Source organism: Euprymna scolopes, chromosome 34 (assembly GCF_053919585.1).
Source record: "Euprymna scolopes isolate OS-2025 chromosome 34, ASM5391958v1, whole genome shotgun sequence".
Classification (NCBI taxonomy): Eukaryota; Metazoa; Mollusca; class Cephalopoda; order Sepiida; family Sepiolidae; genus Euprymna; species Euprymna scolopes.
This window is the reverse complement of record NC_136515.1, coordinates 62,953,726-63,097,904: the sequence shown is the minus strand read 5'-3', so window position 1 is coordinate 63,097,904 and position 144,179 is coordinate 62,953,726.

The window sequence follows — 144,179 nt, the reverse complement described above, 5'->3', positions numbered from 1 at the left end:
CCTAACAATCATAAGACCCGCATCTTTCTTCTGGGTCCCATGGTTGCTGATATAATTTCAGCCATTTGTTCATTGTATGATGTTTGTGGCATTGTTTCTAAAACAGTGATAGTTTTTACCTCCAATCTAGAAGCTTCGGCAAGGGGCACTATGTACATACATAAAATACATGAACTGACAATACAAAAAATAAGCTGTTTTAGGGGCGTTGGAAGATACCTCATTTAAATAAAAGTAGTATTTTTTATGAAAAGGCATTTCAATTCCAAATATTTCAAGATTTGGAAAAAGAATTCATAACTATTAAGAGTTTTTTTATCGATTTATAAGCAGAACTATTGAAATAATGAACGTTCTTGAACTATATAGATCAGTATTTACTTTACTCGGAGTGGGAGGAAATCGAAAGAACATTCTATGCATTTTTACCCATCAATATACGTGAGAATTAGTGATAAAAAGGTTGGTTTAGTTAAATGTTTTACAACGCCATGAAACACTTTTTCCAATAAATTTAAAAGTAATAATTGAGAAGGCTCCGAAACTGTGCGTATTCTCTCTTGATGACCCAATATTATCTGTAAGATGAAATACCATAAAACACATGACTATAAAAAAGTTTACGAGTGAAAAAAAAGCAAGAAAAAAATTAAGATAGGCAATAAAATACCCCACCCCTCGTAAAAACACCAACTTTAAAAGAAAAAAAAAACGAAGATGAGGAAAGCCCTAGAAAGGCGCATTTTCTCCGAAAAGGATTAATCTACACGTGAAACAACTAATAAACTTCAGTATATTCAAGCCTAAAATGTAAGCTGTTTATTTCAAACACAACATATCTTGTTCGCTTGTTTCATGGCGAATTTCTGCTGCTGTTCTGGTAGTAATTTTCATCCTCAAAATAAAAAATAAATATACAACATTTTCATTCCAGAGACTTCTCGATTTGGAAATGTAATTCTTGATTATAAAGAAATTTACGTATTTTTCAGTAGAAATCGTGAATTAATCGACGTGCTTGGACGCTAATTACGTTTACACACTTGTTCCGGTAAATCAGCAAAGTTAAGCAAAGTTGGACCTGATTATTAGCTACAGCGGTATTATGTATGGAGTTGTGCAGCAAGATATCTGTTTACATTACACGTGAAAAGCAACATATCTGTTTACATTACACCGGAGGTTAAAGAAATGTACACTAACAGACTGCGTGTCAGTACAGTTGGGAAAGCAGGGATCCAGAAGGGTGTTCTAAAGTCTATCACTTCTGGGTAAGGAAATATTGGAGTAGAAATCTCTCTTACATCTCGGGATCTCAACTATGTAATGGTGGGATTTAGCTGCTAGTCAGGTTTGTTGGGGGTATTTACGTCGAGGGAGTACAACTGTCAGAGCATTCACCATTAAAATACCTGTAGAATAGACAGATGAATCAAGCATTTCGTCGATGGGACAGTTGGGCTAATGCATCTGCTACTAATCTCTCGCTCTATGACAGGGATCAAAAAAGAGTCGCCAACCTGCTAGGTCCTGATCTGTCATCTAAGCTTTAACCTCTGTCCCATCGACGAAATGTTGCATCCCGCTGCCTGTTGGGAATAGTAAGTACTGTATTTGCTATCTGGTTATCTTAGCATTTTTCCAGTCGTCCTGGACTTCAATTTTAGACTGGAATAAAGCAGTGTTGTCCCGGGAAAGGTGTGGTTGAGGATTTCGCATCCCTTGCTTTACAATCACACGTTGATTCGGGGTGTGCATTGTCACATAAAAGTAAACGGAGACTCTGCTACTCCAAATCAAGCCAAAATGACGGACGAATCTGAATATTATTTTGATTGTTTTCAAAAACAAAAATAAGGACTTGGAAATATCGACGACATTTCGAAGGAAATTATTTATTTGACCCATACGAGATTCAAAGATAGTAGCTAGTACCTGTGACACATGGTTAAAAATGCTGAGTATAATCTGTTCTTAGTGACAGTCTTCTAAAAGCTAAAGGTTAATCCTCAATACGATCCATACTAAAAATATAATTACAAAGTATTTAAGACCCAGTAATGGCTAATGGAAAAAGAACAAGCTTACCTCATCCATTAAATTAAGGGGTTCTTTTTGTAGGATTTTTGTGTTAAAAAATTGGCGGGGGAGGTTGGTAGAGAAATGTGCACTCACAGCCACGCCCACCCAAAGACAGTTTTATAGATATATAGATTCTTCTCCAATAACACCGTTTTCTATACTAATCTCTATAGGACAATACTCTTAGCCCATAAAATGCAAAAATTCAAGTGACAGCTTCTTCTTTTATCTAGAGGCAAGAAGAGAAAACTTAATAGTTTTAACTCACCTGGACATGATATAATATAACTCTTAATCTGAGATGCATCATAATGTTGCCAGAGCTTGAATTAACAATCGATATCAAAACCTTGTGATTGGCGATAAACTCAACCTGCTCTTAACGTGGTAACGACATTGCCACTCTGAAAGCATTCTAAGATGGAGTACTGTTCTTACAATTGGGTTGGAGCTACTAAGAGCATGTTTTATTCTGCCTTGACAGAGTACAGGAAGCCAGAGATTTAAAATAGCAAATAGACAGGAAATAAAAAGAGCGAAAGAAGAGTAACAAAAAAGAGAAAAAAGAGAAAAAGAGAAAAAAAGAGAAAAAAAAGAGAAAAAGAAATCAAAGACTCACATCAGATCCGTTGACAAACTCACTGGATTTTTTTAAAATTACATTTTCACCCTCAACAAGGCACATTGCCATTTTGATGTAGGGGCCTACTATCAAGGGCATACGCTACAGGGGAATTATGTAGGGCGTTTGGTAGCAAGTCTGTTCACATTACACTTTAACTTCTGTATGTCAGTACAGTTGGGGAAGCAGAAACCCGGAAGGGTGTCCAAAGTCTAGCAGTTCTGGGGAAGAAACTATTGGAGTAGAAAGCTCCCTTAAATCTAGGGATCTCTACTGTGTAAGGGTGGGATATAGCTGCTAGTAATGTTTTCGGGCGTATTTACATCGAACGGGTACAAGTGCTTGTATTTCCACAGAGCATTCACCATTAAATTACTAGGACATCATTCGCCTATGTATGGACTATTGTTGTCACATTTGGACTGGTGCATCTGCTACTAGTCCCTCGCTCTTCTACAGGGTTCAAAACTGTCATCTAAGTTTGAACCTCATCTAAGTTTGAACCTCTGTCACATCGTCGAAATGTTGCATTTCGCTACTTGTTCTACAAATATTTTAATAGTTAATGCCCTGATGAAATACAATCCCTTGTACACTTCGATGTAAATATCCCTGACAAAACTGACAAGCAACATTGTTCCATCCCTACTCACTAGAGATCCCCATATTTAAGAAAACCTTCTACTCTAATAGTTTATTCCCCATACTTGCTAGATTTGGAATTCTCTTTCGAGTTCCTGCTTCCCCAACTGTACTGACATGAATAAGTTAAGTGTAATGTAAATCGGCATCTTTCTGCTCAACTTCCTACATAGTATCTCTGCAAAAGTAGGTTCCTGAGAGTAGCCCCGTACATCCAAGTGGCGGTGTGTGTGTGTGTTTTTTTTTTGGAAGGGAGGAGTTAAAATGTAATGAAAAAAAGTTATAATAATTCGTAATTGCATCGCACATTAATGATTTACCCTTTAGAAGTGGTTGAATAAAATGTTCCGTTTGAGATTCTGTGCGGATTCCCGAGTTTGATTAAATCAAAACTTATTGTTGACAAGATACACCTGAAGAAGGTGGGGATTGTCATGTAGGATAAACGTTGTGCAAATAACACTCAAGATGCGAACACTTCCGAATAATTCAAATTATAGTAATAATACACCTAATAAAGACAAAAGAAGGTTGGAGCATGGGACAGTGGAAGTTGTGTAACTGGCACCAACCCGACTAACGGAATGAGAGCATGTTACCATGTAGTTAAATAAAGTGTTCCGTTTGAAATTGTGTGCAGACTCCTGATCTCCATAGAAAGATGTGTCTGCTTGATAAGATATATCTGAAGAAGGTCCGAGGATAAATCTGCCGAAACGTTGTAAAACTAACACTCAAGATACGAACAGTTTTCCGGATAATTGAACTAATAGGAATAATACCCCTAATATAAAGGAAATCTCATCTTAGAAGGCTGGAGAATGCAACGATCAAAGGGTCGTGCAACTGGCAACAACCAGGACGAAGAAAACATTTTGAAACGAGTAAATAACATAAATGCGAACGCCATCATTCGATAATAATATTTTTATGCCTCAAGATGCAACAAATAAATGTATCTTGCTTTAAAGGAATTGATGAAATGAAAGAAAATGGCTTCTCATAGAGTTTTCTTGTTTTTTGAGACACGAACAAGAAAACGGACAAAAAAAATTAAGTTGCTGGAATTATTGACTGTGAAAAAATTCGTTGACCTGTAAAGTTATTTTTTGTACGGTTTCTGTTTGGCTCAGTTTAAAATAAAGATATTGGTTGATCTGAGAAGAAAAGAAATCAGATGAAAAGAGGACAAAATGAAAAAAAAACGTAGAAATAGAGAAACGGAAAAAGTATTAACGTCAAAATAAGAAAGTAAAGAAAGAATAGCGAAATTTAAATTACTGCACCTTCTTCAGTTTTAACAAACGTTTTTTTTATTTATTTATTTCTCAATTACATTCTTTCTTATTCTCCTTTCTTTTTTTCTTTTTTGTACCTTATTTATTTGTTCTTTATTTATTTATTTTCTCGCCTTATATTTATTTCTCAATTCCATTCTTTCTTATTCTCCTTTCTTTTTTTCTTTTTTGTTCCTTATTTTTTTGGCTTTCCTTTTCTGTCATTTTATTTTATTTTTATTCTTAGTAACTGCCTTTTTTTCTTTCATTTGTGTTTATTTTTTTATTTCTTTACCAACTCCTTTTCTTTCTTTCATTTGAGTTTTTTTTTAAATTTCTTTTATCAACCAACGTTCTCATTTGTTTTCTTTTCATTTTTATTCAATTTGCTTTCGTTTTTTATGTTTTTCATATTTCTTTCAACTTTCCTACTTTAGTTGGTTCCCTCTTCACTTACTATTTCTTTCTTTCTTTTTGTTATTTGATTTCATTTTTCTTTCTTTTATCAACCAATTTTTATTTTCCTTGTTTTTTCATTTTTATTTTGATTCTACTTTCATCTGTTTTTCTTTTTTTCCCTTTGTTCGTTGATTTCTTACATTCCTTTTCTTTTTCTTTGTGTTCTTCTTTTCCTGCTGTTTTTGCATTTAATTTTTCTTTCATGTATACACCAAAGTTTCTTTCTTTATTTTTCATTTCCTTTTTCATTCTACTTTCACCTGTTTTTTTTCTTCCTTCTTTTGAAGTTTCAACTTTCCTTTTCCTTTTCTTCGTTTTCTCCTTTCCCTACTGCCCTTTCATTTGATTTTTCCTTTATTTTTCATTTCTTATTTTCATTATCCTTCCGTTTTTCTTCTTTTCTTCTTACTTCTTTTTGATTTCCTACTCTCCCTCATTTCCTCTTTTTTTGCTGTTTCTACCTTTCCTCTCGTCATTTCAATTAAGTTTTCTATTCCTTTTCTCTTGATTTATTTTTTCCCCATTTGAAGAGGTATACCCAACCACTACGAACTCAAATTCTGCCAACTAAGTAGGTATTTATTTGCTTCCGAACGAAAGCAAATTAGACACAAGGTCGTTTTTTAATATGGGGAGAAAACCAGCTCCCCTCAAAAAGGGGGCACTCTGGCAGTGTCCAAATAAATAGCAATTGTCTTATTCGAACATTGGCAAAACCTAATGGACTGCAAAACGTATCGGCCCTGAAGCCCAGGCGTTTGCGTTACCTGTGACAGGTGAGTATTGTCCAATTAAGAGGATAACGGCGAACTCGGAATTTGCGACTGATCACTCATTTTTCGAACCATTTTTTGCCCGAAACAAGACATATTGCAACTTGAACGTAAAGAAGCTAATATTTGGGACCATGTCTAGCACGGAACGGTAGGGATTCTGGCAGCTAGATGTCTGTTCACATTAAATTAAAACGTGCATGTTAGTACAGTCAGGGGAGCAGGACAGAGCGAGGGGATTTCAATATTTAGCATTTCGAGGAAATAAACTATTAGATACAAGGTTTTGCGGAATCTAAGGTCGCCATGAGTTAAAGGGTGGAATTTGTCTGCTTATCGGCTTAGGCATAATTACGATGATTTCATCAGACAACATTACACTAAAGTTCTTGTAAGACAGGCACTAGGATGCAACACTGAGATGATAAGACAGAGATTGGAACTTTGTTGAACCGCGTCAAAGGGGAAGAAACTTACAAAATATTCCATACATAGGCAAATAGTTATTTTGTAGATGTATAGGATGCTCTCAGCTGTTTTATTTTACACAGGAATAACTACTTTTAAAAGCCCGGAGGCAACTCGAGGATAAGGTTTAATGGGTATACATTAGTCATTGTGACTATAGCGTAGTGAACATAAGTATAAGTAAGTGTGTGTGTGTGTGTAAGTTTTTTCCGGTTTGTAAAAAGTGGAATTTTTAATCATTGTAATTTGTTTCAGGCATACTGCTATTGCTTGAAGATATCGACATGATCTGTTTATAACTTTTTGTTTTATTGAAGCATCGCTCATATTTTTTCTGTAATATGTCTGTTAGTAAAAACCCAACAATCCAGCACGTGTATGCAACATACATTGTAAACTTGACTATGGCTAAAAAGTGTGAATACATAATTTGAATTTTCTACCTTAAGATGACGTCACTTAATCCTCTGCAATTTGAGGATTAAGGTTAATGCTATAGAGAGACCTATACAATCATAATAAAAAAACTGAACAAATTAATTTATTTTAAACTATCAGGTTTATAAAAATGATTTGCTGAATGGTAGCAGGGCATTTTAATCCATTGTAATTTATTTTATGCATATTGTTTTTAGTTAAGCGCATATTTATGATTAATTGATAAATACTTCCTTCACATTATTGAATCATCATTCACGTTTTCATGAAATATTCTTACCAATGTTGACCCGAAAACTACATTCTTTAGTCAACGGAAACAGGGGCCAGCTACCCTGTTAATTGTCACCTTCACACAGTACTGTAATTAAAAGTCGTCTAAGAGCTAGGAAATAGAGCCTTTTAAGTTAGCTGTTATGGAGGTTTACCCCCCCCCCATCCCCAACGCACTGAAGGCCAAGGCAATGTGCACTCCTCGATGCCAGTCAGAAAAAGTCTCTTATTTCTAAAAACACAATCGTTTTTACTAAATCGGCATCTTGCCTCTCTGCCATTCGAAGATTACTTTTCCGTTAATTCATATTCTTTTTCTTTTCTCTTTCGTAACCATATCTCTCTTTAATTCTCTTTTTCCCTTTTTCTTTCTTTCTCTTAAAATACAAATTACTTTTCCCTCAAAGAAATTGTATTATTTTCCAAGGTTCAATTCTCATCACCTACTTGGTGGTCTAGAACTTAAATATAACAGGTGACTTTATGACAATATTTCATACATAATAGAGCAGACCTCTCGTCGTCATGTCAACTTCACTTCTCGTTTCTGTTTATCATATCGGCAATAAAATATATTCCAGACTTTGAGAAAAAGATAAATTTCTAATACCCCATGCCGGAACTCCATCCAACTATTAGCCTGTAGCAGGGTGAATTGGTGTTACCCGGCCAAGTAACATCGTTCCAAGGTGACCTTAGATTAACCTGCCAAAAAAGAGATTGAATATGTGTAATTTCGATTTTTCACATCAAAATGAGAAGAATTTTACAAGCTCGTTTACAGATGGAATCAAATTTTAGAGAGCAAAAGTCGTTATTGTTATCAATAAAGAGTTTCAAAAAGACAGTGTTTAATTTTAAAGATGACATTTTAAATCGACAAAACCCTTTACACCGATCTGATATATTTTTGTTACTTCTGTCTGTCACGCTTTCGTTTGGAAATAGTATTTCTTTGATCTGTTGTACATATGTATGCTTAGCATTTTTCTCTGCCACGCTTAAATTTTAAATAGATTTTTTTCTTAATTGAAATTACTATTATTTATTAATTTATTTATTGCGGACTATTATCTTCATCTTTCTTAGTTTCACGACGTCTCGGCCAACTAATGCTCAGGTGGAAACCGCGACGGGATAGGAACTCAGAATCTCCTAAGTGCATTCTTAGCAATTACTGTTAGGAGATTCGGAGTTCCTATCCCATCGCAGTTTACACTTGACGAAGGCCAGAGAAATAGTTTACCGAAACACCGTGAAACAAAAACTAAAAAATATGAGGATAAGAGTCCACAATAAATAAATAAATAAATAAATAAATAAAAAAATAATGCTCATCTCAATAATGAATTCCAATTGAATAATATCTAGAATTTTTTTCTGTCCGTCATATTTAAGCTTGAAATAATATTTTCTTCTATCTGTCACATTTAAGCTTGAAATAGCATTTGCTTCTGTCAGTTACACTTAAGTCTAAAATATCAAAGTTATTTTTCGATTGTCATATTTTTTCTGCCTGTCATTCCTAACTTTAAAATAAGATTACTTTCTGTCTGTCACAACTAAGTTTGGAATATCATTTTTCTGTCTGTAACACTTAAGTCTGAGATAGAACCCCTTCTGCTTGACAAAGGTATAAAATAACACTTTCATTGATGCATTATACGTTGAAATTGTATTTCCCAATGTCTAACACGCTTAAGTTTGTAACAATAGTTCTAGAAATGTTTATGCCTTTCAATACCAACTTCCGGTTGTTCTGCCATTCTATCACACTTAAGTTTGAAATAGCAATTTCATTATTAGACGCGCAGCTTGAATAAATGTATTTTCATCATATTCCATCTCGTACGAACATTTGTGTTACTTTTTAGTTTACTTTTTTCAGAAACACTTCAAAGGCATAATTTATATTCATAGTCTTTTTCCTTGTTTCTTCTCCTTAGAAGTAGTAGCAGTAGTAGTAGTGTTGCTATGTGTATTTTTATTTATACGAATATTAGTAGCATTGACATTATTGGTAGTAATATCTTTAGTAGTATTAGCAGGAATATTAATCTTGAAAGGGTGATAAGATGAAGGATTATTCAAAGAGTTTTATCAAAAGATACTAGTTTGCATACTGTATCATTTCATACATAAAGAATGTACTTTTAGTATTTTCTGTAAAATTTTTCTATGATGTTGCCGACTACGAATTCAATACATAAAAATATAATGAAAGATCACTAAACACACAGAATCAAACTTGTCCAAAAAAGATTGCTTACAAAGGAAACTAGCTGACAAATTAGCGAGGTGTTAAATAAAATCATTATATATATATATATATATATATATATATATATATATATATATATATATATACTAGCAGTTCAGCCCGTCTTTGCTTGGGTCCTATCTACTCTTCATTTAACAAACTGATTAAAAAGCAGGCTTCATGACTGATTACATGTTATGTTCAATTTCAAATGTTTAGACCCAAAATTGTGTGAATAGTTTGCTAGAGACCGCAAAGGTAAAATCTTTTGAACTTGAACCCTTTGACAGCCAAATTTTTGACCAAAAACCGATTAAAAAGCTTGTCCTATGTCTGCATACATTTTATGTAAAATTTCAAATGTTTAGACCAAACATTGGCAGAGTAGTTTTATATATATTTATATATATATATATATATATATATATATATATATATATATATATATATATATATATATATATATATCATAACGAAGTCCTTTATAGCTCAAGATAACTAGTCCGTGTCTCGGTGCTTTATACTACAGCGTTTTAGCATTCCACGCTCACTATGCAAGTTTCCACACAAGTATGTAGTTATGTTTTTGTTCAGACTTGGCTTATATTTTACCTCTATTTCTGTATTTCCCTTGTGAAGGCTACTGCATCAGCAACTTAGGTCGGCTGCTAGCTCTTCCCAATTCTTCGTGTTTATATTCATTGCCACATCCTTCTGTCCAGCTATATTTCTGTAGCCATTTTCCAATACTCCATACAATATGATTATTTGGAGGCGATTGTTTTCCATTCTGGCTATATGTCTAGTCCATCGCAGTTGTGTTGTGGCGAGTACGGCTTCTATACTGTCCATGTTGGTTTTGTTGAGTACTTCAACATTTGGTATAAGATCATTCAATTTAATTTTCATAATTTTTATTAGGTGGAGGGTGAAGTTGGTGTGTTGCTTATAATCGGTAATAAGATATCTACTAGAGTGACAAAACTATCCTTCCATTATATATATATATATATATATATACATATATAAATATATATATATATATATATATATATATATATATATATATATATATATATATTCCTCACTTGCACTTATAATCAAATTATTCGCAGGGTTGGTGGCTCATCCTTTAAGTTCTATCCGAATTAATGAATAAAACAAAGGCGTGACCAAATGTTAGATTTTATTAAATATTTAATCATCAATATATTTCCCTGATTATCTATGACTTCCTTCCATCTATTAACAAGCCTATGAATTCCATCAGTGTAAAATCTTTACTACGCTGATTCTAAGAAATCACAAAAGTCAGTTTCAATATTTTTCTGCGTTACAAAAGCTGTTATTTCTAAATGATTTTGTAAACTGCGAAACAAATGATAGTCTGGAGAATATGGTGGATGGGGAATTTTCTCCCAACCAAGTTCTTCGCCATTTTGTGAGATATGTATGAAATATCCCCTCTTTTCGATTAACTAGAACAGGTCTTTTTTCTCTCCAATGTTCGTTAAAACGCTCTGATTGCTGACAGTAAATTTTAGCATTAACCTTTGCATTAGGTGGTAACAATTTAAACCGGATTATTCCTTGGCAATCCCACAATATTTAAAAAAGAATCTTTTCTCCATGATGTTCTTTTTTCGGCTGTGACTGGTGGCTTTCCCTTTTACCAAAGCATTGTCTACGACGCTTAACATTTCGATAAAAGATCCATTTTTCGTTACCAGTCACAATTATATCCAGAAAATGTTAAACAAGTTGGCGAGAAGAGCAGATGCGACTCGGTATTTGAGATTGTTTTCAAACAATTCATTAGGCACCCATTTTTCATATTTGTGAAATTTCCCAAGTTGTTAAAGATAACGATGAACAGTTGTATGGTTTGAACTCAGTTTTATTACCAATTCCCCAGCTGATAAAGCAGAATTTTCTTCAAGAGCCGCTTCAAGAAACTTATCATCAAACTCACATCCGGTTCGATATTCATCTTCAAGAGTGAAATCTCCACTTCTGAATTTCGTAAACCATTTTCTGCAAGTTTTTAATGCACACATTCTTTTCCATAAACTGAGTGAATATTAATAGCCGCTGCGGTTGCTAAAGTCAAACCATTATATGACTCAAATAATTCTTAGGTATTTCCGTGTTAGTATGATTGTAATCAAGCAAATTGAAATTTTATTGATCTGTGAAAAAATGTAATCATTTAAAATGCATTTAAAAATAAAAATCTAAAACAAAATTACACAGTATACAGAATATTTTTTTAAGTTTCGTTCAATTTGAAAACAAATGTAAAAATTAGGACAGAACTTATCGGATAACCTGGTTTTCTTGGCAGTACTTCGCAAACGAAAATTCTATGAAGGGGTTTTCCACGTCCACTGCAGGCACGGTTATGACTGGTGAGCCCGATGCGGGTCGAGCAGGTTTGTCCACAGCGGCTGCAGTCAAAAGTCACGTCAGGTGTGGCTGCTGGGGCTACCCGAATCTTCCTCCTGCAGCAAATTATCTGTGCAGGAGATCTAAAAGAAGGCGACAACCTGGTGGGCAGTACGTCACCAGGTAACGCGGTCAGCAACGAGAACAGATCACTGGAGGTGGTCAATGTGGCAGTCACCGAGGGACTTCTTCAGAGAATCTTTATATATTTTCTTCTGTTCCTCTCTCTCACGACGGCCAGTAAAGAGTATGCCATATAGGACTATCTTGGGAGGGCGATGATCGTCCATTCTGGAGACATGCCCAACCCAGCGTAGCTGTGACTTCAGCAGCATGGTCTTGGTGCTGGTGATTTCCGCCCGCTCGATGACCTCAACATTGTTGACATAGTCACTCCAGTGGATGTTGAGAATGGTGTGGTGACAGCGCTGATGAAAACGCTCGAGGAGTTGTAATTGGTAGCGGTAAATTGTCCAGAACTCAGAGCTTTACAGGAGGGTGGAGAGTACTACGGCTCTGTACACACTGGTTTTTGTGCATTTTTTAATGTGTCTGTTTTTTAGACTCTGTTGTAGAATCTTCCAAAAGCAGTTTGGTTTGGGTAGTCTGTTGTCTATTTCACTGTCGAGTTTAGCATCTGATGTGATGGTACACTCCAGGTAGGTAAACTGGTGAACGCTCTTCAGCTTAGTCTCGCCAATGGTGATGTGGGGCGGGTGGTACTCTATCCGAGGAGCTGGTTGGTGAACTTCCGTCTTTTTCAAGCTGGCCTCCAGTCTGAAGAGCTGGGTAGCCTCTGCGAAGTAGGATGTGAGCGATTCAAGGCTGTTTCGGTGTGGGCAACAAGGCCAGCGTCGTCGGCAAAGAGGAGGTCTCAGATCAGTTGCTCGAAGGTCTTTGTGTGGGCTTGCAGCCTTTTGAGGTTGAACAGACTGTCGCTGAGGCGATAGCGAATGTAGACAGCATCGTCATCGTAAAGATCTTTGGTTGCCTGCTAGAGCATCATGCTGAGGAAGATGCTGAATAGAGTCGGTGCCAGAACGCATCCCTGTTTTACGCCATTGAAGGGTTCTGAGAAGTTTTTATTTACTCTAACCTGACCGCTGTGGTTCTCATGAAACTGAACTATCATGTTGAGGAGCGTTGAGGGGCAGCCAAAGCCCCTTCCAGCTCACTGTATTCAATGCCTTTTTCAGGTCTACAAATGTTACGTAGAGTCCCCTGTTTTGTTAACGACACTTCTCTTGCAGTTGTCTGAGGACGAAGACCATGCCCGTAGTACCCCTGTTTACTCTAAAAAGTATATTGTGTTTCTGGGAGGTGGTCTTCCGCGACGGAAGGTATCAGTCTGTTTAGGAACAAACGGACAAGGATTTTATCTGCGTAATTAGAGCAGACTGACATTTAACCCTTGTTTTTGTACAAGGTAAAAATAACTGCATCACGGAGCTCATGGAGTCTGGTGGGATCCCGTTGATTCCGGCCGCCTTTCCACTCTACAAATTTTTTGGTCTCATTGAGTTCCTCTATGGAGGGAGGTTCATCTAATTCCACTTTGGCTGGCAGTTGAGGGAGGCGAAGAATTGCTAAGTCCTGAATGACCCGGTCAGATCTGAAGAGAGCTTGGAAATGCTCATACCAACAGTTCAGGATAGATGCCCCATCCGTGAGGAGGCTCTGGCCGTCTGCACTACGCAGTGGACTCTGAACGAGGTACGTGGGGCCATACACTGTCTAGAGGGCTTCATAAAAGCCTCTGTAGTCACCAGCATCTCCGTACTGCTGCGTTCTTACTGAGAGGTTAGACCTTTAAGATTCTAAGCTTGCGCTGGAGGTTGCTGCAGATGTGACAGAAGGCTGATCCACTCAGCTGGCAGGACGGACGAGCCAAGTACACCAGATGGGCTGATCTCTTCCTCTCCAACAATTCTCGTATTTCGTAATTTTTTTCATCAAACCAACCCCGGTTATTTTTAGTAGAAACCCCCAGGACCTCCTTAGATGCCCACAGGATGGATGTTTTCAGTTGATCCCAGAGTTGCTCAGGGAATTTCCTCTGGGCCGCTTACGTGTTTGAGCTTTGACTCCATGCATGACTGGAAGACAGTTCCCACTTCAGCTGATTGTTGTTTGCTAATCATGTACATTTTCCTGGGTCGCCCTCCCTTCCTTAGTTTGGGTTTGAAGTGCGGCCGGATTTTGCAATGCATAAGGCGGTGGTCAGTATGGCATTCTGCACTGGTCACCACTGAAGTGTGTAAGATATCTCTGCGGTCTCTTTGGCGTACTAGAATGTAATCTATGAGGTTCCAATGTCTCGACCGAAGATGCCTCCAGGTTGTCTCTAGTCTTTCTTTTTGCTGGAAGATGGTGTCTGTGATGACGAGTTGTATCTCAATGGAAAAATATAAGCAGCAAACGCCCATTTTCGTTGCTGTTGCCAATGCCATGTCTGTCAAGAACTCTTCTCCAGGCAACTGCATCCCGGCCCACTCCAGCGTTAAAGTCGCCAGGGATTATCACCTTATCAACTGCAGGGGTGCTCCGCAGTACATAGCGTAGCTCTAAGAAAAAAATATTTTACTGCAGGTTCAGAGTTGGAGTGTACATAGTGAGAAGGGTAGCAAATTCCTTATTCCTCAGTTGGAAGGATTTCCAGTGTGGAAGCGATGTAGGTTCTAACCAGAAAGCCGACGCCCGAGAAATGCCCCTCCGTCGTAGGTTTCCCAGACTAAAAGAGGGTGTATCTGGCGCCGTGTTCTTGAAGGCTGCCATCTCCTGTAAACGAACCTCGCTTAATGCAGTGATGTCGATATCTAGCCTGGAAATCTCAAGTGCAATCAAAGCAGAGCGACGCTCAGGTCTGTTGTTGTCGTCTTTGTCTTTGTTCCAACATGCCAGCTTCAGTGCTTTTGTACCCTAATAGGTGGATGCATACCTTTCTTTCTTTGTAGTATTTCGACCGCATTGGAAGATGCCCGTTGACCGCGGCAAGCTAACTGGGGGTGATGGAAACGAGATTTTGTTAGGCCATATTTTCTAGGTCCCTCTCCTTGTGGAGCAAGCCGTGCTATCCCTAGATAAGGCTGTTTAGTTATTCTGGGTGCTGCCAAGTGATGTTTTCGTCTCCAGGTCAACATCAGGCGATCAATATCCTGAACCGCCTGCATGCAAGCCTCCAGTGATCATCCTCCACCTGCCGTTTTCGCCCCTTTCCCATCGCTACAGGACTTGGTAAAGTCGGTAGCAAGTGGACGTGGACGTGTCCTTCAAGCCTGTGGATTTTTTATGGTGAAGTGCAGTGTGTACGGTACTGGTCCCATCCTTTACACATGTGGCTCATCCGACATGGTCCGGCAAGCTGAAACGGTGACACCGAGGTCAAGAAGTTGTAGATTTTATGTTAAACTGTGCTTGTTTTAGCCTCTGGCTCCAAATTCCTTCACCGGAGGCACGGGGAGCATATTGGCCAATGCACTCATCATAGAGCCCATTCCCTCTGGCCAGTGACATCAGATGAAGTTCGTACGGCCAGTGGTACAATGTTAGACACCACCCCCTCACATGGTTTAGCCCGCCAGCTGAAGCGGTTTACCAAGACATGGCGCTTGGAGTAAACATGTGAGAGATTCAGGGATACTAGGTAGGGAGCAGCATGCCGGGCAACAAAGGTACTACTCCTCCTCAGAGCCCCTATACTCCTGGGATTACCTGATAGTTTATATATATATATATATATATATATATATATATATATATATATATATATATATATATATGTGTGTGTGTGTGTGTGCGTGTGTGTGTGCGCTCAAAGGAATAAAAAATAGGAAGGATTACTTTTCGGACGCCGAAAAGAGAGCAGAAACTAAGACAAATATTGATTAGAATGATGGAGTGTTATCCATTTTAGAACTATGGTTTCGCCTTATTTTGTTTCCTACTTTTGTGATTAAGTATTTGGGTGAAAAATTTCTCTAAACGCAGATATACGAGGTTGGTTCCAAAAGTATTTTTTTTTTAAATTCAGAATGTTCAAGAGCTACGAAAATGGGCGTTGTACTATTAAATCGAATATCATTGTGTGCATCATAATCTATTTTTCCACATAATCACGACCATTGTGGATACACTTTTCTCAGCGATAAGCGATGGCTGTGCATGTGCATGCTGAGCCTGTTTTGAAATTTCCACAGTTTCTGCTAGTTCATATTATTTTGTCCTTGCGTGGAGAGTTATTCACACAACGTTCCAGCCGATGTAACCTCCAATCTTCTTCAGATCTTATCTTGTCGAATTCGTAAATATTCACATTATTGTTTTAATTGATTTTTGAAACAGAATTAAGTATGCATCTTTTATAACCAAGAGTTATTTAAAAGAAATATCAGAAGGATCGAATTATTCTTCTTTATATCTGGTATAAGATAACACGAGTATACCTCCCGGGTTACTTCGGTCTTGTTGTCTTCAAGTCTACTGGAAACAAATACATGTAAATGTAAATAGGAAGAGAAGAATGTGCGTTTACTTTTTGCAGCCACGCAACTGTCACTTCCTTTATTTTGTCCTCACCATCCATGAGCGATGCTTCTGACAAAGACGTAAAAACTGCTGTTTTCTGAGTCGGAATCTATCCATCTCACACTTATCGTTGGTTAGTGTATGTCATTTCAGTAGCATGTTTAACTACTTTAGGCGGCATCATGCTTTATCTGGGCCGCTTTTCATAATAAGTCTATCTCAGTTATCTCTTCATGATGTTAGACAGATGCTCATTTGTTTAGCTGGCAAGTCAGTGCACAAGGATTAGCGCATTATAACCCTAAAATTCCTGAAACTTCGTTAGAATTCTCAGGTAGGGGCGCTTCAGCCAGTGGACAATAAAGTAAACCCCTTTTCAAAAAGAATGTTAAAAAATTGCTATTTTCTGGGTCATAATCTATTCGATCTAACACTTATCGCGAGCAACATTTTTTAACTACATACACCAAGTGGTTTCCTATCCTGTCTAGAGCGATTTTCATATTATTTGTGAACACACACACATACACACACACACACACACACATATATATATGTGTGTGTGGGTGTGTATGTATGTATGTATATACAATGTCACATTTTGTAATTGCGCTTAGATTGGCCAGAAATATAACGCAACGCCATTCCTGTTGAATTTTATATCAAGCACATTTGATAAGGTATTTCTATTTTTATACATTTTTGCATTTTTATTCCAAATCAGTACAAGACATTGTTATTAGTTTTGTACGAAATCTGATAATGGTCTCCAGCAGAAACATTTGTTTTGAGATGTATTTGTTTAATTTGTTATTGATGTCGATCTTTCAAACCGTTGGTAGTTTATTCTATTAATTTTATTATGCTTGTTGTTGTTGATTTTATTATTATTATTATTATTATCATTATTATTATTATTATTATCATTATTATTATTATTATTATTATTATTATTATTATTATCATTATTATTACATTTCCCTAACGAGCTTTAATTAAATTGGCAAATCAATAGGCCTAAAATAAATAATGATTGGCAAATTGGGACGGAGGAGGGAGAAAATAGAGCTGAGGGAAGAAACTGAAAATAAAAAAAGTGAGAATTTCGTTTTCTGTTGCTGTTATAAATAGTTGATTTATTGGTTTGTGTGAGGAATTCGTTGCGACTAAACAGAGAAGGCGGGTTCTGCGCTGGAAATAAATTAGAAGAGGGAGAAAGTGTTAGAAAGTTAAAGAGAGAAAGAGAGTGTTGCAAAAAAAGAAAGTGCGAGAAAGATATAGATTGATAGTGCGAAAGAGAACGAAGAAGGAAAGAACGAGAAATAGAGTGAGAAAAAGAAAGTGATAAAGAGGTAGAGAGATATATACTGATAGAGAGAGAGAGAGAAAGGAAAAGAGAGAGACAAAAGGAGATACAAAGAAATAGAAAAGAAAGAGAGAGAGAGAGCGACAAGGAGATGGACTGGTTGAAAAATAAGGAAGGAAAGAAAGAGAAACAGAGAAGGAGAGTCAGGAAGAAAGAGTGAGAAAGAAAGATATTAATAGAGAGAGAAAGTATGGGTTAGAAAGACGAAGTGGGAAAGACATAGATTGATTAAAAGAAATAGAACGAAACAGAAAGAGAGAGAGGGAGACAGACAACGAGAGATAGAGAGTAAGAGCGTGAGATAGATTGTTAGAGAGAGAGAAAGGAAGAGAAAAACAAAGAAAGAGATTAATAGAGAGAGAAAGCGGGAGTGCGAAAGACAACGTGAGAAAGAGATCGATAGATTGATAGAGAGAAGGAACGAAAGAGAGAACAATATAGAGAAGAAAAGAGAAAGTGATTAAAAGAAAGCGAGAAAGAGCGAAGGATAGTGAGATATATATATCGATAGAGCGAAAGAAAGAGAGGGAGAAAGAAAGAAAGAAAGAAAGAAAGAGAGAAAGTGAGAAAGTGAGAAAGAGGTAGATAGATAGATTGAGAGAGAAGAAATTGAAAAGAGAAACTGATAATGAAAGAGAGAGGGAGTTACAAAGATGAAGATAGAAAGGTTGATGGGTTTCTTTTTATTTTACGGCATATCAACCCTTTTAGGGTATTTAATGCAGAATCCAGTGATTTTGAAGAACAATTTTTTAATAGAGTGTATTTTTTAAGTATGTTTCTATTGAACCCATAGTAGGGACCCTATCTGGTACTACCACTCCTGGTCAGAGTGGACCTGGGAGCAATGCCAATTAAAGGGTGGTTCCACACTCCTCAAAGCCCGTGAGCTGGAGCTTCACCATTGGATATAGTTTAAGGTCATATCCAGGACCATAAAGTTAGAAAAGAGACAGCGTATTATGAAAAGAGGAAAAGTGAGGAAGACAGACAAAGTAAGAAAGACAAATCTATAAAGAGAGAGAGAGAGAGAGAGGCAACGGGAGAGGGCGAAAGAGAGTGTAAGCAAGCGAAAGAGAATAAGAAAGTGGTGGATTGATTGACACAGAGAGAAAGAAAAACGAGCGAGAAAGAGAGAGAAAGTTTGTGTATGAGAGAGTGAAAGTTTAATGTAATTATACGTAAATAATTTGTTTAAATGAGGAATACACAAAAAAAAAACAGCTTGTATAAAAAGAAGAAAAAAAAGTAAAAGAGGGGGAAAACAAAATCAGATTAAGAAAGTAACAGGGAAAATAAAATGAGAAAGAAAGAAATAAGGAAAAACGGAAGTAAGAAAGAAAGAGGCAAATGAAAGAAAGCAATACATGATAAAACGAAAACGTGTTAAATAAATGACTGCTACTTTGAACGAAAAAGGGATAAAAAAGTAAAGTTGCAATAAAAAAAAAAGAAAGAACGTTGGAGGATGAAATAAGAAAAGAAAAAAAAATGTCTTTCGGAGCCCGTGGCGTAGTGGATAGAAACATTGTGTCTGTATGGTTTCAAGTGCGCATTATCTAAAGATAGCGGTTTCAATCCTACCAAATCATGTCAGAAGATTAGTTGGCCAACACGTGGCAAAACAACAACTATGGAAGGCAGTAATTTATGGGGATACAGTTGTAAGATACAGCAGCCCTTTCCCTTAGCTGTTACTCACCTCAAGAAGACAAGAGGAAGCGTTGACCGAAACGTAGTGAAACAAACAGAACTACGAAGATGAGGATAACAGTCCTAAAAGAATGAATCCATCCATCTATAGCTTGGAGTCCCTAGAGGGGCATAGGTCATCCACAAGTTGTAGATGCTTTTATAGTGAGGAGTTCTTTTTTTCGGGATGAGGTGTCTGGTCCCACACCAAAGCGTCCCAGAAGGTACATACAGCGCCTAGCATTCTTAAATAGTCACCCATCTGGTACTGGCCAAGCTCATCGTTGCTTTACCTCAGTGATCTGGCGAGAACCGGTGTGTCAAGGTGGTTGCGCCACACTAAAAAAATGGATACAATAAACAAATACATGCATGGAGAAATAAAAAAAGAAGGAAACAAAATAATAGAGTAAATGGCGGAAAAATGAGGGGGGAAAACTGAAGGAACACGAAAGTTGAACGAATGAAATAAAAAAGAAAAAAATAAAGAAATAACACAAGTAAATAAAGACAGAAATAAATGAAAAATATTCGGAAATAAAACAAGTGGAAGCGGGAGGACAGAGAAGAGCTAATAAAAAAGAAAGTTGAAAAGATAAAGAACAAAGAAAGGAGGATAATGATATGAGAAAAAAGAAAGAATTAAAGAAAGAAAAAAAAAGAAATTAGAAAATACCAACGAAGAAAAAAAAACAAATAGAAAAGAAAAAAATAAAACATAAATTTCAAGTATTAGGTTAAGAAGAAAGTTCTTGTAGAATTTCTAATTTTGATTTCAAATTATGTGATTTCAAATAAGTTTTCATTATAATACCGTTAATTTTTATATCATTTTAAAGATTTTTTCCCGCGCTAACGAATCGTTTAAATTACACCTGTTTTAACACAATTTTGTCTTCTTTGCAGAACGTTCAGTAGAAGATAGAAAAAGCAAATTTGTACAATTTTCTTATTTCAATGAAAACCAAGCCGAATAGCAGCAGCGATATCAACGAAGCATTTAGCCCAGGAACCACTACTGAACGAACAGCACATCGGACGTTTAAGAAATTTCGTGGCGGCGGCGAGAATGTTGAAGATAATGATCGTAATGGTCGGCTATCGGATATCAGGAATTATCAATTAAGAGCTTTAATCGAAGCCAATTTACATGCACCCGTTCGAGAACTTGCTTCTGAATTAATCGTAACGTGTATCAGAATTTCAAACCACTTGAAAGAGATTGGAAACACACAAAAAAAATCTTGGTAAATGTGTGCCTTACGAAATAAAGGACAACCAAAAGAAACGCCAGCTTTCTTTCTTTTACGCAACAAGCACGACCCGTTTCTCGTCGGAGTTGTTAATTGCGATTAAAAGTGTTTTTTTTTTACAACCGGCGACATTCAGCTCCGTGGATAGAGGCCGACGACACTGCACGGCACTTTCCAAAGCCAGTTGCATTAACAGAAGGTCATGCTGACTATTTGTTGATCTGCGATCGGTTTTACCCATTACAATTTTTTTAATGCAAGCGAAACCACAACAGCGAAGAAATACTACTGACAAATCGATGAAATGCATCAGAAACCGCGACAATGCCCAGCATTAGTCAACAGAAAAAGACCAATTCTCCTCCAGGACAATGTCACCCAGCTCGTTGCTTAACTGACCTTGCAGAAGTTGAACGAATTGATCTATGAGACTCTGCCTAATCCGGCATATTCTCGAGACCTCTCACCTACCGACTATTATTGTTTCAAGCATCTCGCCTAATTTATCCGTGAGAAATGTTTCAGAAACTCCTTCAGCGACTTCATCGCCACCAGACCGCAAGATTTTTACATTATTGCTATGGATACACTTGTTTTGCGTCGGCTAACGTGTAATTCAGGTGGTGTTATTTCGATAAAAAAAAAACTTTTATTTGAGCTAAAATATGTTCATCTGAATGCAAAAAAAGTTAAAAACCGCAAGCACTTTCTTGTCAGCCTTATAAATATAGACGAGACTAATGCGAAGGAGAATAATAAAAGACGACAATGTTTTAATTACGAAGGGCGTTCCAAAGGTAATGCCACCTATTATGTTATTCAAAATCGAGATGTTGTGGAGGCACTACGTCTATTACCTACGAATTAACTGATCCAATACACAATAAATACTGGAAAACAAAGCCGTAAGCGGTGAACCAACCGAAGTTGGTCCTTGGCTAGATGATCAACCCTCGTTTTTGTATATTCATTTTAATACCTTTAAGTACTCTATTCTCGTGTTCTGCTCTCCTTGTAACTTTTTAATCAGAGTAATAACAGGAAGGTAAACTAATTTGATATATAACACTTAATTTTCAATAGCGATTATTCTTCCATTGTGTTTTACACTTTTAATAAACACACCTTACATTGCTTCGGTTGGGTGTACTGACCTTTTGCAAATTTAAACAGCGCTAGTATCTAAAAAAAATAATAAAGGGAAATTCATACATGCATCTACCTAATTTTTATATAAAAAATTATAGAAAATTAAATACTAACGCATTCTTTTTTAAAATTTTAATTGCATATCATAAAAGTGAGTAAGATAATGTTACTTGTAATACTCAGTTATGATGTCATCTTGAATATTCCCCAGTTTTTTTTAAATGTTTATAGATAGCAATTCTGTGTGTTTTTGTTCACCCAAAATAAAGCATATTTCTACTGAAGTATAAGGGGTTACTTTGATAGAGATCAGATTTATAAAATGCAACTTGGGTTGATATTAATCTGTTTTAATATAAACAGTGTTTCAAGCGATTGTTGAAAGCAAATACTATCATAGTCACATCGCTTAAACAATATAAACCGCTTAAGTATTTAATAAATTACTGTCCTCTGTAAACACGTATTTATTTTTTTAATTTACTGCAACATCGTCATAGTTTGTAAAATAATTTCACTAATAACACCTAATTTTTATATTGTCTTCAAGCAATGTTACAAGCGACCTTTTGTAATTTCGTTTTAATGGTACCTCTCCGGTCTTCATAGGCTTGACATTATTTGAGTTAAAAATGAGTGACTTTACTATTTGAACTTAGCTCGTAAAAAATTAAAATGCAACAAATAAATTACAGTGCAGAAGCACTTAAAAATCTTGCCCATAACGAAGGTCAAGCTGACGAGTTCTTCCAGCAGAATAGTGGTTAAGAAGGTGGGCGAATAATTTGTTAAATTGTAGTAAATTTAAAAGGAAAGAAAAAGAATTGATAAAAAGTTAGATGAAAGTGAAAAAGGGGAAGAAAAGGAAAGAAAGAAGGAAGGGGATAGGTTAAAACAACAAAAGAAACAGAAAAGAAAAATATTAAGAGGGAAACTAAGAAGAAAGACAGAAAACATTTTTAGGCAAATAAGGAAAGAGAAGTAATATAAAGAATGTTTAAAGGTGTGGAAAAATAACAAATGAAAAAGAAAGAAATAAAGAATGGAAAGAATGGAAATAAAAAAATGTAAAAATGTCAAAAGAGAACGAGGCGATGGAAGGACTATGAGAAATAGAGAACATGGAATAAAATGAATGAGAAGAGAAACAAAAGATTTACTATAGTACATATAGTTAAAAGTATATACAAGCTAAAAAATACTTGAAATAGTTGCAACCAAGAGAAGGCACACTTAAATCACCAGAATCACATTGAGTCGCAGAAATTAGGAACTCACGTTTTCGGCAAAAAATTATAACAATATAGTTATTAATAAGCAATTGTCTATAGACCCATTACCTCACAACCTTAAAATTGTTCGAACGACAACCAATAAGCTAACTATAAACACTTGTACCTCCTCGGCGTAAATATCCCCGACTAATCTGAACAGCCGCAAAATCCCACCCCTAAACTGTAGAGATTCTTAAAGCGTGACATCTCAAATAGTTTATCCCCTCAAATTATTAGAGTTTGGAATTCCCTCTCGGATCCCTGCTTCACTGTCTGTACTGATATGCGGAAGTCCTAGTGTAATGTGAAGAGATATCTTGCTTCTCAACTCCCTACATAAAATCCTTCTAAATGTTGTCCAAAATAGTAATCTCTTTCGTCAGAGCTATATTGTGCATTGTTTAAAGTTAATAACAATAAAAAAGAAAAAAAGAAAAGAAAAATGAAATTAGCCTCTGATATGCGTCCTAATCTCTCCACACACACACACAAAAATAGTAGTCGCTTATGTAAAAGCGCCACTATGCGCTGTTTAACAATTAAAAAAGGAAATAGGAAAAAGGAACACGAAAGAAAAATGCAACAAAGAAAGAGTAAAACTTTTAAGTAAATGCCAAGAAAGGAATGAGATAAATAATTAAAGAAAAGATAAAGAAAAAAGGAGTGACCTAAAAAACGGTAGAAGACCAGGTCAAGAGCGATCGACTGCGATAAAAATATGCATACAAATGGAAGTTGAATTTATCGGAGGCAATACAATGCAAAGATGTAACGGATAGAAACAAACTGAAGTAAATCAAAATACAATGAGGGAATAAGCTATGTAGTTTCACCTGTATTGATCCAATATATTTTTCTTAAAGATACAATATTAAAAAGAATAGACACACACGTATTTATTCAGTTTCAAAATATTGGCCTTTTATTGGTAACACACTACGTACAATTGTTTCAGTGTTGACATATAATTATGTAATAGTTTATCAATTATAATTTTACACGACTGCGCTTCATCAGCGCGTAGAAAAGCAAGAGCGTTTAATATAAGAATGCAGACAAAACTCGCTGTTGAGGAGAAAGAAAAACAAATACTATAATGCTATACTATAACACGCTGTATTATTATTTATTAACAAATACAAATACTTGCTGTAAAAAAAACAAATACTATATTATTATTTATTAGAAAAGCATTGAGAAAGGGCTGTAGAACTGTTGAAAAATTGTTTTTTGCTTCGTGCTGATAAAGCCCAATTGTGAAAAATTATGATGGATGAATTTGGCGTATAAATAACTTTTGTTAGGTTTATTAATAACCTTGTTTAATTAATCAGGAAGTAAATAAAGAAAAACGTACCTTTTTTCTTTAAATAACTTCATCGAGGAAGGTATATCGATGACGGCAAAGAAAGAAATGAATTAACACTTAACATTGCTTAGCACACAGAGACACACACAAATACACGTCTTCTTTTACACGAAAGAAGAAAAGAGATTCTGCATACATGTTTTCTTTTTTATATAAAACAGTCAAATAAAGGGATACAACTTTTAGTTGTTTACATCATTGAAAAATAAGGTTCAAACAGAGACAGCTCTTCAGTATTTAAAAATCCGTCGACATTGATACACTTTTAATAATGATTCCGCCCAATAATTAATGATAATAAGCTGTTGCTGGGCAGAGACCTAGTAGAAACAATTACAGAGGGTATCCATTTTTTCCTGGGACAGAATGGAGACCGTATTAAAGTCAATGATTGGTTAATTTAGAAGTCGTATTAAAACAAGGCTATCAAACCCATGCCAGAATTTTAAACGTTAAACGAAATGCGATAAGTATTCTGTTGTCAGTAGATATAGATCAGTTGAGGTAGCAGGGTCATTTCACAAGGAAATACAAAGGAAAACATCAGAAAAAGAGATGAACATGCACATGATAGCAAAGGGGATAAATAAAGATATAGCCAAGAAAAGGTTAGTGCGGAAGTTGATTTCTTAAACCGTCCAACGCATGCTAGAATTGAATACGGAGGTCAAACGAAAAACGACAGATAAATGATGATGATGATGATGATGATGATGATGATGATGATGATGATGATGATTGTGGTGATGACGATGCAAAATGAAGGGCAAATTTTAGAAAATAATCCAGAACGTCGAATCCTAAACATTTTCCAATACGTCACTTAGTTAATTGCGTTTTCGGACAAAGTCATCTTTGAATCAATCCGTCAAAAAGCCTGTTTTTGCAATCAACATATACCTCCAAGACAATGGTTCATTTTTGGACAGCGCCACCTTAATAGTCTATTAATCTGTCATTCTCTCTTTGACGGGCTAATAGGTCTTTCAAGTCGAACGCTTCCGTCCGACATTATCTTGTCTAATCAGAAGATTACCATTCCAAGTCCACGTCTGTCTTCCTTGTCAAAAAGCGGAGTCCTAGACACGTGTTTTCCAAATCTCGGTGAAACCTTGAGAGCTCCTTGCAGAATAAATCGAAGAGAAACGATAGAATTCTTACCGTTTTCTTAATTCGGAAAGCAAGCAGAATTCAAAATAATGGAGATTTATTCCGTATGCTAAAAGTCTGTCGCAAGTTCTTTCACAAGGAACTAAAAATACTTATTGTACATTTGATGTTGGATTAAGATTTTCGGAATTCAGTCCAATAAACAATGCAACAGTAACAAAGGCTCAATTCAGTACGTTTCACTAAATTGAACTTCCACAAACATTTTTTGTCTTAAACTTTCATCTATTGAATAAAATAGGGCACGGCTGTTTCAAGTCTTATGGTAACAAATACTTCCTCTGAAATAATTAAGTTTTTACCTATTTCACCCAATCATTTCCTTGCGGTGGTCATCGTCCAATCTTATTAACCCAGTTGTTTGAGTAGACGCTTGGGCTTAATTACGGCTGACCCATTAGTATTACAAACTATCGCTAAAGAGTTTGATAATAGAAGAATGTGGTAAAAATTGTTTTGTGATGTTTTTGTTAAATATTACTCATGCATATTATTATTAACTAGCAGGGGTACCCGGCGTTGCTCGGATGTTTCGAGGTGTGTGCGGTTTGGAGTAAATCAAAACAAAAGAATAAAGCACCAGAAGTGTCTTCCTGAGACTGTTCATAATGATCCCATTGTCGACTTCTAACTTTTTATCGACATTGTTTCACTGTTTCTGAATATTGAAATAAAATACATTACTACACATTAATAATATGTCACTTTTAATCACTGTTAATCACTTTTATCGACATCTTCAAACTTTTCTTTTATTAATACCTTTTTTTTACTGTTTATGTGTCAATGTTTTCGACTTTATCTTGTCTGATATTGAAATATTATATATATGAAATATTGAAATTATTCTTATATTGAATAATGAAATAAAAGACATTACTACACATTTCTTAATAATATCTTATTGAATATTGCAGTAATACTTACGTGTAATTAATGTTATTTTGTGTTTTAATAGCATGTTATTTTTAAATGACGACGTTTGTACTGTTTATGAATAATAAAAGAAAAATAATTACTAAACATTTATTAGTAAGAAAATGGGTGCTAGTGCACTGATTATCCGCGCTAGTGCACTGATTATCCGCGCTATATTTGAAATCGTATTTCTAAGATTAAAGTATAATGTTTTTTTCGTGCTGTAATAACGTTATTATTTAAGAAGCCATTCTTAACATGGGGAGGGTGCAAATGCGCCTGGAAAAGTAGAATCACATTTTACGGAATTAGCTACGAGTGTTAATTTACAATAACAGGTATGGCACCATTGGCAGTTCTGCATGTCAGTAACATGGAGCTAATGCGTGTAATTTAGTTTCAAGAACCGCCGACAGATGTCGTTTGCCAGGCAAAGAACCGGGGTCGATAACAATTGTTGTAATGAAAAATTATAATGAAAAAAGAAAAAAAAAACTAAAAAAAAGAAAAAAAAAGAAGTTTAATTCCACACACCAAACTAAAAACATAAAAAAGTTGGGAAATTATTTTAATATTCATTTTAAGAAAATGCTATTAAAAAAGAAAAAGTCGATAAAAGTGAGACATAAACAGTAAAACAAAAAAAAAGCTGTTAATAAATGTTTAGTAATGTATTTTATTTCAATATTCATAAACATTAACGTTGTCAATTAAAAAGAGTAAGAAAAGTTTCAAGAAGTCGATAAAAGTGATTAAAAGTGAGATATTATTAATGTGTAGTTATGTATTTTATTTCTATAATAATAAACATTAACGTTGTCATTTAAAAAAGTAAAAAAAGTTTTCAAAAGTCGATAAAACTGATTAAAAGTGAGATATTATTAATGTGTAGTAATGTATTTTATTTCAATATTCATAAACAGTGAAACAATATCGTTAAGAAGTTGTTACTATGGCAACGAAAACATGTAAGGACAAAGAAAGAAAGAAAGAAAATAAAAGGACGGAAGGAAAGAGCAAAACGGAAGTTGTGTTTTTGAAAGTAAGTTTGGTGCGTTTCACGTAAATGTAAATCCAGGTTTTCATAAAACTCTAACCATGCGGGTTATAACGAAATCGAAGTAATGTAATTGTGAATTAAATTCCAGGTAACGGATTGTGTTCTGTTTTAATTTAATGTTATTATAATAAATGCTTTATAAATTGTGTTTATGTTTTATGCTATTCAATGGCAAAGTAACCGTGGTTCGTTTCAGCGTAAGTCCAGACCAGTTTTTAGATACATTCTAACCGGTGATCGGTTTTAAATGTCTCCTGTGAACGTTCTAGAACGGTGTAAGTGAGTGGCGGTGGTAGGATGAATTTGTTAGAGAGAGTATACTTTACTACTTCCATTAAATGTAACCGATTTTTACAGTGGACTCTCACCAGACAGAATATAGGAAACTCTGATCAGCAAGATACTTGACAGCTAATAAGCCTATAACATACGACATATGTCGCGATTCAGTTTGTGAATGATACGGCTGCACCAAATGTATACAGGTGCAGTCCTATAAATGTCAAAGTCGGAGGGGAAAAAATGAGTTCATTTTATTTATATAGAGAAGAGAAGATAAATAATGTTAAATGAATCATTCTGAGTTAAAATTCGAGTTTCGTTTTTACATAAATATGACATCAGGTCAAATCCTGTGGCTATTTTGTCTTGATTTAACCTATTCATATCATGTTGAACCATTTCAAGCCCTTTTTATCAATTTTACATGCAAAATACTAAATGGATTTTAAATAGAGTGGGATGGTATGCTAATGGGAGAGCAACAAATGATGCATTCTTAACAGGGTTCACTTTTTTTTCCAATGAGAGTGTGATGACGTCAGGATAACTTGATCAGCTACACATGACAGTTTTAACATGATAGGTAGAGCGTTCAATAAATAATACCCATGACTCACTTCTCATAGTAGTAGAGCAATGAAACTTGGCAAAATGAGTTCAGAGCTGTACTCTGCTATATAATCCATAGTGATATAAATCATTGCACATGCAAAATTTCAGCTAGATCAGACAATAGGAAAGGGGTAAGTGGCATTATTTATTGAGGTCTCTCGTAATGACATTTTTAATATTCCAAATTGAAACACACACACACACATATATATATGTATATATATATATATATATATATATATATATATATATATATATATATATATATATATATATATATATACACACACACACTGGTAAGGATATTCGCCGTTTCTGTGATTGAATGATAATAAACGAATATTTCGCACTATATTCTAATTGTTATGGAAATGAATGCACTGACTATGTCCGCGATATATTGTTGTCTACATTGATCTCTTGAGAAGATACCGTTGATTTTATAAAATTATTTTTATTTATAATAAACTGAATTCAATTTTAAAATGTTAAAGTCAAGTATCATACTTCACTTGTGTTCCAAACGAAAACATTAATGTCGAACGCGCTCCTGTCATATCAAAGAACCTGGGGTGGATTTTTATGCCTTGCCTTACTGCTTGTGCGGTGATAATGGCCTGTATTTAAGTTTATAATGAAAAAATCCAGTATCATAGTGCAATTGTGCTTCAAACAGAAACATTCATTTCTAACGCATCTCGTCCAGATCAAAAAAAAACAAAACTTCTGTTGATTATATATGTCAGCTTCTTTTGTAATAACACTTGTCAAATCGATTTTTAATGTTAGGCTGTGTAAGGATTTTACTTTGGTCAAAATCGCCTGTTATCTTTTTCGACGGATTATTTCGATTGTCGATACTTATCCAAGACATGCCGATACAAAACCCGCATAAGAACACTGTCAGCAACATAAATTACCTGCGTTTGAAATTTCATAAAAATCGGCAAAGCCGTTTCCGAGTGCATAGGGAACGAACAAACACACACAGACAACTTTCCTTTCATATGAAAGTTGAAACAGTATAATAAATCTGTATACCTGTTGGTTTTTTGTTCAAAATTTGATTCAAATGTACATTAATATATACTATAATAATTTGATTCAAATGTACATTAATATATACTATAATAATTTGATTCAAATGTACATTAATATATACTGTCTCACAAATTAATTTTTACATTGAAAACATATTTATCCAAAAGAAACCTATATTCAATGAGTAAACTCATTTGCATATTACATTAAAAAGTATATATTTTAATTTTTGGTTCGACGTAATTTAGTTTTTGTAATAGATTCGTTTAAGTGTTCTACATTGAAATATTATTTAAAGTTTAGTTGCTTAATTTATTTTTAATTTACACTTAATTTAATTTAATTTCAACAAATTAAGAGCTGACAACATCTACGTTTAAAACCAGAAGTAAGCTTATTTAAGCTATAAGACCATTTTATATGAAGCTTGTATTTCACTGTGATAGAAGCGTTGTTCAAGACCAAACTAAAAATACAAGTTTAGTATGCGAATTCAACGCTGATTAAAAAAAAATAAACACACATTTTTCTTTGTTTGTTTATAAATAAAACTTTTCTACGTCATCGCGCCTTCTTTAGGATAGAAACAGTTTCTTTAGGTTCTCCTGCATTTTCCCATGTGCAACTTTTTGGAGAGCTGGTTTTCCTCCACATAAAAACCGATTTTATGTCAAATGTTGCTCTCGTGGGGAAGCAATTAAATATCAATATATTAACAGTAACACTTATTTAATATTGTTTATTTTGTTAAATATTGTACATTTATATTATTATAATCTATATCAACAAAACAGTGTGTGCCTGTGTGTACATAGTTAATCGATAATCTCTTGAAATAATACAGAAATTACCAGGAAACATTAATCATACAACAAAGATAATTTATAACGATTAAGATTATTAGTTGGATGAATAAATAACGCGTACAGAAACATGTCGTCAAGTTGAAATACAAAATGTTTGTTTCAGTTTACAAATATATTTCTATAACTTTTGTGCATGCGCAAATTCACAGCTTAAAATAGTTTAATATTTAATCGTTGGTATCTCTCTGTTGATAGCTCATACGATATGGAATGCGGCTGGGGCACTAAATATTTCAGTTCTAGCTGATGAAATCCAAGTCATTTTTTGGACTTTTGAAATCAATATTATATATAATACAAATTGATAAAATATAATGTTCAATAGTGAATGGTCTCTGTAATAATAGATACGAAATCTTTATTAATTAAAATATATTTAAGTGTATTTTACGACCAGACAAGCCGGCCCGCCCACTAGTAAACATATACTATTAACGAACAATATTTCCAGTAAGAATTTGAGTTTCGTTTTTAGATTCATACAACATCAGATCGAATTCGATGGCCATTTTCTTTTGATTAAGCTTGTTCATATAATGTTGTCACATTCGCAACATGTTTTTGTTTTCAATTTTACAAGCGTAATATAAACTGGATTTTAAGTGAAAATGATTCCTCAAGACATTAATACTTTTTAATATAGAATTTGTCTCACATTTTGCTTTGCCCCAAACCATTAACCCACACCCCAAAATCTCTCCTGTTCTAATCTAAACTATCCTATAACATAGAACGTAGATGAATCCATATTATATATATATATATATATATATATATATATATACATATATATATGTGTGTGTGTGTGTGTGTGTGTGTGTGGTGAACTGTGAAACAGCGAAACAGTACTGTATGTTGAGGACTATAATGCTCCTCATCTGTAGTTGAGCATATTAAGAAGTGATACACGAATTACCATTGGCGTATAAAGCGATGCTCTTTGCGTAAACTAATCGAGCTTAGGTATTTTGGACGATGACGTAGTTGCCTGTCTAGCCGCACTGATGAGCTGTGAAACAGCGAAACATTACTGTATCTGGATGACTATATATATATATATATGTGTGTGTGTGTGTGTGTGTGTGTGTGTGTGTGTGTTTGTGCGAGATAATAAATTCCTGTTATTTGATCATTCTAAAACACTTGTATTAAATGTTAAGTTTCATTAATGTTAACATTTCCCTTAATTTCGTGGCTGCGAGTATGTTTTTTTTTTTTTTTGGTAATGAAGCCAAACGTGGCTTCGTTGTGGGGGTTTGCATACTTCAACCAACATCGATCGTCATCTCCTGCACTGATAGTTGCGTAAGCATGGAACACTCCTGTCTGTAGTTATTAAAATAATTATTTTATAATTCCGTGCAGATTCCCGAGTTCGACAAGACACGCCTGAAGAACGTCGGAGGTAAAGTCGGCGAAACCTATAAATGAGAACAATACTCCTACTAATACAAATAGTCAGGGACATTCAATCCACATCTAAATATTCCGATACAAGAGAAAAGATATTTTCTTGCTGTCTGCTCACAAATCATTGTCTAGTCTTTCTATCGCATCCCGCATCATCCTTTGCCTAACCCATCTCAATCGCAACCCCCCGCACGCGATTTGTGATTCAGTCTCGGCAATTAAATGCTTAATTACTGGCTTCATTATGCACGAGCACTCGACTGATAAGCCGGCAACAACTTATGAGAAACTGAAAGGAAAGGCTTGATCAATATTTCAATTTAAATAAAAGGGGACCACGTCTTACACCCATTAGTCTAATTACTTCCATTTTGGACTTTTTCATTTTCAATGTTCACCTCCTCTTCTCCGACACCAATCGTCCATGATTGTACACACTAAATAAAACTTCTTCTGGTGACCAATTAAGAAGACAAGTCAAGCAGTACAAACTGAAATGCAGGTACTGAGATATTTGTTTTGTTTATCTTCAAACTGATGCGTTCATTGAAAGAGCTGTTCGTGCTTATATTAATGGTTACTTTAACATTCATATATAACACTGACTGTTGAAACATATATCTTTACTATTATACAAAAGAAACTTTGTCTATGTTCATGAGTCTATGATTTCCTTCCCTATGTACACGTAAACGGCTGGGCCGATTTAAAAAAAAATCACTCTAATGTACTTCATGTGTCTGCCAGTGTTCCGAGATAATTTTTTTTTTGCGGAATGACTTTGATAATGCTTTGATAATGGATAATGCTTTGATAATGGATAATGCTTTGATAATGGATAATTGAAAAAATACAATGAAAGAAGGAACAGGCGATTTTGACTATAGTTAACGTCTTATAAAGCCTAACATCACAAATGCATTTGAGAAGTTTTATTACCGCACAAGAAGAAAGACCTGGCATATAAAATCAACAGTAGGTTTTTTTGATATGCAGTGTTTCTGCGTAAGACATAATTCAACCACAATACCCGATTTCTGCATTTTAAACTTACATCAAACCATTATCACCGGACAAGTAGAAAGGCCCGACATATGCAATCAACAATCAGTTCTTTCATATGACAGGGGCGTGTTCGACATGAATGTTTTTACTTAGAAAACAATTGATCCATTATACTTTACTTCTGCATTTTAAGCAAGCTATTATATAAAAATAATTTAATAAAATCAACAATAGATTCTCCAAAGTGCAATATAAACTAGAATATATTGCGGACTAAGTCACTGGAAGAAGGTGTGCAAAGCTGCCACCATTGTGCAAAGCGGTGTCTCGTGAACTAGAGTACGGCCGTGTTTGATTTGATTAAAAAATTGCGATTTCACCTATTCCAATGGCAATAAAATATGGGAGAGTGAAACATTCGATTAGCAACATTCAATCCCAGTCAACGCCGTGTCTTCCTGATAGTATATATATATATATATATATATATATATATATATATATATATATATAATTATTTACTATAATAATTATTAAATACCTACAGACACTAATATTTCATTCTTTCGGGAATCTTCAGTGCAAGGTGACACAATTGCTGCCAGCCGTGAGATTCGAACCCGGCAATGAAGTCATCTCTGACTTCACCAGCAAGAAAGAAATCGTTTAAAGTAATGCCCATATTATGAATATTAAGTGATAGTTATTTTAACATACACATATATAATAATAACTATTCAAGCTTACGCATATATAGCAATAACTATTCAAACTTACGCATACATAGTAATAACTATTCAAACTGATGCATATATAGTAATGTCTATTCTAACATATGCATGAATACGATTATTGCTGCAAAAGTAAAGCCTCCTATGTTTTTCAACTCTAAAAGTTAAAGATCTACTACGACGGAAGTGGTGCCGTTAAAACAAGTGACATTTTCTGCTTCAGAACTTATTTTTGTACATAGCCACGGCCATTGTCAATGCATGTTTGTCAGGAATTACTTTCTGCTTGTGACGCGCGTCCATTGCAGGCGTTGGTTTCTTACAGTCTCACACTGCAACAGAGGGGTTAAATTTTCGAGCCATGCATGTATAAGTTTAGTAATCATGACTATGCTATTTGCACTCCCTTCCGACTCATTCGGACAAAATAAAATTAGGAGGCACTACTTTTGAAATATCCCTCATAGTAATGGCTATTTGAAATTATGCATGAATATACTAATGTATATTCAAACATGACTGCATAAAGAAATCGCTATTCCAAACATATTTGGTTGGTACAAAAATAATGTCGTTTTTTGACGTTCAAATTTATTTTTTTTTTTACAAGGTGGTCACCACTTATCAAGGCCCGGCAGCCACTCGGGAAGAAGGGTTATTGCGTGCGCAGTACATTAGTATTGAGATTTGATAAAGTGTCTTACTTAAGGGGCGGTTCCTCAGGAATTTGTTTATGTTTGACTTGAAGACATCCGAGTTGTAGTTAGGTGGGAAACAGGCAAACGGAACAGAGTTCCACAGGCGTGCCCTTCTATGACAGACACTTTGTTCATGGAATCCACGTTTTGGTATGTGTTTTGGGAGATCATTGATGTAGATCAAGGAGAGAGTTGGGCCCAGGATCGACCCCTGAGGGACTCCAGCCTTAATACTGATGGGCTCTGATTTCTGCCCATCAACCACTACTCTTATGAGCCTATCATAGAGAAATGATTTAATGATTGAGAAAATGTTTCCAGTTATACCGTAGCTGGAAATCTTTTTAAGTAGGCCCTTATGCCATACCTTATCGAAGGCTTTTTATATGTCAAGAGCAATTGCCCTAGAAAGGAAGCCTTTCTCAAGAGATTCACTAATTCTATGAGATACAGCCGCAATTTTATGTTGAGGATTTCGGATTTGTGAAACAGGTCGACAGACTTGGTTAGAGTAGGACAGAGAGGGAAAGAAGAAGAGAAAAAGACAGGAATTATTTGTAGCACATGATAAGGTAAAGCCGTAACAATTACCCACTAGTATAGCATACATCCTTTCATAATAAACTTTATTAATCCAGAAAAAAAGAACAATTAGAATTGACACATTTTCACCAACGAGATACAAGTTTTTTTTAATCCCGTTAGCATAGAAATCCGGAGTTCTGAAACCGAGAAAGTCATTGAAGGCCGATTCGGCATCATCTCGGCTTTTGAAACATTTTTCGCGCAGGAAGTTGTCGAGATGTTTGAAAAAGTGATAATTGTTGGGCCAGAAGTCCGGTGAATATGGCGGATAAGGCAGAATCTCATAGCCCAGTTTGTTCAGCTTCTGCAGCATGCGGACAAGTGTTGTCATGGAGCAGAATTGGCCTATTCATATTGACTAATCTCGGGCACATACGTTGGCGCTTCTGTTACATTTCGGCAATTTGTCAGCAGTAATTCTTCGCCGTAATCATTTTGCCTGGGTTCAAGAAGCTCTGACAGTCGCAAAAACCTTTTCTCGTGCGATATCGGTCCAGAAGTGTGCGGATCTTCTCCGGCATCCAACCACTGTGACGACCGTCTTATCACACATCACAGTCCGCTCGATTAATGGGTTGTGTCGCGCGGAACGAGCATAGAAGACACCTTTCAATTACATTTTTTTAAATTTCATGCGGCATTCGTTTATCCAATAATTTTGTATTTTCCTATTTGTTTTAAATGAGGAACGATGTTTATTGGTCGACCTCGAGTTAACAGCAACTTCCTGCTAAGATAATCATGTATAGTAAAATCTAGTCAGACATATACATATTTAATAATAATAAGACATACACCTATATAGAAATAGCTATTCTAACATATCCCTATAAATAATAGTTATTAAAACATATACATATAATAATATTTTTTTACACAGTGATCACCACTTATCAAAGCCCGGAAGCCACTGAGGGATAAGGGTTATTGCAAGCACATTACATTAGTGTGGAGATTTGATGAAGTGTTTAGTTAAGGGGGCAGTTCATTAGGAATTTGTTTACCTTGGACTTGGAGACATCCAAGTTGTAGTCCGGTGGGAAGCAGGCAGACGGAACAGAGTTCCACAGGCGTGCAGTTCTTAGAAAGAAGCTTTGTTCATGGAATCCACGTTTTGATTTAGGCACAGATATAGAGTGGGGGAAATTTTTCACAGTGGATTCAGCTAGACGGGTGTTTTTCGTGAAAGATTGGCGAGGCGGGACCAGGGATTGGAGTTCAGACGAGCACCTGCCATGGAAATAAAGATAAAACAAGGATAGGCTCGCAACGTCTCTTCTGTGGGAGAGAGGTTACAGGGTAGAGAAAAGGGCATCCCCCACTAAGCCACGAAGTCTATTTTGTACTCTGTCAAGGCAGGATGGACTGTTTTTAGCAGCTCCTGCCCAGATATGGCAACAGTATCCAATCCTTGGACGTACTTGGCTTTTATATAGATAGAGAATTTCATCAGTAGTGAGATATCTTCTGGAGCTGTAGAAGGATCCCACCATCTTTCCAGCGACCTTCGCAACAGACTTGATGTACGTGTTCCATTTCAGATCAGGAGTAAAAGTCAAATCCAGAAGCTTGTAAAAACACGGGGCCTCACCCAGATGAGAGCCATCCATCACAATTGATGCCAGATGGGGATCAGATCGTTGATGATGTAAGGATAGGAGTTTGGTTTTGGATGCATTAAAGGTAACCAGCCACGTCTTCTCCCACTGAACCACGCGCTCGAGATCAGCGAAGAGAGAATCAGAGAGAACTTTGTCATTTACAGCCTTTGATGTGTTGCCGTAGATGGTCGTGTCATCAGCAAAGATGTCAACGAATGATTTACGTATATGTTTAGGGAGGTCATTGATGTAGATCAGGAAGAGAGTTGGGCCCAGGATTTACCCTTCTAGCATTTATATTGCAGGCCTCTGATTTTTGTCCATCTACCACTACTCTTATGAGCCTATCGGAGAGAAATGATTTAATCATTGAGAAAACATGTCCAGTTATACCGTAGCTGGAAATCTTGTGAACTAGACCCTTATGCCATACCTTGTCGAAGGCCTTTTATATGTCAAGAGCAATTGCCCTAGAAAGGAAGCCTTTGTCAAGAGATTCACTAATCCTGTGGGATATAACCGTCAGCATATCTGCGGTAGATCTTGAAGAGCGGAAATCATATACAGTGTCACTAAGTAGGTTGTTCCTGCTGAGGTGGTTGACTATTTCTCTATTTAATATGGATTCCAGCACCTTACTCATAACACACAGGAGACTTATTGGCCTTTACTGAGAGGGAGATGACTTATCACCTGAATTCTTAAATATAGGGAAAACTGATGGGGTCTTCCAGGGAGTCGGAAAGCACTTCTCCTTAAGGCAGCGCTTAAATAGTTTTGTAAGTATGGGAGCAAGTTCTGGTTGAAGCTTTATTAACACTATAATTGGGATGCATCAGGGGCAATTCCTTTACTGGAATCTAGGTTCTTGATTAGTTTGGCGACCTCATGCGCGGATATTTGTATGTTACCTTGCTTGTTCTGTGTTATAGGAGGAAATCCAGACATATATATTGGTGTGTCTATATTTATACATATATATATATATATATATATATATATATATATATATAATAGCTATTGAAGCATATGCATGTATAGTAATAGCTATTCAAATATATGCATATATAGTAACAGCTATTCAAACATATTAATGTATATACATAGCGATTCTAACAAATCTGTATAGAATAATAGTTATTAAAACAAATAGATATGATAATAATTATCCAGGCATATATATATATATATATATATATATATATATATATATATATATATATATATATATATATAGAGTAAACGCTATTCAAAAATATACATAATTAGTAATAGCTATTCAAGCATATAAATATATAGTAACAGCTATTCAAATATATGCATATATAGTAATAGCTATGCAAACATTAATATATATTAATAGCTATTAAACATATACATATAAAGTAATAACTATTCAAAGATATGCATATATAATAATAGCTATTAAAACATATGAATATATTGTAATAACTATTGAAGCATATGCATATATAGTAATAGTTATGTAAGCATATGCATATATAGTAAAAGCTATTCAAGCATATGCCTATATAGTAATAGTTATTGAAGCATGTACATATAAAGCAATAGTTATGTAAGCATGTACATATATAGTAATAGTTATTGAATCATGTACATATATAGTAATAGTTATTGAATCATGTACATATAAAGTAATAGTTATTGAATCATGTACATATAAAGTAATAGTTATTGAAACATGTACATATAAAGTAATAGTTATTGAAGCATGTACATATAAAGTAATAGTTATTGAAACATGTACATATAAAGTAATAGTTATTGAATCATGTACATATAAAGTAATAGTTATTGAAGCATGTACATATAAAGTAATAGTTATTGAAACATGTACATATAAAGTAATAGTTATTGAAGCATGTACATATAAAGTAATAGTTATTGAATCATGTACATATAAAGCAATAGTTATTGAAACATGTACATATAAAGTAATAGTTATTGAATCATGTACATATAAAGTAATAGTTATTGAAGCATGTACATATAAAGTAATAGTTATTGAAACATATACATAAAAAGTAATAGTTATTGAAGCATGTACATATAAAGCAATAGTTATGTAAGCATGTACATATAAAGCAATAGTTATTGAAGCATGTACATATATAGTAATAGTTATTGAAGCATGTACATATAAAGTAATAGTTATTGAAGCATGTACATATAAAGTAATAGTTATGTAAGCATGTACATATAAAGTAATAGTTATTGAATCATGTACATATAAAGTAATAGTTATTGAATCATGTACATATAAAGTAATAGTTATTGAATCATGTACATATAAAGTAATAGTTATTGAAGCATGTACATATAAAGTAATAGTTATTGAAACATGTACATATAAAGTAATAGTTATTGAAACATGTACATATACAGCAATAGTTATTGAAGCATGTACATATAAAGCAATAGTTATTGAAGCATGTACATATAAAGTAATAGTTATTGAAGCATGTACATATAAAGCAATAGTTATTGAAGCATGTACATATAAAGTAATAGTTATTGAAGCATGTACTTATATAGTAATAGTTATTGAAGCATGTACATATAAAGTAATAGTTATTGAAACATATACATATAAAGTAATATTTATTGAATCATGTACATATATAGTAATAGTTATGTAAGCATGTACATATAAAGTAATAGTTATTGATGCATGTACATATATAGTAATAGTTATTGAATCATGTACATATAAAGCAATAGTTATTGAAGCATGTACATATAAAGTAATAGTTATTGAAGCATGTACATATAAAGTAATAGTTATTGAATCATGTACATATAAAGTAATAGTTATTGAATCATGTACATATAAAGTAATAGTTATTGAAGCATGTACATATAAAGTAATAGTTATTGAAACATATACATATAAAGTAATAGTTATTGAAGCATGTACATATAAAGTAATAGTTATGTAAGCATGTACATATAAAGTAATAGTTATTGAAGCATGTACATATAAAGTAATAGTTATTGAAGCATGTACATATAAAGTAATAGTTATTGAATCATGTACATATAAAGTAATAGTTATTGAAACATGTACATATATAGTAATAGTTATTGAAGCATTTACATATAAAGTAATTGTTATTGAAACATGTACATATAAAGTAATAGTTATGTAAGCATGTACATATAAAGTAATAGTTATTGAAGCATTTACATATAAAGTAATAGTTATTGAAGCATGTACATATAAAGTAATAGTTATTGAAGCATGTACATATAAAGTAATAGTTATGTAAGCATGGACATATAAAGTAATAGTTATTGAATCATGTACATATAACGTAATAGTTATTGAAGCATTTACATATAAAGTAATAGTTATTGAATCATGTACATATATAGTAATAGTTATGTAAGCATGTACATATAAAGTAATAGTTATTGAAGCATGTACATATAAAGTAATAGTTATTGAATTATGTACATATATAGTAATAGTTATGTAAGCATGTACATATAAAGTAATAGTTATTGAATCATGTGCATATAAAGTAATAGTTATTGACGCATTTACATATAAAGTAATAGTTATTGAATCACGTACATATATAGTAATAGTTATGTAAGCATGTACATATAAAGTAATAGTTATTGAAGCATGTACATATATAGTAATAGTTATTGAAGCATTTACATATAAAGTAATAGTTATAGAAACATGTACATATAAAGTAATAGTTATGTAAGCATGTACATATAAAGTAATAGTTATTGAAGCATTTACATATATAGTAATAGTTATTGAAGCATGTACATATAAAGTAATAGTTATTGAATCATGTACATATATAGTAATGGTTATGTAAGCATGTACATATAAAGTAATAGTTATTGAATGATGTACATATAAAGTAATAGTTATTGAATCATGTACATATAAAGTAATAGTTATTGAATCATGTACATATATAGTAATAGTTATGTAAGCATGTAAATATAAAGTAATAGTTATTGAAGCATGTACATATATAGTAATAGTTATTGAAGCATTTACATATAAAGTAATAGTTATTGAAGCATGTACATATAAAGTAATAGTTATGTAAGCATGTATATATAACGTAATAGTTATTGAAGCATTTACATATAAAGTAATAGTTATTGAATCATGTACATATAAAGTAATAGTTATTGAAGCATGTACATATATAGTAATGGTTATGTAAGCATGTACATATAAAGTAATAGTTTTTGAATCATGTACATATAAAGTAATAGTTATTGAGGCATTTACATATAAAGTAATAGTTATTGAATCATTACATATATAGTAATAGTTATTGAAGCATGTACATATATAGTAATAGTTATGTAAGCATGTACATATAAAGTAATAGTTATTGAAGCATGTACATATAAAGTAATAGTTATTGAACATGTACATATATAGTAATAGTTATGTAAGCATGTACATATAAAGTAATAGTTATTGAAGCATGTACATATGAAGTAATAGTTATTGAATCATGTACATATAAAGTAATAGTTATTGAAGCATGTACATATATAGTAATAGTTATTGAAGCATGTACATATAAAGTAATAGTTATTGAATCATGTACATATAAAGTAATAGTTATTGAATCATGTACATATAAAGTAATAGTTATTAAAGCATGTACATATATAGTAATAGTTATTGAAGCATGTACATATATAGTAATAGTTATTGAAGCATGTACATATAAAGTAATAGTTATTGAACATGTACATATATAATAATAGTTATTGAAGCATTTACATATAAAGTAATAGTTATTGAAGCATGTACATATAAAGTAATAGTTATTAAAGCATGTACATATATAGTAATAGTTATTGAAGCATGTACATATATAGCAATAGTTATTGAATCATGTACATATAAAGTAATAGTTATTGAAGCATGTACATATAAAGTAATAGTTATTGAAGCATGTACATATAAAGCAATAGTTATTGAAGCATGTACATATAAAGTAATAGTTATTGAAGCATTTACATATAAAGTAATAGTTATTGAAGCATGTACATATAAAGTAATAGTTATTGAAGCATGTACATATAAAGTAATAGTTATTGAAGCATGTACATATAAGGTAATAGTTATTGAAGCATGTACATATATAGTAATAGTTATTGAAGCATGTACATATAAAGTAATAGTTATTGAAGCATGTACATATAAAGTAATAGTTATTGAATCATGTACATATATAGTAATAGTTATTGAAGCATGTACATATATAGTAATAGTTATTGAATCATGTACATATAAAGTAATAGTTATTGAACATGTACATATATAGTAATAGTTATTGAATCATGTACATATAAAGTAATAGTTATTGAAGCATGTACATATAAAGTAATAGTTATTAAAACATGTACATATATAGCAATAGTTATTGAAGCATGTTCATATATAGTAATAGTTATTGAAGCATGTACATATATAGTAATAGTTATTGAAGCATGTACATATAAAGTAATAGTTATTAAAGCATGTACATATATAGTAATAGTTATTGATCCATGTACATATATAGTAATAGTTATTAAAGCATGTTCATATATAGTAATAGTTATGTAAGCATGTACATATATAGTAATAGTTATTGGAGCATGTACATATATAGTAATAGTTATTAAAGCATGTACATATATAATAAATAATAAATAATATCTATTCAAGCATATGCATATGTAGGAATAGCTATTCAAGCATATGCATATATAGTAAAAGGCCTTCAGACATGTATATATATATATATAGTAGTAACAATTCAGACATATGCATCTATACGGATGGTTTTAAAAACATATATATATACAGCCATATAGTATTTTCATTGGAAGCAAATTTCTGAACTCAAGTATTTTTTTCAGTTTTAAAAAATTTTGCTTCATTCTTTTCCAAATTGTACTATCTCAAATGGAAACAGAACAGATTTGAGTATAGCTAAACTGATGCATGTATCAATTTGTACATGTTAAAAGTGGAAGAGGCAGTAACGAATATTGTATCTATGTATCCACACTTGATTGGAAGAAATCTCCGATCAGCAGTTTAATCTAACCAATCATAGAAGAGAAATTAAAATATTTAATGTGTATGATGAAACAGAATGTCTCTTTTTCCTGTTTTGATGTCGAGTCAGCATATGTGCGCACGGCATAAACCTGCTCGCATGCTTCCTAGGGCTTCTTATAGAAATCTACCCTTCTCAACATTATATTTGTGCCGCCTGTTTCTAATATCCATATATCTACAAAAGTGAGAATGCGTGTATGAGGACCATTCTCAACCTATATATTCAACGATATTTTGATCTACAGACACGAAATTTTGTATATACGATATTCAGGCATGTGGAGAACTTTTATAATCCGATTTCATTCGCAAAAAGTTTGCCAAGACGTCCAAATTGAAAAATTGTTACATGCAAGTCATTGGATATTTATCTGTTTGGCAACTGTTTCACGTATGCGCATGCGTGAATTGTTCACATTAAAGATTCCTAATGTTAAGTATAAGTAAGTTTGAAAATACTTTTTAAATATCGTATCAAGCTGGCTTAATCGTTATCGTACTTGATACACTGTTTGTAGGTTTCGGTTTTAATTTCAGCTCGAGTATTTTTTACTTGAAAGAAGTGAACTAGTTGTAAAAGAAAAAAGTCATTATCATATGCTGTTTCTTTTCCTTTTTAATTTTTACTTAATTTTTTAAAGGAATTTAACGTTACGTTTAATACCTACGGAATTTCTGTTTAGATTAAATAAGAATGCTGCATTAATTAAAACATATTATCTATGTGCCTATCACGACGGCGAATGCCGGGCGTCCTGCTAGTTGTTAAATAAATGTTAATCATCTATAGCAATAAACCATTTAATTTACCCCGAATTCTTGGCGTTACCATCCAGTTCTTAGAATACCAATCTACCTGTTTTCTTATGAACCAACCCTCCAGCTATGGGCAAATTACTCCACTGCAATATAGATGCCTTGGTAAAGGGAATGGCTAACGGCGCAAACGCTGACAAAAATCTGGTCTGGAGTCCCGATAGGCAGATGGTGGAGATTTACAGTACATTTTTAGCAACTCCTACAGCCATACTGACACCGACTGCATTGACTTGTAGAGTGGAGGATCTTGGTAATTGGTCAGACATAGGTTTTCTTGTAACCTACCCTGGTCTGTCTCTGGCAAGATCACTCCAGCTTTGCTGTATAAGAGTAAAGCGAATCCACAGGCGGCAAAGGATACAACCCTTCTTTGCCCCACCTAAGTTCACATAGTATGGGGTAAGATTGTGTTGCTTGATGTATTTATGTCAACTTTCCTGTGGAAAATTAAACTAACTCCAAAATTATATTATGGTTTATCTCATTTTGGATTTTCTTGTTTGTCAACCGAAAAAAATGTGATAAGATCATCTCTAGGCAATAGATAATGCTCAGCACATGATCTTGTAAGCGTAGCAGCATGCATTACAAACGAGGTTAAACAGCAATTAAATTATTTAAGCTAATCATTTCTAATGACATGATCGCTTTTTACTAGAAATTTACATGGATTGCTCGCAACCTAAAACAGCAATATTTGTCTGAATGTTTGCATATCTTTACTATGTTTCTCTTAGTGACTTAGAGGCAAATGTGATTAGTTTTTTTTTTTCTTGCAGGATTATGAACTTAAACCTTTCGTGCATACACTCACTTGTAAATTTGTTTATTTCGTCTGGTAAAAAAGGGGAAGCGCATTTCCTGGCAGTTTTTGCTTTTCTGCAGTGCTTTGTGACTACACCTATAGCAAGTGCTAACGAAGCTGCAAATCCACAACTGAACACCATATCCACAGCAGAAACCACAGTGCACCATACTACGCGTAGAACGCCATTGTTTCATCAGACAGAGAGTTGCCATCATGTTTATAGTTTTATTTCTTTTTTACAAAGTAGTCACCAAATTTTTTTTTTTTTTTTTTTACAAAGGCATCACCACATTATCAAGGCCCAGAGGCCACTCAAGGATAAGGGTTAAAGAGTGTACAGTAGAAATTGGTCAATATAGTAATCATTAGTAATGAAAATTTGGTAAATTTAATAACTTATATGGAACGGCTCATCAAGAACTTATTTACTTTAGACTTGAACACAACCATATTGTAGTCAGCCGGAAAGCAGGAAAACGGAAGACAATTCCACAGGCGTGCAGTTCTAAGAAAGAAGCTTTGTTCATGGAATCTACGTTTAGGTTTAGGCACAGATAAAGAGTGGGGGAAATTATTGATAGTGTTTACAGCTAGACGAGTGTTTCTTGTGAAAGTTTGGCGAGGGGGGACCATAGATTGAAGCTCAGTTGAACACTTTCCATGAAAATAACGATACATCAGAGACAAACTCGCAACATCTCTTCTGTGAGATAGAAGTTGCAAGGAGGATAAAAGGACATCTCCTACGAGGCTACGGAATCTATTTTGAACTCTATCAAGGCAGGACAAGTCCTTTAAAAACTTGTTCACATTGGACTTGATGACGACCATATTGTAGTTATTTGGGAAGCAGAAAAACGGAACTGAACTTTCCAGGCGTGCAATTAAAAAAAAGCTTTGTTTATAGCATCTAAGTTTAGGTTCAGTGACAGATAAAGAGAGGGGGTCATTGATAATTGTTTCAGCGCCTGTTTCTCGTAAAAGTCAGGCCTTAAAGGAACCAAAGATTGGAGCTCATACGAGCACTTTCCTATGTATAATGCGTATATATAATTACTTTCAGCTATCATTAAAATACTTGAATTTTTATCAACGCAATTGTTATGGATAAGAACCCTACACCGGTAAGTAGGGATCGTGTTGACCAGTATAAATTTCAGAAGTGTTACCAATAAGTGCATATCAGGACGGCCTGGTGGTGAATTAAAATAGACCCAATGTACTCAGCGAGTTATCCAGAGAGGTCAAAGGTCATCTTTCTAGATAAAACATGTTATATAACGTGGCTGTTACTTTTAAACTGCGTCGTACTTTTCAAACTATTCTTGGACACCCACGCTATGTGGTACCGTTGCAAAGGAACAAATAAAACAAGAAATAAATAAATCCGGCTTGACATTATTTAAAAGCGCAAATGAAATGCATCTATTCGTGGTTCTTCCAAAACAATGTATTTCATTATGTTTTCAAAGTCTCTCCGCAGACACATGTTCTTTTCTTAAAATTCTCTGTCATTGCCAACCCACAACGGCGCCAACCAGCGCTTTCTCGCCCTCGACTTTCACATGTCTATCTTGCCCAGAGCACGCACTTTGTTTGCCGAGCACGTGGAGCATTTTGAACACCTGCTAATTTGTAAACATGTTTTAACAGCTGCTACTGTTAATATTTTCGCTAGTCAGCTATACTTTGTCTTCTGATGATATTTTCACACGTGCCCACACGCGCTCTGTTACAGCTAGAAGCAGGTGTCGAATTGTTCTGCAGACATTGCGTCACATTTTCAATTAAGTTTCGCGAAACAGCCCACCAGATTTTCTCACACAATGTTATGATCTCTTTGAAACTATCTGTTCGTCGACCATTAGTTTAAAGCTAGGAAGATTAAGTAAAAAAGAATTAATTTTAACCTTTCTTTTATGAGAAATTTATTTTGCTATCTCCCCTATGAACAAACCTCTCTCCACTGAAAATAACTTTTAAAACCACTAACAAGTTAGCTCATGATTCTTGCATGAGATTTATCTGCCTTAATTAAACAACTTCTTGACAATTCAATAATACACATAAATGGCAACACACATTGAAAGGCATCTTCATTTTAAAAATTCAGAAAAGAAAAAGGGCTAGTTTACTGAAAATAGCCTGAGGCAACCCTACAGAAGAATACCGATAGGGTTGTTCAATAATTTTGATAGGTCAGAGCGTGTTAATACTAATGTGCTATGTTTTTTTCAAAACCCTACTGTACCTTGTGTTTAACCTGCTGAAGGGGAGCTAACTTTAGTTTTTTTTTAACTCTCCTGCTTCACAAATTCTATATTTTATTGTCTAACAAAATTGTTGGATAAAATTTAGTATTATCTATGGACAGACTTTGTTGTTATTCTTATATTTGTTATTTTATATTGCCTTTTCATCCATCGTTACCCAATGCAGGCCTAACTTCTTTAGAAGTTTCGTATTTTAATTTCAGAGAAATTCCCAGTAGAAATTGTATGCATTAATGCTTTTATATAATTCAATCAATACATAATGCCAACTTTGTAATGAGAAATGTATTTAGTCAGTAGATGACCTGTGACCCGTGACCCGTTTGGCCAAACGTTAATCGTTTTTACAATTATTTACTTTTTTTTATTAGAAAAAGTATTTTAATACAATAGCCCAGACATAAATGATATTTGAATGTTCATTTGTTTTTTTTTATAGAAACATTACTCACAAAAGTTCAAAAAATGTTTTGATTTTATAAAAGGCGAATTAAACGTTTCCTTTTTTTGCCTATAAATAAACATTCACAAAAACAATATTCACATCTATATAAAAAACAGTAGATGCATGTATGTATGTATGTATGTATGTATGTATGCATGAATGTATGTCGGTATGTGCCTGTGTGTACATATTTAACCGATATACTCTTAAACTACTGGTCAAACTACACAGAACTTATCAGGAAATACTAATCATACACCAAAGATGGTTTATAACGAGTGAGATTCTTGCATGGATAGATGACTAACCTACAGAAATATAAAAGTTTAAGTTTACAGTATTATACATTCAATAATCTGAAAGTATTTCCAATTTACATATATATATACATATATATATATATATATATATATATATATATATATATATATATGCACATAACTAATGCATTTACTCACATAAAATTAATATACGAAAGTATATATTTATGCGTAAACTTCAGGTATTTACTTCAAAAGTGCTCAATACGTAGGTAGAGCTAGTTAGTAATTTATAAAATATATATGGCGATTAAGCTACACGGAATATTCGGCGTTTCATCCACTTTAGGATTCCTCAGGCTTATGCGCGAATGCTGTGGTTGTTTATCGTTTTTATATGGCCCTTTTCTATTGAGGATTTAATTGGCCAATCAGCTTTCTAGTATCCACCGCGCCCCTTCCTATCAGCCAATGGGCATGCATTTTATCGGACAAAGGATCTGTTTTAAAACTAGGTCAGTGTTTTTTTATTGTTAGTGTACATATAAATATATATATATGTGTACACACATATATGCACATATATATATATATATATACATATGTGTATATATATGTGCATATATGTATGTACACATATATATATTTGTCGTCCGAAGAGTCGGCTTCAAAACGATACCGATCTCGTGAAAATCTGTGGAAAGTGTCAGGCAGACGTGCAAACATACTTACATACATACATTTAAACAGATATGCGAGTTTTATATTATAATTATATTTGATTTTTTATCACTTTTTCGAATCTCTGTTGATTGTAAAACAGGACCATTTTTTTTTCAGAGAGAAACTATTAACAAAATGTCCCCCATTTTTGTAAAAACTTTTCCTTTTTGCGAAGAAATAAAACGTTTAGAAAACACAATATAAACCAATAAAAATCAGTAATAATTAAAAAAAAAAAGGAAATAAAAATTCATTAATAATTGAAATAACCAGTCAGTATCCGTGGCTGCGTTGATAACGATACAGGCTAACATCCTATGCGCGCCATGTTCGGATCCAGTTTATTCTACAGGAAAAAAAAAAATAACTTATAATATAATAATGGCAACCTTTACATTCTGTAATGTGGTCGTTCTGGTCGAACCTCCACGTCGTACGGTAAAGTGGAAAGGGTACCAATAAACAAAAATATATAAATCTGACTCGACTTTTCTTTCTTTTTTAACACACGTCGTTCATTATTATAATTTTTTAAATTCAATTTTCACCCCAAACTAGGCACAGTGCCACTTTGAAGAAGGGGCTACTATCGAAGACATAATTTGCGGGAGCATTATGAAGGGAGATGGGTAGAAATATGTTTGTTCACATTACACCTGAACTTCTGCATATCAGTACAGTTAGGAGAGCAGAATCCCGGAAGGGAATTCCAAAGACTTGCAGTTCTGGGGAAGAAGCTATTCGTGTAAAAGGCTTTCTTACACCTAGGGATCTTTACTGTAAAGGGGTGGGACATAGTTGCTTGTTGGGTTTGTCGAGAGTAGTCACGTTGAGGAGGTACAAGTGATTGCATTTCGTCAGAGAATTCACCATGAAACTATTTGTAGAACAGGCAGAGGGATGCAACATTTCGTCGATGGGGCAGAGGCTGAAGCCTAGATGACAATTCAGAGCCTATCAGGTTGGCGACTCTCTTTTGAACCTTGCCCAGGAGTGAAAGACAAGCAGCAGATGCACCAGCTACAAATGTGACAACAGTACTCGATACATGGATTTTTCTCGATGTCAGCTTAACATTCTCTTTCTGTTGATCCACATGTCCGTCTCACCTGATTCCCTTCTCCTTTTCTTCCCGATCACATGCCGGTTTCGACTTTACACGTTTATTTTCTTCGACCCACACTTTGCTTCTATCGAAGACGTGCCCCTTCTTTTCTTTTTATTGTTGCGCCAGCTCTCGCCCGCACTTCCTACTTATTATATGTGCTTTATTCAGCAAACACGTTATCTTACAGCTCCTGAGGATATTTTCCCACACGCTCATACGCGCCTTGTTACACTTCCTGTAGGTATCCGATGTATTTATAGACATAATTTTAACTAGAGATATCGGGGAAACCAATGCCAACAGTAGCATCATCTGATTGAAAAGAAATGAATAAATGAATCGTTATATCTTCATGTAACTTAAAATTTGAACGGGGACGGTGTTTCATATCACATAACTCTAATCATCACACATTTTTTTGTGCTGTAAGAGTATTTAGTTCCCTCCCACTCTTGCGAACTTCTTGAGGCAGACTTCACTCCAGATCAGTTTAGCCGGCTCCTTCCAATGAATTCACTACACGTACGAAGACTGACCAAGCCCAGCGATCTATCGCCAAAGCTGAGACTATCGACAGCGTGTCATGGTTCCAATGGTGAACATCGTAGATTGTCGGACCTAGACATGGTTGGTGTCTTGCGTAACCGTTCTAAGATTTTTCCAGTATCGAGAAGAAACCGAATTGATGTCTATCTGTTGACCATGAAGAGCATGACCAGCCCAGCAAGGAACTCGCTGGAGGGAGGGGATGTTGCACCGTGCTTGGACCACCGCATTAAGCAGATGTTACCAAGGTACACGCATAATGCAATTCAACCGAGTTGGAAAGTAGGATTGAAAGTCAGTGATCCAAAAAAGGAGCTCTCTGACTCCTCGTTGGTATGCCTTAGTAGAGCGCTTCAGGCGACTAGTAATAAACTTACACCTCCTAAAAAAGAAGGCACAGCGTGGGAAAGTAGCCCTCCTAGAACTGTACATAACCAGCATTACACGCCAATCAACAGGGGTCAGGTCATTACAGGAATTGTCTAAAAATCTATCAAAGATTATTTTCTGTTTTACGCTCATCTTTGTGATATTTATACCGATAATGCATGTCGTTAGACGTATCATATCGCTGGGTTCACGCTTGCTTTATAGCAATAGCTGGGCAACAAGAACGTGGGGGGGTACTTGTTAGACGTGTAGAGCTTCGATGAAACGGATTTTAAGCTATTGTAAAAATGGCAGTTTATCCCGTGTTCGCTGTAAAATCCTCTGTCCGACTTCCGCTTTTCACACTGTCCGCATCCGTCGTCTATGTCAATTTTGCAAACTTATTGTCTCACGCCAGCGGTGGCATATAAGGTATACCACCTGACTCTGTATATTGTTTACTCTTGCTTCAAACATTATTTTGCATTTATTACTTGTTTACATACGCTAATATCAAACAGATATAAAAAGCAAGGTGAGAATAGTGTCCTTCAAAAAATAAGAAAATTATCAATCTTTATCGAAAAAATTTCGTGGAAAAAATGTTGAATCGTCTTTAGACAAAACAACAAAACAAACATAGTCATGTTGTGTGGTTGTTAGTATTGTATAACCTTTGTATGCAAGTCGGTAAGCTGTAAAATCTGATATCATTCATGGATTCAGAAGAAAAAAAAAAGTAATTCCCTGTCTGAGCAATGTAAACCCTATTGGAAGTGCATTAATTCATAGACGTCCTCGGTGGAAATTCTATAGACTATTGAAAATACGGCTTTTATTTAACTCAATCAGTATCTTATGGCGGCTTTGTTCAGAAGCGTTCATTTAGTTACTAAGACTTCATTGCTTTATCGTATCCATTTATGAATAAGTTGGGATATTTTGCTTGTGTCGCAAAGTGTGCCTTTTTGTCAGAACCTAATAAATTTCTGTCTGCAAAAAATACAAACAAAACAAAAAACAAAACAAAAACAATTCTTTCATTGCTATCGATAGACTTTTTTAATATATATTTTGAGCCAATGAAATTACTGTTGTATGGTACATCGCTATTTATATAAAACTAGATATCTCTATCTCTATCTGTGTGTTTATTATTATATAAAAGTCAATTTATGTATGTGGGGGTAAGTTACTTCTTTCTTTACATATTCCGAAATTACTAAGCCTATCTTTTGCTTATATATACAACAAAGATAATGTATATCTCTTGAAGTGTTCCTAGATATGTTTTGTACAGAAATACATCTCAAAAGTATCAACAATGGTAAAAAAAATCTAATCTAAAAAAGTAAATTTTCTATCTCATGAAAACATATTTCCACGGGAATATTTTACGTTAAAGCAGCACGAATATTAAAATTACCACAAACTATTTATTCTAAAAGAATAATAATAAATATTTATTCTAAAAACGAAATTATTATAATCATGATTGATTGATTGATTTGTTGCTTTACGGCATATCAACCTTTTTCAGGTTATTTAATGCCGAATCTAGTTATTTTGAAGATTTTTTTTCTGAAAAAAATATATAGTTTTTTTTTTCAAGTCGGTTTCTATTTAATCCATAGTTAGGATCTTAACAGGTACTACCACTCCGAGTCAGAGTGGACCTAGAAGCAATGGCAATTAAACGGAGGCCTTACGCTTCCCAAAGCCCACAAGCTGAAACCTCACCATCTTATATAGTTTAAAGTCATATTCAGGACCCCAAATCTGGAGATATAGGAAAATGGTAGAGCATTCGAATATTGTTGGAATACTTTCCTTGCTCAAGCCCGCAGGGTACCAAACCTTTTTATTTATATATTTTCTTGTTAATGAGTCCAATTAATGATACAAGAAGAGGAAGTATTTAAAATCGCCGAAAATCATTTCTCCGTTTGTATATTTTTAAATTAAACATGAATCAGAAGTGACTTTTTCAAGGGCATGAAGCGACACACACACATATAGATATACATATATTGATATATACATATATGTATATATCCATTTGCATATCACACACACACACACCTAACTAACCAAATACATGTAAAAATATATACAATATATCTATCTATCTATATATCTCTTATATTGTTATGTAGTAGGTTGAACACAAGAAAGTATTTGTATATTATTTTAATTAGAATTCATTATTGAGATTAGTATTATTAATATTAATTTATTTTATTGCGGACGATTACTCTCATCTTTATTTTTGTTGTTTCACGCTGTTTCGGCCAACTATTCCTCTGTTGTAATCTCACCACGTTTTGGCCAAGTAAGCCTCTGTCCGGCTTTGGGCAGGATTGAAACCTGATGAAGGCCAGAGGAATAGTTGTCCGAAACATCGTGAAACAACAACTAATAAAGATGAGGATAATAGTCCGCAATAAAATAAATTAATATAAATAATTAATATAAATAATACTCATCTCAATAATGAATTCCAATTGAAAAAATATATATACGATTTGGTACGGACCCGACCATGGAAGATAATATAATAAATAAACGTGGATTTATATGACAACAAAAAAACATCCAAATTTGATCGCCCTTCGGGACCCGTGGCGCAGTTGATAGAGACGTTAAATCTCTACGGTTTCAGATGAAAATTGTCTGAAGATAGCGGTTTCAATCCTACCCAAAGCCTGTCTGAGGTGAGACGAAAGCAACTACAGATGGCAGTGATTGCTGAGAATGCAGTTAGGAGATTCAAAGTTCCTATCCTTCGCGGTTACCACCTGACGACGGCCAGAGGAATAGTTGACAGAGACGCCGTGAAACAACCACCATTAAAGACGAGAATAATAGTCCGCAGTAAAATAAATTAATATAAAGAAAGTATTTGTTAGTTATTTATCTGTCTGTCTATCTATCTATTTATCTATGTGTATGATCTATATATATCCTTCGATCTAGTTATCTATCTATTTCTGTATCTATCCATCTCGATCTATCTATCCATCTATCTAAATGGAGAGATAAACAAGGGATAAATATTAAGAATGTTCATAAAAGCCTGTCAAAATATGACTAAGCTAGATCATAGATAACTTTAGCGGAAGTATCTTATCAGCTGACAGGATATACGTGTGATTTACGTGGATCAGGTTAGCTGGAATTCATTTGAGTTGGAGTTTGGACGTTGAGCAGAGCGGACGGTTTAACATGCCACCCCCTCCTTAATTAGGGAGGGACTGACGTGCCTGAGTATGGATAGCTAGAATAACCACGAAAGCAAACATATTCACTTTCCATTCTTCTGCGACCGACACCTGGAAAATGAATAAAAACTATATAAATAAACCAGCGTTTTCGGAAGTGAATGAATATTTGTCAAAATAGGTTCCAGCATCCCCTCCAAGAACAAGATTAATTCCAAGTGGACAAGATAAACGACGCATGAAACGTATGTCCACAACATATGTATGCCCCCCACACACATACACACCCGCATATGAATATGAAGGATTGGAACATAAATAGAACGCAACAACATAACTTAGGATTCAGATAGTCAAGAACTACGATGGACATTTAGTGACACGTATGCACATAATGATGAACCCTTCGTCCCAAGTACACATATCGACATATGGTGTTGTGGTACAAATTACACGACACACCCCTTTTAAGGACGCAATAATACAACACACGAAATGGTACTTTATGTGTGTATGTTTCCGTTCCCTATTATCTCGAAAACGGCTAGGCCGATTTTTTTTAATTGCGCACAAAATACTATATATATCTGGCAGTGGTCAAAGAAAGGTTTTATATCAGAATGTCTTGGATTAATATCGTTAATCCACATTGGAAATAATCAGATGGAAGAAAAGATATGCGATTGTGACCAAAGTAAACACCTAACACAGCCTAACAGCGCACGCGCATTTGAGAAGTTTTATTACCACACAAGCCGAAACCACATATAAAATCAGATAAAAGATACCTAGACGACTGCTTTATCCTCTGGAGGACCCCACGGGGATGATATCAGAGAACCCCACACTTTGCTACAAAATCTACACCGCAAAATAAACTTCACACTAGAACAAACCCCCAGAGAACTACCTTTCCTAGACATCCTAGTAACAATCAAAAACAACAACATAATTGCAGAAATCTACCACAAACCCACCGACACTCAACAATACCTCTACTTCAAAACCACCATCCTAAAAATTGTCTAAAATCAATACCCTACTTCCTAGCACGTAGAGTCTGCACCACAGTAGCAGACAGACACCTCCGTTCGACTAGACTGAATGAACTGCCAATAACCCAGCGGAAAAGAGGATATCCACTACCACTAATACAGAAAGGTATTGAACTGTCAGAAAAAAATGCCAGTAGACCAACTAAGAATCACAAAAGAACAAATTTTAGCATACGTCTCCACACACAACACAAACAACCCAGAACTATTTACACGGATAAGAAAAAACATAATCCTTCTCAGTTAGAACGACAAACTAAACATCATACTTAAAACAACAAAAATAATAAAAATCTAACGCCAAACCCAAAACTTAAAACACATCCTAACTTCCTCCAAAACTCGTTCCACACACTACAAGATGGGTTACAAAATGCAACAAACCGCGATGTGGAGCATGTGACAAAATAATAGAAGGAAACACATACACATTCAAAAACCCAACACAAACATTCAAAATAAAAAAAGGATCTAAATTGCACCTAAAGAAATGCAGTATATGCACTAAGATGCATAGCATTCAAAAATCCTACATAGGCGCCAACAATTTCAGCAATAGAGTGTCGTTACATAAGAGCAACATCAAAATTGCAGACACATCTATGTTTCAAAACACGTACACACATGCAGTGGAAATAGCTTGAAAATAATCCCAATCTTCCAGACAATAATTTTATTTACTTACACAGGAAAAAAAAATCATAACAAGATTCACTCCTGAACTAAACAGAGCTTAATATCAACACCCAAAAACATGAAATGCAAGGCACCTTCGCATGTACGTACATATACATATACCCACCGACACATAAATCAGAACCGACACATTAAAACACACACACACAGACACACACGCATACATCCACACAAATATATAACACCCCTGTCTCTAATACAACACATTGGACAATACCAACCCTATTTTACCTAAAAACCAACAACACTAGGAAACACCTAGAACCATAGTGTAGTATCTATTCCAACACCTCTCCCCCCAGTCAGTGGAGGAGAAATCCTTCATGACTGAGATAACTATCATCCTTCCTTCCATACCTATACCCCTCCAAGAACCGATCCTGGATCTGGCCATACCAACATGGGGAGACAAATAAATAGAAACATTAAAAACTCCCCTTCGTATATTTATAAATACACCTCTTTATCTAAACAAACATAAGATAACGAATGCCCGAACAGTCTAAGACTGAAACGAAGAATCACAATACTAAAATCTAAGGATCCAAAAAATAAATATCCAAATTGAATCAAAACACCCCTATCCTTATGCCAGAGGAGCTTCCCCCCTCTTCACACACACACATTAGTAACGACCTTGGATCACATTTGCCGTTCTAGGGAAACAAATAACTTTATAATACAATAAAACGGAACACATATTCTTCAAACCAATACAAGAAAACACACACACACTAACACATCCACACACACACTAACACACACACATCCTACTATATGCAGCCAGTTGACCAAGTACCAACAGGCCCCTCACCTCCATTCAAGTAAGAGTAAAAAAGGAAAAAATGAGAAAAAACAAAGAAAGATAAATAGAAACACAAGCAAAGACAGAGAGAGAGAGAGAGAGAGAGAGAGAGAGAGAAATATGAGACAGCAGTGACCACAGTCCACCCCAACGAACCAGTAATAAAAATTGAACATAGGAATGAAAAGTAGAATCATTAACACATGTTTCCACCGCTCAAAAACATTTCAAAAGAACTACGAAAATGTTCTTTTACATTTTAAACACACCTTGAGCATATTCTAAATATCTTACATTTTCAATTCTTTCTGAAGAGGACGCTTCACAGAACGTCTGAAACACGTTAAAAATGATTAAAATGATTTCAAAATAGTATTACAATAATGTACACATAATTTACAACGAAAAACCAACACACGGAATAATAAAATAATGTTAAAAAATACACATTGTTGGTGACCCACCCCTTATATATATATATATATATATATATATATATATATATATATATATATATATATATATATATATATATATATATATACATATATATATTCTCTCGTTGGAATTCCTTAACCCATTATATATATATATATATATATATATATATATATATATATATCGTCTAGATATGAATGTACCTATTGATCGTCTAGTGATTGTTTAGCAGGGCATACTTATGTATTAATACGATAGAGTCTGTGTTGCTTGTGTCTCACGGTTACATCCTTGTCGTTTAATTGTTATGTACTTTTATTTCTTGTAATAAATAATTTTACCGAGAATTTTTCGTGAGATCTGGTTTCGATTTTGGTTCCGATTATAGCTGACAAGTGGGAGTACCCGGCGTTGCCCGGATGGGTGAGGTGTAAGGAGTAAATCAAAACAATAATTAAAGGGAAAATAATGAATAAGCGAACAAACAATAGCATAAATAACTTTGTTTAAATGTTAAAACTTTTTTTAAAAATCAGAAAAACAAAAACAAAAAAGCAAACGTGACGAAAAAATAAAAAAGGGACCATAAAGACTAAGTGAACGAAAAAAAGGGTATAAATGACACTGTTTAAATGTAAAAACTTGTTTAAATAATCGAAAAACAAAACAATAACAAACAACAGTAAGCATAATGGAAAATAATGAATAAGCGAACGAAAATAATGGCATAAATAACGCTGTTTTAATATCAAAACTTAAAAATCGAAAATAAAATGTCCGATATGTCGGCGCGACATGCTACCTTAGATCAACGACGCTTCACTATAATCACTACTCTACAATCGCGTCAGCAATGTAACCTCTTTTTTTTTATTAAAACTAATTAAAAAAGAACGAATTAGCCTGTATGCCCGGCGTTGCTCGGGTGTTTGGAGATGTGTGTTGAGCTAAAAAAAAGTTGTAGTAGCAGGCAGGCCGTACAGCGAATGAGGAAAAGAACGTCAAAAAAAGTGACGTCTTTGCCGTTGCAGCCATTGTCAAACCTGAAGTGGCGAAGGTTAAAATAAGTGCTAGGCCATCGAAAGGAGGAGAACACCTTCAAAAATATCGGCGAAAAAAGCGACATCTTCCTGTAGAAAAATACCCAGTTGAAGTTGAAGTAATAAATGCTTTTAGCGAATTTTTCGATATTGTCCGTGCGAAGGATCGAACTTAAAACAATACCAACCCCGTGAAAAACGGTTGACTCTGTGGAAAGTTTTACGCAGACATACATACATAGATAACTTTAAACAGGCAGGTGGGATTTATATAATAAACTAGCCTGGGTACCCGGCGTTGCACGGGTCTTTGGGGGTTGTGTGTTGAGAAAAAAGTGGTAGTAGTCAAGTATGCAGGCTAGAACCCGTACTGCGGAGGAGCAGAAGAACGTGACAATAAAAAAAAATCTTTGCCATCTTTGCTGTCGCATCTATCGCCAAACCCTAAATGACGAATGCTTAAATTAAGTCTCATCAATTGAAAGGAGGAATGACTTTCGAAAATATCGGCGAAAAGAACACCCTCCCTATAGAAAGGTGCCCAGTAGAGGATAAGGGAATTCAATGTTTTAGCCAATTCTTCAAGAATTGTCGTCCTAAGGTTTAACCCTCAAAACTATACATGTTTCAAGAAAGTCCCTCGCCTCTCTCCAAACTTTAGGCATACATACATACATACATACATACAGGGTTTCGGATTGGGTTTCGATTTTTTTTATTTTTAAAAACACAACTTTATAATATATAAAAATCGATAGAACGTTTAATCTATAATAATTTATACGAAATCTGCAAGAATGAACATATCATATTTAAGCGTATTTGACGACCTGGCTACTCAGGACGTCCATGCTAGCCTGGATAAATACTTTTGCAGTTTTAGCAAAATAGCTACACTAACATCAGAGCATATCAATTTACGCTGGATATCTACAGAATGCCAACATCAATATAATACATATGAATGAGTCCCTTATAGAATTACTACAAGTCCCGCTAATAACAATTATAAGATTAAAAGACAAATAAAAAAGCTCTTAGGTTTACATAAGCCAATGGATAAACATACCTGATCCATCTTTGGTTGATCTTGATTTGATGACACCTATGAAAAAAGTGCAAACGAAGGCTATTCGAATTCGGGACAGCTAGGTCTTCAAGCTGCCTCGTTAATCACTAGACCACCATCACCTTCCAGTTTGACACTAAAAAATAATAACGTAACAAATACAACATAGACAAAAGCTGTTTACATATACTTCCATAATTATATATATATATATATATATATATATATATCATTCTCACAATACTTCTAATAAAAAATAATAACTAAACTTATTATAATCATCGTGTTGATTCAATTGGATTTGATTTAAAGGGAAAAATGCAATTCAAGGACAAATATGGTTCAATTTAACTTGACCATATTTCATAAACAAGAAGAAAAAAAGGAATTTTACATAAACAAAGTCAAATATGTTTTATTAGAAAATGGTGTTAGAACATAAACAAAATACGCGAGGAAGTTAGATAATTCGATTTATGTCTTTTATCACGTTATGTTGATGACGTGACGAAGGAGCTTGATAAACATGTATCAGTTTGTCACGAGTTGTGAGCAAGTATTTCGTAATAGTTAATTATAATAATAACAGGAAGTAAGTACTTTGGAGTAATTATGTTATATTAATACACCTATCCAAAGCATCTGCTGCCAGCCATACCTATCTGATGGTGCCTGTTATACCAGCTATATATCGCTTTGCAATATTATATACGTATAATGAGGTTGTGTAGAACACGGGTGTTGTGTTGGTTGTGTCAGGAATTTCGTGAACAATTTTGAATAGTTTAACCTCCTATCTTCCCAAGCTTATAACTACTCGGAAAATGTACTTCCAACCCTATTTTTCCAATTAAAGGAGCAAGGGCCAAGGTTTCATTAAAAATAAAACAAAAAACAACTTGATTAAAAAAAGAAGTTTTTAGACTTCGGATGTACAGGTAAGTATCTAAAAAATACTTATTTTGTTTATTTTAAATTTGAATATATTATTTATTGATCTTTATTCTTCAATATGCGATATATAAAACTTTGTGAGTAAATTATTTACTTTTTAATAGACATTTCAAAATGGGGGCGTGAATTCATTCGACCCCCTATCTTTCCAAGCTTATAATTACTCGAAAAATGCAATGCCAACACTAATTCTTTGTTTAATTAGAGGAGCAAGGAGCAAAGTTTCATTAAAAAAATAACGTGATTAAAAAAAGGTTTTAAACTTCGGACTTTACAGGTAAATTTCTAAAAAACACTTCTATTTTGGGTTTAAATTTGAATACATTATGTATTGATCTTTTATCTTCAATTTGTGATATATAAAACTTTGGTGAGTAAATATTTTTTTTTTCTTTTTAATAGACATTTCAAAATGGGGGGGCGTGAATTAAAAAAAAAACAATTGCCTTAAATATTATATTCGGTTTATTGGAAAGAGCATAACATTTCACACTGACCCTGAAAATATCGTAAAAATAGAACCAATAGAAAAATTTTGGTAGATTTTTAAAATTGAAAAATTGAAAAATGCTGAACTCATAAAATTCAATTAATTTCATTACTGTTTTTTTAAAAAATTAAAAATAATATTTCTATTACTTTTTATACAACTTTAATAGTTTATTTTGGAAGTATAATCCATAAAGAAAATAAACAATTCACTTTTCAAAGATAAATTACGAGTTTTTTTATATTTTATTCGCAATTTCGTGTTAGGGGTGTCAGAAATTCTGATACACCTAGTGTTATGTATATGATGAGTTTAGTAACGTGTATATATATTTGATCGTCTAGATATAATGTACATATTGATCGTCTAGTAATTGTCTAAACAAAACATATAATAATCATAGCATCAAGTTACAAATAACAGTCTCTTAGGTTTTATATCGGTCAATGGAAAAATATACCCGTTCCATCTTGAGTTCATCTTTATTTGATGGATCCCATGAAAAAGCTGCAAACGAAGATTCGTACGACTCAAAACCTTACTGGTATTTACAGCAACTGTATTTCGGATGCTTCCTCTTTTGGAAATCTGTAATGTTTTATAATATCAAAATTTTCTTTTTCTATTACTGTGAGCCATTACTGAAGATCAACCTCTTTCTTCCTCTAACTACCCACTGCGTCTGCTAACTCTGTAACTCCCAACTCGTTACTTACTGATACGCGTCTTTTAGGCTCCCTCGTTACGTCATTAACTCAATGTGACAAAAGACATGAATCAAATGGCTTACCTTCGTCACGTATTTTGTTTATTTTCTAATAAAATCATATTTGGCTTTATTTATTAAAATCTCCTTTTTTATTGTTTATGACATCTGGTCAAGTTAAATTGCTAAAACGTCATTGAACGATATTTGTCCTTGAATTGCATTTTTCTCGTATAACCAAATTCAATTCAATCATCACGATAATAATAAATTTCTGGCTCAAATAATTCGGCAATACCTCAGGTGTGCTGATATGCAACAATAGCGGATCACAACTTATCAAGACCAAACATCTACTCAAGCATAAATGTTAATGAGCGTCAGGATGTCGGTGAGAAAATACCGTGACCATCGATAATATTAGAAGTTGGGACGAATTTGATTACTTAGGAGGACGGCTCAATAACTACTTGTTTACGTTGGATTTGAAAACAACCAGGTTATATTTAGCTGGGAAGCACTACTACGGTATAGTATCCCACAGGCAGCCACTTCTATAAAAAGAAACTTTGATAATGGAATGTTCGTTTTAGTTTAGGCCAAGGAGTAATGGAACTTTTTTACATTGGCTGTAGCAAGATGAGTATTCGTTGAGAATGTTTTAGACAGTAGGACCAGAGATTGGAGTTTAGTGGAGATACTACGTGGAAAATAACAAGAGCATAGAATGTCTCACAAAGTATCTTCTGTGAAGAAGAGGCAGTAGAGAGGACAAAAATATATCGCTCACTAGTTTCGAGGGAGGTTTGTACCTGCAAAGGCACGGAAAGAGGTTCCGAACAACTCCTTCCAGATAAAGCAACAATACTTCATATTGGACTTGACAACAACGATGTTGTATCTAGCGAGTAAGTAGCAATGTGGTAATGTGTTCAACAGACGGGTAGTTCTTTCGCTCATACAAGTTTTATTTAAAAAGAAAGGAAAATTATATATAATTGATATAGTAAGCGTGTTTTTCTTGTGAATCGTTTAGACCGTGAGAAAATGGATTGGAGCTCAGTCGATCACCTTCCATTTCGACCCCAGTTCAATTTATTCTGGCAACTATGACTTATTACTTATTCAAATATCGTATAAAATTTCCTCGGGTGGAATTTCCTTGGGTAGATTTTTCGTGCACAGTATTAAAGAATTCATGAATAAGTATATATTTTATTATGTAAATACCAATAGCATATAATCTACATAAAATGTTTTTTTAATGTGAATACAAATCAATCATATGTAAATCTACACGACAAGAACTGCGTGTATATATATATATATATATATATATATATATATATATATATATATATATATGTGTGTGTGTGTGTGTGTGTGTGTGTATGTGTGTGTGTATCTACGTATATAATGTAAGTGTGCTCAGCTGTAAAACGTGTATAAATTAAATTCATTATATATGTATGCATGCAAATCTAACGTACTTTGACGAATGTGTGCATTTTTGATGCGTACAAATATTTAAATATGTTTTCGTATAGATAAACAAAAATATGAAACAGCTTAACTCAACTTATGTCGACATAGTTATATAGGCCAGGTAAGAAATAATCAGAAGTATATATATATATATATATATATATGTGTGTGTGTGTGTGTGTGTGTGTGTGTGTGTGTGTGTGTGAACGTGTCTGTATGTCTGTATGTTTGCCTCTGTGTGTGTGTGTGGCTGTGTGTACATTTCCCTACGCGATAACTCTGGTCAATTTTTAGTCTACATACGCGAAATTTGATATAAAGGGAACTGAGATAAGAAAGCATCTATGTGATCGGTTTTCGGCCAGAAATTTGACTGTTAAGGAGCCAAAGTTAAACGATTTGACCTTTGAGAAGTCTGCCAAACTCCTCCGACAATTTTGGGTCTAAACACTTGCAATTTTAGATATAGGTTCCTTGGACATGGATCTAACTTAGTAACTTGATTTGAGCCAAAACAATAAATTTTAAGGGGTAATAATAAGGGTCAAATTAAAAAAAAAATCCTCTGCGGTCTCTACCAAATTACTCAGACAATTTCTGGTCTAAACATTTGAAATTTTACATAAAGTGTATTCTGAGATAGGGCAAGCTTTTTGATCGGTTTGAGTCGAAAATTGTTAGTTACCAATATATAAATGTGTGTATGTATGTATGTATGTTTTCATGTCTGCCTAAAACTTTCGACAGAATCGACGGATTTTACCAAAATCAGTATCGTTTTAAAGTTGGACCTTTCATACGACAAATACCGAAAAATTGGCTAAAAACATTAATATATTCACCTCCCACTAGGAACTTTTCTACAGGGGGTGTCGCTTTTTACGCCGATATTTCTGAAAGATATCATCTCCTTTCGATTTTCTAGCCGTAATTTAAACATAAGTCGTTTCAGATTTGGCGCGGGGTCGTAAGCACAAAGATGTCAGATTTTTTCACGTTCTGTTCCTCCTTCGCGGTACGGGTTCGAGCCTGCCTTCCTACAGCCCTACCCCCTTTTTTGCTCACTATACACATCCAAACAATCGGGCAACGCTAGTAGTCCTATAAATTTGTTTTTCTTTTGTGTGTATTGATATTCATATTAAACACCCTCGTTTGTATTTATTTAAAAAGAAAGTACAATTTTCTTATTTATTGGTTGTGTAATTGCATTTACTGGCAAAAGATCTAGCTAATTTGCATATTCTTTTAAACATTCATTATAAGTAATTCTCTATTAGTTGCTGCGGTTCTCTAATGGGATAATCATCTTTCGTTAACTATTACATGTAATTATATTTATGCAGATATTCTACATGATTTATACTTCCATAATATTTGCGTAAAAAGCTTTATAGTAAATGCAAAATTGTTTCCATATATATTTATGTATACGTATATATTTTTGTTTAACAAATTTTGCCTACCTTACTCCTCCTAGAAACTTCATATAAAAGGCATTTGAATCCATGCAAAATTTTATATTTGGAGTTTAGCCCGGAAAATGGGTGCAAAAATTTGATAATAAAAAAAAAAAAGAAATTTGCCCAGTGAAGGTCGAACGCCGGCATTACGAATGAATAACATAGTAGCTATTGGTTCATGTATTAATTTTTAACCTTGCAGTGACCATGTTTTCATACTCCAGTCATTGACGGCTGAGGCAAAATAAATCGCAGCTGCACGTTTTTGTTTCGATTTTCGGTGGTGGCGCATGAGTCTTTTTTATACTTTTTAAATCATTACTATATATTGCACCCAATCTATCTATTTATCTATAAAAGTGAAAATGTCTGTGTGTATATATATATATATATATATATATATATATATAATTAATTTTTTTTACTATAATAATTAAATACCTACAGACACTAGTGTTTCATCCTTTCGGGATTCTTCAGTGCAGGGTGTCACGATTACTACCAGTCGAACGATTCGAACCCCGCGACATGAGACATCTCTGGCTCGATTAGCGGAGGCCGTATCCATTCGGCTACCATTAACCGTGTGAAATAGCGTTGAATTTTAAACATTTTAATTTAAATGTTCATTACGTCAGACAGACAGTGAAGTGTGTGTGTGTGTGTGTGTGTGCGTGTGTGTGTGTGTGATAGGACGATTAATCAAAATCGGAATATTTCTTATTTCAAACTGATTCTTTTAATTGTTTCCTTTTTACATTAACAAAATGAAACAACCACAAATTGTTTTTCTTTATTATTAGGTTGGTACGAAAATAATGTCGTTTTTGACGTTCAACTTCATGTCAAAATCGACATTATTTTTGCACCAACCAAATAGAAGCTGCTCATTTACAACATACGACCAATAAGCACACAATGGGTTATGATTCCCATTTACATATTTAACCTTGACTCACAGAGTTTTATTTATCGTTTATTAGTAGAAATGAACACTTTTCCTTCTTCCTTGCTTTGACGACAGCCCCCACATCGCTCGCTCATTTGCATATTTGTAAACTTTCGTGTCCATTCGCTTAATGTCTATATGCCCCCATCCCAGAGCGTGCACTTCATTATTAAAAGATCGAAAAATCTCTGGACGAGCTTTTTCAATTTCATCTGTGCCAGCTTTACATTGGCGATGTTTATCATCGACTTTTTCTGAAATAAGTAATGGTCTATGGTACTTCGTTGTTTTGGACACAATGAAAATATAAAGGAAAATCTCACAACCAGTTTATCAACATAATGGATAAAATACATTAAGAGATAATATTTTTATTTTTATTTTTATTAAAGTAATACATCTGCATTCTCACCCATACACACATCCCAAAAAGATGAATAAGATCTGAGCATTTCTTACTGTAATTAACAGAACAAAAAAGTAAATAAAAAGAAATATGCGCGTTTTTTTTTGTCCATAACAAACTTAGTCACTCCTCCTAGAGTCAGATTTAAAAAAGCTTCCTAATAAGCCCTGCAGAAGGATCATTGATAACCGCCTAAAATTTGAAAATGAAACAAACGGTAGTAGAAACGTATAACTAGCAATCGTGCGAGAATGCTATGTAGCTTTGTTTAATTTTCGATTTTTGAGCGATTAGACAAGAATTACAATTTATAATAGGCCGGAAATGATTATCATTTAAGGTTAATTTTAGGTAAAAAAAAAATTCCTACTCGAAATTCTAAAATAATTGTTTTTTTCTTTCCGCCAAATAATCATCTAAAAATGTAGAATCTCATTTTGGGGGAGTGATTTAGCATTATTAATAACTATTAGACAACGGTAAAGAATAGTTAACAGAAGAAATCTCTTCTTATATTTTCTAAAAAGTACTATATTATGTAGAAACTCATTCTGGACATGTGACGGGCTTTGTTAACTATTCTGTTTTTACACGGTTTGCTTATTGTGCGCATTAATCGTCGGTTCCTTTTAATCCTTTATGAAAATTTCAAATAGCGTTAACGGCAGACAAATGCAAATGATATGTTTATAAAATCTTGCCTCACAATTTTCAATCAATTACAAGGAAGTCAAGTGAATCATGTATGTTCCTCCGTGAGTGCACATTGAACGAGGCATAAAAAAACATGACTAAGTTCAGCGTTTGTCCCTCACCCCCACCCCATTTAGTCCCAAAAGCCCTCACCAAATCCTGGTAAAAATGAATAAACGGTGAAGTGTTAGGCGTTAACATACGTAAGTTTGAGTTCTGCACCACACACAAAAAAAAAGAAAAAGAAATGACTAAGTCCATCATTTGCTCTCCACACGCCATTTAGACCCCAAAATCCCCAAGACCTTTACATATATAAATATGAGTTCAGCACCATGCAAAACTGCTAAATATACACACACGGACAATTTTCGACAAATATGATGAAATAGTCCCTAAAACGGAGTGTTTTTATTAGCCCTAGAACGGCACCTGGGCACATCCAGAGTTATCGCGAAGTATAGACAAACAAAATTATATAGAAATCAGTTAGTTACAACTTTTCAGAAAGTTTTATAAAAATCCAAGGCAACAATTTTTTTTTTAATTAGCACAGATTGGAAATTTTAGTCATTTTAACCCGAAAGGCACCCCTTGTGTCCACCGTGAACGCGGAAGTGAACTAGGTTTAAATTAACGCTAGACAATCGAAAAGAGGCGATAACTTTCGAAAATATTGGCGAAAAGAGCAGGCAGGAAGCTCGAACCCATGACGCGGGACGTAAAAATTGTGCAGGTGGGTGTAAGAGTGTTCTTTAAGCAATAAAAAAAAGAAGGAAAATTGCGAGCGCAAAAAAAAATTGGTAGTAGACAGGCAGTCTCGAACCCGACACACACACACATATATATATATATATATACATATATATATATATATACGTGTGTGTGTGTGTGTGTGTGTGTGTGTGTGTGTGTGTGTGTGTGTGTGTGCACGCGCGCAAACCTAACCGTATATGTAAACAGATACATCATATATCTCTGGATAAATGTGCTTTAATTTTTTTCTCTTTCTATTGCAAGAATTTCATGATTTTGCTAGTAACTTACCCCTCTTTCAACTCTTTGAATTTCTCTTTAAGATGCTGACCAAAACATTGGTACCATTGTACACAGAAAGATTCCGTCTCCAAGGCAACCTCAGATGTAATTCCAAAGTCGGAATGTTGATATCGAATAAACTGAAACGACAAAGATCAAGGTGGGGATCAGTTGCCAGGCAGCGGGCATTTAACGAGACCGCTGGCATTTTACAAACAGCCATCTTTGAGTCTTCTGTGTTGGAAACAGACTTAGTCCTATGGTAGGCGATAAATATATAAAAAAGAAGTAGCTCCCAAGAAAAGTTGAATACAGTTAGGATCTGACTCATTCTTTGCAAATAGTAGTTAGTCATAATCTCAAAATAAACTGGGTAGTGTTTACACGAAGGCAAACATCGATTCCGCTGTGTTGAGGAATAGTATCTGACTAATGCTTTTGTTTCGGGAATCAATGAGTACCACGTTTGTTTCGATAAACCATGTTAATGCACCTTATCTAGTGAATCATCCGTGGTGAATCGGATTTTCTAATGAGGTGAAGGGGGGTCATCGCTTATCAATACCCAAAAACCACTCGAAGATCATCATAATGATCACCATCATCGTATTTTACTACATCATGAGATCCTTCGTCGGGCAATATCAGAGGCATCTCTCTGATCCGTATAAGAGCATGCCTCGTTTAGGGAGCAGTCTGTGAAAATCAAACGTCCAGCATATAGCCCTACTTTTGCAGGTTGTCTCATATTTTGGCCACGTTTGCTCGGGCTCAGTTGAGTATTCCTATTCAGAGATAATAAGTGTCGCGTACACAAGGACCAGCCAGCTAGTGAGACAATACCGTGATAATCGATAATAATGGAACTTTAGTATTTAAAAGTTTAAACATATATAAATATGTTGAATGGCGGTGAATGTTGTTTACTTCCCTACTACATTTAAGCGAAATAGCTTTTATAAAAATGCTACAAAAATATTTCGTCGGCTAAATAGCCGACGAAACATTTTTTGTAGCATTTTTATAAAAGCTATTTCACTTAAATGTAGTAGGGAAGTATCCTCTTTTATTTATATGAATTCAAATGTAATAGTTTCATTTTTCATTACTAGGGTAGATCACCCATTATCAAGGCCCAAAGGCTACTCCAGGATAAGAGTTCATGGTTTTCAGGTGACTGCTAAGACAGCAACGTGATTATCAATAATAATGCTTCTTGTTTGCTTATTTAATAGGGTCGCTCAACAGGAATTGTTCACGTTAAATTGGAAAAAAAACATGTTTTAGTCAATTGGGGGGGGGCAGTATTGTGTTTGACGGGGGGCAGTTCTAGGAAAAAGGTTTAAGTAAAGTATGTTTAGTTTTAGGCACAAATTGATAATAAGGGAAAATGTTAGCATTTGTATTTAGGTGTCATCAGTTAGATGAAGCTGCGAATGCCCTACAAAGATGAGGGTTAGGGTTAGGGTTAGGGTTACAGAAACTTATTTGAGCACCTGTCATGCTAATAACGATATATATTTAAAATGCAGTTATCTTCCATGGTGAAATAGTTACTTGTATACCCTCAGATATTCGAAAGTAAAAACTTCCGACTTTCTTTTGTAATAAAAAAATCAGTTTTAAAAAAAGTTGGTTGGTTGGTTTATTGTTTTTTTACGGCATATCAACGTTTTTCCAGGTTATGTAATGCCGAATCCAGTTATTTTGAAGAAAAATGTTTTAATAGAATATATATTTTTTTCAAGTCGGTTTCTATTTAACCTATAGTTGAGGTACTACCACTCCAGGTCAAAGTGGACCTGGGAGCAAATGCAATTAAAGGGTGGCTCCACACTTCCCAAAACCCACAAGCTTGGGCCTCACCATCGGATATAGTTTAAGGTCATATACAGGACCTTTACAAACGTGGCAATTGTGAAATACGTTGCATGACTGAACTCACATCCACACACCGTTTGTAACCAACTTTTGTGGTGACCTATTGTTCAGACGTTTTTATATGTTGGTTGAAGAAACCTGGAAACTAAACCAGCAACGGTGAGGGTCAAATCGAAAACACGAATCGATATCGGACGCCTTTATTGTTAATAAAGCTATTTGAATTATCAAATATGACTTATTTATTTCACTCTCTATTTGTTCGTGCGACCTATTCTGTGTTGGAGAATAGAACATTTTTGAAGCAATGGGCAACTGGATTGGGTTGTAAGGAAATGTTGGCTGGAATAACAATGATCGTTTAATACCGCTCGCAGAAACGGTGTGATTGTAAATTATAGGACTTGAATATGAACCAACAAAGAAATTATTTTAACTTAGGTTCTTCTTCTTCTTCTTCTTCTTCTTCTTCTTCTTCTTCTTCTTCTTCTTCTTCTTCTTCTTCTTCTTCCTTAAACTTGTTTCCGCTCTTCTTTTTCCTCTTTTGCGTTTAGTGTCTGCTTCTGTTTTCGGTATTACATTGTGTAATAACAAAAGCATATTAAGCATTCCTATAAAATTGTTAATATATAAAGATACTAGCAAGTCGCTCGGCGTTACCCGGTCGTAAAATACACACAAATGTTATATTTTAATTAATGCAGAAATCTTTTTTTATGATGAATATAAATACTTTAGGTATTACACATTACGTTTATTCCTTAAAAAAATGAAGTAAAAAAAAAAAAACACGAAAAATAACTGACACATGTGCAAACGAGTATTATATTTTTCTTAACAGTTCACTTCTCATAAACAAAAAATAAATAAATAAATAATAATCGAGCTGAGGTCGAAACCAAAACATTGTTAGTCAAGTACGATCACCATTACATCAGCTTGACACGATCTATGAAATATGTTTTATTAACTTCTTATTCTTAACGTATGGAAGCCGTCATGTTTTCCGGCCGCGCATACGCATGTTTTCCGGTTCTACAGTAAAGGGGTGGAATTATGCTACTAAGTCAAATGTATTTACTCCGAAATGCCGCAGGTGCTACGCGTCTATCAGCGCAAATTTAAATACTTATAAACGAAACATAACACGCGGTCGCAACCGAGATTGAACTCACTACACGAGTGTGTAGTATAATTCAAATCTTGTTCGTAGCTACTTGATGCTTCGCCAGGGCTATCAAGGGTATTTTTTGTTGTAACGCCATCACTAGATGGGTTGCTTACCACGGCTTAAGAGAGTCTCATCTACCCACGAGAGCAGGATAGACCGCGCCATTCTCCCAACCTGGTACTTTACCTACATACAGCGTTTCTTCTTCCTAAATGGTAACCCATCTAATACTGGTCAGGCACGACGTTGCTTAAGTTCAATGATGTGGTGAACATCGGTGATTGGACATTAGTTGAAGCTTAGTTACATCTTTTTTTGGGGGGGGGCAAAGCTGTATTGATATGCAAACTAATACATTTCTCACTGCAATAGAAATAAAGAATGCAATAATTTGGTCCTCCTCGAGTCGTTGGGCGACCTTGCGTCTTGGAGGACATGCAGTTTGAAAACATGGAGACAGACATAATGAGTTTTATAAATTAGATTATTATTATTATTGTTATTATTATTATTACTATTATTTCAGTGTTGTGATGTTTTACACCGATTTTTTTTTGCTCTAGGGCGAGCCCTTAGACCAACGCTAGCGAATACAGTCAAGGAGTCAATTAGATGGAAAGCCTATAGCGTAGGGTGTTTGCTGAGCTAAGCAGAACTGACTTATGAAGTACGGTTATATGTATCTGATTCCCAAGGAGCTCAGTTGTTTCATAAGATCATCAGGGATTAAGTCAAGCACACATATGGTTATTAGCACGAGGGAAGTTTTCTTATTTCGCAATCTAGCTCCACCCTCAGTTTCAGATAATTCCGTAGTGTTTCATTCTTCTTGCCTGTAAAGTTGATCCCGTTTGGGCAAGCCACATCAAGAATTTGGCATTCACTTGTCCTTTGTTCACAACTAGAATATTCGGCTTCACTGAATCATGAAATCCCAGAAAATCTTAACGTCGTCATTTTCCACGACCCCGTTTTGATGTTGGAATCATTGGCCCGTCAATTCGATTCCAAACTTTTGTCACACACTCCAGCGCAAATTTGCACAAACTTTATCACTAATAATAATAATAATAATAATAATAATAATAATAATAATAATAATAATAATAATATAAATAATAATAATAATAGTTATTATTATTATTATTATTATTATTATTATTATTATTATTATTATTATTATTATTATTATTATTGTCTGTGCATAGTATTCCTTGTCTGGAAATCTACTTCTTTTATTTTATGCAGTATATATATATATATATATATATATATATATATATATATATATATATATATATATATATATATATATATATATATATATCCTTTGGGATAAAACGTTAAAATTTGTACATTCATTCTCTTTTGCGGACTATTATCCTTATCTTCATAACTTTTATTGTTTCACAACTTTTCGAACAACTCAACATTTGGCCTTCTTCAGGTGATTAACCCTGACGGAATAGGAATGCTGAGCTTAGTAAATTAATCCAAGTAATTACTGCCTTCCATAGTTCTTATCTCACCAGGTATCAGCCAACTAATGATCTACGGAATATAGTAATTATCTGGGATACACTTTTAAGACTAAGCATTTCTGTCCAGTCGCGCGTAATCACCTAGAGAAGTTCAGAGAATGAATTGATCGAAACGTGGTGTAACAACAGCGACTATAAATTAAATATTATATATATATATATATATATATATATATATATATATAATATATATATATTATATATATATATATTTATCCAATGATTCTAAAGAAAAAATAGTAAACAAATAAAATAAATTATTCCCCAGCTTCATATAGTTAAACTAATCACACATTTCTGCGGTCCTGACCTCTTTCTGCAGTCCTGTCCTCTTCTCTTCCGTCATCTTGAATATACTTTTGTTTTCTTTTTTGATAACCGGGGGTACCTTTCTCCCGAAATTAATCAAAGTTTCATATCACCAACGGACTTTATATACACCGCGCTTACCAGCAACTTGGTTATAAAATGATTACACATCGAGGTGAGGAATGATGGATGAATAAACAGTTGGACATTTCTGTTCTCAAACACATCCGTCTACTTGTTTGTTTTTCTTTTCTTTACTCTCATGATTCCCGTCTTTTTCGTATTGTTTTTGGCTTTAAAAACTTCCATATATTCTTTACCAACAATATTTCAAGCATACTACGACCTACCCTTAAATAAATAAGCACATTTACACAATAAATGGCCAAATAAGATAAAAATACAAAAATGATTCTAAAACATTTAACAACTTGAACGACTAACTCACACTCATAAACCAGATCTACTTTCGTGCTCTATTGTTAGGACAATTGTTTAATTTCGTTTACGCGTTCAGCTATAACTGAACTACGAATTGGTCTCGAAAAAATAAAAACACGAACCAGGGACCAGCATTTGTATTGTTGAAACTGTTTTATTGTTGAAATATTGTTCATGCTTTTTTGAAAATAACTTTTTCTTCTCGTAGCTTGTTAAGTTTTACAGAATTGTGAAGGCAAGTGAATTGGGTTGCAAGTAAAACCTTGCCTCCTTACAATGCCAGTTTTTTGTGCCATTTTCAGAAAGAATTATTTTGTCAATTGCAAATTTTGAACTAATGCCAAAAATATCGCTCACTTCTGAAAGCAGTTTAAAGCAATATTAAATATCAAACAATAAAAGTTCCTTCATAGTTTATCTGTATATGTAAAAGTTTGATCTATAAATGGATATATAAAGGAAACTGGGGTATATATGATTACGTATATGCTTAATTATGAGTATATATATATGTATATGTATATATATCTATCAATATATATATATCAATATAAATCAATATATATATATATATATATATATATATATATATATATATATATTAAATAAAGAAGTAGTAAACCACCTCAGCAGAAATACCCTTCTTAATGTCACGGAGTATGGTTTCCGCTCTGCAAGATCTTTAGCAGATGCGCTAACGGTTATATCACACAGGATTATAGAATCTCTTGACAAAGGTTTCCTTTCCAGGGCAATTGAACTTGACATATCGAAAGCCTTCGATAGGGTATTTTTTTACACAGTGATCACCACTTATCAAGGCCCGGAAGCCACTCAGGGATAAGGGTTATTGCAAGTACATTACGTTAGTGTGGATATTTGATGAAGTGTTTAATTAAGGGGGCGGTTCATTAGGAATTTGTTAACATTGGACTTGAAGACATCCAAGGTGTAGTCCGGAGGGAAGCAGGCAGACGAAACAGAGTTCCACAGGCGTGCAGTTCTAAGAAAGAATCTTTATTCATGGAATTCGCGTTTTGATTTAGGCACAGCTATAGAGTGGGGGAAATTTTTCACAGTGGATTCAGCTAGACGGGTGTTTTTCGTGAAAGATTGGCGAGGGGGGACCAGAGATTGGAGTTCAGACGAGCACCTGCCATGAAAATAACGATAAAACAAGGATAGGCTCGCAACGTCTCTTCTGTGGGAGAGAGGTTGCAGGGTAGAGAAAAGGGCATCCCCCACTAAGCCACGAAGTCTATTTTGTACTCTGTCAAGGCATGATAGGCTGTTTTTGGCAGCTCCTGCCCAGATATGGCAACAGTATTCCATCCTTGGACGTACTTGGCTTTTATATAGAAAGAGAATTGCATCAGAAGTGAGATATCTTCTGGAGCGGTAGAAGGATCCCACCATATTTCCAGTTACCTTGGCAACAGACTTGATGTACGTGTTCCATTTCAGATCAGAAGTAAAGGTCAACCCCAGACCCTTGTAAAAACACGGGGCCTCACCCAGACGAGAGCCATCCATCACAATTGATGCCAGCTGGGGATCAGAGCGTTGATGATGTAAGGATAGGAGTTTGGTTTTGGATGCGTTAAAGGTAACCAGCCACGTCTTCTCCCACTGAACCACGCGCTCGAGATCAGAAAAGAGAGAATCAGAGAGAACTTTGTCATTTACAGCCTTTGATGTGTTGCCGTAGATGGTCGTGTCATCAGCATAGATGTCAACGAATGATTTAAGTATGCGTTTAGGGAGGTCATTGACGTAGATCAGGAAGAGAGTTGGGCCCAGGATTAACCCCTGTAGGACTCCAGCATATATATTGCAGGCCTCCGATTTTTGTCCATCTACCACTACTCTTATGAGCCTATCGGAGAGAAATGATTTAATGATTGAGAAAACATTTCCAGTTATACCGTAGCTGGAAATCTTGTGAAGTAGACCCTTATGCCATACCTTGTCGAAGGCCTTTTATATGTCAAGAGCAATTGCCCTAGAAAGGAAGCCTTTGTGAAGAGATTAACTAATCCTGTGGGATATAACCGCCAGCACATCTGCGGTAGATCTTGCAGAGCGGAAATCATATTGTGTGTCACTAAGAAGGTTGTTCCTGCTGAGGTGGTTGACTATTTCTCTATTTAATATGGATTCCAGCAACTTACTCATAACACAAAGGAGACTTATTGGTCTGTACTGAGAGGGAGATGACTTATCACCTGAATTCTTAAATACAGGGCAAACTGATGAGGTCTTCCAGGGAGTCGGAAAGCACTTCTACTTAAGGCAGCACTTAAATAGTTTCGTAAGTATGGGAGCAATTCTGGTTGAAGCTTTTTAGACACTATAATTGGGATGCCATCAGGGCCAGTTGCTTTACCGGAATCTAGGCTATTGATTAGCTTGGCGACCTAATGCACATATATCTGTATGTTACCTAGCTTGTTCTGTGTTATAGAAGGAAATATGGGGAGTTGATTGCCTTCGTCGCATAGGATAGAATTAGCTGCAAAGTTCTTGGCAAATAGTTTGGCCTTGTCTGACGCTGACGAGATTACCTCTGATCAATTGATAATGGTTGGGGTAGAACGCACACTTCTGTTCAGGATCGTATTTGTTATTTGCCAAAACTGGTGGGATCCAAGCCGCTGATCAGCTACTATGGATGTAACAGACTAGGCATTAGCTCTCTTGCATTTTTTATTACTCTTTTACAGTGATTGCTGGCAGACCTGAAAGCAGTTTTAGTCTCAGTACATCTATTACGTTGGTAGCTATGGAAAAAGTGATTTCTGTGCGCGATAGCAGCAGCACATTCTAGGGACAACCATGGCTTGCTGCTAGGTTTTTGTTGGAATTTTTTAGATGGTATGAATTGGTCTATGCCTACAATTAACCATTCGGTCAGATCTGATACTATAGAGGACACTTCCTTTTTAAATATGGAGTGCAGAGGTAAATCAGATATGAATGTACGGAAGGTATAGGTATACGGAAGGTATAGCATAAGGGCCTACTTCACAAGATTTCCAGCTACTGTATTACTGGAAATGTTTTCTCAATCATTAAATCATTTCTATCTTATATGTTCATAAGAGTAGTGGTTGATGGGAAGAAATCAGAGGCCCGAAGTATTAATGCTGGAGTTTCTCAGGGTGCCATCCTGGGCCCAACTCTCTTCCTGATCTACATCAATTATCTTCAAAAACACATATATAAATCATTCGGTGACATCTCTGCTGATGATACGACCATATATGACAACACATCAAAGGCCGTAAATGACAAAGTACTCTAAAATTCTCTCTCCTCTGATCTGGAGCACGTAGTACAACGGAGGAAAAGGTGGCTGGCCACTTTTTATGTATCCAAAACCAAGCTTCTTTCTTTACATACACAACGCTCTGACCCCTATCTTGCATCAATTGAAATGGATGGCTCTCGTCTTGGAGAGACTCCATGTTTTGACAAGCTTCTGGGGGTGACCTTTACTCCTGATCTAAAATGGAACACGTACATCAAATCTGTTCGCATGGCCGCTGGGAAAATGGTGGGATCCTTCTACTGTTTCAGAAGATATCTCACTACTGATGCAAATCTCTATCTTTATAAAAGCAAAGTACGTCCAAGGATGGAACACTGCTGCCACATCTGGGCAGGAGCTGCTAAAAACAGCTTATCCTACCTTGACAGATTACAAAATAGACTCCGTGGTTTAGTGAGGGATGCCCTTTTCTCTTCCCTGCAACCTCTCTCCCACAGAAGAGAGGTTGCGAGCCTGTCTTTGTTTTATCGTTATTTCCATGGTAGGTACTCGTCTGAGCTCCAATCCCTCGTCCCCCCTCGCCAATCTTTCACGAGAAACACCCGTCTGGCTGAAACTACAGTCAATAATTTTCCCCACTCTCTATCCGTGCCTAAATCCAAACGTATATTCCATGAATAAAGCTTCTTTCTTAGAACTGCACGCCAGTGGAACTCTCTGTCGCTTGCCTGTTTTCCACATGATTACAACTTTGACGTCTTCAAGTCCAACATAAATCAACTCCTGACAAACCGGCCCCTTTAGTAAGACACTCTATCCAAACCCCCAATACTAATGATTACTACAATACTATCTCATTGAATACTGTTCACGCAATAACCCTTATCCCTGAGTGGCCTTCGGGCCTTGATAAGTGGTGACCCGCATGTTAAAAATATATATGTATATAAATATGTGTCAGATTATGTCATATGCTACTGGTACTATGTAACCCAGTACTATCTGCTTCATAGTCGAGTAACTGGCGACTAAACTGGTTCCCCCACCAGACTTGTTTGTTGAGTACGGTGGCTAATCTCCCTGAAGGATTAAAAACAAGACCTTCCAAAGGGAAAATGAACCCTTTTTCGGGGTCAACAGCCATCTAGACCGTATCTGTTTGTGTGTATGTATGTGTTGGGGTGGAGAGGGCTCCCGTAAGCCGTGGTGAAGGCAACTTTTTTAGGAAAAGCAAATCTCGGATTAAAAAAAAAACATATAGCGGGAGAGCATTAAGCTGGTCTGCAGTTTAACTTGTTGTTGGCTATCTTGCAGTTGCTTGTTGCTGGATCTAAACAGTTTAATAGAGAGACTTAGCTGTCTTACAAAGCTAAGACTCTGTAGCATCATCTGTGTATAGATACTCTCTCATGCATTTGTCTATTAAAATGGTCCTGTGGCGAAGGAAACCATTTTTTGGGCTCATGGACTTTAAGTGTCTGAGGGAGTGTCACTCGACTGACAAGACGTTGCAACAATCATATGAATATATATATATATCAATATATATATATATATATATACTCGACTACCCGTTACCCGTTGGGTCAGTATGTTATATTAGCTATGGAATTAATGTATGAGCGTGGCACTTGTGACGTAAAGAAAATTGTTTATTGTGGCATAGCAGAAACCTTTCTATGAAAGTATATTAAAATGAAAAAAGAATATTGATAGATTTCTATGAATCGTTCTCTTTATAATTGTTTATTTTTGAAAAAAAAAAACTTGCAGCCATTGACTTATAAGTCGTTTGCCATACTTATAGGTAAATATTAACTATCAGATACCATATACTTCCAGTTAAATTCAAATTTTCATATATCTTTTAATTTACACGCGAAAAAAAGAAGTGAGAAGTTGAAAACGTACACAATAAATCAATACGTTTTATTGTCGTGTTGATTATTTACTTGTAACGCAATTAAAAAAAAAACATATTTTCGGTGTTATTTATTCATGTTGGTAGTGTAGAAGAAAATGTATGAATTTTTTATAAGAAAGATGTATTAAAAAATTGAGAATAAATTAAAACAAAAGGCTGTAGGTAAATCGCCGTTGTAAAATGCTCTTAAGTTTGTCAACGGGTTTAAGTTGAGTTATTAGTAAGAAAATTGCGTTAAAATAACTTAAACGTAATACGGAAATGAACGATGTAAGAAAATGCAGAAAGTATTAACAATTGTTTATTTGGATATTTTAAACGAAAAAAAAATCGGGACGCTAAAAACGTACACAGTAAAACAATACGTTTTATTGCCACGTTCATTATATGTTCATGTACGTATGCGCAACCGGAAGTCGTAAACCGGATGTTGGCTTACAGCACCTGTTACAAGAAGTTTTATAATTATATATATATATATATATATATATATATATATATATATATATGTATGATTAATGTTCTGTTAAAAAGAAAAAATGAATTCAGTAGTTGTTTTCCTTTCTTCCGAAAATGAAACCAAAAACCTGCTTCCCTGCTACTTGCATAGTATTGCGTCAAATTGCCACAATCTTTAAAAATAAACCGACTATAAAATGAACGTGTGCACAGGACGACAAAGTTGACTGAGAAGATAGTCACATTAGATACCTGAGTGAGGTCATCGCGAGTTGAAGTTCTGTCGTATTTTTGTCTCTTTTGCGACTTAGTTTACAACGTGTTGGGTCTTGAGTGCTTCCATGTTAACGTATGTCTAAACTGTGTATTACGTTACATGTGGATGAACATATATATATATATATATATATATATATATATATATATATATATATATATATATGAGCAAACAATTAATAAATTTGTTAAATATGTTATATGTGGATGAACATATTGGTATATGTATATATATATATATATATATATAGCTTTATAAAGCTCCCCTCTTTGGTAGAGCACTCTCGTAAATTATCTTACTCGCTACTTAATTTAGCTGAAATGATGCGAAGCTCGCGATTTGTTTACAAACAAACGTTTGAGCCCTCTACGAGTAGCGGACGGATGTTTATTTAAATAATCGTTCGGACAGGTTAATTTCGGCCACCGATTCCGTAGTCAAGGGGTAGGACTGCCGACTGTCATCACGACGGTTCTAGGTTCGATCCTCGGCTTGGGAGAGGTGTTAGTCTAGCGGCACTGATGAGTTGTGATACAACGAAACAGGTCTGTATGTCGATGACTAAAATATATTTTATAAAGCTCCCCTCTTTGGTAGAGCACTCTCGTAAATTATCTTACTCGCTACTTAATTTAGCTGAAATAATGCGAAGCTCGCGATTTGTTTACAAACAAACGTTTGAGCGCTCTATGAGTAGCGGACGGATGTTTATTTAAATAATCGTTCGGACAGGTTAATTTCGGCCACCGATTCCGTAGTCAAGGGATAGGACTGCCGACTGTCATCACGACGGTTCTAGGTTCGATCCTCGGCTTGGGAGAGGTGTTAGTCTAGCGGCACTGATGAGTTGTGATATAACAAAACAGGTCTGTATCTCGATGACTAAAATATATTTTATATACATATATATATATATATATATATATATATATATATATATTCTTCTTTCTCGACTTTTTTTACTTCTTTTTTATCCACACCTTATTCTTCACGTTTTTCCTTTTGTCCTTTTTCCCTTTACGTTTTTCTCATACTCTTTCTTTTTCTTGTTCTTGTTCTTTTTTTCTTATCCTTCCTCTTCTTCTTCGTTCACTCAACACTCTCTGCCTTTACACCCTTATGATTTATCTTTTTCTCTTTCTGCCTTTTTTCTTCTTTACATCCTTTTTACTCTTCTTCCTTATTACAACTTTCGTTTATTCACATCCTCTTTCTTCCTTTTCTTTATATAATTCCCTCTTTTTCCTTCTTTCTTCTTCTTCTTCTTTTATTTTATACTCAGATTTATATTTTTTCTTCACTCCGTTTATTTTTTCCTCTTCTTTGTCATTTAAGCCTACCCATCTTTTTCAAATCGTTCTTCTTTTCTCCCTTTTCCCTCCCTCCTCATCTTCCTATTATCCCCATCCTCCTATTCTCTTAACTGAATAATGAATATTTGAATTCAATTCTTAGAATATTTCAATTGTTGAATTCTTTTCTTTTATTTTTAATTGACAATTTTTGAAACGTTACTTCTCTCTTTTACCAAAGACATTCCTTTCCAATTAAATGACTAATCATTTTTTTCCATCATTTTCTTTAAAACGATTATATTTAAAAAAAAAAAATCATCCCCTATCCTCAAATTGCCTTTCTATGGAAAATATGTCCCCCGAGTTTTGTAATTAGGAATCTGAACGAAAATATTGGCAAAATTCCTCAGCCACTTCAAGTTCCATGAAATATTGGCCAGACAACAAGAGACTTGCCCTACACTCCATGAACAAAGATTTAAAAAAATGTCGACCCAGTTTTAAATGAGAGCAAATCGACGATTAGGTTTTAATAAGGATACTAGATTGTAAATATATCCCTGAATACTCTTTTAAGAGAGGTGATAGGCATAGAATAGACACGTTTAGCAGTGCAGCTGATACTCATATTCAATGTGTGACAGACAAAAAAAATGATATCTAAAACCTAAATATGACCGTCAATGTAAGTTATATTTAAAATGTGCACATTGAAGAATAACACATATGATATTTAATAGTCGAACATGACAGAACAACGAAAATATGTAATTACTAGCAATTCAGTCCGGCTTTGCTCGGGCACATAACTTTATGTGATTATGCACACACACACACACACACACACACACACACATACATATATATATATATATATATATACTTCAGAATAGTTTTTATTTAACAATCAGTTGTTATGGAAACGTGAGATTGTAGGTTTGCAAAATATTATTTGCAGTAATATTCTATAAGTTATCCCATCTAGACAGGAATTGCTCGATATGCAAGATAGAGCACACAAATTAAATTGTAATTCAATGAATTTAAAAAACAAAAACAAATTTATACAAACACTTGCCCGATTCGGATATCTACACAGCTGTGCGGATTACCCAATATATAGCTTGGGCATTATTACCAAACGGATGTAGAGAACATATAACATGGATTTTACCAAGCAAACTGGATCTAAAAAAACATTCATATGTTTTTCTACAAATCCTCCTGATACAGGACTTCTGATAAATGCATTATTTTCACTTTGACTTTCCATGTCTCACTGACTTTAGCAAATAGGGTGAATACCTTTATAACTATTTGCTAATATTTTCTCTCCTCTGATGAGATGGTAGACATCGAAACCCTATAGGTTAAGGAGATTAATTTTCTAAAGCATTCTTTGTCTTGCTTAGAATAATAAAAATTCTTTGATATGAAACTCAACCACTTCATTTCATTTCAATGAGAGTTTTTTTTTAAATTCAGTGAATTACAATTTAATATATATATACATATATATTCTAAATATATATATATATATATACATATATATATATATATATAAATTGACTCATGCCCACATAACCTACATGTACAATTTCAAGTCTTCAGATACAAAATTGGCGGAGGATTTTGGTAGAGTCTACATAGGGTAACTCTTTCAACTTCGATCTTTTCGCAGCAAGATTTTCGCCCAAAACCGATTAAACAGTTTCCTGCATGTCTGAATGCCCTGTTAAATTTCAAATGTTTAGACCCAAAATTGGCTGAATAGTTTGCTAGAGACCGCAAAGGTCCAATATTTTGAATGTTTACCCTTTGGCAGCAAAATTTACGGCCAAAAACCGACTAAAAGCCTGCCCTATATCTTAATACACTTTATGTAAAATTTCAAATGTTTAGACAAAAAATTAGCTTAGTACTTTGGTAGAGGCCACAGTGGTAAATTTTCTGAAACTTTGATCCCAATTTGGATCCCCTAACATTTGTTCATTTGGGCTTAAATTAATTCAAAAAGTTTAATCCACATTCAAGTAACCTACATCTAAAATTCAAAGTGTTTAGACCCAAAATTGGCGAAGGAGTTTGGTAGGGGTTTCAAATGTCAAATCGTTAAACTTTGATCCCTTGCCAGCCAAATTTGTGGCTAAAAAACAAATTAAAAGATTTTCCCGAATCTCAATACTTCTTATGTCAAATCTCGAGTCTGTAGACTGAAAATTGAGACAGTATTTTGGTAGGAAATGTACACACATTCACACGCCCATAAACACACATATAGACAATTTCACTTTTATACATGTATAGAAAAAACGTTTTAGACAGTGCGATGTTGCTTGAATCTATCGTCGACGATCAGGAGATTTGATCGTTTACAAAAGGGATAACAGGTAAATTTATCTATCTATCTATCTATCTATCGCTCTTCGCTCTGTCTGTCTATCTATTTGTCAGGCGCTGTCTCTATCTCTCTCTCTCTCTCTTTCTATATATATATGTATATATATATATATATATATATATATATATATATATATATATATATATATATATATATTCGTATAGGCTGGTGTCAGAGCCTAAGCAATGAGGATTACAAGTTATATATTTTGGTTTCGATTTTAGCTGATGGCACCGAAGTCACATATATATTTTTGGAGTTTTGATCTCACTACTATATATACGGTTCAATATAATACCCGATAAAGCATTACCTTTATACAAATAAACACGTAATCTGCATAAATTAAAATATCAGATTCAAGCGTATATTTTGATTGGGCAACGCCGAGCGGCTTGTTAATATAAATGTAGAAATTAATAATGACAGACAAATAAAAATATTTTTAAAAACTCGACCAACAAATTTCAAACTTTCAAATAACAAACCAATAGAAAACCCTTTTTAAAACTCGACAAGGTAAGTATACAAAACGTGGCTGAAATCTAATTGGTCTTATGTTGCACCTTGTATTTTAATGGAATATGCCGCGGTAAAATTATAGCAGTTGTCCATTCCTCCACGTGCATAATCTCGAGTAACCTAACATAACAAAATACCACCCCTTCACCGTTGAGATCCCTAGATACCAGAAAACCTTCTACTGTAATAATGTATATCTTCTGAAAATCTCCTCTAAGAGGGAGATGCAAGAAATTGACGAGAAAAAAAAAAAAATATATTATCGAGTAGCAAAAAAGAATAGAAACACGAATGTAACGCCTCCAGCGCAGCTCAACTCAGGTGCATAGGCTCGTGACTGTAGCCGGTACCTGTGGCGCCACCCGTGGTTTCCTCTAGTGGTCGAATTCGTCTTCGGGTCGTTGTCGGTCTACTTAAGGTTCTGCTTTCAAATCAGCATCCAACCGTCATCTGGGCTATCGGAGAAATATATTGCATTCACAACGGTGTTCCAATCAAAGAAAAGAAGTCAATACTTAATTGGTTAACACAGAATTGATTATTGTATTTGACTTTACAATATAATAGTTACACACTGCCTAGTCATGCAACTTAGGGGGCTGGCAGTTTTGTTTCCTTTACCAAGCTCTCCGTTCTTCATCCACCGTCAGTCCACGGGAAGGAATCAGCGAAAAAGACGACAATTAGCTAAGTGTATTGTTATTATCAAAACAGTAATTCCTCCTCCCACCTTTTGGGAGTCACTCTTTCTCTCTCTCCTCTCCTTTCCTCTCCCTCTCTTCTTTTATCGTATCAATTTGTATTCCCTTTACTTTTTTCTTCTTTTGAATTTACTCACTCTCTCTCTCTCTGTTTCCCTAATTTCTACTCCTTCTCTCGGCTTTTATCTATACCAATTTTAACCCTCATTGCCTGAGATGTTACTTATCAATAATTTAGTCACCTCCAGGTCGACCATGTCATTCCACAGGGTTTTAAAAACAACCTCTTCGTTGTGAACAGATTTTTAACAGCCATTATCTGGAAACAAATTCTCGTTTGTCTTTCTCTTAAAGACCCCACCCCGGCCCTGATGTGATAAGCGACAATTATTTACCTCCATGAGTCAAAATTTTCGGCTGGCTACCCTGTATTGCTTTTTCTGCCAACTCGAGAATCTCATTATCATTTATTTATTTATTTCCCATCAAAATATTCCCTATTTCTTCTCTCGTAAACATCTGTTTTTCCTTGACCAAGTGTCAGTATGTTCCCCCGATGCCTCATCCTCTATTTGAAAAGCAAGATCATCTGGTGTCGCCAGGGATCTCGTCATACGAAGACTGAACACAAAAAAAACGCGAGGGAGAACAATCACAGACACCCCTGATAATATTCCAAAGTTAATTCATCATAAAAATTTAAACTATGGTTGGGAGGCAAGGAGATTACGTAAAAATAAAACAAAACAATTACGCGAGTGTGGAAGGGGTATCTTTACCTACTATCTGACAATGCCAACGATAAATACAAAAACACACATCAGTCCAAAAAAAAAACAATGGCAAAATGAACTCAGTAACTTAATATACGAGAGAGATATTTTAATGTAAAGAGAACGGACACCACCTTTTTAAACTTGCCAAAATCCTCTGTTAGCTCCTTATTCCCAAGTGGCAGTATGCCATGTTTTGGTCTGAAAAAGTAAAAATACATATAAAAATCATAGAGCAACAGAATGTTATTTCTAATAATGCATGACAGACCAACGAACAGCACAGTTTAAACTTAAACATTAGAAAACAGCGGAAAAATATTTTAAACTGAAGCATTACAGACCAACTAAAATGTTATATAAACTTTAACATGATCACAAAAGGAAAGTAGGTAGGTATACGAAAACGTTCATAATCTAAACATGATAAACGTTTATAATCTAAACATGATGAACGTTTATAATATAAAAATGATAAACGTTTATAATCTAAACATGATAAACGTTTATAATCTAAACATGATAAACGTTTATAATCTTAACATGATAAACGTTTATAATCTCAAACTGGACAAACGTTTATAATCTAAACATGATAAACGTTTATAATCTAAAAATGATAAACGTTTATAATCTAAACATGATAAACGTTTATAATCTAAACATGATAAACGTTTATAATCTAAACATGATAAACGTTTATAATCTAAACATGATAAACGTTTATAATCTAAACATGATAAACGTTTATAATCTAAAAATGATAAACGTTTATAATCTAAACATGATAAACGTTTATAATCTAAACATGATAAACGTTTATCATCTAAACATGATAAACGTTTATAATCTAAACATGATAAACGTTTATAATCTAAAAATGATAAACGTTTATAATCTAAACATGATAAACGTTCATAATCTAAACATGATAAACGTTTATAATCTTCACATGATACACGTTCATAATGTAAACAGGATAAACGTTTATAATTTAAACATGATAAACGTTTATAATCTAAACATTATACACGTTCATAATCTAAAAATGATAAACGTTCATAATCTAAACATGATAAACGTTCATAATCTAAAGATGATAAACGTTTATAATCTAAACACGATAAACGTTTATAATTAAAACATGATACACGTTCATAATCTAAACATGATAAACGTTCATAATCTAAACATGATAAACGCTTATAATCTAAACATGATAAACGTTTATAATCTAAACACGATAAACGTTCATAATCTAAACAGGATAAACGTTTATAATCTAAACATGATAAACGTTTATAATCTCAAACTGGACAAACGTTTATAATCTAAACATGATAAACGTTTATAATCTAAAAATGATAAACGTTTATAATCTAAACATGATAAACGTTTATAATCTAAACATGATAAACGTTTATAATCTAAACATGATAAACGTTTATAATCTAAACATGATAAACGTTTATAATCTAAACATGATAAACGTTTATAATCTAAAAATGATAAACGTTTATAATCTAAACATGATAAACGTTTATAATCTAAACATGATAAACGTTTATCATCTAAACATGATAAACGTTTATAATCTAAACATGATAAACGTTTATAATCTAAAAATGATAAACGTTTATAATCTAAACATGATAAACGTTCATAATCTAAACATGATAAACGTTTATAATCTTCACATGATACACGTTCATAATGTAAACAGGATAAACGTTTATAATTTAAACATGATAAACGTTTATAATCTCAACATTATACACGTTCATAATCTAAAAATGATAAACGTTCATAATCTAAACATGATAAACGTTCATAATCTAAAGATGATAAACGTTTATAATCTAAACACGATAAACGTTTATAATTAAAACATGATACACGTTCATAATCTAAACATGATAAACGTTCATAATCTAAACATGATAAACGTTTATAATCTAAACATGATAAACGTTTATAATCTAAACACGATAAACGTTCATAATCTAAACAGGATAAACGTTTATAATCTAAACACGATAAACGTTCATAATCTAAACATAATAAACGTTCATAATCTAAACATGATAAACGGTCATAATCTAAACATGATAAACGTTTATAATCTAAACGTTCATAATCTAAAGATGATAAACGTTTATAATCTAAACATGATAAACGTTCATAATCTAAACATGATAAACGTTCATAATCTAAACATGATAAACGTTTATAATCTAAACAGGATACACGTTTATAATCTAAACATGATAAACGTTTATAATCTTAACATGATAAACGTTCATAATCTAAACATGAAAAACGTTTATAATCTAGACGTTCATAATCTAAAGGTGATAAACGTTCATAATCTAAAAATGATAAACGTTCATAATCTAAACATGATAAACGTTCATAATCTAAACATGATAAACGTTTATAATCTAAACGTTCATAATCTAAAGATGATAAACGTTCATAATCTAAACATTATAAACGTTCATAATCTTAACTTGATAAACGTTCATAATCTAAACATGATAAACGTTTATAATCTAAACATGATAAACGTTTATAATCTAAACATGATAAACGTTCATAATCTAAACATGATAAACGTTCAAAATCTAAACATGATAAACGTTTATTATCTAAACATGATAAACGATCATAATCTAAACATGATAAACGTTCATAATCTAAACATGATAAACGTTTATAATCTAAACATGATAAACGTTTATAATCTAAACATGATAAACGTTTATAATCTAAACATGATAAACGTTTATAATCTAAACATGATAAACGTTTATAATCTAAACATGATAAACGTTAATAATCTAAACATGATAAACGTTCATAATCTAAACATGATAAACGTTTATCATCTAAACATGATAAACGTTTATAATCTAAACATGATAAACGTTAATAATCTAAACATGATAAACGTTAATAATCTAAACATGATAAACGTTAATAATCTAAACATGATAAACGTTTATAATCTAAACGTGATAAACGTTCATAATCTAAACATGATAAACGTTTATAATCTAAACAGGATAAACGTTCATAATCTAAACATGATAAACGTTTATAATTTAAACAGGATAAACGTTCATAATCTAAACAGGATAAACGTCTATATATATATTATTCCTTAATTGGAATTTTTTATTTTTGAGATGAGCATTTTTATGTTAATTTTTATTTTTATTTCGGACTATTAGTCTCATCTTTATTAGTTGTTGTTTTTGGATCTTTTTTTTATTGGTTCACAACGTTTCGGCCAACTTCCTCTGGCCTTCGTCAGGTGGTAACCGCGACGGATAGGAACTTCGAATCTCCTAACTGCATTCTCAGCCATCACTGCCATCCAAAAAAAAAGATCCAAAAACAACAACTAATAAAGATGAGACTAATAGTCCGAAATAAAAATAAAAATTAACATAAAAATGCTCATCTCAAAAATAAAAAATTCCAATTAAGGAATAATATATATATATACCAATCGGTACGGACCCGACTATGGAAGATCAGATAATGAATAAATGTGGATTTATAAGATCAAAGAATCCAACCTTGATCGCCCTTCGGGGCCCGTGGCGCAGTTGATAGAGACGTTGAATCTCTACGGTTCCAGATGAACATTGTCTGAAGATAGCGGTTTCAATCCCACCCAAAGCGTGCCAGAGGTAATTGGTCAAAAATGTGGTGAGACGACGACAACTACGGATGGCAGTGATGGCTGAGAATGCAGTTAGGAGATTCGAAGTTCCTATCCGTCGCGGTTACCACCTGACGAAGGCCAGAGGAAGTTGGCCGAAACGTTGTGAACCAATAAAAAAAAGATCCAAAAACAACAACTAATAAAGATGAGACTAATAGTCCGAAATAAAAATAAAAATTAGGATAAACGTCGTTTAAATCTAAACATGATAAAAGTTTATAATCTAAATATGATGAAGCAACGAAAAGGAAAATTGAATTTAATATAACATACTGACGAAACAAATATTTATAACTTACATATGAAAAACCAACAAAAATGCGATGGAAAATATAAAATGACAGACTCACGTAAGATATTTCAAATTCAAATCCCTATTATTTTGTGGGTTGGATCGTGCACAAGATAAGTTTAATATTGAGAAGAAAAAATTACACGACATCAGGTCAAATTCGGGCAACATCTTATTTGGATTTCACTCATTCAGAGAATATTGACACATTTAAAATGTGTTTTTCTCAAATTTACATGTGTAATACTAAATTTATTTTTAATCTGAATGATTCTTCATTTAAACGTATGAAACAAAAAACAGCAACATAAAAAATATTTGTAACGCCTATAACGATTTTTTCTGGCATTCTGATGTGGCCACGAGGTTTAATGTTTGCAAAGTCGCCTTACAACAATCATTAATTTACCAAACTTTAGTATTTTTGTAAGTCGCTCTTGTTTACGTTTTAAATAGAATTTATGTTGATATCTATTACTATGGATATCAAATAAAATGCTATTTAAAATGTAACCACAAGCGACTTACAAAAATGCAATTTACATATGCGTGAAAAGAAATGTTATTATTTTAATCGTACACATAACCCCGGAAAAGTGTTAGGACCAAAAACGAGGAAATAGAACATTCATTATAGATAATGAGGTTCAGTAGAAACGCATTAGAAAGAAAGTTGTTCATAAATGCACACAAAAGTAAGCTGAAATAAGATGTGACATTTAAGGGTTAAAAAGGATCCGACAATGTAGTTCAGTATATTTAGTGTTAGATTACTGGCAGGTTTACAAGTGGAAATTGATTATGCAACAATTTACGGCAGTTAGGAACAATATACGGACGATATGGAGCTTGCAGCAGTTGAAGATTTTTGCAATTTGACACAATAGTATGCAAGTAGTGGGGCAGCGGTACTGTCAAAGGAAAAGTAAGGCGCTCGCTTCCCTCCACTAGTCCGTGGGAGAACTCATTTAGCTCCCAGATCAGAGTTAAGTAAGGCCACGGAAAGCAGACAACTGATGTATGTATTTAGTTGCTTCCACTGAGCAAATTAAGGCCGTTTTTGAATGTGGAGAGAGTGGGAGAGGGGAGGGAAAAGGGGGGCAGCTCCCGATGGGTGGGAAATGGGAGCCTGATAGTGGCAATTGGTATGAAGGGTTGCCCCTACATTGACCAAGGTCTGATATGTAGTGTTACCCCCACATATGGTATTTGCTTGCAGTATCTGTCGGATAAGATACTACACTTTCATCTTGTCGCCCGAGGCCACAGAGGGACGCGCGGGCGGTGAAAGCAGACAACTGATGTAATACGGAATCAAGAAGACATACTTCTGTTCATGGTTTCGTGTTCGCTTTACAGAGCTGAAGATATATCTGGGTACAATAGGCAGGACAACTGCACAGTATGAGCACCGCTTGGACAAAAAAAACTGCAACCGGAAGTCTGTAGAACCGCAAAGAAAGCTATGGCGATACATCGATTGCTTTATTCTAGAGAACACGTGAATAGGGTTCTGAATCAGAACACCTACATCGGTCGGGATTACTATGATAGGCAAGTGGAACCTGGTCGTTATCAATCTACTCTACGACAGCGAGAAGCATATGTTGACAGTCCGAACAATTGGTAAACATAAAAAATGATGAACAACAATGAATTCATGAATGTTTCGATGGAGAAAGATGGATTGAGTGCCATAGCCGTCAATGCCTGTACCACGCAGGACACCACTTAAATGAATGAAAGAACGCAGGTTATTGAAAATCACCCCTTCTCAGGTACATGCTATTATAAAAAACCTAGACACCTCTAAAGCATGTGGACCAGATCTCATCCCGGCTGTGCTATTAAAAAAATGCTCTGCCGAGGTTGCTCCAGTTCTGTCCAAACTTTACAATAAATGCCTTAACGAATCTTGTTTTCCCGACTGCTGGAAAACCGCCTCTGTGGTACCAGTCTTCAAGAATTCTGGTGAAAGAACTGACCCACTAAATTATCGCCCCATTAGCCTCCTCCCGCTTTTCGCCAAAATATTTGAGTCCTTAGTTAATCAAGTCCTAGTCCAGCACCTAACAGCTGCTAAACTCCTGACTCACAAACAATATGGATTCAGGCAAGCCCGTTCAAAAGCAGATATCTTAACTGTAGTTTCTGAACGTATATACCGTTCATTGGATAAAACAGGGGAGGGTAGAGCGTCAAAAGACAGGGTATGGCACGATGCAACATCTTTCTACTCTTCTCCCTTCATAATGACCCCGCTAATTAATTCCCTAATAGAAGCCCCCTGCTTCAAAGTTGCACTGTGCCTTGTTTGGGGTGAAAATTGAATTAAAAAAAAAAAAAATTAATCGGAGAAGATTAATATGAGCTGACGTCGACTAACGAACATGTCTCCAAAACAATAAGTAATGATCAACTTTAGCGATCCGAATGTTGTTTCCAGCGAGACTGTGTCATACACACTGCTCTCCAATATATACACAATGCGTTGGAATCTTTGGTTTCTCTCGAGTTCGTGTTTTCTGTATTTTTTCTTGCGTTATATTTTTTTTTTATCCTGGTGAGCTACAAGCCACCTCTCGCAGCCACCAATGTAAAAGACGACGGAACGATTAGAAGAGAAGATGAAAGAAAATAATACCACCTCCCAAACGGCGTTCATGTCGGGGTTTGTTGCCCAACAGATAAGCACGTGGCATCACAGTGATACACTAAATAAAATGATGTTTTAAACATACGCATTACAGAATTACAGACGGACAGACAAAAATACAGAGCGTAATAAAACATATTAAGGCGCATTTAAAATAAGATACGTCTGTTCAATATGAGCATTTAGAAATTAAACAAAACTCTAGTTGAGATGAAAGTAACTGGTGAACATGTTTTAAGTGGTTTGCTCAATGGGTAGTGATGTCTAATTTTAAAGGTAGTCACCGTATTAATGAAGCAGACGACACTTTTCATTGGTTGAAATGTATTATAAATTCAGGTTTCTGTGAAAATTTCCTCGCTTTGGGGAGAGGGGGAAGCGAATCCCAAAGAGGTGGAGAAAGAGTGTTGAAATTAGAGTCATTTGCTTTTTGGCGTTTGTATGAATCAATTTACAACAAGTATAGTAGTAGATATCAAAGAAAATGTCATTTTAAAACAGAAGCAAATTTACAAAAGTCTTATTTCAGATATTAGCGTGAAAAAGGCAATGCTGGTATTAAAACCTAAAGCATGTCACACGGAATAAAATGCTATTTTTAAATTTTCAGGTGCTCTCCAAAAGTAATGCTTCCCGGATTTTATTTAAACTGAATTGATCCAAGGGGAGTTTAAATCACGTGGTTATGAAGATTGAACTCCTGCATTCATGAACTTTTGCAGATATCGAAGGTGTGAAACTCTAAGAAAGCAACCCTTGTCATAGACGTGCGTTAAATGCAGAGATGTCTCATAAAATTCCTTGGAAAAAGTGCATTGATAATGTTGGTGAATTTGTAAAAAAAAATAATAGATTCTATCGCACAAAAGCTCGCTTTTTTTAATGGTCCCGCTTCACTTTTCGTAGCTTTCCAACTTTTTAAGTAAAAAAAAAAAATAGGAGCCTTTTCTTCTATAACAACCCTCGTATGAAAATGTTGGCTCCAGACGTCCATGATCAGCCATCATTCATCGCTTACCAAATGCACTGAGAATAATGGCGACTCTGGAGAAATATATATTCTGGAAAGCAAAAAGAATTCTCGTTTCAATGGTACGAATTACGTCTTCGTAGCTCTTTAACATTTGGAGATAAAAACAGGATGCTTTAATTTTGGAACGACCCTTGTATTGAAAAAGAGAATCCAGACAGCCAGATCGTTATAAAAAGATATCTAGATGCATTTAAAATAAGATCCGCCCGGTCAATATGTGCGTGTAGAAATAACACCATGATTATTTACTGAAGCATCACAGCCTGACGGACATAACTTTTCGTCAAGATACGTCATGGCACTTTCGAAGAAGGAAAAATTAAACGTTTGTCTGGTGCTAATCGGATGAAGGAATTGGTTGAATAATTCAATCATTGGAATCGTTATGTCTGCAGAATACTTAAGCATATTAATTGACTTTTTTCTTAAATGTATTTTTTGAATGAAGCAATTACAAGGCAGAATTTTCTACTTTTAGCAGCACGTTGTGTAATTATTTTTTTAAAGACATTTCTAGAATACGATGTCTAATGTTTGGTGGGTAATAATTGCCACCATTATATCTACTTATGATACAAGACACACTTTCTGTTTGTTTGTCCGTATATCAAATGCTTTTCAATGAAGAAAATTGCAACATCATGACGACGCGAGTTTGCAAATGCATGCGAAATGACGTCACCGGTGAAGGAAATATTATAAAAAGGAGAACGAACACGTTAGAGAGAACGATTACGTTAGATGCGTGGATGACGCCCGGGATCACGTTTAGAATCATATTTTATTCGGCAAAATATCCAAAAATAAATGTCGTTGTTACAAAAGAAAAAAATATGTCGAGTTATTACTTGTCCTATGTTCCATGCGATATATACTCAATACAGCGATTGGTTCCTGTGTGTAAACGTGTGTAACCTTACATAATTACATGAACACTACATACGTCAAACAGTTCTGATGTTTCGGAGAACAACTATTTCATGTTCATCTAAGCAAGTTGTCAATGGAGCAATAATTTTTGTGACTCGCCTTTTAAAAAAGAATGCAACACTTACAAAAATATAAAGTGCGTTTTCATATAATTATATAAAACAATAATTCTACCTTTAAAGTATTTATTCCAATAACATTATGAGGTCTGCATTTGCACTTGATATCTACGAGTGCCGTTTCAAAAGTAATGCCTTCTATTTTTATTCCACCTATATGAATCAGAAGGGGTTGCAAATTGCGTGGTTCTGGTGATTGACCTTATGCAACCATAGTCTGAAACTTGTATCTCTCTCTTGCAAATATTAACGGTGTGATACACCTGTTATTGACAAGCATCAGAAACAGAGGTGCGTAATTGCAATTCTGGTAAAAGTGTGTTGCGAATAGTAGTTACTATTTAGAAAAAAAAATGTGAAGCCAATAGATCACTCGTTGTAATAGTAAAACTCCCGTCTTCATAGCTCTTTAACTTTTTAGGATATTTTACTTTTGAAACGACACTTGTTTGACAAAGCGGGCTCCGGACGCCAAGTAACAGCTATTGTCTATTATTGGTAAAATTCATTTAGAATAGTGGTGACTATGTAAAAAATGAATCTTAAACCACAAGAGTTCGTCTTTTTATCGTTTCAATCCCATCTTCGTAGCTCTTCAACTTGTTGACTTATAAAATTGGCGGCTTTATTTTTAAAATTTGTCGTATAAAAAAGGAAATACGTGTTACTTTTCATTTATTCATGACATTAATAGTGTGGTGTTTGTGATAAATGAAACGTGAGTACCGTCGCGAAGGAACAAACAAAAATAAATAAATCAGACTTGCTTTTTTCTGTTTCTGTAAAGGCCATTTAATACCGTGAATTTCTAAACAATGCCTGCTTCTTGAATTTTTTTACTGTTAATTTCTGTTTCCATGAGATTAATAAACCCCGGCGTCTCGACACCAGGGAAAAGGTCTCTCGGCGCCACCACAGGGCCACCATCCCACATGGTCGCGTTTTTCTTTTTCTCGATCTCAGGCTGCGTATAGCAGCCACTTTTTGTCTTTGACTTTATGCGTTAATCTTTCCCGGCAGGCACTTTTCTTCTCTCTTCGAACAAATGCTGAAACATTTGGAAACCTATGTAATATGCAAAATCCATGTGAGTAATATTCACGTGCCTGAAGCACGTTTTGACGTCACAAAGAAAGATAATTTACTTCGGTAGTTGAGTTCAGAGTTGAGAGACACCGCTGGGAGTTACAACAGTATAGTTAGTTGAAATCCTTTTGGAAGGGACTTGAAAGGAAAATAAGAAAATTTTACTCTGAAAGGCAAATTGAATTCCTAATCATCAGCTGGTATGAATAAACATCATCAAGTCCATTATAAGTCTTCGTTTGTCATCTTTCAACCTGAAAGGTAATGTGACTTTGTTTATCGTATTGTAAAAAGAACTTTGTATGAAACAACCTTTCAAAGTGTGAATGAGTCCTCGCTCTCGAAAGTGTTAGCTGTCTGTCCTCACTATGTAATATATTTCCTCTCTGTGTTAAAAGAACTGTCTATTACTACATCACTCTTCACATTAATATGCCTTCTAAGAATAATAGGAAACCTTCAAAAAATGTTTCATCCTCCGTATAAGTATCCTCCTCGTTATATATGCCGTCCACGTTATACACACATCGCTACACAACACTCGAAGATGCATTTGAATAAACATGAGAGTAAGTTTACAAAAGACTGATTACAAAGGAGGAAAACTGGATTCATCATTAAATCTAAACAAAATAACTTTGTGCAGACATACGTGAAAAGGTCACACGTAAGGGTTACGTGTGCTTTTTGAATAATGACGAAATGCAACTGAGGTCAGGAGGTCGGGAAGTTTAGAGTCGAAGAGTCGGAGTTTGATCGCAGGAGTGAACAGACGCGCCAGGAAGCGTAGCTTGGTAGAACAAACATGTAGACAAAAAAGCAGACTCTTTCTGAAGGCCATTTGAGACAACTGAAATAAATGTATATTTTAAACCTATAAAGTGTTGTTCTGTAGTTTCACCAAAAAAAAAAAAAAAGAAAGAGCAGATGCCTCAATTTGATGGAGTTCGTCATTTCGTGTTTCGTCACGGAGCTCAGCAGGAAGATAGAAAGAACTCGTGAAGAAAGAAAGGTATAAACATATATTATTATTATTATTATTATTATTATTATTATTATTGTATATTGACTGTAATATACACCCGTGTCATAACTCTCTGATACAACATGCCTCAGGATATACATCAATATCTCTAACTGAGGCTAAACAATAATAATACGATTTATAACGGTGATGTTATAATTAAGTATCATCCTTTGGATATCTACCAGCTGACTATACAACAATATTTGTGTGAATTTTCATAAAAATCGACCCAGCTGTTTCGGAGTCCATATGGAACGAACTCACACATACGCACACACAAAGTGCATGTGCCGTTGAATGATATTGCCCTCACTACACCAAAGACTATAACCGCGGCCAGAAACTTTGTTAGTGCATCCCTGTCATTCGTGGCAATCCAGCAATGCATTTTGAGGGTGCTGGGAAGGGTCCTGTTTACATACCTTTGATGGGAGGAGAGCATGAGTCGTACAGCGTTGCATTTCTGATCTCACTCGTTGAACATTGTGGCACTTTCAGACATGGTAGAAGGCCTCTGACGCTTTTGAGATTTGTACACAACTGGCTAACGAGTAGATGATAAGTAGATGAGACGTAACACAAATAAAATAAAACCTTCTTTCATCAAACGGAAATGAAATCATGTCGTCTTTTCTAGTGCGACTATTTTATCGTTCCAACATATAATATAGTATTCCTTACGGTCACTACTTATCTAGGGACAAAGACCACTTGATAAGGATAAGGTTACATGAGATAAGAATGAGGTTACATGAGTTTCAGCTAGACAACACCGTGATGATCTTTAATAATGGTACGGGTAGTGATAAGTATTAAAGAAGACAGTTAAAATTTATTGATATTAATTTTGAAAACGACCAGGTTATAGTCAGTTGGGAAGCGGACCCGTAGTATTGTTTTGCATAGACGTGCAACCAATATACTTTATAATAAAATTTCCTTTTAGTTTTAGGAAGAGATCGAGCGTAAAGGAACTTGTTCGCAGTGCAGTAGCTGTAGCTAGACGAGAGCTTGTTGTAAATGTTGTACAATGAAAAATATAGATTGAGGCTCGGTCGGGCACTTGCTATGAAAATTCTTGCGTAAACTCAGGACGACTTGCCCCTACTGCAGCTTTACTGAAAGCCATAAATTATCACGGTATTAAAAGCATAACCAATAAAATTATTTTGATACTAGGAATTTGTTTGTTGATAGACGTTTTTTTTCTCTTTCAGTTGAATTGTGAACATGATTTTAACTTGAATAAAATGTCAACACTGTGATAATTACCGCGAGCAGAAGGATAATAAAACTCACCATTTTTAAAACCCTTCGTGCTTTTTAAGAGACGAAATCGCAGGTGAGAAAAAGATACAAAGAAAGATAAAATATCAAGAGTATTAAAACCCTCTTAAAATGTGAGAATCTCATTTTATTATCTCACATCTTAGTTTCATTAGGTCAGAATAAAACGGGAGTGTCACTCCTTAAGTAAAGTCTCATATTTTTTTACTCAAAATGTTAAAGAGCTACAAAGTGTGGAGGGGCACCTTTAAAGCGAGCAGCCTGTGGTACTCAAGAATTTACTTTTCTACGTATTCATCACTAATTTCAGGGCAACCTTTTTCAGAGATAAATAATGCTTGTATATTGGCGTTGGGAGACGTTTTATCATACAAGAGTCATTTTGATCATATTAGGTTCGTTCCAAATGTAAAGCCTCCTATTTTTTAACTAAAAATGTTAAAGAGCTACGAAGACGGGAATGGTTCCATTACCAATGATATTTTGTGCTCCAGAATTTATAATTCTGCATAGTCACCACATATATGAATGCACTTTTCCAAGAATTCCAAAAAGCATCTCTGCTTCTGACGCATGCCTATGACATATAATGTTTTTATAGCCTCCCATTATCAATATATAAAAACGGGGAGATAGAACTTTCAGTAAATGAATGCATAACTCAAGTCATCATGACAATTTAATTTGTAATTGCCTCTACTACAGTACCTCGGAGTAAAAGGAGCTATTACCTTTAAGAACGCCCCTCGGATACTCCAAGTCAGATTCACAGATTCTAACTTCTTGATTATATTTGAAACTAGCGTCTCGGCTTATCCCAGGAAAAGCGGTACACTTAACAAACCTCTGCTCTCAGCATTGAACTCTACATACGAGTTGCATTCAATAAGTTTCACGACTTTTTCGTATGGACACTTTTATTAATAGTACAAACATTAAACTACCGTCCCCTTCGAAGTAATATCCTCCGGTTGAAATGCACTTGTATCGTTCCAACAACGTTTGGAAAGCCCCATAGAAATCCTTTTGTGTGAAGGTGTCAGCGGCCGTCGTTATAACCTCTTTCATTTCTTTAGTTTTCTCATAACGACAGCCCCTAATGTTTTCCATGAGCTTAGCGAATAACCAAAAGTCACACGGAACAAGGTCTGGACTATATATAGAGAGTGATGAGCTTCCTTGATGCTCATATTGGTAAAATAGTCTGTCACAAGGATTAAACACCTTTGGGGCAAACTTCAGTTCCTCGTAAATAATTGTGTCTACAGTTATCATTCTGACATCAAACTGTGCACCTATTACTTCTATGGACATCCGACGGTTCTTATCAATAAACTTCTTTATTTGGATAATTAACTGATGTTATGGTTTCGTTACGCTTTCCACACTTCTTATCATCCTTCACAGACTCCCTTCCTTCTTTTAATCTCTAATGCCACTCAAAGACTGATTCTCAATTTATTCAAAATAGTCCAAAAGTACTCTGAATCATTCCATACATTTTGTTTTGCCTTTTTTCAAGTAAAAAAAATGTTATTGCATATCGTTCTTCTAAAGTGTCCTCACGTCTAGATTGCATGTGTAAAACCAGGCTTTAATAGGGTGTATTTTATTATTAGGTTTAGCTGAACCTGGAATCATAAAAATTGATGAGTCATCTGGGAACATATATAGCAATAACATACTGATTTTTCAAGAGTCTATGACAATTGTAAATACCCGTACAAAAATAGTTTGGACACTTATTTAAGGCATTAAGAATTGTTATTTATTTTATTCTTCTCGTTAAAAATGAAATAAAATATTTGCTGTTTATTTATATCCGGCACAAAACAAGATTGTAAAACTAGGAAGTGTTGATCGCTAAGTATAAATCGACACGGTTCAATAACTATTATGATTCAAGCTTGAATCCAATTCGTTCTAAAACAAACAAAAAGGAACGCAGTTTCACTCAGCATGTTGGCAAATGTCACGCAGTACCTGTAGGTACCCGATTTTTTCTCGAAAAACATTCTAACGGGAAAGATATCAGAGAAACCAATGCCAATGATATAATAATCTGATTCATATGAAATGAATGAGCGAGAGAATTGTTAAACTTCATGAATTGTAACTTTTTACACGATTCTATTGTAAAAAAACCCAAAAAACTTAACTGTTATTGCACCATATTAAGGATAAAGACTTAATTTTAAAAGCATAAAGAAGGTAAGATATAATAAGATCATATTGTAAAACATTATTCGTCCCTAGTGCTATTAGGTCAGGCTTCCGAAGATAATGACTTCCTGATAGAAATGTATAAAACATTGTTATTGTTTTTTCCTTTGCCCTTGCCAAGATAAATCATCTCAACAAAGCTATATACAAAATCCGCATTTTGTGTATAAGAAACAAACAAAAAAACCCAAATATTTTTGAAAGTATGTAGATCTTCAAGCATATTAACCGTTTACAAAAATGGCCGAATTTGACATAAAATAACCCCAACAGAATCAAAATGTCGTTAAATAAAACAACCAAAGTAAACACCATGAATGAATAGTTGCAGAAGTTGAAGCATAAAAAATACATTTACAAAAATTATCGGATTATCAGAAAAAGGTTAATATACCATAAAACAAAAACAAGTAATTATTTATTTCTCTAATATAATTTTTCCAGTTAAAAAAACAAACAAACAATATTTTCAGACTAGAATGGAGTATTGTGTAAAACCATAGGATTTATAAAATTTGTGTGTAGATTCTAGAGTTCAACAAAAATGATTCTCAAGTTTCACAAGATACACAGAATTTTGTAGATGAAGACTGATTATTCAAACTATTTGGATTTTTCGGACTAGTGTTTTCATCATTTTTAGTCGGTATAAAAATAGATTATAAATAATAGATAAAATATAATATTTATTAATAAATAGTAAATACACACAATGACACACACACAGACATATATATATATATATATGATGATTGATGATTGATATATATATGATCGATATATATATATATATGATATATATATATGATTGATATATGATATATATATATATATATATGATTGATATATATATGATTGATATATATATATGATATATATATATGATTAATGATTAATATATATATATATGATTGATATATATATATATATATATATATATATATATATATATATATATATATATATATGATTGATATATATATATATATGATGAGTGGAACTCGTCTTGTCAGACGAGTGCCACTCGCTCAGACACTTAAAAATCCATGAGCCCAAAAATGACTTCCATCGCCACGGGACCATTTTAATAGACAAATGCCTGAGGGAGTATCTATAGACAGCTGATGTTACAGAGTCCTTGCTTTGTACGACAGCTAAGTCTATCTCTCGGTTCGAAATGTAAAGATCCAGCAACAAGCAAGAGCAAGATAGCCAGCAACAAGTTAAACCGCAAACCAGCTTAATGCGGGTACTGGTCTCCCGCTTTATGGTTTTTTAAATCAGAGATTTGCCTCTCCTAGAAAAGTTTCCTTCACCACGGCTTATGGGAGCCCTCTCCACTCCAACACACACATATATACACACAAACACAAACAGTACTAGTTGGTCGTTGACCCCGAAAAAGGGTTCATTCGCCCTTTGGAAGGTTTTGTTTTTAATCCTTTAGGGAGACTAGCCACTGTACTCAACAAACAATTTTCGTGGGGAAACCAGTTTAGTCGCCGGTGACCCGACCATGAGGGAGGTAGCACTGGGTTACATGGTACCAGTAGCATATGACATGACCTGACATATATATATATATATATATATATATATATATATATATATATATATATATATATATATATACATATATATATACCTTCATACATAGTAATAATATGGCGTAATAAATAGTGATAATCACAGTGCTGTAGAAGCTGTTTTTGCCGGCCGGGTCGGTCGTAAGATCAAGACAGGTTAGGGTTAGGGTTAGGGTTTAGCATGTCCAGTCGCATATATTGTGTAGAAAACAGTAAATCCTTCCATAAACTCCACTGTATTGGGCGGATATATCGTAATGTCAGTAAAACAAAATTAATAGTACCGACAACATTACCCCATACACCTTGGCCTACAACGTTGCCCTGACGTTGTGTATTAACTGAGTATGTCACATCAGAATTATGTCAATTTGTTCGAAGATTAGTTTAGTTTTAAACTTGTTTTAAATATCAAAATATGCTCATACCGAAACGTATTTGGCGGGATGACACCGGAAACTTAGATTTTCAACTCGAAACAATGTTTGAGCAATACGTTTTAAAAACCTCTCATAAGAAATAAACATACTAAAACCTTGTAGCTGCAACGATTTGTATTATATTATCTTCACAATAAAAGATGTTTATAAAATACTAGCAGGATTACTCGACGTTGACAAAGATTGAATAATGATCAACGAATATTCCACACTTCCTATATGTTTATTGTCATGGAAATCGATTAAATAGCCTATTTAATAATCAAATTGAGTGATTACCTATTATAATAGGGTACCGATCGAAGTGCACTTGATTGAAGCGTTTTATGTGTCTCGCAGTTGCTACGTTCACAATATATTATCGTCAACATTGAACTGTCGAGAACCTACTGTTGATTTTAGAACAATGTTTTATATATATATTGGTTTGCATTAAAGCTTAAAATGCAAAAGCCACATATCGCTCTTTTATTGTTCCCTACACAGAAACATTCATTTCGAACGCGCCGTTGTCATATCAAAGAACCTACTGTTGATTTTATATGTTGGGCCTTTCGCCTTGTTTGGTAATAAAACTTCTAAAATGTATTTGTGATGTTGGACTGTTTTGGATGTTAACTTTTGTTAAAGTAACCTCTTACATCTTTTGTCAGATTTATTTGAATATCGATTATCGATACTTATCGAAAACATTTCAACACAAAACCTATCTAAGAACATTGTCGGGCACATAAAATACCTTCGTGTGAAATTTCATACAAATCAGCTCAGCCGTTTTTGAGTCCAGAGTCAGACACACAGACACACAAAGTTCATTTATATAATAGGAGAGATAGAGATATCATTTGGATCAGTCGGATTACTGTTCGGGTACTGACAGTAATTTTCATAACGTGTCGGGCGATTTAAGTTCTGGCCTTCTTCAGGCGAATCTTAAAAAAATTCCGAATCTCTGTCGAACTCGGGAATCTGCACAGAATTTCGAACCAAACTATTTAATCCACGCAATTATGAATCCTGGCATGGATTACATAAGTACATTCCTGCATAAACTGGCGGCAAACGGAAATAGACCCAATGCAGCTAGCGTGATTAAAGAGTACGTCCAAGGTTGGAATATTGCTGCCATATCAGGGCAGGAGCTGCTAAAAACAGCCTATCCTGTCTTGAGAGAGTACAAAATAGACTTCGTGGCTTAGTGGGGGATGCCCTTTTCCTCTACCCTGCCACTTCTCTCCCACAGAAGATACCTTGCGAGCCTATCCTTGTTTTATCGTTATTTCTATGGCAGTTGCTCGTCTGAACTCCAATCTCTGGTCCCCCCTCGCCAACTTATCACGAAAAACACCCGTCTAGCTGAATCCACTGTGAAAATTTTTCCCCACTCTGTATCTGTGCCTAAATGACAACGTAGATTCCATGAACAATGCTTCTTTCTTAGAACTGCACGCCTGTGGAACTCTTTTCCGTCTGCCTGCTTCTCACCTGACTACGACCTGGATGTTTGCAAGCCCAACGTTAACAAATTCCTAATGAACCGCCCTCTTAAGTAAACACTACATTAAATCTCCACACTAAAGTACTGTACTTGTAATAACCCTTATCCCTGAGTGACTGCTGGGCCTTGATAAGTGGTGACCACCGTGTAAAATAAAGAGAGGGTTTCAAAGTTTAGCTCCACACAGAACACCCGTTAGAAATTCAGGTGTCGAATGATCTGCCATAAAGATTCTATCATGTGCCCGGGGGATAGAAAAGAGTTTCTGATCAGTCGTTGTGGCAGGCGACAAAGTAAAAAGAGTCTGAAAAAGTTAAAGTAATCTGAATTAATTTCAGCTGGATGTCTGTCGTCTGCGTCTCGAACCCCCCAAATGGAAGAACAAATCAGAAGGATTTCTTTCAACTAAAGAAGTCTATCTCTGTCAGGAACAAACTTTCTCTCTCCGCTAAACCATTAACACCCTCGAAAGTTTCTATATTTTTTCATGCAAAGATGGTTCCTTTGCATGAAACAGAAGATTAATAAGAGGATCGCGACCCAATCACGAAAAAAAAAAAAAAAACGACGACCGGAGAGGTAAGACCGCGCACGTATGTAAAAAAGTGTTCTGTTGATTGTTTCTTGGTCGTTTATTGGCAAAAGCTCATTATGCACAAGTACGGGTTTGTTGGGAACGAAACGTGCGAACAGTTTGTTTAATGTTTGTTGCTTTTATTCATGGAGGTCACCACTTATCAAAGCCAGATGCCACTCAGGGATAAGGGTTATTGCGTGTACAGTAATCAATGAGATAATATTGTAGTAATCATTAGTCTTGGAGATTTGATAGAGTGTCTTACTTAAGAGGGTGGTTTGTCATGAATTTGTTTATGTTGGACTTGAAGACACTCAAGTTGTAGTCAAGTGGGAAGCTATAAAATATTAAACTCCAAGATCAAGATTATTCCCGTTCTACAATAAACGCTTCTTATTCATAAAAAATAACTCCAAAATAAAGTACTGAAACATAGTAATTATTACTGGTGATTCTCGTTCTAAATTTCTCACCAGTAGGAAAAAAGAGAAATCTAAGTTATTGATTGGTTATATCTTCCCAGCCTATTTCATTACACACCCTTCGCCTCACGTTCCTTCAAATGACTTTTTTTCTCTATCACTTTTTCTTTTTGAGTGAAAACTGAGTAAAACCGTGTCTGCGTGTTCGCTCTGTTCCTTGTATGTGTATATGATTGCACACCTGGGCAACAATTATATTATTCTAATGTTTAAGTTATCAGGACAGACGTTTTCTACGATATAAATAAATAAATGGATGATTGACCGCCGTTGATTAAATATAGGGTTCCGTTCGAAATTCCGTGAAGATCCCCTAGTTCGAGAGAAGATTTGAGAACGCGACAGAAAATAAAACCAGAGTCTCATACGAAGAAAGCCGGAGAAATCATACTCCATGATAATATTGCCAAACTATTTTAATCGTCTCAGAACTTTTCAGATAAGCAATGATACGGTATATAATTTGGATACTTTGGACAACATTACTCAGCTTAAATGTTATTCGCACAACGTTTCACTCAACCTTTCCCAAGTATATCTGCAAGGACTTGTCGTGTATTGATTAAGCAATTGGAAAAATTATTTTGTAAGTTACACTCTTCCAGAAATTAAAGGTTCAATCCTAAGTGCAAACGTCTCTAAAAATACACGTACGAATTATTTTGACTTTTCAATAGTAATGGGTGACAGAACGAATACTCAAAGAATCAAATAAAGGATTCTGTTTGAAATTACTTGCATAATCTAGAGTTCAACAGAAAGACTCCCAAGTTGAACAGAAAAATTTCCGTTTCCGAGAGAAAAATTTCTGAGCTCCACAAGATATTCCCGAAGAAGTTCTGCGGCAGAAACGCTGTGCAAATAATTAGAAGAGTAATCTGTATGCTACAACATTTTCCTAGCCTCACAAGAAGATTAAATAGATGTAGTTTAACAATATCGTTTCTGTTTCTTTTTGTTGTTCCCACCGCCATGTATTTATGTTTAACCTTGAATCACAGCTCAAAGGCTTTTAATCAAATTGAATCAGGTTGTCGACCTTGATCTGCACTCTGCCTTTCAAGTTGATCAACAAATAGTTTAGCTGAACGGATCAGCTGCGTAATAGATAGGATTTACTGCTTATCTTTTCAACTCTTTGCCTTAACAAAACACGTATCGTGAAACTGAATTGAATTAAAATTTAGCGTTCTGCGATAATTCAGTGAGAAGTGATTAGGCCTTTTCTTACCTTTTCGATTATTTGACGAGATTAAAGACGTTGTCTTTGTTTGAAGGGAGGATGCCAGTCGCTTTTCTGTTGCATCGTTTATCTGTGCGAGAACCGGATCCGTCCTAAGATGGAATAATGCTGTCACATCTGAAAAGTTACCGGTTAGAGCTCTCTCTCTCTCTCTCTCTCTCTCTCTCTCTCGTGCACTGACAAAGCACTAAATACACTCTGAAATCTGATAGGTAATAATCACCCCGCGTCCATGAACACACTTTCGGTTTTTGTCCAGATTTACCCCTATATAAAAAGCAAAAATAAAGAAAAATCTCTTTCATGAACTTATCCCTGACGAAACAAAAATATCATATCCCATCAAAAAATATCGAGTAGGTTTATTTAAAAAAAAAATTAACAAATTTAAAAAGTAACCGAATAGCGGCTGTCTTACTGACATTTTGAAAATAATCTTGAAATATACAAAGGAAAATAACTGGTCAATAATTCAAACCTACCAGATAAGTTTGAAATGCCTACGAATTCCCAATAATTGTTTAAAATGTGTTTCTTTATATATATATATATATATACATATATATATATATATATATATATATATATATATATATATATATAAACAAACGAATTTATCAATTTACATATGTTTTTTTTTTTGAAAATTATGTTTTCGTTTCTTCAGGGGTATATACATTATAGAAAATGTTCTTTATTTTTATTTTTACTAAAAGTGGAAATTCCGGACGAGACCCCCCCCCCCAAAAAAAAGACGTTGAAAATCCTTCTCTCCTCCGTCGTATTTCCCATGGTAGATACTCAAATGAGCTCCAATTAATTGTTACCTCCAGTTAAAGACTCGTCTAGCATAGTAGTAGTACTACTAGTAGTAATATTAGTAGTAGTAATAGTACTACTACTACTAGTATGGGCTAGACCTCTCTACCGTTATCTTTTTTTAGAAATTGGTTTTAGATAGAGGGACTGTAGCATAGCCTCTTTCTAGTCAGGTGACTGGATAGTGTAGAATTCGATGGTCTATGTCCTGATTGACTTCCTTGAACTTGGGACAGATTGGGGAGTCTATTTGTCTCCATATGTTTTGTCTTTTGCAGTCCTGCAGTGTTTTATTCTATTCTGAGTTGCGACTACTCACCGTTTCCTACTATTTGTATCAAACGCTGAGAGGCGCACAACTGGGTCGTAAATGATGCCCCCTTCCTTAGGAAGTATTGTTTCTCCATTCCTTCTGACATGTCTCAACTGGATTTAAATTTTTGACTTTTGAGTTGTAGAAGGGCTTTCGAGAATTTAGTATGAAGGTATTTGCGTCATATTTCAAAATTTGTTGGTTTGATAAGTCCCTGGTGTCCTCCTCGACGTTTTGAATCCATTGTTTAGTTTCCTATTTCCTTTTAATGTAGGGGTGGTGTAATTGAGCTTGCTACTGGTAGCCATTGTGCTGGGGCTACATTCAAGCATTCTGAGGTAATATGCTAGGTTTCTCAAAGTTGTTCTTGTCAATTTTCCGAAATAAATACACGATTTTGTCTCATGCAAGTATAAATGTTTTTAAAACCCGATACAAATATTAGAAATCTTATGCAATTAACATAACATATTAATATAGACAGCATCTAAATATGTTTGTTTTTTTAATACGAAAAATGTTGATACTAGTGCATTGTTCGAACACGATGTCGTTACTATTGCATATGACAAACTGGATCTTTCGTAAATATCCGGTATAGTTGAACCAACAAGGGAACACACTTGTGCATATATGTTACCGCGATGAAATAACATTATTACTTAGAGATATATTTTTAACATGTGGAGGCGAAAGAACAGCGTTTTGTTACTTTTCTGTTCTTTCTACAACTGGTATGAATTTTCCGTTTCCTCTCGGTGTGTCTAAAACTAAAACTAACTTCCATGAGCAGAGTTTGATTCCAAAATATACCAATCTGTGGAATACGATATTGAAGTGCAGCTTTCCATCTGATTATTACAGGGTCGCTTTTTAGTATAATGTAAACCTCCAATTCAAACCATTTAGCCAATCATTTCCAGTATTCTTACGGGTGTTGTTCCAAAACTAAAACCTCCTATTGTTTTACTCCAAAAGTTTAACACCTATGGAAACAGGAGTAGTACCCTTAAAACGAGCTACTCATTGTGCCCCAGAATTTATTTTTCTACGTAGTCATCGCCACTCTAAATGTACTTGGGCCAGCGATAAACGATATGTTGATAGCTGTCGAAAACGCACTTTCTCATACGAGGGTCATTCCAAAATACTATTATATTTTTTTAAATTCCAAAAGTTTAAAAGCTACGAAGACGAGAGTTGAAAATCAAAAACGAGCTACTTTTAGATCTACATAATTTATTTTGTTCATGGTCATCACCATTATCTATGCACTTTGGCCAGTGCAACCAATGACTGTGCATGGACGTCCAGAGCACGATCTGCCATACGAGGCTCGTTTCAAAAGTACAGACTTTTATCTATTTATATATTGAAAAGTCATAAAGACGGGAATGGTACTATTAAAAAGAGCGACCTTTTGTGCCTCCAAATATATTTTTCTGCATATATATCACTATTATCAATGTATTTTTGCCAGGGATTCAAGACGGATTCTTGACAAGCTTCTGACACAAGGTCATGGTGTGATTTTTTACTTAAATTCTCACGCAGTCAATCTCAGCAAAAAAGAACTGAAACATTCTGATCATGAGTTGCAATTTTCTCTAATCCTTTTCGAGCGCAATAAAAATAGGATACAGTACTTTTGGAACTCCGCTCGTAAATAATTTTAAATACTAACAATCTCACGACAGTTTATTCCCAATAGTCCTTTCGGGCTTGATAAGATGTGATCCATTATAAAAATAGAAAATTAACTTGTCTCTGGAATACAATACCTCGGGGTTGATTAGGAACCAAGAACAACATGGTAATTTTTAAATCCAATCTGCAAAATAAAAACAGAAGTCTTGTTAAGCAGCACTCTTAAGCAAATTCGCACCATTTAAGACATTTTTTGAATCCTTACACATTGCAAACTGACAATCTCATTTACCGTTATCCATGACTCAATTAGTATAGATATGGTTTTAAGTAGTCTAATGGATAACATCACAGATTATGGAATGTATTAGGCTGAGTTTGTAGTTTACATCTTACTTATTTAGTTATAGATCTTCGGTAAGTGCATGAACTCCAAGGCCGTCACTAAGCATAGAGTAGTTAGGCTCGATGGTTATGTTGTATTAATGTGTATAAGTCTTTTCGTTGGGGGATGATTTAATTCCGAATTAAGGCATTTAGGCGAAAGATTATAAGTTTTAAATTCTGATCGTAACTTTAATGTATATTCACCTTGTTAGTTCTTCTTTGATTCATTTGTAACAGCGCACGGGCGCGCGTATGCAAATGCATATGAAATGGGAAATGACGTCACTGTAGGAATAAAGAAACATTCTATAACAAAGAACTCATGCAACACATAGAGGAGTAGTTCAGGAGCACGTTCGGAAGCACGTTCGAGACGTTGATAACATTCAAGAGATTAGAGAAATAGAGGCACGATCACGTGAGAGATGACGATCAAGTTTTATTTAGGAAAGTACCTGGAAATAAATGGCGTTATTAAAAAGGAAAAAAAAATGTAAGTTGAGTTATTACTTGTCTTCTGTCTCCTTTGCGACTGAGGCTACAACGTTTGAGTCCCAGGTGTTGACATGTCAACCCATGTGTAAACGTGTACGGAATTACACATTTATTTTAATTCTTTTTATGGTTTAATTATCATTATCAGCTACTTCTTATTTTAAGTTACTGTTATTGCATTCTTATAGTTCTTATTACGCTTATAATATTGTCACAATATTAATTACTTTGATGATATTGCCATAATATTAATTACTTTGATTATATTGTCATAATATTAATTACGTTGATGATATTGTCATAATATTAATTACTTTGATTATATTATCACAATATTAATTACTTTGATGATATTGTCATAATATTAATTACTTTGATGATATTGTCATAATATTAATTACTTTGATGATATTGTTATAATATTAATTATCTTTCTGTCATTCTATTGATTTTATCACTTCTATGAAATTCTATCATTTTAATTACTTTCATAATATTTTTAATTGCTTTCATTATATTATTACAATATTAATTACTTTTAAGATATTCTAACGATTTTAATGGTTCTAATTTTAATCAATTTATGACATTTTTATGATTTTATTTACTTTCATGATATGGTCATAATTTTTATTAAATTTTAGGATATTGCCACAATATTAATTACTTTGTGACATAACGTTTTTTTATCACTTTTATGGCATTATTATGAGTTTATATGATAGGTTATGAAAAGGAAGGGTTGTAAATTTTGGTTGAATTTGGGGGTATCAAAACCAAAACAAAATATGATGAAAGTAAAAATAAAATAGATACACCCCATAATTTATTATACCATACCTGTTCACACTTAAACACTCATCGCAATATTCTGTGGATATATATTTAAAAAAACCTTGTTAAACTTTGTGACATATTTCCATTCTATGGAGGTCAGGTGCGAACGAACACCCCATAATTTTATTATACCATATTTCATCAAACTGAAACATAATTATCAAAGTATACTTACGCATATAGATATGAAAAGTCTTTATTAAAGTGTGTGCCTATTTCCATTTTATGGAGGACAGGCTCGAACGTAGACCCCGCAATTTTATTATACCATCCCTATTTAATTTAAAACATATTTATCAAAGTATTATTATGTACATCTATATCAAAAACACTTGTACACGTTTTTTTTTTTTATTTTTAATTTTTTTATCTCCATTCTTTGCTTACCAGGTGCGATCGCAGACCCCACAATTTTTATGAACCACTGTTCTTCCAGATCAAACATACCCATTTCTGTGCCTCGATACATCTTCTATCATTATATGTAATCAGTGTTTTAAAATAGTCAACCATATACGAGCCTATTCGCGACCAGACACACCCACACAGACACATTCAGCTTTATATATATATATATATATATATATATATTTACATATATATATATATATATATATATATATATATATATATATATATATATATATATATATATATATTGAAGGAGAATGTAAATTGTCGATACAAGTTAAAATTGTAAAGTTACCAATTTTTTAAAGTAATGTTTAACACAACTCTTAGTCGAATATCATTATATAAAAACATTAAGTTCAGTATGAGCTAATTAGTTTCCTAGATTACCACCAGCTAAACTAATTAATTAAGAGAAATTTAAGTAATTCTGAGAGAGGTTCGACATTTTTAGATATTTCGTGTAAAAGTAAATTAATTAATGCTTTTCGCAAGAAAATCTGACAAAGACAATGTCAACATAACCACCAAACGATATCCATTGTAATGTTGTTGTTTATTACGTCCTGTTCAGCCTAATAGGGGTTACTATTAAGTCTTTGTTTAGCCGTAATAAGGGGTTACTATTAAGTCTTCTTCGCACTTAATAAGGTGTTACTATTAAGTGTTTTCCAGCCTAAATAAGGGTTACTATTAAGTTTTCTGCTGCCTAAACAAGGGTGATTATTTGGGATCGCCTCTAAAAGGGAGTTGTGTAAATTGAGCAGTGGAGTAGATTTTCACATTACATTTAAAATTCTTCATGTTATTAGAGTCAGGGAAGAAAATAACATAAGGGAATTCCAAATTCTAGCAGCCGGAGGGGAAGAAAACTACTAAAGTAGAGGCTTTCTTGCATCTAGGGACCTCAGCATTAAATGTGGCAGGGTTTTGCTGTTTTCAGCTAGTTCTGAGTATATAGATTGAGGGGGCGCAAATGCTATTATTTGATTAGATAACATTCCATTAGAGTACTTATAAAACATGCAGAGGGATGCGATATTTCGGCAATGGGACGGGCTGGTTCTTGGCCGATAGTGCAGTACCTATTAGATCTAATGTATTCAGATGTTTATCTGATAATTTCAGCCTCAAACTGTTAGTATCATAATAGGTTTTGGTTTATGTGCATATACACAATATCTTCATTAAATCTCTGAAAACACAATAATATAAAATATAATTGTAATTATACAATACAACGCAAAAGATAAGTCAATATAAACAATAATAAAGAAATACACAAACCTGGGAGTGATGGCAGTGGTCTTGTTGTTAACGACATGGACTTATGAACTGAGTGTTTCAAGTTCGAATCCACTTAATTCCACAAAATTAGCTTTTGATACATTGGTAATGTTCTAATAATCACTAGAATTTTGTCAGTGAAAATATCGGAAAAAAATAATACCAACAATAGAATTTTGGGATTCATGCGATATAATGATGATAACGAAACTCAGTGCAATAGCAGACAAATGACTTCCTGCTTTGAAAGTAGAGCACTAAACAGTGGACTCTATAGTTAAAAATGTAGGTCTACGCATGAGAAAATGCGAGAACTATTTTATTGAAATCTATTTATCTACAGAGAAACTATTTTTATAATAAATTAACATAAATAAAATAGTTTTATTTACTGAAATAATTCACACTAAATGTCCACATTTATCAAATATAATCTCTATTTGCATATACAATCTTTGTGTGTAAGTTCCTTGTATATGGACTACGAAACAATTGCGCCGATTAAAAAAATAAATTCTTCATGCGTCTGGGAGTGTTCTTATAGAGGTTTTGTATGGGAAGATCACCGATAAGTTTCGGAAATCGATACACGAAAACTCTGATTAAAGAAGGAACCGCTCGATTTTGATCAAAATTAGCACTCTCACAATAATTCGAAATAAATGTTTCTCTTAAGAGCACAATTGAATTATGATACTTGATTTTTACATTGTAAACTTTTATTCAAGCCAATATATAAAATGACCTTATAAAATCCACATTAGGATTAAATGTATTGTAGATTATGTATTGTGGATTAAGTCACTACAAGAAGATGGGTGAAATTCGTCCTGGTGCACTGTAGTAGTTCCCCGACTAGAAAAGGCAATTATTCGATTTGATTGAGAAGTTGGAAATTCCTCAATTTTAATGGCAATAAATGCATTGGAATTGTGAAACCGCACAGTAACTATCGTATCTCTCTGCTAGCAAATGGATTTAAACTAAATAAATTAATATAAATAAAGCATAAATCATATAATAAATAAATGAATGCTTACTATATACTGTCCGAAAATATAATTTTTCATATATAATAAATTATATAAAATAAATGTAATGAAAAAGAAAAGGTGTATCAATTCAAAAATATTGAATTAAACTTCGTAATAAACACGGATCCAATAAATAATGTTGCTGAAGAATATATTTCATTGGCCGACAACAGAAAAATGTTGAAGTTTGAGAAATTTGTGGTGGTAAAAAAAAAAAAATTCTAGGTAAATAAATTTTTGAAAATAAAGAAATGTTTGCAAGTAACGAAACTTTTGGAGGTAAAGAAAATTTTGGAGATACATACATTTTTTGAGGAAATGAAATTTTTAGAGGTAAAGAATTTTAATAACAGAAAATAAAGTTTGTGAGATAAAGAAAGAATTTTAATAACAGAAAATAAAGTTTGTGAGATAAAGAAATTTTTGGAGGTAAAAAAATTTTTGGAGATAAAGAAATTTTGGGAGCTAAGGAAATTTTTGGAGGTAAACACATTTTGGGCGGTAAAGAAATTTATGGTGGTAAAGGAAATTTTCAAGGAAAATAAATTGTATTTTGCATTTTCACTACTTCTGTTTAGTGCGGGTCATTTTTAAAGCGGGAAGTCTTTTGCCTGAGTAAATATACACTTGTTCCCCCCAAAGCACTCGGTTTTTAATATACAAATGTATATTGTAACAAATAAATACTTATAATAATAATAATAACAATGTAAATAACCCTTGATAAGTAGTATATACAAGACATTTGTAATAAGCTGAACCTGTTTCCCACAGAAGAGACATTACGAGCATGTCTCTGCTTTATCGTGGCTTTCATGGCAGGTGCTCGTCTGAGCTTCAATATATGGTCCCCTATCGCCAAGATTTCACGAAAAATACTGGTCTAGCCAAAACCACTATAAATAAATTTCCGCACTCTTTATCTGTGATTAAACCTAAACGTAAATTCTATGATCAAAGTTTATTTCTTAGAAATGCACGCCTGAGGAAATCTCTTCCATTTGCCTGCTTTCCAGCTGACTTCAATTTAGTTGTCTTCAAGTTCAACGTAAACAAGTTCTTGGTGCCCCTCCAAGTTATCCAATTTACAAAATTTCTACTAATTATGTTTACAACGCTATAATCACAATGACTAATGTATATCAATTAACACTTATCCTCGAGTGGCCACCGGGCTTTCATAAGTGGTGATTCCTGTGTAAAAGTAGTGTATGTGGGACAAAATAGGTAATTGGAAAGTGGACCTTTTCTTGCCGTTTTTTTATAGGCCGTACGCGTTACAACATTGAAAATCTACCTTCTTTATAAGCGGTTAGGTTACGATCGCTGAAAAAGAGATGGAGAGCGGATGTTTTACCGGATATAAATTAGACACATACATCCGACGTCTTCTGGTCTTCTCGGATTACACCATCTTGTCCGAAAGATTTTTTGTTATTTCCGTTGTCGGAATTTGATACTAGCTGAAATAACCCTTTACATCAGCCTCGATATTTATTTATCATAACGAAGATTAGCCAACCCGGTTTGTAAGGCAAATGTCGGTTTGATGATGGTCACCACGACTTTATTGGTTATGACTGTGTAAAAAAAAAATGATCGCATAAAGAAGAACAATGGTATTAATGACAGTAAACGTTTTTAAAGTACACCTTGTGTTTACTAATTGTGGCAATCTCATAATTTTAGTTCCTCTTATTTTATCGTTTATTCTCTAGATTCCATGTTTCGTACAAATAAGAAAAAATAATGCTGGAGTCTTAGAATCTATTCACGTAGCACATTATTGGCTTTTTTTTTTTAATTTTGAAGTTTTTTTGGGGGGGTTTAAGCTCCGTTCATTAAATGGCTTAGGCAGGTTACGTAAATAGATGAAAAATGCCGAAGTGATTAGCCAATCAGATATCAGGTGACAAATTTCAATGAACGTGTGCAATTCATTAAAACAAAAAATCTATTTTAAACCGAAAATGGATTTTAACACGATATGCCAGCGTTAAACCTTACCCTTTTCCTCGTGTAAAGGGTATTTAGTTCTCTCCTGTTGTAAAAAATACTGTAACACCAAAGTCAGAAAGTCAGCGCCCCCAATGAGAGAGACAATAAGTGCTTGGGCATTCCCCGTTAAGAGTAGCTCATGTGATGAACAAAATACTAACCCTTTCTCAAAGAGAAAAGGCAAAGCCTGGGAGGGTGGACCTCTTAGAACTGCACAGAACCAGTATACTACCGCACTCAACAGAGATAAGATAATTATCGAAATGCTCTCATCTTTGTTGATTTTATGGAAGGAGGAATGACCTTCTGCTCAGAAATTGGTAACATGCTGAAGTAGTGGGGAGGTCGCCGCGCGTTTAATATATTATCCTGTTGCTTACGTAACCTGCCGGAAGGTGCCACTATCACATTTTTGGAAATTGGTTCGTAAAATTGATAAGTACCCGAAAGTTTTAAATATATGTTAGCAGGTCTGTTACAATTAAGAATGAAATCACTATTATACAAAACGAACGTTGTCTGTGTGTCTGTGACTTTGTTCCTAATAGACTAAAAAACGGCTAAGCTGATTTTTTTTTAAAGTTTCACACAAAGATGCTTTATGTGCCTGGCAGTGACCTTAGGTTTTCTGTCGGAATATCTTCGGATAGTATCGATAATTGAAATAATCTGATGAAAGACGGAGCAGGCAATTTTAACCAAAGTTCACGCCTTAAACAGCCTAACATCACAAGGGCATTTGATCATTTTTTTACCACACAAGCCGAAAGGCCGAACGTATAAAATTAAAAGAAGGTTCTTTGATATGATAGGGGCGCGTTCGAAATGAATGTTTCTGTTGAAAGCAACATTTAACAATGATACTTGACTATTTTTATTAAAAACATAAATTAAAGTCATTATCACGGCACAACCAATAATGACAGGCATATACAATCAACAGTAGGCTCTTTGATATGACAAGAGCGCATTCGAAATGAATGTTTCTGTGTTGAGTACAATTGCAACACGGTACTTGATTTTGGCATTTTAAACTTTAATGCAATCCATTGTATATAAAAAATTATTTCCTAAAACCAACAGTAGGTTCTCTACAGTGCAATGCAGACTACAATATATTGTGAAATTAGTCACTACGAGAGGCATATGATGCTTGCTTCAGGTGCCTTGTGATGGGTTTTTCATTAGAGGATGCAAATTGAAAGAGATTGACAATTGGGCTATTTAATCGATTTTAGAGTGTCAAATATTCGTTGCTCATCATTCAATTCCGGGTAACGTATGGCCACCCTGCTAGTATCGTTTAAATAGTAGTTATATGTCTATCACTTTTCTGCTTTAGCTGTTCATTAGTCTTTCCTGGTTAAGTTTAAAATGACATTTGCATTGGTCTTCTAGGCGTAAGCTTTTATTAGCGTTAGCGTTAGTTTGTCAGGCTTATAATAAAAAAAACACATAGTCGTTGGTCTATGTTCGTTCCTCTATTATTCTGAATTTTGGAAATAACATTTGCGTTAGTTTCTCATGCGTAAGTCTTAACTAGCATTATCCTTATTGTGTCAGTCGTACAGTTAAAATACCAGTCGTAGTCTGTCACGCTTAAGTTTTCAAAATATATTCGTTAGTCTACTATGCTGAAGACTAAACAACATTTGTGTTTGTCTCGCAGGCTTATATATTTAAATAGTTTTCTCATTTATTTGCAACGCTTTAAATTCTTTATATGCATTGGTCTGTCATACTTACGTTTTAAAAATATTCTCATTAGTCTGGCAAGCATAAGTCTGAAACACCATTTGCTTTGGTCTATCAAAAGTAAATTTTGAATAGTTATTATCGTTGATCTGTCATCCTTTAATTAACACGTAAATTATTCTCTCATGACTATGCTTAAAAATATGTCTGTTTGTCTATGCTTAAGTTAAAAATACTGTTTTGGTCCCCCGACAAAAGGAGGGCGGACATGTTAATTAACCGCTATCCGTTAGCCCGTTCGTCCGTTCGTCTGCCCACACTTTTCTCAATAATTAAGCCATGGAATGAATTTTGTACAAATATTAAACATGATATGAGTAAAAAAAAGTAACAGAACGGATTTTTCAGGAAAACTCTGGTTGTCCCCCACACCCAGGAGAGCCTTTCAGGTTAACATGTCTTAAATTTACAATTTGGTGCTTATTGGAAAAATTGATGCCGTGGATTTTAAAAGAAAACTTTTTTGTAACTAACTGATTTCTATATAATATTGTTTGTCTATACTTCGCGATAACTCTTGAGTGTGCCTAGAGGCTCTTTTAGAGCTAATAAAAACATTCCATTTTTGGGACTGTTTTACCATATTTGTCCAAAATTTTCTGTGATTGTCTATTTAGCAGTTTTGTAAGTTGCTGAGCTCAAATTTCAAAATGTTAAAGCCGATGATAATGGTTACTGAGTGTAAGGTAGACAACAAGAGAACCGCGTAGTGGTCGGCCAGCAGTGAAGGAAATTGGGTGGAATTTGATTATTAAAAAAAGACGAATCAACATGAATTACATTAACTTGGAATTTAAGACGACTATGTTGTTGTCTAATTAAACGCAGGTGATACATAGTTCCATAAGCGGGCAGTTTTAAGAGAGGAGCTTTGTTCTTGGAATTTGCGTTTAAATCTAAGCCCAGATAAAAACCGGGAAAAATGTTTACAGTGATTTTAGTTAGATGAGTGGTGGGGAAAGATTTGCAGAGGACCATAAATTGGAGCTCAGCCGAACGTAACGTTAAAATAGACAGGCTCACACCGTCTCTTCTATGAGAAAGAATTTATAAGGAGGAGAAACGTATAGCACATATCAGACTTCGAAGCTAGTTTTGACCCATGTCAATACGAGAAAGCTCCAAGCAGCTTCTCCCCCATATGTAGCAACCCCACTCTATCTTAGGATATATTTGGCTTTTGTACAGGTACAAAATTGCGTCGCGAGTGAGATGCTTTTTGGATCGATAGAATGATCCGACTATCTCTCCAATGACTTTGGCAATAGATTTGATGGGAAATATTTACAGCGTTAAACGTGCAAATAAAACGGACGCATTTTTAGAATATCATCTTTCTTTATCGTATTTTTTTTTTCGTTTATCTCTCCGACGCTGTCCGAGGGTGCGCGGCTGGAACCATTTCATAACTTGCAGAGCGAATCTATTCTGCAGACAGAACAAACAAACATATAACAATGGTTTCTTCTATTCGACTTCATGGAAGACTTACAACTATTCTCTTAAAATGGGGAAAACATATTTTGATATTAACGTGTCAGACCTAAACACGACATATGTCCATTATAGTAGACACACAGCTGCTGATGCTGCTTTGTTTCGGGTCATGGAAACAATGTTATTTTAGCATCAAACCAGAACGAACTGTTTTAACCCATTAGGTTCCACCAAATATATTCTGATTTTCAATTTTTAAATGAGAATTCATTTTTCTTATTATTGGCATTCCTTATGATTACTGTTCTCACCTTGAGTGTTATTTTTACAATGTTTCGATCGATGTAACCTCCGACCCTCTACAAGTGTATCTCTGAAATCTTTATGTAGAACATTTTTTTACATACGATTCACCAGTAATAAAGGCCCAGATGCCACTCGAGGATAAGTGTTAAAAAGTATACGGTAGTCAATTGGGCAGTATCACAGGACTCGTTAGTAGTGTAAACTTGGTGAATTGGATGACTTAAGCGGAACGTCTCATCAAGATCATGTTTATGTTAGACTTGAAGACGACCATATTGTAATCAACATGTTCATTTCAACTTGACAAAATATTTCTATTAGGTGCGTATGCATGCGCAAATTTATACATAGCTTAAAGTGGCTTAATTTAAAATCTTTCGTAGCACCAGAAATCGAAAAGAGTTCAGCTGTTAAGCAGAGATGAGGTTTATTTTTATTACTGCTTAAACATTTCCATTTCCAGCCCCCTTTTACGATATTTAACATTTATTGAGGAATATTCTTTGATTATTTGCCTTTTGACAAATTTGTTGAGGATATATGTTGAGAGCTATCACTTATATATATATATATATATATATATATATATATATATATATATATATATACTTGAAAATTAATCTAGACAGAATTTTCAGCGTTTCATCCTTGTGAGGATTCGTAGTCTATTGATAAGAATATATATATATATATATATATATATGTATATATATATACGCAGGTATGTGTGTGTGTATACGAGCGATTATAACCTTCGACTTTCTAATAATTTGAAATACTCATTGGGTTGAATAAATTTATAATCAGAATTAACGGAATGCATTATTGGTCTGCTACGAATTGAACTCTTCAACTTAAGATTCCCTACATAAATTAACTCATCATGTATGGACCTTCTATATACACACACATACAGACACACACAGACACACACACACACACACACACACACACATATATATATATATATATATATATATATATATATATATATATATACGTCCCACTTCCTGTTAGAGGGCAACCTGTTTTGTCTTGGGTTCTAAACAAACTGAGAAGAAGTAGACGCTGGATTCTTTAGAAAAGTGTCATAAACTGCTTTTGTTAAACTTCGAATGAAGTCACACACACACACAGACACACACACACACACACACACATATATATATATATATATATATATATATATATATATATACGTGTGTGTGTGTGTGTGTGTGTGACTTCATTCGAAGTTTAACAAAAGCAGTTTATGACACTTTTCTAAAGAATCCAGCGTCTACTTCTTCTCAGTTTGTTTAGAACTCTAGGCAAAACAGGCTGTCCTCTAACAGGAAGTGGGACATAAATTAAAGAAAATAAAAAGTAGTGATGAAGTTTGTTAATGAGTGGATTTTTCTAAAATGGATTACATTTGGGGAGGCCACGATCAATACAAAAATTAGGAGTGGGTTTCTCGGAGAATCTCTATTTCGGAAAACTACTTTTCTCTTTCAGAAATTTTAATTGAAGTACTATTACTATAGATAAAGAATACTTTGATCGCAAAATAGGTCAAGCAGTTCCTTTGGTGTTCTCCAGTACAGTCACATCAGGTACTTAACAATGCATTAACAACGTTTTAAAGCAAGAATGTAAGACCTGGGAAGGTTGACCTCTTAGAACTGTAGAGTGCCAAAACCATAACTCAGTTAACAGATAACATGTTACGTCAACACTGTTCAAGGCTCTGGTTGCTTTAGTGCCGACGTCTGGTAATATAGAATTGTTTAAAGAAACACCAATAAGGGGGATAACTCATTTGAAAGTAAGGAATGCAATAAAGGATAAATTAAAATGAAATTAAGAAATACTATAAAAGTTGTTAACATTAGGGGTAATAAAGTCCACACTATTACAACTTAAAAACTTAAATAATTTCACTGTATCCCGAGTTCCGCTGGTTAAATGCAACTAGCTATTATTATATTTTCACTAGGAAATTTCTGGCTCATTAAGTCGACAAGATCAGAAGCTATCTTACCTGACCTTGGCACGCCCTCTGTAAAACAGGCCTGCCCAAGAAGGCTCGTTTATCTCCTGCCGTAAAAGTTGTTGATAATACGTAGGGCTATGACAACAGCATATTCTTTTTCATTGTTTTCGCTCTCGAGTATATATCCGACACAGTTAGACACAATTAATCAACCGAGAACCACATCACTCCGCATAAAAAAGATACCAATGGATATATACCTGAGAATCAAAACAAAGAACATAATATGCTGTTGTCATAGCCTTACTAATAAGTCACGCCAAAGCAGATAAACAAGACATTTTAAAATGAACGGGTAACCACTAGGAGTAGACAAAAGAAGGTGGTTATTTCTCTCTTAAATTATTTAATTTTCAATCTAGTAATTGTTTCGTATTAAAAAAATGATACTGCTAGCTTTGTTTATATACTGGCATTGCTGGATTTGTATGTACATATGTAGGACATATTTTCACAATTAAAATAAATTAATTTTAGTCCATGAATAAGGCGATGTTTATTTTTTTTAACGCAGAAACAACACCTTTTTTTCTGTAATGCTTGTTATTATTTTTTTAATTGAATGAAGTTTAGTTTCAGTAAATCTGAGTCCCTTATTTTTTATATTTTTAAATGTATTTTTAAAGTGTTTTATTTCTAATGATTTTTTTTTTATAAAACACACTCAGATCTTGTTCACTTACCACATACATGACGTCATTTTACAGTGAACACGACCTCTTTACAGAGGTCCAAACTGGTGTTTGACAGCACTAGTAACCGCTTGTTCCAAAAGGCCGAGAAACAAGAAAATTGGTATTAATAAAGAGATTGGCTCCTTTCACATTCCTGGCCTTTTCCCTGTGAACAAACTTCCCGCATTATATACTGATTAAAGTTAAGTATGATTAAGGGATAAGATCGAAGTGTCAAAAGTCGATAGTCAATCAAAGGATTTGCCTTTCATTTTGTAGATTGATTGGGTTGATTGTAAAACGACGATTCTTTCTTTTTCTGTCTTGCTCTTGATAAGAAGTGATTGGTTCGTTTGCATCCGACTCAAGTAGAATCTCCCCGCGTTACTTGAGAAAACATGTCTATCAATTGTTCATTCACCTGAAAGAAAACGGCGCAAACAAAGTGATTTGCTTGTCTTAACTGCGTGTTAGGTGGAAGACTACAGAAATAAAATAAATAACGTAAGACAGATTAAGGTTAGTTACGTTGTTATCTTCTGTTTTGTCCAGCGACATTGTTTGACCAGGTAGTTAAAAAAAGGAAAGAAACGTTACAAGAGAAAAATAAAATAAAATGAGGATAACAAACGTTTTCCTGTATATCATGTGATCAAGGGTAAAAAAAAAAAAACCTTTGTCCGGCCAAAATTTAGATTAAGGTCGCTTGCTGTTCAAGTACGCGAGTAAAGATGGCGAGCGAGCGGATTAAATAAACAAATAAAAAAATAACAGTTACAAATTGTTATTTTCATCGGAGAAGAAGAAGGAGACGGGGGCAAACAAAAGAAATAAAACAAAACATTTAGTGTGTTGCCAAAAAATTCAAATGAAGCTTCGTTCTTCAGTTGCAGTCAAGAACGAACTATTTTTAAACAACGAAAGGAGTAAAGGAACAGCAGATCAATAGACTCGTGTTGATCCGTTCCTTTTTTTGGCTCAACTTTATTTCGGCAGAAAAAATAGACAACACTTTTGTTCATCTCAAATTTAGATCAAATTTGACTCCCGGCACATCAGCTCATTAAGGCATTAGCGTCCCTGGTCTTATTTCTAAAACTATGAGGATAATTAAACATAGGCCAGTACCATCTAAGCTTTTCAACGATATCTATAGTAGTAATAAAGGTTCGAACGATTTTCAAACATTACACCTACTGCTTGATTAGCTACACTAATGTTCGAGTCTCTTGCTTAATGTGAACATCTACAATGAAAGAATGCAATCTGTTTCATCTGTCATTCAAGCAAAATATCATTTAGCAAGTATTCTTATAATGACCCCAAATATATGTATGTACTAGTAGGCTATCCGTCATTGCCAGGTCGTAAATGCGCTTAAATATGATATTTTAGTTAATACAGATTTCGTATTTATTTTCATACTAGCAGGCCGCCCAACACTGCCCGGTCGTAAAATACGCTTAAATTTGATATTTTGATTAATGCAGATTTCGTATTTATTAATATATTATATTTGATCCAATATATAGTAATTATTTAAAAAGTAATAAAATAATTACTCGTGCGCCACTACGGAGAATCGAAACCAAACCTTTTAGCTTACGATTTACTTTTTCCGTTAACGTTAATACCTGAGCTATGAAGACATGTTTGCTGCGAGGCTAAAAATAAAAACATGGACCTGTAGTTATTACGTTACTCATGCATATTCGTAATGCCGTCGGTCGACTTTCATCTGTCAAATCCCATTTTTAAAATTTACACACTTCTGCGCCGATTTTCCCCGAATTAAAAAAAATATAAAGTTTCGCATGGATTCGAATACCCTATATATGAAGTTACAACTTGAACCGTACCTCTAGTTTTTATCTCTTACCTCTGATGGAAAATATATATGATACTTTGCATCTAGATATCACTATTAACCCATGCATGATACTTTGCATCTAGATATCACTATTAAACCATACATGATACTTTGCATCTAGGCATCACTATTAAACCATACATGATACTTTGCATCTAGACGTCACTATTAAACCATGTATGATAATTTGCATCTAGGCATCACTATTAAAACATACATGATACTTTGCATCTAGGCATCACTATTAAAACATACATGATACTTTGCATCTAGACATCACTATTAAACCATGCATGATACTTTGCATCTAGACGTCACTATTAAACCATGCATGATAATTTGCATCTAGTCATCACTATTAAAACATACATGTTACTTTGCATCTAGGCATCACTATTAAACCATGCATGATAATTTGCATCGAAGCATGCCTATTAAAACATACATGACACTTTGCATCTAGGCATTGCTATTAAACAAAAATAATACTTTGAATCTAGGCATCACTATTAAACCATACATGCCACTTTGCGTCTAGGCATCACTATTAAAACATAGATAATACTTTGCATCTTGGCATCACTATAAAAACATACATTACACTTTGAATCTAGGCATCACTATTAAAACATACATGATACTTTGCATCTAGGCATCACTATTAAAACATACATGATTCTTTACATCTAGGCATCACTATTAAACCATGCATGATACTTTGCATCGAGGCATCACTATTAAAATATACATGATACTTTGCATCTATGCATCACTATTAAAACATACATGATTCTTTACATCTAGGCATCACAATTAAACCATGCATGATACTTGACATCGAGGCATGACTATTAAAACGTACATGATACTTTGCATCTAGGCATCACTATTAAAACATAGATTATTCTTTACATCTAGGCATCACTATTAAACCATGCATGATATTTTGCATCGTGGCATCACTATTAAAACATACATGATACTTTGCATCTAGGCATCACTATTAAAACATACATGATTCTTTACATCTAGACATCACTATTAAACCCATGCATGATACTTTGCATCGAGGCATCACTATTAAAACATACATGATACTTTGCATCTAGGCATCACTATTAAAACATACATGATTCTTTACATCTAGGCATCACTATTAAAACATACATGATACTTTGCATCTAGGCATCACTATTTAAACATACATGATTCTTTACATCTAGGCATCACAATTAAACCATGCATGATACTTTGCATCGAGGCATGGCTATTAAAACGTACATGGTACTTTGCATCTAGGCATCACTATTTAAACATACATGAGACTTTGCGTTTAGGCATCACTATAAAAACATAGATGATACTTTGCATCTAGGCATCACTACTAAAACATAGATGATACTTTACATCTAGGCATACCTATTAAAACATACATGATACTTTACATCTAGGCATCACTATTAAACCATGCATGATAGTTTGCATCGAGGCATGCCTATTAAAACGTACATGATACTTTGCATCTAGGCATCACTATTAAAACATACATGAGACTTTGCGTCTAGGCATCACTATTAAAACGTAGATGATACTTTGCATCTAGGCATCATTATTAAAACATATATGCAACTTTGCATCTAGGAATTACTATTAAAACATACATGATACTTTACATCTAGGCATCACTATTAAAACATACAATATACTTTGTATCTAGGCATCACTATTAAAACATCCATTTTATTTATCATTTTTGGTGACTACAATATGGCCGTCTTCAAGTCCAAAGTAAACAAGTTGTTGATGAGCCGTTCCACTTTATTAATCCAATTTACCAAATATAGATTTCTTACGATTACTATGATATTGCCAATTGACTACTCTCCCCTCTTTTACCCTTACCCTCAAGTGGCCTCTGGACCTTGATATGTGGTGACTCCTATGTAAAAAAAAAACTAAACTTCACCATATGCTTGATAAATATGCAATTAAAAGATTACATTTAAACCCGACATGCCAGGGTCACGTGTGCCAAATATAGTGCTGAAAAAGCTCCAACCAGAACTTGCCCCCATACTTACAAAACTGTTTAAGCGTTGCCTTCAGGAGAAGTTCTTTCCAACACTCTGGTAAACCTCACCAGTATACCCTGTATTTAAGAATTCAAGTGAAAAGTCATCTCCCTCTCAGTACAGACCGATAAGTCTCCTGTGTGTCATGAGTAAGTTGTTGGAATCTATATTAAATAATGAAGTAGTCAACCACCTCAGCAGAAACAACCTTCTTAGTTACAGGCAATATGGTTTCCGCTCAGCAAGATCTACAGTACATGTGATAACTTTTATATCTCATAGGATTAGTTAATCTCTTGACAAAGGCTTCCTTTCTAGAGCCATTTCTCTTGACATATCGAAGTCTTTCGATAAGGTATGGATTAAGGGCCTACTCTACAAGATTTCCATCTACGGTATCACTGGTAATATTTTCTCAGTCATTAAATCATTTCTCTCCGATAGGTTCATAAGATTAGTGGTTGATGGGCAAAAATTAGAGCCCCACAGTATTAATGCGGGAATCCCTCAGGGGTTCACCCTGGGTCCAACTCTCTTCCTTATCTACATCAATGATCTTCCAAAACACATACTTAAATCATTCGTTGACATCTATGCTGATGACACGACCATCTATGGCAACACATCAAAGACCGAAAATTACAAGGTGTTCTCTAATTCTCTCTCTTCTGACCTTGAGCGCGTGGTACAGCGAGGAAAGAGGTGGCTGGTTATTTTTAATGCATCTAAAACCAAGCTTCTATCTTTATATCATCAACGCTCTTATTCCCATATGGCATCAATTGAAATGGATGGCTCTCGTCTTGGAGAGGCTCCATGTTTTGACAAGCTTTTGGGTTTGGCCTTTACTCCTGATCTGAAATGGAACACGCACATCAGGTCTGTTGCCAAGGATGCTGGGAAAATGGTGGAATCCTTCTGCCGCTCCAGAAGATGTATCACTACTTATGCAATTCTCCATCTGTATAAAAGCCAAGTACGTCCAAGGATGGAGTAATGCTGCCACATCTGGGCAGCAGCTGTTAAAAACAGCATATCCTGCCTTGGCAGAGTACAAAATAGACTTCGAAGCTTAGTGGGGGATGGCCTTTTCTATTCCCTGCATCATCTCTCTCACAGGAGAGCCGTTGCACGCCTGTCTTTGTTTTGCCGTTATTTCCATGACAAGTGCTCGTCTGAGCTCCAATCTCTCGTCCTCCCTCGTCAATCCTTCACGAGAAATACCCGTCTGACTGAAACTGCTGTCAATAATTTTCCCCACTCTTTATCTGCGCCTTAATCCAAGCGTAGATTCCATGACATAGCTTCTTTCTGAGAAGGGCATGGCAGTGGAACTCTGTTCAGTTTGCCTGTTTCCCACCTGACTACAACTTGAATGTCTTCAACGGAAACAAATTCCTGACAAACCGTCCTCTTAAGTAAAACGCTTCATCGAATCTCCAATACTAATGATTACTACAATACTATCTCATTGATCACTGTACACACAATAACCCTTATCCCTGAGTGGCCTCCGGGCCTTGATAAGTGGTGCCCTCCATGTAAAAAAAAAATATTTCCTTTACTATCAGAGCACAAAGGAATCGTTATACTTGAGTGAGGTCACTGAAGTCTATTTCAAACTGCCGAATTATCTTCTAAACCACAGGTAAACGGTTTCCAATTGTGTACACCGATTAGGTAAATCCAATGCAAGACAATCGAAATTGCACTTCATATTTTCTGTCAATGTAGGGAAATCCTTTTAAAACGAAGTCATTATTATTATTGTCTCGATTTAGAATGGCGTTAATGTGAGCTAAATTTTCCCCACATCAATAACCGACCTTGTATTTAACTTAAGTAACAAACAAATTTGATGGCAGAGTATAATAAAACATGACCATAAAATTCTAGTTTTCAGCGATTACAATATATGTTCAAAGTGTTATCCTTTGAACGATATTAAAATTGCCCCCCCTGAATTATTACATGTAACAAGTTAGAATGAACGCGTCAATTCTGAAGCACCAAATTACTTACATATACATATATATATAAACTGAGGCTTGCTATCTTCAAGTTGTCTGGACGTTTAAAAAGCCACCCTTAGGTGCTTGTGGTTTTACACTGCCGAGGTACTCCGATGAATCTCTAACAGCAAAGCATTACAGTATTGCACGTTATATTCTAATTGTATCATTCGTTTGTATGATATTGTACATAGAATACCTCACAAGTTTGATTTATTAATTTATTTTTAATGCGGACTATTATTCTCATCTTTCTTAGTTATTGTTTCACATTTCGGCCAACTATTCGTCAGGTGGTAACCAAGACGGAATAGGAACTCCGAATCTCCTAACTGCATTCTCAGTAATTACTGCCATCCATAGTGTTGTCGTCTCACTACGTTTTCGGCCAAATAAGCCTCTGGCCGTCTTTGGGTAGGATTGAAACCACTATCTTCAGAACCATTCTCACCTTGAACGTCTCTATCCACTGCGACAAGGTTAGATTTTTGGTCTTATAAATCCACGTTTATATATTATCTGATAATCACATGTATTTTGAGAGTTGGGATGATAAATCAGGATCGGAATCCGGAAGAATCAAGACTTGGGGGGGTATCGGAATCGATAATCAGGTTCGGAATGATAAAAATTTGTGCCTATTTTCTGATGCCAAAACGATTCCCTTAACTATATTTTTATTTGCTTTTGTTTAAACCAATATCTTTCAAAATTGATATTGATAATCTAATATATAAACGGCTATATGTCTGTCTCCATATTTTCAAACTCCATCTCCTCCAAATCATAAAGTCTCAGAGTGACGCTAGGAGCGTCAAAGTATTGGATTTGTAACGGACTGTTATTTTCTGGGTTTTTATTCAGTTCAAATTGTTTTTAAGGAGTCAGAAATGGGTCAAAATTGAAAAAACAATCGTAAATATTTACTACATTAATCTTAGTTTTTTATTTAAATTTTAGTAGGTTTATATGTGTTACCTCTTGTTACAGTGGTAACGTCACTAGCTTTGAAGGTTTCAGTTTCGGTTCGATTCTAGCTGATGACACCTAAATAACTTCTTTTAACTTTTGAAATCACGGCTCTATAATAATATATACGGTATCTGGACAAATTAAAATATCATATACAGCGTATTTACGCCCGGGCAAAACCGGGCGCCCCACACCGCTAGTAAAATACTAAAATAATACATAATAATAATCAATAAATAGGCATTGATTTAAAACTGCAAGTAAAAAAAATATATATGTTTTTACGTTTGAGAAAATAGCTGCACATTTAACGTGCGTTTTTACGTTAATAGAGAAAAATAACTTTATAGGTACATACGTAAAGGTTTATAAAGAATCGGAATCAGAATCGGTAATTGTATTGGAATCGAAAAAATACTGAAATCATGAGATTTTAGGTAAGGCGACTAGAATACTTATTGTCAAGCAACAGTAGAACAGGTGGATGTACAACTGGAAAATTAAGAATTTTTTATTTTATTTTTAGTATAATTCGTTGTAAGGATTTCATCTTCAAACTCCGGAAGACTATAAGTTAAAACAGAATGTAATTAACGATCCCATCTGTTGATCCGCGCGGCCATAAAACGTTCAATTTTCGCCACGGGGAATGCTAAATAAGAGTAAAATAAAAATAAATATTTAGCACCTTTATCACATTGGGGTTCAGACCAAGATAAAAATCCGTCTTCTTTGATTAAAGAAATAGTTCATTTAAAATTACCGTATGGATTTCTTAGTTATTCTAAAAGAATTCCGAGTTTAAAAAGAGGCCCTAAACGCTCAAAGGTTTCATCAACTGAAACCTTATGAAACAAGCGAAGCATGAATGATCCCTTGTAGGGGCACACTAAACGAGGGATAAAAATGACTAAATTCCGCACACCCCCTATTTAGCCCCCAAAGTACCCTGGTGACATCTAATCCTGGTGATAATGAACCAACAGAGCAGTTTTAGGCCTTGACATATATAAAGTTGAGTTCTGCAATATGAAAAAAAAAAAACGAAATGACTTAGTCCATACTCGCTTCCCCCATTTAGCCCCAAAAGTCCGCAAAGCCTTAACATAAATAGACATATACCAAAAAAATTGGACAACTATGGTAAAATGGTCCCAAAAATGGAATGTTTTTATTAACGCTAAAACAGCCCATGTGGAACACCCAAGAGTTTTCGCGAAGTATAGACAAACAAAATTATATAGAAATCAGTTAGTTACAACTTTTCAGAAAGTTTTATGAAACTTCAAGGCATCAATTTTTCTAAAGTGTAAATTTAGCTATCGTTACCCGAAAGGCACCCCTAGGGGGCAACTGGAGTTCTCCCGGAAAATCCGTTGTTACATTTTTACTCATATCATGTTTAATGTTCATGCAAAATTTCAAAAAATTCCTAGACGTAGTAATTGAAAAAAATGTGAACAGACGAATGGACGAACAGACAAGGGTGAATTTACATGTCCATCCTCTTTTTGTTGAGGGACCAATAAACAACCAACATGTGAATAGTAGCCCGAATCATCTAAATACACAATTATCTTAATGCACAATCTTCATTTTTAATATGCCGAAACATGACTAATAAGAATGATAATTCTTTTTGATTCCAAAATAATGTCTAATATACACTTTCCAAAACCTGGTAGGTCTTTGTTCTTGGGACATTAATGATCCAAAATTACTTTAATTATTGAACGATCAATATAATGAAAATTACAGATGCACTAATCCTATGTTATTCTTTGAGATCAAATCAAATTATCTGAAAAGAAAACATGTTTTCTTTGATCAGCCATTTATTTGCAAATCGATCGTCTTTGGATCAGACAGAAGAATACAGAAACACTGCTATTTAATATATATATATATATATATATATATATATATATATGTATATATATATATATATATATATATATATATATATATATATATATATATATGCACCTAAGCCTAAGTTTATAAACAAATAGCATCCACATGCTCATCCGATGCATTGTCCAGGATTGCAGCCATATTGCATTGTGGATTTTTAAAAATAAGTTTAAAATAGAAAATTTCATGTAAGTTTAGTTTGAAAGTTCTTTTAGAATTACAACTAAACGTAGATAGACTTGCCAATAATTGAACCGGTAATTATTTTTTATTTGAAAAGTAATGGCTAAAATATACTCTTGAAAACCTGTCAGATATCTGTTCTGTGATACATTAATTATGAATGCAATGATCATAGGTAACCCTTTTAGATCAAATCAAATTATCTAAAACAAAAAAAAACAAAAAAACATTTATTCTTTGAGCAGCCGTTTTTTTTTTGTTGTTCGCTCTGGGATGAAACCGAAAGATACAGACATTAAAGCTAAAGTTATAAATACGGCATCCGTTTGCTTGTCCGATGAAATGTCGAAGATTGCAACCATATATAATTGTAGATATTTAAAGAGCTGCAAACATGTGTTCTTTGATCAGTCTATTTTTTTTTCAAATTGGTCGTTTATTGGATCAAACCGAAGGATACAGAAACAGACGTATCTGCAGCTAAAATCATAAATCAATAAGTTTTATGTGTTCATCCAATGAAATGTCCAATATTAAAACAATATTGAACTGCTGATATAATAATTAGTTTAAAACGGAAAATTCCACGTAAGGTTAGTTTCGAATTAAGGTTAAACGTAGATCAACATAAAAAAAAAACTAAAATAGACCCTAGAAAGATATAAGAAAGAAACCACGTTTAAATGTATTTTATTTCCTTTCCCAATTAATGTATTAATTATATATCACAAACATCCATCATTCGAACGCTAAAATAAAAAAAAAATACGATAAACACATTTAAATAAAAAGAAAATACGCGTGGGTATCAATCCTCTGTTTCGTAAAACAATTTTTCCTTGACCAATATAAACAATTAGGTGAGATATCCCGAACAACTGAGTCATAAGAAAAGCCTTTAATGACTCCTGAAGATTGACTCTCTTTATAATCTACTGACCAGCCCTTAACCCCACGGTTTCAATGTCTTGTAATACAGAGCCAACACTTTTTTCTTAGTAGAGAAAAAGAAGCATGTTTTAAACACCCGTAGAAGGTGGCAGATTGCAGCGACCGAAACGTTATGCTAATAACAGCAAAGATGATAGATATCTCACTGCTGATGCTATTCTCTATCTATATAAGAGCCAGGTACGTCCAAGGATGGAATACTGTTGCAACATCTGGGCAGGAGCTGCTAGAAAGGACTTGTCCTGCCTTGATAGAGTTCAAAATAGACTTCGTAGCCTCGTAGGAGATGTCCTTTTCTCTTCCTTGCAACCTTTATCTCACAGAAGAGATGTTGCGAGTTTGTCTCTGATGTATCGTTATTTTCATGGAAAGTGTTCGACTGAGCTTTTTTTTTTTTTTTACACAGTGATCACCACTTATCAAGGCCCGGAAGCCACTCAGGGATAAGAATTATTGCAAGTACATTACGTTAGTGAGGAGATTTGATGAAGTGTTTAATTAGGGAGGCGGTTCATTATAAATTTGTTAACATTAGACTTGAAGACATCCAAGTTGTAGTCCGGAGGGAAGCAAGCAGACGGAACAGAGTTCCACAGGCGTGCAGTTCTAAGAAAGAAGCTTTGTTCATTAAATCCGCGTTTTGATTTAGGCACAGATATAGAGTGGGGGAACTTTTTCACAGTGGATTCAGCTAGACGGGTGTTTTTCGTGAAAGATTGGCGAGGGGAGACCAGGGATTGGAGTTCAGACGAGCACCTGCCATGAAAATAACGATAAAACAAGGATAGGCTCGCAACGTCTCTTCTGTGGAAGAGGGGTTGCAGGGTAGAGAAAAGGGCATCCCCCACTAAACCACGAAGTCTATTTTGAACTCTGTCAAGGCATGATAGGCTGTTTTTGGCAGCTCCTGCCCAGATATGGCAACAGTATTCCATCCGTGGCCGTACTTGGCTTTTATATAGATAGAAAATTGCATCAGTAGTGAGATATCTTCTGGAGCGGTAGAAGGATCCCACCATCTTTCCAGCGACCTTGGCAACAGACTTGATGTACGTGTTCCATTTCAGATCAGGAGTAAAGGTCAAACCCAGAAGCTTGTCAAAACACGGGGCCTCACCCAGACGAGAGCCATCCATCTCAATTGATGTCAGCTGGGGATCAGAGCGTTGATGATGTAAGGATAGGAGTTTGGTTTTGGATGCATTAAAGGTTACTAGCCACATCTTCCCCCACTGAACCACGCGCTCGAGATCAGAGGAGAGAGAATCCGAGAGAACTTCGTCATTTACAACCTTTGATGTGTTGCCGTCGATGGTCGTATCATCAGCATAGATGTCAACGAATGATTTAAGAATGTGTTTAGGGAGGTCATTGATGTATATCAGGAAGAGAGTTGGACCCAGGATTGACCCCTGAGGGACTCCAGCATTTATATTGCAGGCCTCCGATTTTTGTCCATCTACCACTACTCTTATGAGCCTATCGGAGAGAAATGATTTAATGATTGAGAAAACATTTCCAGTTATACCGTAGCTGGAAATCTTGTGAAGTAGACCCTTATGCCATACATTGTCAAAAGCCTTTGATTTTTCATGAGCAATTGCCCTAGAAAGGAAGCCTTTGTCAAGAAATTCACTAATCCTGTGGGATATAACCGTCAGCACATCTGCGGTAGATCTTGCAGAGCAGAAATCATATTTTGTGTCACTAAGAAGGTTATTCCTGCTGAGGTGGTTGACTATTTCTCTATTTAATATTGATTCCAGCAACTTACTCATAACACATAGAAGACTTACTGGTCTGTACTGAGAGGGAGATGTCTTATCACCTGAATTCTTAAATACAGGGAAAACTGATGAGGTGTTCCAGGGGGTCGAAAAGCACTTCTCCTTAAGGCAGCGCTTAAATAGTTTCGTAAGTATGGGATCAAGTTCTGGTTGAAGCTTTTTTAATACTATAATTGGGATGCCATCAGGGCCAGTTGCTTTACTGGAATCTAGGTTTTTTATTAGCTTAGCGACCTCATGCACGGATAATTGTATGTTACCTAGGTTGTTCTGTGTTATAGGAGGAAATATTGGGAGTTTATGGCCTTCGTCGCATAGGGTAGTATTAGCTGCAAAGTTATATGCAAATTGTTTGGCCTTGTCTGACGCTGACGAGATAATCTCTGGTCCATTGATAATGGTTGGGATAGAACGCACACTTCTGTTCAGGATCCTATTTGTTATTTGCCAAAACTGGTGGGAAGCAAGCCGCTGATCAGCTAACTTGGATTTAACAGACTGGGCATATAGCTCTCTTGCATTTTTTATTACTCTTTTACAGTGGTTGCTGGCAGTCCGGAAAGCAGCTTTAGTCTCAGTGCATCTATTACGTTGGTAGCTATGGAAAAAGTGATTTCTGTGTGCGATAGCAGCCGCACATTCTGGGGAGAACCATGGCTTGCTGTTAGGTTTTTGTTGGAATTTTTTAGATGGTATGAATGTGTCTATGCCTACAATTAACCATTCGGTCAGATCTGATACTATAGAGGACACTTCCTTTTTAAACATGGAGTGCAGAAGTAAATCAGATATGAATGTACGGAAGCTATCCCAGTCAGCTTCAATCTATGGTCACCCCTCGCCAAACTTTCACAAGAAACACTCGTCTAGCTGTAAACACTATCAATAATTTCCCCCACTCTTTATCTGTGCCTAAACTTAAACGTAGATTCCATGAACAAAGCTTCTTTCTTAGAACTGCACGCCTGTGGAATTGTCTTCCGTTTTCCTGCATTCCGGCTGACTACAATATGGCTGTCTTCAAGTCCAACGTAAATAAGTTCTTGATGAGCCGTTCCATATAAGTTATCAACTTTACCAAATTTTCATTACTAAAGATTACTATAATGTCCAATTTCTACTGTACACTCTTTAACCCTTATCCTTGAGTGGCCTCTTGGCCTTGATAATGTGGCGATGCCTATGTAAAAAAAAGATGATAATATTAGTCCAATTAATCAACATAACACAAGCATTCACATCTCATCTAAAAAATTCAGAAGTGCACATTTATGTCAGCTAACAATTTTGCAATAAAAAGCGATGGAATTCATAAAAAATAAGTATATTCAGTTTAGCTTTGTCTTAAAGACATGAACATTAATTCCTGATAGAATCTATATTTTGGATATTGTGCTAGAAGCAAGATAGATGGCCGGGAGGGGAGTTCTCATGTATCTGCTCCCACTCGAGCATAAACAAATGTAACGCTACACACGTTTATACACGTGCTAGCATGTAGACATCGTCGCAAAGAAAGCAACCGACCAGGATAGACTTCAACTCACACTTTTTCAGTTTAACAACATGATATTTATTTCTAGACCTTTGCCTATCGTTCTCTCTTACGAGATCGTGATCATCGGTCTGCGCACACGTTCTTGTTTTTAGAATATTTTTTCTTCCTTACCGTGACCTCATCTTGCACACAGCTCGATCATTTGCAAACAGCTGCCATACGCGTGTCCGCGCTATGTCACACAAGGGGAAGCAATCATCGCCGCATTAGAAGCGATGCAGCACCAGAATTGGTTTCCTACAGTTAGTTGTACAACGTTGTCAGATGCCCTTTTCAAGGTTTTTTTTTCCACAGTGATCACCATTTATCAAGGCCCGGAAGCCACTCAGGGATTAGGGTTATTGCAAGAACATGACGTTAGTGTGGAGATTTGATCAGAAAAGATTGCAATTTATCCGGGTGTACATTTGTGATGCAAGCCAAGGATGCCCCACATTGTTACACTGTAGATGTATAAAACAAGGTTAACAATTAAACATTTATGCAAGTTTAGTGGAAGCAACCAGCATTTTTTAAAGTTATGTTTATGAATTTTTAGAGATGAGCACTGAAGATTAATATTATTTGGATTATACGGATTACTGTTCTTATTTTAACACCGTTTCGATCCATGTAATCGAGATTATTCAGGTATATCTAGTCGAACTTGGGAATCTGTCTGTCGTACTGTTCAGGTGCACATAATTCCGAACGTAACGCATGAACGTAACATGTTTACTTTCCATCATAAGAAGTCCTATATATATATATATATATATATATATATATATATATATATATATATATATATATATATATAGTAATTTATAAAATATATATGGCGATTAAGCTACACTGAATATTCGGCGTTTCATTCACTATATACATAAACCACAACACACACACACACATATATATATGTATGTATGTATGTGTGCATGTATGTGTGTACGCATATGTAAATTTATATATATATTTTTTTTAAAAAGAGCAGAAATGAGGAAAATCGTCTGCCTTAAACCACTAACCTAGTTCTAAAACATATCCTTTGTTCGATAAAGTGCATGCCCATTGGCTGATAGGAAGGGGTGTGGTGAATACTAGAAAGCTGATTGGCATACTAAAATCCTCATCATATATAAAAAGGAAAAACAACCACAGAATTCGCGGATAAGCCTGACGAATCCTATAGTGGATGAAACGTCGAATATTCAGTGTAGCTTAATCGCCATATATATTTTATAAATTACTAACTAGCTCTACCTACGTATTGAGCACTTTTTAAGTAAATACTTAAAGTTTACACATAAATCTATACTTTCGTATATTAATTTTATGTGAGTAAATGAAGTAGTTATACCTAGCTCCTAAAACAGTCGAGCACTCTTAAAAGAATTTATTTCACCACATTAAAAATAGATATGGAAAGATTTAATTTCGAAACATCGCTAAAAAACATCCCCACACCCAGCAAGCATAGCTATATTATTAAAGTAATCCAACAAACAGATGAACTATTACGCCGAATGCGATCGCGAGCAAATTTCTTCCTTAAAAATGAAAACGTACACAAAAAAGAATCCTAGAGTTTTAAAACCCTTAAAAATGCGAAAACAGTAGACCTTTTGATAAACTTTGAAAATGACCTTTGAAACGTTGTTAAAAACCTAGAATTCCACAATCAACCTAACAATTTCCAACGGAAACTACACAAAAATCGTTAGAAACATAAACCACTCTAATAAAATCGTTGTAAAAGCAGATAAAATCAGAAAATTTTATAAAATAGATAAGCAACAATATAACAAACTAATCACAGAAAACATTACAAAAAACTACAAAAAATAGACACAAAGGAATGCGACTACATAGATATAATAAATGCTGAAAGTAAGCAAATTACCGATAAACTAAAAATTAGCGATAAAGTTGGCAAATTGAAAACTAGAGAGGCATACATTCTGTTCAAAGACCACAAATGGAACTATAATAATAATCCCAGCACCCACCTGATAAACCCAACTAAACCAGAAATAGGTAGAATTAGCAAAACTATACTTTCTAGAGTAAACAAACAAATCAGAAAAGACCTAGAACTAAACCAATGGGCAAATACCACCGAAGCAATCTCCTGGTTTAAAAATATAGAAAACAAAGATAAATGTACGTTCATACAGTTTGACATCATAGACTTTTATCCCTCGATATTCAAAGAACTTTTTAACATTGCCCTAGAGTTTGCCGAGGCATACACTGATATATCCTCAGAAGAAATCAACATCATTAAAAAATGTAGAAAATCAGTTCTAATAAATAACAATAACCAATGGATAAAAGCTAAAATGAACAAATGCGTTTGATTTGGCGATGGGTGCCAGAGATTCTGCAGCGGCATCAGATCTTGTGGGATTATTCATTCTATATACCCTCACAAGCATATTCGATACTACAGATATCGGCCTATATAGAGATGACGGACTAGCTATAATAAAAAACTCCAACAAAGTCAAGGGAGAAAACTGTAAGAAATTCATACACAAAGAAATGAAAAAATTAGGCCTCAAAGTAGACGTATCAGCTAACATAAAAATAACAAACTTCCTGGACGTCACGTTAAACTTAAATAAAAACACATATGAACCATACTTAAAAGATAACGCTACTTCAATTTACGTAAACCCTAAGCCCAACCATCCACCATCAATTATAAAACACATTCCCAACTTGATCGTAAGTAAACTAAATAATAACTCAAGCGATGAAAATGCATTTAACAGGTCAACCAATATCTACGAAACAGCCCTAAAAATAGTGGATACGAAAATATCGATATCAATTATAAGCAACAAAACACCAACAACTATAATGAAATCAAAAATAGAAGAAAAAGAACTATAATTTGGTATACGGCCCTATACATTCAAATGTTAAAAACAAAACTTGGTAAGAAATTTCTAGACCTTATTGAAAAACACTTTCCCGCAACCAACCCCTTACAAAAAATCTTCAACAAAGATACCTTGAAGTTACCTACCAGTTGTTGCGAAAATTTAGAGATGATAATTAAAGCACATAATAACAAACCCTAAAAAAAGCAATGTAAACGACAACAAAATAAACAATAAAAAGTAGACACAATGACAAAAATAAAACCAACACTAGCAGAAATAATAATAATAATAATAATAATAAAACTAATAATAATAATAATAATAATAATAATAATAATAAATATAATAATGATGATAATAATAATAATAATAATAACAAACCAACCCCGGACAAGAACAACCATACCATAAATAAAAATAATAATAACGAACAAGATAAATTCAACTGTAGACACCGCACAATTTGCCCTGTTAAACATAAATGTCTAACAAAAAGGGTAGTTTATAAAGCAACAATATTTGCGAAAGAGAACCCGAATAACAAGAAATATTACGTAGGCATGACTTCCTTAGAATTCAAAACCCGATACTATGACCACAAAAGTGCATTCAAAAATAAAAAACACCGTATAAAAACAACACTAGCGAATAAATACTGGGAACTCAAAGAAAGCGGACATTCGCCGGTAGTTGAATGGAAAATAATAAGACAAGCTACCACGTTCAGACATTTAGATGACCCATGTAAATTATGCCTCCATGAAAAAATTGCTATCCTGTACTTTAAAGAACCCCAAAATTAAATTGTAGACGAGAAGTAGCAAACAATTGTGTTCACAAAATAAAACTTACTAAAGGATAGCGATACAAAATAGCTTTAAAACTAACAAAAACAATAGAAAAAACAAATACATATATTAAATAAACATGAATATACATAAACGACCATACATATGTATATATATATATTTATGTATGTGTGCATGTATGTGTGTACACATATGTATATTTATATATAAAAAAGAGCAGAGATGAGGAAAACCGTCTGCCTTAAACCACTAATCTAGTTCTATAACAGATCCTTTGTTCGATAAAATGCATGCCCATTGGCTGATAGGAAGGGGCGCGGTGGATACTAGAAAGCAGATTGGCTAACTAAAATCCTCAACATATATAAAAACGAAAAACAACAACAGAATTCGCGCATAAGCTTGACGAATCCTATAGTGGATGAAACGCCGAATATTCAGTGTAGCTTAATCGCCATATATATTTTATAAATTGCTCTACCTACGCATTCATCACTGTTGAAGTAAATACTTAAAGTTTACTCATAAATCTATACTTTCGCATATTAATTTTATGTGAGTAAATGAAGTAGTTATATACATATATATATATATATATATATATATATATATATATATATATATATATATATATGCTTACAGAACTACCCGTCGTTGACTGGGTTCAAAGAATGTCGAAAATAAATAAATAAATAAGCTAATGTTTGTAACATCACGAGGAAGAGAAACAGGGCTCAATATATATATATATATATATATATATATATATATATATATATATATATATATAGCTACTTGCAGAACTAACCGTCGTTGGCTGTGTTCAAAAACAGCCTAGAGAAAATGGACTGTGATTGATGAAAGTATGATATGTTATGAAAAGGAGGGCGATAGTAAAGAGATAGGTTTTCATACTCCAAAATTTAACCCTAAGCAAAATATGATAAGACTAAAGATAAGTTTCGCGAAAATATGTTTTTTTTGTATCAACTTTGTTTCCATTCGTAGACAAGAGTGACCAACAAAATGATGTTTCCTTACAAAGAGAAAATGTTATATATATATATATATATATATATATATATATATATATATATATATATATATATATATATAATATTAATATACAAGAAATAATTATTACCATAGTCAATAAAAGTAACTTTTATGGTAGAAAAGTTCAATGGTTTCTATTTTAAGTAGTTTGTAAAAAGAAACTTTTTTTTTAATTCACGAATCTGTTTAAAAAAAATCTAAATGCCAGGGACTTTGAAATGGAGAGCACCGTATTCAATTTGAAGGAGGGCCACCTGGGTATTCTGTATTTACAATTTAAGAGAGTTCCGTCAACGTAAGGGATATTTATAAACATATTTTAATGTTTTCCGTTATTTTATGCTTGAGGAATATTTGATTATGGCATGTGTACTTTATATAAACATTCACTGAAGTAGTTTTCGCCTCAAATGTCGTTTATTTTCGGTTCGCTTACATTATTTCAAGTAAAGAGCATTAAAAACTATTTCAAAACAAAAAAAACATGAACTGAACTTTTATTGACTATGGTAAAATTTATTTCTTGTATATTTATTTTTTCGGGTAGTCGTTTGTTTGCTTTTCTGCTAAACAGTCTTACTAAATAATATCGACAAAATATCGAAAAACAAAGAAATGAAAACAGTTTTGAAAAATAATGAAGCTTTACTTACTTTAGTAACTTAATCCGACACAGCAAAATGGGATATTAAAAAAGTAAACATGTAATTACTTCAGTTTTTCAAAGCAAACAGTCGTTATGAATATTAATAAGAAGAAATGGCGCCGTTTTAAAGCAGAACAGCTTCGTTTCAGTTGTACAGTATAAAACGGTGTAGTATTACGTTATCGGATTCAGGGTTGTATTATTGTAACGTAAAGAATACGCAGACAGTGTTGTAATCAACTGAATTCCTTCTAGTACACTGACAAAAAAGCTTAAACAGATATATAAATAAAAATAAAAGGTTACGTAAATATTTTTAAAAAAACACGTAATCACATGATCAGGATTTTTTTTTCTTTTGACAGGATAACAAATAACGTTCTCATTTTTTATTATTTATCTATTTATCTATTTTCAAAAGAGCGCCAGGTGCAAATGGAGAAGGAAAAAACAGGGTTGTGCAAAATTCGTGTCGAGAATTATCCGACTTTTTTTTTCTTTCACTTTAATAAGAACGTAAATGTATGAGGTGAATTTATTCGACACAATATGATTCAACTCTAAAAAATAAATAAAATCTAACGTGAACTAAGATTAAAGTTAAGTTGTTTGTTTGGACCCTCACCCCTTAAAAAAAACCTTGTTAAACTTTGATACATATTTACATTCTATGGGGGTCAAGCGCGAACGAATACCCAATAATTTTATTCTACCATATTTGTTAAAATTGAAACATAATTATCAAAGTATACTTGCGCTAATAGATATGAAAAGATTTTGTTAAAGTTTGTGCTATATTTCTATGGGGCACAGGCGCGAACGCATCACCCACAATTTTTTTATATCATTCCTATTAAAGTTGAAACATATTTATCAAAGTATTCTTATGTACATCTATATCATAACCCTTTTAAACGTTTTTTTTTTGTTGCATTTTTTCATTTCCATACTTCGGGGTCCAGGCGCGAATGCAGACCCCACAATTTTTATGAACCACCGTTCTGCCAGATCAAACATACCTATTCCTGATCCTCAATACATCTTCTACCATTACATGTAATCAGTTTTTTTAAAAATCGTCAACCATATATAAGTCTATTCGTGACCAGACACACACATAGACGTTCAGCTTTATATATATATATATATATATATATATATATATATATATATATATATATATATATATATACTAGATACCCGTGACTCGTTGAGTCAGTGTATGTTTAGCTAGCTATGGAATAGTGAGTATGCAGAATTAATATATAAAGTGCAAATAGGCATACAGGTATAATGTATGAGAATACAAAAAATGAATGCGTGCGTGCTTGAAAACAAACATGGCGACCAGTGAAAACAATACGGAAGGCATTGTATAATAGATGTTTGTACATCATTAGCCATAGATGAAATAAAAACTCTTTTATATGAGAGGAGTGTAACCCGCTAAAAAAAAATTGAAATAAAATGAAAAGAAAAAATTACAAGGAGGGAGTGTGCGTTTTCTTTTTTTATGTGTTATTAGTCTTAAATGATCAGGGAATGATGTGTTTTTATCCGGGAATAATAATTTACTGAAATTAGTAATATTTGACGGTGAGACCTATTCAAAGGAAATCTTTAAAAAAAAATCCTCCCACACACGTTTTAAATATTTCTACGTATTTTATAAATGTTTAAATTTAATGACCCCTACCTCATCGCATTCTCTCTTTCTGCCCTCAGACCCGCCACCAAATTGAAAAAAATGCCAACGGTTACATGTCTCTCTATGTCGCAAAGAAATGGAGGTCTCATGTTACGTTGAATTATTCCCCAACGCTAAAATGGAGCATTTTACTTATTTAAAACGAATCCTTGTTTTATATTTTCTTTAAAGACCATTGACACATACTAGCCGAAAAAAGCAGAATTCGAGTCATTTTTAGGATGTAAACTACGCTGGGTTCTGTTGTAAAAAAAACAAATGTTATTCTTTGATCAAGTAGTTTTTTTTTTCATTCGAAAAACATATTTGCTTAGGTTTTTTTTTTCAGTTTGAAATTTATTTCAACTTAAAATGAAAAATACAAATTATTCATGCAGATATTTTACATGATTCATACTTTGCGTAAAAAATTATAGTAAACACAGAACTCTTTCTGTATATATTCATGTATGCGTATATATATATATATATATATATATATATATATATATATATATATATATATACTTGTTTAATTGCTTTTCTAATAAACTCCTCTGTCATTTCTTGGTCTACAGTCATGGAACTTCATGCGTAGTGTATTCGCCACCATGCGAACCTTTATATTTGGTTTTTAGTCTGAAAAAATCCGTGCAAAATTGTGCAGATTAAAAAAAATGAAATTAGCCAGGTAAAGGCCAAACGATGGAATTACGAATATGCATGCGTAACAAAGTAGCTATTGGTTTCTATTTTAATTTATAGCCTTGCAGTAGAGACGTCTTTATTGCTCAGGAATTATCGTCAAAGTAAATCGTAAGTTAAACTTTTGGTTTGGATTCTTGGTGGTCGCGCAAGCGTAATTTTTTTTTAACTTTTAAAATCATTACTATATATTTGGTCCAATATAAGATAATAATTAATACGAACTCTGCATTAATCAACATATAATCTGTTAGTGTATTTAGAATAAAGCATTTAGGAAGAGATTTTTACAGGTCTGCATTTCTTAAAATAAGCTACGGAAAAAAAATTTTGTAATACAATGAGGCATCAAAAACAGCGAATTTATAAAAACCACTAGATCAACGAGTCAATCGAGCTGGAACAAATGAAGCAGGGAAAAGATCAGGAAATTTTTTTATAGCACATTTAGAGAAGGTGTACAACTGAGCTTCAATCTATGGTCCCGCCTCGCCAAACTTTCACAAGAAACACTCGTCTAGCTGTACACATTATCAATAATTCCCCCCACCCTTTATATGTGCCTAAACCTAAACGTAGATTCCATGAAAAAAGCTTCTTTCTTAGAACTGCACGCCTGTTGAATTGTCTTACGTTTTCCTGCTTTCCGGCTGACTACAATATGGTTGTGTTCAAGTCTAACGTAAATAAGTTCTTGATGAGCCGTTCTATATAAGTTATCAAATTTACCAAATGTTCATTACTAATGATTACTATATTGTCCAATGTCTGCTGTACACTCTTTAACCCTTATCCTTGAGTGGCCTCTTGGGCTTGATAAGTGATGTAAAATGTAAAAAAAAAGCACATGAAGATTAAGAGTAGCAAGATCACGTCTGTGATATTAGTGGTTGCTGAAAAGAAGAATAAGTGGAGGTTAATCAGATTACAGATAGATTTCCGCAACGTATCAAGATCCCTCAACTGGGACGGAAATTTACCAAATATGACAGACGATTCCCATACACGGCCTGATAGTTGAATTCCATTCATGAATAGTGCATTTCTGTTTAAACCGCTAATCACATCGATACAACGATCCTCGTTAGATCAATGCACTTACGCAACATTGAGGTTAATCACTACAATATGAGGGATCGTTTGAAAATAGCAGGTTGTGTATTTGCGAAAAGGACAACATCTTCACGAGCCCCCTCCCCTGCAAAAATATAATATCATCAAGATATTGCAAACAGACATCCACAAATAAATATTAAGCTCTGTCTAATATATACCTTAAGTTATCTCCCATGAAATTGAAACATGCTAATTCCTGATTAAATTTATTGTTTCTTATCTATTTTTATAGGAAAGAGAGGAGAAACTTCGTTTCATTGAGGCTCTGAAGGCACTCTTAATTTTATTTGACGCTTTCAGTAGCATTCTTAAGGTCTCCCAAATGTTATATTGTCACTCCTCACAAACACGCACACAGAATTGTTACTATTCTAAGAGAAGATAAGAACGTTAACACTATTAAACTTCCATTTAGTTTACTACGGCACCGGGCAACGCCGACTAGCCGTTTTCATTACAATTAAATAATATCTTGTATCATGAGCAGAACATCCGAGGACTAGGACACTTTATCCAAGATCGTGTGTCTTTATCCTCTAATGATTACCTGTCCAAGAGGATGTATCCTCAACCTGGAATAAAATTCAACATAGCTGCATAAAGAAAAGAACTAGAATTTGGAAAGAGACAGTTCTATTAGGCTGTTGATTATGCCTTCCTCTCTATTCTAGTATCGAGGTGGAGAAGAAATATTGCACTAACATATAATAGGTTTTTTCGTTTGTTATCACGTTTCGCCACGTTAATTTTCCAACTTCGCGCCGATCCGACATTATGTGATGTAATTTCCTGTTGTTTGTATTTTCACAGAGGTCAATGAGCCAAAGACAGCAGCAACCATATTTCGGCCGATCTCTACCTCGACTTTACGAGCTATATTAACGTTTCCCATATAAATTTAAATCATCAAAGAAGTGAAGCATGATTGTTCCTCCGTGTGTGCACAGTGAATGAAACATAAAATCTTGACTAAGTTCAGCACCCCCCCTATTTAGCCGCCAAATCCCCAGGCGACATCAAATCATGGTGAAAATGAAAAACCAGTGCAGTTTTGGGCCTCAACATATGGAAATTGGAGTTCTGCGCCATGCAAAAGAAGAAATCACTATGCCCATCATTTAGCTTCAAAAGTCGGCAAGGCCTTAACATATTTAAATTTGAGTTCAGCACCATGCAAAACTGCTAAATAGACATACACAGAAATGGTAAAATACATGGTAAAATAGTACCAAAAATTTAGTGTTTTATTAGCCCTAAAATAACCCCTGGGACACACCCAAAAGTTATCGCGAAGTATAGACAAGCAAAATTATAAAGAAATCAATTAGTTACAAGTTTTCAGAAACTTTTTGTAAAAGTCCAAGGCATCAATTCCTTTAATAAACACAAAAAAAGTGTCAATTTTTGTCATTTTAACACGAGATCCACTTTTAGGGGGGGTTACCGGAGTTTTCCAGAAACCCCCCTCTGTTACTTTTTTACTCATACCATGTGTAATGTTTGTGCAAAATTTCATAAAATTCCAAGTCTTAGTTATTGAGAAAAGTGCGGACAAACGAACGGACGAACGAACAGTAGACTTTTAATATTAATGTCCGAGTGAAAAACACCTTAACTTTACAGATGTTCACACTGGCATTAGTATTAACAGTCTACTGTTTCTATCTAAAAATCATTAAATACACTTTTTGATATATTTAGTCATAAATATGTGAGCGACTACATAAATGTTAATTTCTGTAAAAAACGAACATTAATTCAACACTTATTCAATGTTATGATTTCTTATAGCGAGATTAGTTTCATTCTTACTAATACATTAAATTCAATTGGTTTATAATTTCAAATTGTGCATAATTGCATGGAATTTAAGATTACATGTTTTTTTTTGTTTTTTTTTACAAGGTGGTCACCATTTATAAAAGCCCGGAAGTCACTCAGGGATAAGGGTTATTGCAAGTACAGTACGTTAGTGTGGAGATTTAATACAGTGTCTACTTACGGGGGCGGTTCATCAGGAATTTGTTTACGTTGGACTTGAAGACATCTAGGTTGTAGTCAGGAGGGAAGCAGGCAGGCGGAAAAGAGTTCCACAGGCGTTCAGTTCTAAGAAAGAAGCACTGTTCATGGAATCTACGTTTTTATTTAGGCATAGATAAAGAGTGGGGAAAGTTGTTGAGAGCGGATTCAGCTAGACGAGTGTTTTTCGTAAAAGATTGGCGAGGGGGACCGGAGATTGGAGTTCAGACGAGCAGCTGCCATGGAAATAACGAGAAAACAAAGATAGGCTTGCAACGTCTCTTCTGTGGGAAAGAGGTTGCAGGGAAGAAAAAAGGGCATCCCCCACTAAGCCACGAAGTCTATTTTGTACTTTGTCAAGGCAGGATAGGCTGTTTTTAGCAGGTCCTGCCCAGATATGGCAGCAGTGTTCAATCCTTTGGCGTACTTGGCTTTTATATAGATAGAGAATTGCATCAGTAGTGAGATATCTTCTAGACCCGTAGAAGGATCCCACCGTCTTTCCAGCGACCTTGGCAACAGACTTGATGCACGTGTTCCATTTCAGATCAGGAGTGAAGGTCAAACCCAGAAGCTTGTCAAAACATGGGGCTTCTCCTAGACAGGAGCCATCCATTTCAATTGATGCCAGATGGGGATCAGAGCGTTGATGATGTAAAAATAAGAGTTTGGTAACCAGCCACCTCTTCCCCCACTGAACTACGCGCTCGAGATCAGAGAAGAGAGAATCAGAGAGAGCTTTGTCATTTACAGCCTTTGATGTATTGCCGTAGATGGTCGTGTCATCAGCATAGATGTCAACGAATGATTTAAGTATGTGTTTTGGGAGATCATTGATGTAGATCAGGAAGAGAGTTGGTCCCAGGATGGACCCTTGAGGGACTCCAGCATTAATACGGCAGGCCTCTGATTTTTGTCGATCAACCACTACTCCTATGAACCTATCAGAGAGAAATGATTTTATGATAATGACGTAGCTGGAAATCTTGTGAAGTAGACCGTTATGCA